Genomic DNA, 139,674 nt, shown 5'->3' on the forward strand with positions numbered 1-139,674 from the left:
AGAGCCGCTGGCAGAACAACTGTATCGCCATGGAAACCGGAGCCCACGTCTCTGCCTTTCTCCAGATGTGACTTTGTCCCCGTGAACCGCGTTCCCCGCCGGGCGCTGGAGGGCACGGGCCGTGCGGGCGCCTGGATCGGATCGGCACCGCTGGGCAACGCTACCTGATGGGCTCCTGGTTCGCTCTCCAGAGCCATTCCCCTTCCCAGCGTGCCGTCGGGGAAGGCAGCACCCCGCGGCAGCCCTCGCCAGCCTGCCGCCTCCCCGGGGCCCTGGCGTGCGGGCGCTCGCGGCCAGGTGAGCGCTGGCGGCTGCGAGGGACAGGCAGTCCTAACACCCGGCCCCAGAGGCACGGCCACAGGGCAGCGGATGGGCAACGGGCATGGGGCAAAGACCCGGCCCCTCGGCCATGGGGCGACCCCACCGTGCAGCCAGGCAGCAAGGGTGCCATGACAGCCTGGTTTGCCTCAGTGCACTCGGGATGCAATACCTTGTATTAGACCAACGAAATGAAAGGCTGGTTTGCCTCGGTGCGCGCTTGAAGAGGCCCTTGGTGCTGGGAAGGGACGTGGGCAGCGTTTGCAGAGCCCTCCTTGCTGCCCGTGTGCATCACTCCTCGCTTGCAGGTGGGGAAACACGGCAAAATCGCCTTCTCAAGCCAAGCCTGATTGCAGAGGCTCCTGGCGGACAATGCTTGGCCTGGGCACCGCCCAGTGCCTGCATCTCATTGCAATACGGAGCACGACCGCTGCCCCATCGCTGCTAACGAGGCATCAGGTGGGGCCCGCGAGGCCTCCCCAGGCTGTGCAGACCACCTCCCGCAGGCAGGCCCACGAATGGGCGGGAGGCTGTCCATGGGGATGTGGCCTTAGAGGTGGCTCGCCATGCCGCGTGCTTGCATCCCTTGTGGGACCAGTGTCGCCACGTGGCTCGCTGCCGGGGCTGGCTGGTGCGAGCTGGGAAGGAACGAGCCCCGTTCCCAGCAGTCCCCATGCAGACCAGAGGGACCGAGGTGGGACGAGGGTCTTGCAGCAGTGGCGGCTGCAGGGGACCCTTGCCCTTCGGACAGGGCTGTGCCGCTGCGGCATGGCGGTAGGCCACAGTCCTTCCCCACTGCACGGCTCGCTGCTGGGAGGTGCGACGTCTGAGGCACTTTCCCTGCCTATTGCCCTGGCTCCCCTCAGACCTCCCCAGCGCACGGCGTGGACACATGGCGAGACAGCGGCATGAACACTGCCGTGCAAACCATTTGCACCCTCCAGTCTCGCTGCCGTCCGTTCCAGCCGGCTGCATCCCACAGCTCCCCAGGCCGGGCCGGAGCCGCTGCAAGGGGCTGCCCCGTGCCGTGCGCTGGGGTCGGCGGTCACGCTGGACCAGCCCAGCCACGCACCGCTGCTCTGAGACGCAGGCCGCTGGGACTGTTCCCTCCTAGGCAGAGGCTTGGGCAACCTCCACGTTCACTTCAACCTGGCTTCACCTGTGATCTCCGCTTGCTCGGCACGCTCAGCGTGCTCTGCGTGGCTCGGTGCAGCTCCCCGCGCCGGCGTTCGTCTCGCTGCGTTGACCCGGGGCTGCAGGGCTCTTGGGCCACTCTCCCGGGGCGGCCGGAAGCGCCCAGCCCTGGACAGAGAGCCCTGGACCCCCGGCTGCTGCTAACCAGGCCTCGCCCGGTCATGCTGGCCACGAGCGGGGCAGCAAGCCGGCGGTCATTGGCGGCGCGCTGGCTGGTGCCCAGGGCCTGCGAGCATCGTCCTGAACGACCAGCCACGTTTGCTCTTGCCTTGGAAAGTCTCCGCATCTCTTTAGTATTGATTGGTGAGATGGCAAATGTTATGAACTGTGATTTCATTAAGCAAGAGCGGTGGCTGCTCCCCACGATCCGGCTGCCACGCGCAGCCTGCTCTCCTGGCCGCGGAGCCGGCTCGGGGGACATTGATCTTTCATCAAAGAGGCTGAATTGAGAGAGGGCAGGGAGCGAAGCGAGGGCCCGCAGCCATGGGCCATGCTAATAACACGCGGCGGGGGGCTCCTAAAGCTGTGGGGAGAGACTAATTAATGACATCTGGCTTCACGCAGTTTCACTGAGTTTGCCACACTTCGCCTTGGATTTTTAATCAGCCTAAAGCAGTTCACGTGTCTGCGGCAGGGAGAGAAAATCCCTTTAAAAGGGGGACGAGAGGAGCATTTTTAAAACGTGGTTTAATGAGCAAAAGCAAAACAACGTTTTGAAACAACTGCCATAAGGTTACGTACGATTCTCTTGGCATACAGTTACATTTGCATTTATTTGCATTATTTCTGTGTCAAGACCATATGGAACGGGAACCCATGGGGGGGCGGGGGGGACGACTGCTTTTCTTTTTCTCCAGGGTTTGTTCATTCTTATTCCAGATTATCTAATTATTCGGGTTTTAAATAACTAGGGTTTGAGCGTGGATGTCTCACTGTTGCCTAGTTTGGGAGAATTAAACAGTTTCTGGTGAGACTGGCACGTTCCACAGCTGCCAAAATAACAGCAGACTACAGAAAAAGCCCTCCTGAATTTACTGTATTGAATACAATGAATACAACTTGTAAATGGGATGAGCGAGTTTAGCTGAACAGAGTACATGCAGCTCACCGTTAATTAGTCTGCTAAACGGATGCTTAGGAAACGGCACTGGACCCTCCCCACAGCACCGTGGACCGGGCACACGTGCAAAGGGCACCTGGCACGTTGCGGGTGGCACAGCAGCCGACCTCGCTGCCCTGCAGCGGGAGCACACGCCGGACGGGCAGCGCTGCCACCGCCGCATGCACCGTGGCGTGCACGTCTGTGCACGAGGCCCGGGCACAGCAACCCCTGGCAGACGCTCCCCGGGAACGTCTGCTCCGGCCTCCTCCTCCTCCTCCTCCGCGTGCCCGCGCGCGCTCGTCTCCTCTGCGAACGCTACAGCAAGGGCAGGCAGCCGCTGGGCTGGACCCGCCACAGTGGAGACCGCGACCTGGCAAGGTGTTGCCGCATTTCCTAGTTTAGCCAGGCTATAATTACCTGTCTGCCCCGGCCACCGCTGCTAATGTATTCTGAACAAAGCTAGAAAGAAAAGGATAATCAGGTTATCCCAAATGACAGCAACAACATCTGTATTTTCTGGTACACTGGGCACATTTGATGTACAGAGTATTGTAATGAGGCTGGAGAACATGTCAGCTGTATCGCTTTTGTCCCCTCCTCACAGGAGCAATGGGGAACTCTCCAAAAAGAATATTAATTGCTATAAGACGCAGAAAGCGGCACGAGCCTGTCCCGACAGCTGCTGTTTGCATCTCCCCTTCTGCTGGCAGCTCAGAAGACATCGGGGTGCATTGCCCACTGCAGGCTCCCGGCACTTGCTACGACATACTGGTTTCACTGGGCAGGACGCTTCTGCCCTGGTCGTTCAGGACTGTCACAGTTTTGGGGACATCCCCATCCAGCCAGCGCTGGCCCCATCAGGCCACTGCAGGAGCTGGGGCCAAATCGCTGCGGGCACAGCTTTGCTCCTGCTGTTTCCTTGCTGGGCATCGAGTTGGCAGCCTGTGCCCTGCAAAGGGCCGGGAGCGTTTCTCCTTTCTCCCTGTCAGTTATGTGCGATGACGTTTCCAACCGGCCCACCTACACATGCCCCATCCCGAGTTGAGGGTCCAAGCTGTGGTGGGGCCTGGCCTGCAGCCCCTTGTACATCCCTCCCCGGGACACAGCACCCGAATAGCGGCTGAACATTTTAGACATCCTGCCTCTCAGCTCCCTGCGGGACGGATGCCCAGCACGTCACGGCCACGGCAGCCAGGACCCCGTGACCGGGCAGGTCCCCCCTGGCCTGGGGTTGCACGAGCCCGGCTCCCACCTCTCACCCTTGTCCCCCGCGGGGGTTAAAGCCAGAGCTTCTGGCCCCGTGGGGCTGCGCAGAGAGCAAGGCCCTTGGCAGGAGCGGTGTTATCTTCATCCTGCGAGGGCATGAAGAATTGCCCGCGCCGTATCTCCCTACTTGTGACGGACTTCAGAGCCATCCGGCAACCGGCCTGTCGGTGTCACGCTTCATTAATACATCAAGTAAAGGGATGGCCCCTCACCGGGGAAGCGCCGTGCAGGCCTTTCTCAGCCGTTTGCTGTCTATCTTGTGTAACCCAAAGAATTATACCTTGCTGCAAGGTTGCAACAGACCCCCCGCTTCGCCTGGGCATGTCTCACCAGACAACTGAGACTGGACTTTTTCGGTGCCAGCTTGTGTGAACACATACCCCGGGAGATGGACCTGGGGGCTGGCTATGATAATGACACCCTAATTTGCCAGGCCTCGTTTGCACCGTGCGCTGGGCTGCTTGGACGAAGGAAGGCGTTACGGCAGGTGCGGCTGGCCCTCGTGTAATAAATTGCGAGATGAACCCCATGCATATGCCACATTAATGTGTAAGGTGGAGATAGAGGCCGGGAGGAGCTGAAGCAGAAAGTCTACTGTAAATGGAAACCTGGCACTGAATATAAATGGCAAAGGTTGCTGTCTGCCAATAACAGTAAATCAGACGCCGGCACCGCGGGCCGATAAGGCTGCCGGATGAATTGCATTGCAGCCGTGTGCTGCGCGGGGGCTCAGGGCTGCACCGGCAGAGGCAGAGGCTCGTTTCTCTCCAGCATGTTCTTCTCATGCTAACGAGGCCCCGGTGCTGACCGTGCACTGGACCTGCGAGGGGCTGGGCCTGCAGCGCGGTGCAGGGGCCGCCGACCCCACCGTACCGGGCCTCGGGCTCCCCGCAGCTCCGCTCTCCTCTGTGGTGCAGGGTTACTTGATGTAGCGTGACACCGACAGGCCGGTTGCCGGATGGCTCCGAAGTCCATCCCAAGTTGGGAGATACGGCGCGGGCAATTCTTCATGCCCTCACAGGATGAAGATAACACCGCTCCTGCCAAGGGCCTTGCTCTCTGCGCAGCCCCACGGGGCCAGAAGCTCTGGCTTTAACCCCCGCGGGGGACAAGGGTGAGAGGTGGGAGCCGGGCTCGTGCAACCCCAGGCCAGGGGGGACCTGCCCGGTCACGGGGTCCTGGCTGCCGTGGCCGTGACGTGCTGGGCATCCGTCCCGCAGGGAGCTGAGAGGCAGGATGTCTAAAATGCTGTACTCCAACACTGGCCCCATTTCTAGTCTGCGTTCACCAGGCCCCCGGCCCTGCCCCGGGTCCCGTTCTGCCTTTTGCGGTGGGAGGACAAGGACCCTCTGCCCCAGCCTCGTGTCGGCACACACAGACCATGACCCGGTCCCGGGGATAAACCGCACAGGCTGCTTTTCCCTCGTCTCTCACTGAACAGCGTGAGCATCCCAGCTCTGGGTCTTTCCCACCGCTCTTTTCTGAGCCCTTTCTGGCTTTCCGACATCCCACTGGAAGCACGGACACCAGCCCTGGGCCTGCCGGCCGCGGTGCAAACGGTCCCCGTGCCGCCCATCCCGACGGCCTTCTTCAGACCCCTGGCACAGCACCGGGCTCTCCCCGAGTGCCTTCCCGGGGTACAGCTGTGCACAGATGATTCAAGGCCATTGCAGGACAAATCCCAGCTTGGCCCTGGAGCTGGGAAGCTGGGGCACTGGGCTGGCCCCTGTTACCTGTCCCTGGATAGCAGCCCGTCCCATCTCCTGGGCTGCCACCTCGGGTAGCGGGCGTGCTCGGGTGGGCGGCTGAGGCAGCTCAGTACGGTGCAGCTCTGGGTGGGGCAGGACGGTCCAGGCAGGGACAGCAGGAGCATGCATGTCCCCATTGCCCCGAGGCCAGCAGGCCCGGGGTGCTGGTTTTCCCCGCTTCCGGCACGGCAGGCTCCCGAGAGACTCCGTGGAGCCCAGACACCTTCACTTCCAATATTGCAAATAAGGACTCAAGAAGCGCAGGTCCAGACACATCCATCTCTCACCGCGTGGGCAGGGTGGCCATAAGCTGTCACCGATGGCAGAGCGGCGCATTCGTCAGTGGTTCATTTTCCGGGCTGGAAGAAAATGACAGATGCGTCACGTGTGCTGTCGCGGCGGGCCCAGAGACAGTCACCGCAGGGCGTGCGACTGTGCCCGGATCTGGCACCGTGCAAGGCTCTTTGGCATGCGTACCCATGGTGTCGTCGCCTTTCCTCCCTGCTCCCAGAGCGGGTGCTGGGGTTGACGGGCCTGTTGTCCGCTTGTCTATCCCAACTCTACCGCGGGCACCCACCGACTTGCACGGCTGTACTCCAGGCGTGTGCCGGAGCGAAGCGGGCTCCGGCCCATGGGTGATGCCTGGGCATTAATAGCGGTGCAAGCTGATGGCAATCCTAGGGGGGCTGAGAGCCAGCAGCTCACATGCTGCCAGGTGCCTTGTGCGCCCCAGCCTGAGCCTCTGGCAGGCGGTACAGGGTGCAGGACTGATGAGAGACCTGCTCGGGCCTCTGTCTGGAGAGGATGTCCCGCTGGCCCAGCAGCCGGGAGCCGGTGTCAGGGGACTCATCCCTCGTCCCCGTCTACCGCGCTTCAGCTGTGGGACAGCAAAGGGCCGAGCCAGCCAGTCCTCCTGGACGAGGGGTCTGCAAAGCCAGAGGGCTGCAGGCACCTGCCTCCCCGGGGGAGATGAGCCATCAGCAAAGCAGCGTGGAAAGGCGGCCGTCTGCTCCTGGAGGATCCATTCCCACGCTTATCACCACGCTAATACTCTCTACGAGGCAATATGATTTTCTTCTGTGTAAACAGCAATAACTTCAGAATTACTCAGGAAAGACAGAGACCTCAAGAGATGCTTAAATTACTGGCTCCCTCATTAATCAAACGCGAATGCAAGACCAGCAAAGGCTGCAGTTGCTGAGCTGGGAAATGCTTGCATTCGTTTGCTGGGACCGCACGCATGCCAGGACCTGCATTGTCCCCGAGCCGGGTGGTGACCCCGCGGCTGTGCAGCCGGGTGGGTCCTTTCCGCGGCACAGACGAGGGCCCGGCTCAGCCCAGGTGCGCGCTGCCTGCAGCCCTGCAGCCCGAGCCAGGGCTGGGCCCAGGGCCCGCACAGCCGTGGGGGGAGCTCAGCCCGGCTAGAAGGGAGCCGGGCAGCGCGGCGGCCTCTGCCGCACTGACAAGGGGAGCGAGAGCCAGCAGAGATGTGGCAAGGAGGTACCTTCCATCCTCCAGGGTTGTCATGCCAACCAGGAGGAGAGCGGCGCTGATTGCATTCACCGCAGCACCATCTTGACACATAACCCAAGCTGCCGGCAAGGGGGAAACGGGAGAGATGCAAGGGGGGAGAGAGGGGTCAGCCTCCCCCGTGGCCCTCCGTGCTCCCGACCGTGCAGGAAGGCTGGGCTGGGAGCCGGCCGGGACCCCCTCGTGGACCCGCGGGGCGGGCGAGCCCCATCGGGGCGTCTGCCCAGCGCGTGTCCCTCTGCAGAGGTGTGCGGGTCTGACGCGGACGCCTTGCCCGACGGGATGGGGCGTGCACTCAGGGCAGTGCGGGATGTGCCCAGCCTGTGTCTCATGGGAGCTGTCAGCAAGGAGGGTCGAGGCTCTGGGCCGGGAGCTGTCCTGCACTGGAGCCACCAGCACTGCCCGCACCGGTCCTGGGCCCTCGAACGCACCTGCTGCCCACACCTGCTCCCCCCGGCAGGCACCTCTCCTCCACCCGGACACCGTCTCCTCCAGCCCCCACGCCCGTCCTGCCCCGCAGGGCTTCTCCCGTCTCTCCCAAGCCCCGTTGCAACAAGGGCTGTTCAACACCGTGCCCCTGCAGCGCCTTGCGCTGGCAGCACAGAAATGACAGACAACCCCAATGACAACGTATGGCACCGGACCAATGCCCCCCACCAGCCTGCCTGTCACGTGCAAGCTAAAGCAACAGGGGAGAGGCCCACACGTGCCACCCCGCCTCGCCCCAGCTCTCTCGGGCGCTCAGGACCACAGGGTCTAGCCAGATTTTGCAGGCGTTGGATGGGGACCGTCACAAATCAGCATCCCGGGCTGCCTTTCCATAGACGCAAGATTGCTAATTTTCATGGATCCCCTGTGTTTCATGCCCTCGGTGTCCTGTCATGCACTGATAGCTCTAGTCCACGAGCTGCAGTGCAATATGCTTATGAGTAATAGCGTCTTATTGGAGTGTAAAGATCTTCCTATTTCACTGATTTATCCTGCATTTAAACTGTTTCAAAATTCACTTACTTGAAGAAGTACTGGAAGCAAAATGCTCTCTGTAAATAGCCCGGCTTCTTCTAAACTGATATCTCTGAAAGGAAAGATGGAATAACTTGCACTATCTATTTTCTCTCCGAGGCAGCATCACTGCATTATTTTGACTGGTTTCCATAACGAGGGCTGTAGTTGATTCTTCTCTGCGAGAGAGGCGGAGGGGCTGGCAAGGACTGTTTGACCTTTTCGTTTGAGGCCTGAGAAACTCAGCTACGGATTAGTCTGAAGTTTGCTCAAGTAGCTAGTTAGGAGGCCTCTTCTTTTCCAGTTCACTGCCTGGTGGATTTCTGAGCCACAAAATGCCAGATATCAAATCCCAGCCCCCTTTCATTTGCAACGGGCTTTTATTCCCCCCCCCAATATTTTAGATGCTGTTTCAAGCGGACGAGCTGTCAGTCAGCACGGTGCAGGGGAGCAGCGCAGCCCGGCCGGGGCTGGTGCGTTGCTCGCTGTGACGGAAAGCTGAAAAGTGCCGGCATGGGAAGGGCAATGGCACGGACCCTGCGCGGCGCATGGTGCAGACACGCAGCTGCCGCCCGCCACAGCCCGGGGGCATTCTCGGTCAGAGGGGGTCTGAGGGACACGAGGCAAGCAACGCCTCCCGACCATGATCTGAACAGCTGTAGCCGTAAGCCAGGCAGCCTTTCCCCTCCAGCCCCTGGCTTCCACCAGGCAGCAGTGACCAGAAGCCGCTACCCGGGATCTGACGGCTCCGGGGGCGGATTAGCGACAGTTGCAGTGAGGACAGCGCCGAGCGGGACCAGATGGGTACGGCGCGGCGAGGCTCCAGCACGTGGCTGAGCGCAGAGCCCGGCGCGTGCTAGGAGCACACGGCCTGCGTGCAAAGCCCGCTCCCCCGGCGCCAGCTCTGTGTGGGCCGGGGCGCTGGCTCTCCGGAGGGAGACGAGGCGTGGGACGAGGCAGGGAGCAGAGACCCCGGGGACCCGTGCTGCAGACCCCAGGGCATTCAGCGAGGTGGGGCAGGAGGATAAACCACAGCTAGGGTTAAATCTGACAGCTGGACTCGCCACAGCTAGCCTTGCCACGGCCTCTGTCTCCCCAGGCCCCGGCTGCCTACTGCAAAGTGATGATAACCGGGTGCACGGTGTCGGAGGAGCCAGGCTGGCAGGGCCCTCCGGAGGTCGGGCAGGATCAGCCCTTCGTCTCCTCCCCTGCAATCCCTCGGGGGCCACGGCTGCTGGACTGGGGCCAGACAACAGGAAGTGATCTCGGCCCGAGACACCAGGCATCGCTGCAATGCACGCAGCAATCACTGGATGCTCCACGGTGCCACCGTCCGCCTGACAACCCTCGAGCCAAGGGCAGGGCCTGAAAACGAGCTCCAAAGAGCGGGAGACTCCCATGTTTCTGGGGTGTGGGTGATTAGGACACGCCATCGCTCACAAGTGAGACTCCCCGTCAGGTCGGGCTTCTTGCCCGTGGGACTTGGCTTGCTGCCCCCAGCGCTGCATCGGCATCACGGGCACCCCGCAGTGGTCAGAGGGGCTGGCAGTGTGGAGGGGCCTGGCTGGGCGGAGGAGGAAACACAAGGCGGAGAGAAGCAGGGGGGTCATGCTTTGGTAAGTGGAGGAGGCCGAGCTGGCCAGGGGCTGGAGGAAGGCAAGGGGGAGCCCTCCTGAGCACGGGCCACAAAGCACTCTGGTTGTACCTGGGGCCCAAGGCTCAGGACCAGGCTCCAACTAAAGGGGGAAGTTTAACCGCTTGATTAGTGATGAAAATACGTCCTTGTGCTGTTCAGGTGCTCTGAGAAGCACCCCTGGCCTCCCTGGCGCCCGGGCAGGGCTCCCCCTTCCCACGGCCAGGGCGTCCAAGCCGTCTCCCGGCTGCCCGTGGGCAACTGCGCCAGTGCCTCTGTCCCTGCAGGGCTCTTCCCACGTGCACGCTCTTTGGGGCATCATGCAGACAGACTCAGTGAACCCTGCTGCTCATGCCCTGGGGCCCTGGGGGGTTGCTCCAGGCAGGGGAGAGGAGATCTCGGCAGGGGGAGGCAGTGGAGCTGGCCTGGGCTGTGCCAGGGAGTTGCTTCCCCTGGCATGGGGGCTCTGCTGGACCTGAGCCCTCCACTCTGCTTGTGGAAGAGCAGAGGCTAAACCCAGCACCCGGGTACAATGCCGCAGGGAGAGCCGCGGGCCTCGGGGGGGGTCACTCACCAAGGCTCCTCAGTGAGCTGAGGCTGCAAAAACAGTGTTGGTTCAGCAGTGCGGAGGCCTCCAGGGAAGACCAGGCAGCTTGATGCCCAGGGGAGCACTGATACGGGCCCAGGTGAAAGCCAGCTCCTGCATGCGACAGCTAGAGCGCGGGCTCGGGGCAGGAGGACAAGTGCCCATGGCAGACTCAGCTGAGCGCACAGAGCAGGTGATATGCTCATGGGCAGAGCTGTACCACTGGTTCCCAAGCACTTTTTTCTGCACACAAGCAAATGCTTAGTTTTGGGGAGAGAAGCTATGCTGCTAGGTTTTTGGCACAAGGTTTTGTGCAAAGGCAGCTTGAACTGACTGAGAGAGAGCAAGAGCAAGAGCTCTCCTCTTTGTGACAGATGCACTAGAGCAACTTCTCAAGACACTTACTGCACAGAGACCAGATATGATTTGGGGGGTAAAATCTTCCCTGCGTGCCAGCTCCCGGCACGCTGTTTCTCTGCATGCGGTTTGACCACCTTTGCTCCAGGCCTGCGTGTTCGTGTGAATGGTACCAAATACACAGGATGCACCCCTGGCCCTCCTCGCCGGATGCTCTTCCACAAAGGACTTGCCCTGCACGGCCCCGGATATCGGCAGAGGGGACGACCCAGGGGACAATGCTGGAGCAAGGCTGCTAACGCGAGAGCAGCCTCAGGTCCCGGAGGGAGGACGTGGCTCCGAAAGGAAAACAAGCTTTGTGGCTCCACTGACCACACGCTGCCAGGGGCTGTCACGGTCTCGCCCTGCTAGGCACGCTCATCCTTGCTTGCTCTCTCCGGGGCTTCTTGTGCCCTCTGCGGATGCAGTGGGTCCTGGCTCCCACCAGAGACAGGACAGGCTAGGAGCTCCTGTGCGATCAGGACTAAGGAGGATCTCTGAGTGCATTAACACCCTTTGCAGCAGCGGGACGTTGGCCACTGCAGTCCCCTGCAGCAGGGTCAGTGCCATGTCTTGTGCGGTGTCGGGGTTCACGACTTCCTTTTGCTCAGAGGCCGGGCAATGGGCTTGTCTGGGAGCGTTTGGATCCTGCCCCGGCAGGAGTTGACGCTGCAGGTCCCTGCCAGCCCCACGGCTCTGACGCTGATGCTAAGGCGCTCGCACCCCAGTCATGAAGCACTCCTGCATTTCAGAGGCAAGCACATCCGCCCTGGGCAGGCTCTTTCCCAGGAGGAAGGAGTCTGGCCTGGAGCTGAGGGCAGGCTCCCTGCACACTCCCTGACTTGCTGGAGGCTGTCAGCTGAGCGAGGCAGAGGCTCATCAGCAAATATCCTGAGGGCTCCAAACAGCCAGGAGGCTGGGAGGTGTTCCCTGTCGAGGGAGAGGGGGCGGATTTCCACCTCTTTGCCATGGAAACGCAGGAATCAGGATCCCCAGGAGGGGCCCACTGCAGCAAACAGCTCAGGGTCGCCCCCTGAGCACGCCTCGAAAGTGAATCCTGCTCGGGCCCAAGCACCCCGCGCGCTCACAGCGCCGGGCGCAGCTTCTGGGGGTCTCTGTGAGGCGGTGCAAGGGCACTGCTGCCGTGGGGTGTGTTTCAGAGTCATGCCAGCCCTGGAGGGCTCATCCTGAACCCCCTCAGGGGACCCTTGGGGCCCCGGGTGCCATTGCAGACCCCCACCCAGCGCGAGCGTGGCCATTACATTTCTCCCAGGTGTTACGTGGCATCTCCGTGGGTTATCTGCTTTCTAACGGCCCGGCATTTGCCATCTCGTTGTCTCCCTCAAGCAGCGAGGGTGAAACAAGGGTCAGTCCTTGCTGCCCTGAGGTCTTCCCCTGCTCTAGGTTGCAAATAAATCACGAGAAAAAATGAGGAGAGGGTGCTTGCAGAGGATGGCCCCCTAACCTCCATCCAATGTGATGACAGCCGAGCCCTGTGTTACAGCAGCCTGGGGCTGGGCTGGGCAGGTCATCGGGGGTCCCAGCCTTGGGGCTGTGATCACCACGGCTCTGCTGTCCATCTCCTGGGGCTGGACTAGGGGTGTTTGCAGACATCCCATCTGAGGATGGAGGACCCAGCGCACCACGTGGCCCAGCTGTCCCAGAGCAAATCACCCGCCTTGATAAAAACTTGCATCACGCAGCGCGTGAGTAGCCTTGCTCCAGCTCTGGTGCCTTCGTCCGCACCATCCCAGGCCCTCCGGGGCCAGATCTCCTCCCCGCGGGCCATCCGCAGGCCACAGTGGGAGCAGAGGGCTCCTGCGGGCAGCCCCATTGGAGAGCCCCTTCCACAAACCATCCAAGCTCCCCTAAGGAGAAGCCTTCTGCTCGTGCGCAGCTTAAATGAATTCACAGCCAGCTTCCACCTGCTGCTCCTGTGCCCGCCCTGTCCTCGGCTTGCACCGCTCTTCCCTCCTTGCTGCTTTCCGGCAGGAGGCACTTGCGGTGGCAGCCAGGCCCCTTTGGCAATGCTCGTCAGGTCTCCTCTGCGGGGAGCAGGACTCCCACCCCCATGGACCCGCGGTGCAGATAGCTCCAGGGGAACTGGCCACCCAGGGCAGTGTCCTGCCTTCCTGACATGAGCAGGACTTGGTATCACACTGGAGGAGCCGAAGCTGAGCAAGAGCTTGCTGTGCTGCCTGGGGAGGCTGTGCCAGCGAGCTGTGGGCACCCCGGGGGAGCTGCACTTGCATTTCCATGCTCCATTGGGGCCAGAAGGACCCCACTGCCCCAATCAGGCCTGAATCCTGAGCCCAGGAAAGGGTGCCCCAAGCGCCTCCTGCCTCCAAGGGTCACTGAGGCAGAGAGTAGGATGGACTCACAAAGGTGAAACCCCGCAGAGCACCCACATCCACACAGACCCCCGGCCTGAGGGACAGAGCCAAGCGTGCAGGGACGCGGGTCTAGAAGAAAGCCTCAGCAGGAGCGAGATGCGTGTTACATGTGACGTGTACCACGGCTATCCCCTCCAGGGATCCTCACACCTGCCGGGGAAGCAGCTGGTCTCGGCCAGCCTCAGAGGCAACAGACTGTGCGAGACGGGCCACTGGTCTGATGTGCCCTGGCAAAGCCCGCACAGAGCTGACAGCGCCAGCTGGGCGCCCCTCGCCGGATACTCGGGAGCTCGTCTCCGTGCTAATCAGCATGCTGAGGGCTGGGCAGGTGTGCCATGTAAATGCAGGCGCCCCAGCAGAGGATCTGTCACGCTGTGTCACCCTCCATCAGCTCCTGCCGCGGCCAGGCGCGAAACACCGCCCGGCACACAGACAGCGCTCCTATCTGCTCGGGGGGGCGCAACGTCCGCGCATGTGAGAAGGGATAAGGAGAGGCAGAGCCTGGGCACCCAGTCGGCCCAGGGAAACCACTTGTTTCAAAGGGATTTGCCACAGGGCTGTAAAATTTCCTCTGGGCTGGCAGCTGGCCACGGGAGGGGATTTTCTTTCCTTGAACTATGATACGCGCACAAATCCCATCAGTCACGTGTTCAGCGCATCACGGGGAGACGCGACCCTGGAGTCTGGCCAGGCGTGTTGGTGAACACGGGGGTTTCAGTGTCTGGTCTGACAAGAGCCAAAGGGCTGGGGCCTTTCTTGGTTTATCTTCCCACAGCTTCCATGTCCGGCAGGGCAGGGCAGGGCAGGTCACCGATGCACGCGCGGGGCAGCCGGGCAAAGGGGATGCCTGGGGCGGTGCACGCGTGCAGCCCCGTGCAGAGGCAGAGGCAGAGGCGCAGACCTGCGGGGCGCTGGCTGTCCGTCGGCAGTCGGGCTGCAGCCCTCGTGTTGACTCAAGCAGCTCCCAAGGGCTGCGCCAGGCTCAGGCATGTGCCAAACGCACCCCGGAGCACGAGACCACGGAGAACACCTCCTCTGCTCGTGCAGAGGCCCAGTCCCGAGAGGGCCCAGCTGCCTCCTGCTTGGCGTGGCTTTGACCCATGTTACTGCATGTGCCCAGGACAGACAGGAGCCTGGCACGGCCCCAGAGTGACAGCACAAGGGCTGGCACCAGCATCCTGTCGCGTCTGTGGGCACAGTATATGTACATGTGTATGTCACATGTAACGTGCAACAACTGCAAGGAGCTGCAGCTAAGGACAAGGCAGGTGCTATAAAGCCAGGCCTAGCCTAGAGCTCGGAGCTGCGGGCAGCCCGTGTCCCTGCCCACCCCCACGCTGAAACGGGCTCAGCCCGGCCCTGGAGCCCACCCAGCCCCGGTGTTCAGGCCCCCGCCTGCGGGTCCTACGCCCCTGGGCACAGGGCTGGGGGCAAAGGAGCCTAGCCTTGGTATTGCACCTGGGCACCGGGCTGGGCGCGAAGGGCCCCCTTGTCTGGCGTCGAGCCCCTCGCCCTTCGCGGGGTCGGGCTGCGGGCCGGGGAGGGCGGGTCGGGGCAGCGCCCCGCCGCGTGTCCTTGGTCCGCAGGTGCCCCGAGCGGCGCGAGGCCGCGGGTCCGTGCGTGCCGGGCCGTGCCGGGCCGGGCCGGGCCGGGAAAGGCCGCGCGCGTCCAGCGGAGAGCAGCATTGAGCTTCCGTGGGCGGCGCGAGCGGGGCGCGCGGCTCCTCTCCTCCCCTCCCCTCTCCCGCAGCCCGGGAGCCCGGCTCGCTGCTGCGGGCGGCGGACCCCGCGTGCGCTCCGGGTGCCGGGCGGGCGGGGGTGTCCCGCGGGGCGGGGCGGGGCGGGGCGGGCCGGGGGGGCGGCGACTCCCCTCCCACCCGCCACAAAGTTTAGCAGCGGGAACTCGCGCGGCGGCGGCGGCGGCGGCGGCAGTGCGCGGCGGCGGCGGAGCGGAGCGGAGCGGAGCGGGGCCGCGCCGGGCCGGGCCATGCGGGGCTGCCCCGCGGCGGGCAGCGGCGCCCCATGCAGCGGGGCCGGCCGGGCGGCGGCTGACACCATGTGCGCCCGGCGCGCGCGGCCAGGGGCGGGCAGGGGCAGCCATGGGGCCGGGGCCGGGGCCGGGGCCGGGGGGCGCTAGGGGCCCCCCCGCCCGCCGCCTGCTCTGCATGTGCAGCCTCTCGCTCTGCCTCACCTACGCCTGCTACAGCCTGATGGGGGGCGGCCCGGCCGCGCTGCGCGCCCCGCTCCGCCTGCGCGGCTCCCCGCCGCCCCGCGCCCCGCGCCCCGCGCCCCACAACGCCTCGGCGCCCGCCGCACCCCGCAGCGCGCCCGCGGCACCCTCCGCCCCTGCCGCCGCCGCCTGGCTGCGCGCCCCGCTCGCCCCGGGCGAGGCCATCGCGGCGCAGGGCGGCGCGGCCGAGCGCGACGCGCAGGAGTCCAGCACCACGGACGAGGAGCTGAGCCGCCCCGGCCCCGGCCCCGGCCCCGGCCCCAGCGCCACGCCGGACTACGGGGAGCGGCGCCTGCCGCAGGCGCTCATCGTGGGCGTGAAGAAGGGCGGCACGCGGGCGCTGCTGGAGGCCGTGCGGGCGCACCCGCAGGTCCGCGCCGTGGGCACCGAGCCGCACTTCTTCGACCGCCACTACGACAAGGGGCTGCACTGGTACCGGTGAGTGCAACAAGTCCCGCCCGCCCGCCCGCCCGCCCGGCCCGCGGGGCGGCTCTCCGGGCTCTGCGACGGGGCGCGGGGCGCGGGGGAGGGAGGCTGCTGCCCTGCCCTGCCCTGCCCTGTCCGGGGCCGACGCTCAGCGCGCGGCCCCCCGGCACAGCCCGGCTGTCGGACGAAGCGAGCGGCCGGGCGGAGAAGCGGAGGGAGCGGGCGGAGAGGCTGGCCGGCCGGCCGGCTGCCTTCCAGGGAGAGGCGGAGGGGGCAGCGCAGGCTTGGGCAGGGGCGAGGGGGGCCGCGCACGCCGCTCGCGGGCTGTGGGCAGGGGGACTGCCGGGCCGGGGCGCGGGGTGCAGCTCGCCGGGTCCCGCAGCACGTGCTCGCCCCGAGCCGTGCCCCCGCGCACCAATCCCCCCGTGCCCGGCGCAGAAATGGCCCCGGCCCCACGCGCGCGTCCGAGCGGCGGAGGAGTTTTCCCCGTGGCGAGCTAGAGGGCCGGCGGGTGTGATCCCTATTTGCACGATCGCTCTCGAGTCTTCCCGCGGGCTGCCCCTGCCCCTGCCCTGGGGCGGGAGTGTCCCCGGGGGCAGGCAGCTTCCCCTCACCCGTGTCCAGCCCCCGGGAAAGCGGGGCTGCCTGAGCGGCCTTCTCCGCAGCACCCGGGCCCGGCTCTGTGCTCGAGTCCAAACTCCGCCAGCAGGGGCTAGGGCTGCCTCCCTATCAATGGCACAGGCCTCAGTGTTCCCATCTGTAAAATGGGAACGCCGCTACTTTGTGAGGGTTTCCTTTGCAGGTGTATCTTGCTACAGTTATTGGTGTTTTTTCTCTCCTGGAGTTTAGTACGTTTTGCTTGAGCTTATCTCCTGAGAATTAGCAGAAGCTGAAGTTATTACAATACACAGCTGCCTGCATATTAAATGTGGCTGCGCTGAGGGAGCCCGTTGCACCGGCGCACACGAGGCTGGCGTTTGGTTTCCCAGCGTTTAGGCCAAGCTGTGCAAATGGGTGTTCTGCCCTTCGCGGTTGCTGCACGCCTGTGGTGTAAGCGTACGTTGCTGTTGCAGAGCGGACGTCTCCTGGCGCGGGAACGGGCGCTAATGCCGTGTGTTTAGAGCGGGAGTTAAGGCTGTTGCGGGGCGAAGTGCTGGGGCTGTTGGTGGGATTGCAGCGTGCCAGTGCATGCACGTTAATGCCGGGGGGGCTGAAGGACCCGGGCAGCTGCACGTCTTCCTTTGCGTTGCGCTTAGCCGCCGGTGCTGCGAGCTCACTTTTGCTGATGAATCTCCTGGGTTTTTTCTCTTTCCTCTAAATGCAGAGTGTGTTTTGAACGCTATTAAAAGTTGTGTTAAAGGGTAAGTGGGAAGCAATGCCTATTTTTAACCTCCCTTTTTATGAGCAGCCTGGTGATATTCCTCTCTAGTGTATATATCGTTTGCATATCTCCAGTGTCACCTCTTCCTTTTATCCGAGACATGGATACTTAACAGTAGATATTATCCTCCATGATAAACGGAATTAACTGCACGCCTTTTAATATGCTGAGACGATTGGCTCCGCAGCGATTTGCTGAGAGTTTGGCAGAGGACGGGAGGTCTTCATTTCCATCAGAGCTGGAATTAACGGGTGCCTCTTCACTCCTCCCATGCCCTTCCCCTTCACATGATATTCCCATCAGCCTCAATACAAATTGCCGTGGATTTTTAGTCAGTACTCCAGTGCCTTTCTCATCCGTGCTCAGCACGAGGCATGTCTTGCTGCAGAGCTGATGTGGCTGATCAGCACCTGGGCTGGCCCAGCCCCTGGAAAGCCCGGGGCCACTGCAGCTCTGCTGGGGCTGGGCGAGTCGCTCGGGCCCTGGGGCACATCCCAGGCTCTTGGCCTTTGCAGGCAAGCAGGGGAGAGGTGGGACGGCCCCGGAGGACTCTCAGCAGGAGGGCGACCTAACTTGCCCTTTCCAAGCAGAGCGGGAAGTTCACCAGCCCGAGTGAAAGCAGCACCCAGGAGCAGCCCGCAGCCCAGACGGGCCAGCCCCCGGGCGCAGGGCGTGCAGTCCTCTGTCCGGAGGGCACCACGTAGGAGTGGGAGCTGGTGAGAGGCCGTGCCTGTGGAGGAGCCTGGCTTACCCTGCAGCACAGACCCGCTCCCAGTCAGGTCAGGAGCTCCCACGCCGCTGCCATCTTGCAGTGGTAGGAGCCAGACCTTTGTGTGCTAAAGACCCTTTGCAAGGCCCGTGCGTTCAGGCCCAAGCAGCACGGAGATGCTGGGGCGGCATCTCTGCCATCCATGCAGCTGTGCTGTTTCCTGGGGGCTCACAGGGCCCGACCCCAGGCGAGCAAGGCCGGCAGCTCTGCAGTCCCTCTGCTCATCCTTCTCTAGCATGGTGTCGGGTATGTGGTCTGGGCACTGCCATTTGCTACAGGCTCAGCAAGCGGCTGCCACCCAGCATTTAGGGGCAGTTGGCAGCTCAGCATCCCCCTGAGAGGCGCGGGATAGTCCACTGGCCTCAGGGCCCCCGTTTCAGGCTGTCTGCAGACTCAGGACGACGCGAGCACTGCGATGAACATCGTGTGCGCCTGCAAGGTTAACGAGGCACCTTCGAGACTGGAAGCATATTTTAAGGTTTAGAGTCTGTAGCCTCTGCTTGACAACAGATATACAGTTCGGCCAAAAATACGATGATCCTCTCAATATCAATAAGGCCTCCCTGGCTGGTAATGTTAAATCCAATATGTTCACGTTAATAACCATAGAAATCACCCTGCGTCGTAGGTTTTGAAGCGATCGAGTCAGTGAATTTTCAGTGACAGACTTCAGGATGGGTTTGCTAGAGGAGCAGCAGAAGGGGAGGAAAAGGTTGTGCTTGTAGGAATTCAAACCAGGGACATTGTGAAACGCTTCTCGCTGGCAGAGTCCTGGCCTGTTCTCGGGGAGTTCATTCAGCAAAGGCTGCAAACATGGGGTGGGTGCGAGGCGATCTAGTCTTCCTTCATTCATAACAAAGAGCTTTAATCCCTACTTGAAGTGCAAATCTCAGCGCAACCTCCTCTGTTGCCATGTCTCCATAATTAGAGCGTGTTGCTTTTACTTAGTGGCTCATCCACTCCTCGGCCGTCGTGCTTGAAGCACTTGTGTGCACAGGCTTAACTTTACGCCTGTGAGTAATCTCCGCCGGCGCGCTGGAGCGCTTGACCTGGGGAGGTTACATCACTGCTCTTTGTCTGCGGCGTCTTTACAGATGGGCGAGGTCCGCAGGGCAGGGCAGGGCCTGCCAGCTCCGTTGCAGGCTGTCGCGCTACAAATCGCGGAGGGCTCCGGTGCACGGGGCCTCGTCCCGAACAATAGCCAAGATCCGCTGGGCGAGCGCCTGCTCCTGAGCCAACCCCGCCGCAGCTTGTGCGGGGCTGAGAAGCCGGCTCGGCGAGCCGTGTCCCTGCAGATACCAAACTACTGGAGTCTGCATCTGGGGAGTTGCATGGCTATCCCCTGCCCAGGCTCCCCTGACCCGGCTTGTCCCTGCCACTCCTGGCTGCGCCTTGCTTATTTATACACGTGCTTGGGCTCACGTACCTGCCGGCGGTAGCCACAGGGCACGATCTCCGTGACTTACCTTTAAGACAGGCTGGTTTCTTTGGCCTTGCCTTGCACGGGCCTCTGCTGAGATCCCAGCACAAGGGAGTCCTGATGATACCCAAGAAATTGCACCGAGGCCCCCAGCCCATTTTTCATAAGGTGGCCACAGCCGTTGGCCGTTCCAGCGTTCGTCCCCTGGAGTTTGAATCCCAGTGGGAACTTTAATTCGTGCAGCTCTCTCGCATGTATGCCCCTCCAGGCTGTTGCATGATAGGAAAGAAAGCCGCAGCCGCCAGGGCTGAGCTCCCACGCTGATGGGCCCTGTAGAAAATCCTGGGGGTGATGGATAGATAGGGCTTTGCTTCCAACGATGCGAGCCACTGCTGCTGCTTTGTAACTACTGTACTTCTCTGCAAAAGGCCTTTACAGTGGATACTGTATCCTCAGCACTTCTGATAACTTAGGGAAGGTATATTGATTTTCCGAGGTCCTGCTGTGAGTTGGCTTTTACTGAAATGCAATGACTCAGCTGCCTTGCCCACAGCGTGCATCCGATGCACTGGGATCGGGATTGCCCTGGGCTGTGCGCGCTCTGGTTTTCCATGCACGCACACATGCATTGCACACCCATCTGTGTCACTGAGACTCTGCCCCGTGCCAGACCTGAGGGTCGAGGGAAGTGACCTCTCAGCTGCTCTGGACACTTGGGGATGGGCTCAGGTCTGCACCTGAGAGCCTCTGGGGCTGACCCGGGTGTCATTTCTTGCTGGGAGAGAGCGTCCTCCCTTGTCAGCTCAGGTCCACCTTCCCTGGTGCAAGCACGCGTGCCCGGGCTGCACACGCCACGCGTGCATCCTGCTTAGCCGGGGTCCAGCTCCCATTACCAAGGATGGAAAGGCAGCAGGAGGCCTTCGTGGGCTTTGGAGGAGGCCTGCGCTGTGCAAGCATTGGGCTGGCGCTGCCCTTGCCTGGGGGTCTGCAGCAAAAGCCCCACAGCACCTGCCCCAGCCGGCCTGGCCTGGGGGCTAGTTTGGTCCCCACCACAAATTGAGCACTCGTGTCGGGAGGACAGAGCTGGTCTTGCTGCTCCTCTGCATTTCCCGGGCACCGTGACCGTTGTCTGCGGGTGCATCTGCCCCCTGCAAGCACCGTCCCCATGCAGGAACCAGGGCTGAGCCGGGAGCACGAGGCCTGCGTGGCTGAGGAAGGTCAGGCTGGCTCCCCGCTCCTCGTACGGGCTCAGCGCCTGGCCACGCGGTGCCCGCTGCACCCGAGAGAGGTGAGGACCAGGCGCTCCCTGTTCTCACACCAGCAAGGACCCCCCGCGTGCTGCCTCCCTGCCGCCCGGCTCCCTGGTCTTTAACAAGCGCTCGCAATGGGGCCCAAACACGTGGCTCTGACTTCCAGGTAAACCAGGCCCTTTGGGGTAGGACCATGGGGGCCCCGAGCTAGCTATCGGTGCCCATGTTGCAAAAGGATGAACGGGCCAAACAAGGCCAGGTCTGCTCCTGTTAATACCCTGCGTGCTGCCCGCTGGCTGGGAGCCCATATCCAGGCCCGAAATCCTGGGATTAAGCCTTGCCCCGTGCACCGGAGGACACGGTTTGGGCTCCGCAGCTGAGAGAGAGGCAATCCGACGCTGCTTTGCCTCCTATTATGTGCGTTAGCTGTAGTATGAAGCTTGCAGGCTGCGCGCGGCGTGAGTGCGGTATCACGCCAAGCACGTAGCTGCCACAGAAAATGTGAGAATAGGTCTGTGGAAAAACAGACCCCTCGGAAAACACAGCAGCAAAGAAGCAGCTGGTTACATTCATGGGTTTAAGCGATGAGCCTGACCTCTATTCGGTTTTTGATTTAGCGAGGCATGTTCTGCTTTGTTAAAAGCACAGCTTAGGTAAGGGGACCAACAGCCGTACAAACAAAGTTACAGACAAAGGCTTTTGATTTTCAGAGTGAAAATTCCTGCACAAATTGGTGACACCTTGTACCGAGGGAGGCTTGAATCTTTTGCTTTTCATGGATTTCTTTTTCCTCTTGTTGTCATGGGGACTTCTTTTCCCCTGAATTATTATAGTGTGCACTTCAGCAGAAATTTTATTGCTTTTGGGGCTGGAAAGGCTCATATGGGACATTTCTCACTGCTCATGGTGTAATACACAGAGGTAATTTCTTTCAAATGATTTTTGCTTGAAGTGCTTTCAATGAATCGAGAAGGGTAAGAGTATGAATGGATGGCTGGGGTCTGAGCGCCGAGCGCAGGCGAGGAACAACCGCTATCAAACTTTCCAGAGCACGACGTGTGGATATTGTAATTTCACCGTGGTGTATAAGTAGTCGGCAGCCCGGTTCATTCTTGTCTTCCACCTTCTTCGGAAAGTCTGCTTTGGCATTGGAATCGGCGTCTCGGCCCCTGCCACGTGCTCTTTCAACCCCAAATGAGGCAGCTCCGGCGTGCGACGTCACCAAGGTTATTACAGCCTCCGGCTAATAAAGGGTTGCAGGGTGATGCCCGTCCTACCCAGACCGACACGTGGGATTGCATGGGATGTACGTGGGACGTCTTTGCAGACTCGGGGCCTCGGTCTCTGCATTAATGGGCACACTGAAGAGCCCGTGGAAGTGGACCCCGTGGGCTGCCCGATGTCCGGAGTGCAGCGAGCGACAAGCTCTTCCCCCTGGAGCACTGTGGGTTGGTCCTGGGCCAGCTCCAGCTCCAGCTCCAGCTCCCGGGGGCACTTGCAGGAGCTAGCAAGGGGGTCGGCCGGCACGAGGGGAGCCTGCAGCTGGCAGCAAGAGGGGCTGGGATTCCCTCCCTGGGCCAGTGCTGAGCGCCTGCCTGCCTGCCTGCCTGCCTGCCTGCCTGCCTGCCTGCAGCCTCATCTTCCCGTCTCCCAGCTGCTGCGAGGCCCGGGAACGCGCTAATTGCTGCGAGTGCGACTCTCCTCCCCGTTGGCAGCACGGAGGCAGAGCTCTTCAGCAAAACTTGCTAATTACTGTAACTGCGATTTCTAAACCAACTGCCACTTGTGAACACAACATGCGCTGGGTGTGTTGTTCCTCTCCAGGTCGACATTCAGCAGCTTCATTTACTTATTTAGTTGGTCGCTGTTTCAAAGCTGCGAGCAAGCGTTTAACGAGCGAGCGTTTGAAGGCTGCAGAAGGGATTCATATTTATGGAAAACCACCTATTTGTGTAAATACCCCATTTCCATCCCCAAAGTCTTCATGCCAATTTAGTAAACGTTGCAAGATACAGTATTTTTCTCCTGTCAGATTATACATCCCAGCATCAAGGATGGATCATAAACCTGCTCTTTATGGCTTTGACATTACAATCGCTAGTCACAGCTTATGTAAATGAAGGTATTTACCTTGACAAGCTCTCCTGTGAAGTGCACCACTTCCTTAAAGGATGCATTTTGTAGCATAAACAGGCCTAATGCCAAGGTGGGCGTACGATTCGCGGTGGCATCGACAGTCCTGCTCAGGATGCTGACGGCATTTGCCGTAACCCGTTGCCTGTCAGAGCCTGGTGGCGGATGGATGGAGGCAATGTCCAGGCGAGGTCAGCTGGACAGCGTTGTCCGTGCGCTCCTGGTGCAGACCTGCGCTTCCTCCACCCTGCGCAGAGATGGGCAAGGCGCTTGCCTCCCGGCCTGCCGTGTCCCTTGCATGCGGGAATAGCTTTGCTGCACGAGCTTGGGTCCCATCCTGTACCTGCCCAGGGAGCCAGACTGGATTCAGCATCAATCCTGCGTGCTGCAACCATCTCATCCGCAAAGCCAAGTGGCACCACATGACTGCAAGGAAGTCACCGCTCCCGAGTGCTCACGGGGAACCCTTCTTTACCCACCCAGAGAGCAGCAAAAGTCACCCAAAAATGCATTGTGCCCTTCTGCATAATGGGCACCTTGGAGGAAACGACAGACCAGACAGCCTGGGCGTAGAACAGGCCTGCGCCTGTCGGGCAAGCTATTCATTATGAATTATCCCCGGCTCTCATCTCGCACAACCCCGCTGTAAAACGCTCCAGCTCGAAACGCTGACTCATGAAGCTCCAATTACAGACTACAAGGCCCGGAGTCATTTCTGCTGGAGGAGATCTTTAATTGGCCATTGGCTCATCCCCATTTGGTTTCCCCCCTGCCCTGGGAGAGTACAGGCATTGATCCTGCTACCTCTTGCATGCAAAGTCAGCACTCTAATCTTTAAGCTAATTTCCTAGCTATTTAGCTAGACTAAATTAATCCAGCATCGTCTTCAGCTGCTGCCCTGCATCTCTAGCACTGACCCTCGGCAGCGCGGGAGCTCTTCCCCAGCGGGGCCACGTGCGCAGGCACAGGGTCTGTTTAAGGAAGAGGTGGGTGGCACTGCTATTTCTCTAGCTAGGAAAGGCAAAGACAAAGTAAGAGCCGGTGGGTTTAAATGACCAGCAGCGAGAGCTGAGAGCCCCGAAAGGTGGTGGCGTGAAAGGTCGTTGGAGGTGCTCGCCGGAAGAAACGGGTGCGGAGATGCCAGGTAGAGCTGTGACAGCAGCTGTCGGAGCAGGCCCTGGCCTCAGACCCGCAGGCAGCGTTGCCCTCCTGTAAAGCGGCCCACGGCTCGGAGCTGGGCCCAGGCAGGACCAGCAGATTCCTGCTGCCAGGGTGGACTGAAACGAGGGATCTGCCCGGGGCAAGAGTCCCGGGTCAGCTGCGGCTGCTCTTGCAGCAGTCCTTGTGCCTGTCTGTCCCGCTCCCTTCCCTCCCTGCGCTGCGGTCTAGCAGGCACCGAGGCGGGAGACGGGGGATTTGGGGCTGCAGCCACCACCGCTGGCGGATCCGGGGACGGGGGAAGTGGTGCGGTCGTTCCCCCTTTGCTCTCCCGGGGAGGAGGAGGAGTCGGTATTTCTATCCAGGCAGTGCCGAGAGAGTCAGCTGCCTTCCTGGCTTGTTGCCCTCCCCGGATTCCTGCTAATCTCTCTCCTCTCCGCAGGTGTTGGCGACCCGCTCTCCTGTGCAGGTCTCCATGTTGCACTAGTCCAGCTATCTTTTCTTCTGAAATGCTGCTGTCTGTTCGCCCTTCCTCGTCATATCGTGCTTCTTTTCACAGCCCTGAAGACTGTTTTTAGCTCTAGCTAAAAACCTGAACTCAGGTGTGGGTAGAGTAGCTCAGGTGTAGAAATGTCTGACAGTGAAGTGTTGGATGCGCTGTCAAAATGCTCACGAAGGCTAGCTTTGTTTTATCAAGCTGAATGAGAGGTGAGGTTCTTCGGGTAGATGTGATAGCTTTTATTAGATCAACTAAATAGCTGGGAAAGTTCTCTGCAAGCTTTCTGGCACAAGCACCCTTCTTCAGGCGTTGGGAGACGGCTGCTGTTATGAGGTCTCCGAGGTAAAAAAGAAGCTGAAGTAATGAGAGGCACACTTAACTGTAATGACTACAGAACTAATGTCACCATCTCTTTTGACTAGTTTGAATATTTTTTGCCTAGTTTGTTGTGTTTTTTAAAAACTTAATATTTAATCTAGCAAAGTAATGCACATTCCAATCTTTATCTCTGTGCTTTGATCTTAAGCTGAATAATATAGCGCTAGCCCTCTAGAGTATTAGTAAAGCTTCTAGTATGTCTTTAACTGGAGAAACATATGCGTTGTGCGATATGAAATAACGTGTCGCACCATCTGCACCCTGCTTTTCAAAATCCTAGATCTTCCCATGGTCGGGACATGGTCCAAGATGCCACGTAGAGCACCCACCAGCTCCTCCAGAGCTGCAGTCCCGTGCCATCGCCACTCGGAGGTTTTCATGGACCCGACGACATGGGAGGGGGAGGCAGGTGTGCTGAGTTAGCCTGTGCCCGTGTGCATCAAACATGTCCTGGGACTCATTGAAATACATCCTTGCCCCCTGCCGTGGGCCAGCACCGCTGGTTGGTAACTTGGAGCGACCCCAATTCAAAGGCACGAGGTAGCTGCAGCCCAGGGGTCAGGGTCAGGGTCGGGGTTGGGGAGCTTGCATCCAGGCAGGGGGGTCCCAAAGGGGCCTGAGGTCACTGTGGCGAGTCCTTGATATGGGGGGACGGGGGGTCGAGCGTGATCAAAAGGAGCCTCGCCTCGCCTCGCCTCGCCTCGCCTCGCCAGCTGTTCGATACGCGGGGGGCAGCAGGCCAGAGTCAGAAGCAGATGAGCCTGGGCAGGAGGAGGGAAGGCTCTCGGCCAAGTCTGCGAGGGTGAGGAAGGCAGCAGGAGGTCTGCGTAGATCTGTAGGCTGCCCGCATGTGCACACACGTGTGCTTTGCAGTCCGCTGGCAGAGCCCGTGTGCGAGCCGCCCACACGACCACAGCGTCTGGTGGTGGGAACGGTGAAGCCGAGGGGCCACAGCTTCCCGGGGCCTCTGGGACCGTGCAGCAGCAGAGCCGGACCTGCGGGCGTGCCCGGGGCCAGCTCCAAACCTGCCTGTCCCAGCCACGCGGGGCGGGCTGCTGCTTCTGTCCCTCCTCCCATCCCTCCATGCATGCGGGCACCCCGGGGGGAGGAGAGACGGCCTGGTCCTGTGCATGCGCCACTCTTGCCTGGATCAAGAGCAATCAAGGTTCCTTAGTCAGCTCAAAATCCTCTGGAAACCTGAAAAAACAATCAAAGCACTGTGGAAAAGTGCCTGAAGCAGTAACTTCACTGGTAAACGAACACGGCTAGCTAAGAGTTGCTAAGACCCAGCAAATCCTACTGCAATTTCCTATGCAAAAAGGGTTTATCTCTATCTAAATATTATTCTGCATCATTGCTCGTTGCGGGGAAGCTATTGCTCTCCTAGGTTAACTGATTGAACTTTGCAACCAGAACTGCAGGCTTATCGTACCGGCTCTAGCTTGACTTTTATTGCTCCTAAATTGTAGTGATATTGTTAGATATGAGTAAGTGTACACTCCATTAAGAAATATTAAACTTTTATATTACTTGAGAATTAAAAAGATTAAAAGAGGCATTTCTGCAATCTAGTCCACCATGAAATTAGAATCTATTTAGTATGTAATACAAACACTTGCAATTAATGATGACAGCAGGGGTGGGAGGGATTAAACGCTCAAGGCCAGCCTGGATTTTCTGAAGCTGGGACGGCGGGGGAAATGCTTTCAGACACGAGCGTTATGGAAGGGTGACTTGCTGCAGTGAAAGTTTCGTTGGCACATTTCATTGCCATCTTCTTGCTCCATGCTCATAAAGCTCTCCCAAATCCCCGTCTCGGGCTGGCAGCGTCTGTGCCGGGCACCTGCCAAGGGCGGAAAGTTGAGAAAAACCTGGTTGGCCATTTCTGCATTGCGCGGTGGTGGAAAAAGACATCCCCGCCAAAGGCGCTTGGACTTGCAAAGGGTCAGGCATGGAAACGTGGCATTTTCCAGTTGCCCCACGTGTGCCTGGGATGAGGTTCCCCGTGTAATAGTCTGGGCTGCTCATGGAGCAGTCCGTGATGTGGGTGAGCCGTTGTGCATGGCCAGGTTAGCTGTTGGTAGCGCTGCCAGCTGCCAGGCGGGCTGCGGGGGCAAGGACGGAAGTCACCCCTGGGCACAGAGGCGGATGGCTGAGAGTGGGTGCCTGGTGGGGAGACCTGGGAACGACCGCCCCATGCAGAAGAGTTTGGCCCCTGTGGGCTCTCAGCAGCTGGAGGACTCGACATCAGCAGGGAAGGGTGCTGAGGGAGACTGGAGCCGCTCTCCTGCAGAACTGGGGCCCTTTGCCAAGACGGCGCCTCGTCCTCGGGACTCGCACCTCGACCTGCTCCCTGCGCCTTGCATGAGCAGGCGGCGGGGCTCCTGCACACTGCGCATCCCAGAGTCCTCAGCCCCAGAGCGGGTTCGGCTGTGCCTTTGTTTTCTTCAGGGGAAGAAGAAAATTAAAACACAGAAACTTTGGGTTGCCGCGAAGGTAAGATGCACGTTTGGGTGCCAAGAGCTGAGGGAACGAAAAAGAGCAGGTTGTTGCATTAACACTAAGTGGCCGCGATACACGTTATGTTGTATTTCTAGCCTTGGTTTTCTTTTGAAATGTGCACTTTAATTCGGAAAACATCTGCTGTATCATGTTTATGTCTCTGTGCTTAAACACATAGCCCGGCATATGTAGATTCTTCTTCATTAATATGAGCGCCGCACGCTTGATGTTTCACGCTGGCCTTCTCAGTATGTTAATGAAGAACCCTTGCACTGTTGTAATGCAGACGTCCTGGGTTTTAATTAATACCTATGTGTTGCCATTGGAAGTGACGGGTCACGGACTCCTCCCGGCTGGGGAGCGCAGCACGGGACCCGGAGCAGGGGGTTGGGGTGCTGTACGGTCGCCTCGCGGCTCCCGAGCTCCATCAGTCTGGGCCCTCGTCTGTGTTGGAGCAGCCTGTGCCTGATGCTGGTTGCCGGTGGCCCCAGGAGCAGAGACCCCGGGGTCCCAGTGCGCAGAGGAGCTGCCGCGCTGGCCCTAATCCCATCCCTGAGCCTGGGGAATCTCCCACGGCCGGCTCCTCTGGCGCTCGGGCTGCCGGGAAGGTGGAGGAAAGCTGGTGAATGGACCGGGGCCATAGTATTGCTCTTAAAAAGAAACTGGCACTGCAAACAGGCAGGTGACTCAGGCGCGTGCTGTGCACGCCTTGCCTGGGGCAGCTTCACTGTTTATGAAGATGTTTTGCATTCAAGGATTTGCCGTTTCCTGGCCCATGAATATTCAGATTCCAATTTGCCCTTTCTGTCTGCGCGCCGTACCTCTACCTTCCTCCTCGCTCTCTCTTCCAGCAGATTCAATTAGTTCTATTTGCTGCTTTAGCAATAAAACAATTCCCTCTGTGGCATTCAAATGAGTTTCTCTCATTATTTCATTTAGATCCTTGTTACACTTTAAAAACTGCCAAAGGAAGGGGGTGGGAGAGACTCTGCCTGTTGCCTGCCCCCGTTCGCCGCGGGGACGTGCTGGCGACGCGGAGCCGAGCGAGGAGGATGCCAGATGCTGCTGGGCAGCGCCAGGCAGGCCGCGAAGGGCTGGACTCGCGGGCTCACGAGGTGTCGGGTCAGTTCAGCGGCCGTTTTTCACCAGGCCTCAGCCCCGGTGACGTTCGGCCCGACGCCACCGGAGCGACTATGGGCAGACCTGCCCGATGCCCTTCGAAAATGGGGCACGAGCGGCCCCGTTGCAGCCCGGCTCGGGAGCACGCAGCTCCTCCCGGCGCCCCTCGCAAACCAGGCGCGGGGGACCCCACTCGCACGTGCGGCGGCTGAAGCACAAGTTCCCCGGCAGCGAAACGTCAATGTAAATGCAGTGCGTCGGTTTATTGAAATGCAGTTTGACAGGGAGCGGCCTTCGCTGCGTTCGGTAGGGAGCTGGGACTGTGTCGAGGAGCCGTATAATTTGACTTCCAGCGTACGGCAGAGCGTTGCGTAGAGAAAGAAGGTAACCTTTGTAAGCACCAGAATAACACTGATTATGTGGGCCGGGTGTATAAATAATTACACAGGACGCCGGAGTCCTGTTAACAATCTGCACTCGGAGTGCCCTTTCAGGGGTTTGAAATGGCGTCAGGTGGCGGAGCCGTGTTAACAGACCCATAAATCACTCCTGTTTCACACTGCGCTAAACACAAATCATATTAGTTACAACACTGAAGAGCATCTAAGTAAAGGGAAGAGAAAGGCAAGGTAGAAAGAGGAAACTAGATTTAAATCTAATTGCTTTTTCATGTGCATTTCACTGCTGTTTGGCTGGGACACAATGGTCTTCTGGAGGAGCGGAAGATTAGGCGCTGTGCATGGAGAGAGGCTGCGGATTGTCAGAATGGCCCTCGTCTGCTCCATCCAGATTGCTAACAGCGCGCGGTCGTATTAAAGATGGATGAAAGGCGGCGTGCCTTTGTGTATTCAATTTTTTAAAAAATGGCTTTTCCTCCTCAGTCTGTGACTAGTGTGTTTTAAAACACTCTCACCCCTTCCAATTCCTTTTTCATTATGAGATTAAATCTCCAACCCGACGAGAATTCGGGGCCCGCCGGCGCGCTCGGAGCGCCTGGCGCGACCGAAGTGAATTTAACGAGGGTTAAAACTCCCGCAGAAAAGAGGCGCCTGCTTTCCCCACCCCCGAGACTTGCGTCTCGCCCGTGGAAAGGTCCATGCCCTTCTCGAATGGAAAGGAAAGGAAAGGAAAGGAAAGGGACTAATTGGATCCCGCTATCTTCAAAACCCACCGCGAAGTCCGGGCCCAGGGACGTCTCCCCAGCAGCGGGTCTGCGGGTCAGGCGGCGTCTCGCTGCTGTGGGTGGCAGCTGATATGACAGATTGAAACTTCCTGTTAATAACCTAACAAAGTAAAGGAGCTTAAAGAAAATATGTCTATTTAGGATGGAAAACCATTTTAAAGGGATGAAAAATGAGAGTGTACAGCAGGATAAGTGGGATGGCAAAGTTAAGTAATTAATCACGCGGGCTGTAACGGGGAAAGGAAATAAACGTGATAAAAGGATTTGTCTGAGTAGATTACAGACAAATTAAAAAAAAAAAAAGCAAGGGGCATCGCTGGCTTGGGAATTGTGCTCTTTAGAAATCCTCAATCATTCTCACAATCAATTCTGCATTTCCTTAATAGCTGTGTGAAACATGGCTCCCTCTGCATTGTCTTAGATTAACCGCTAACTGCAAACCATACATTAAATGAAGTATTGAATATTTGTCTCTCAACAATACACTTGGAAGTTGTTTATTTCCCGGCTAGGTCTTGGGCGCTGCGCTGGTACTGTACCTAAACTGTGAAACGCTTGCTCGGTCACCCGGGCCTCGCCTGGCAGGACCCGCGCCCGCCCCGTCGCAGGGACTTGTTCTCATAAACGCATTGTTTGTTTCTGGAGACAATTACACTGACTGTATTATACAACATCGCTGCCCTGCAACAAACAATCTGCTTTATGGGTTTTCTTAGTAAAATACCAAGTTGCGAGATGCTGTGCTTACTAATATGATTCAATTGTATTGTGTTATCTGACCTTTAAGGAACCTGCAATCTATAATAACACGGTTCTACAGCAGATCCACTAGTAAAAAGACTCGGCTTCTGGGAAATTCAGTCTATAAACAAATGTAGCTGCGGTTTGAAAGGAATAACAAGGCCCTTTAACCCTTTCCCGGTTGACTTGGAGTCAGGGTGGCATTAGCATGCCGACGGGGAAGGCAGGCCGCCCAGACGGCGTGTCCTGCATGGGATGGGCGGACGCTGGCTGCTCCAGCTCATGCCGCCGCGGTCCTCGCTATTGCTGCTCCCGTGAGAGGGGGCACATATCGCAGCCGGGCTGGACTTGGCTCGCTGAATGGGAAGGCTTGGCCCGGTGGAAACCACCTGCAGCTCTGGCCATCCCTAATCCCGTGCAGCCCCCCGACAGCAGAGCCCGTAGCCGTGCATGCCTGCACCACAGCGCGGAAATGATTAGCACTGATTAACATCCCCATCCGCCCGCCCACGCGCGTCTGTTCGCTCGGCTTTGGGCTGCCTGCCACCGTGCATCGGATCAGCGCCTGTTCAGAACACGGCATCCTGGCACGGGCATCCAGCCAGCTGCAGCGCGGGGCTGGTCCAGCGCCTCGGCCCCGCTCGGCATGAGGGTCCCCTCATGGCAAGAGTCAGAGGAAGGAGGAGATGAAGCACAGAGCTGTGCACACCCGGGCTGCAGCCTTGCTGGTTTCTGCCGTGCCCAGGAGAAGCCAGCTGTTGCAACAGCTGGTGGTGGGGACACTGGGCCGGATCGGACCTGGTCCACCTCGCCGGCCTGTCTCAACCCGCTTGTCTTGTCTCTGCTGCGACAGTCTCTGCTTGCGCAGTGCCTCTTCATGTGGCTATAGCTCCCGACCGTCAGTCACCCTTACTGAGCCCCTCCATGGCAGCAAAAGGCTGGATCTGGGCGCTTTGGGTTAGCCGGAGGGGTGGATGCGTCAGCTGGTTGGGAATCGTGTGGCCCTGGGACGCTGGCGGCAAACTGAGACAAGCGTGTCCCCATGACAAGGGCAATTCCCTTCCTCTCACTGAGCTCCCAGACACCCGAGGACAGCCCGGGCCAAGCTCTGGACTTTCTCACCCGTTACGGGGGCTTTTGATGCGGCTCTTTGTGAAACCGCTCCTCTGTTGCACCAGCGGAAATCAGAGGCTGACTTGCTTGATGTGGAGTGTGCACAGACTAGCAGGGGCATTATCGGAGGCGCTAATAACCTTGTTAAAGGTCACCTTGTGATCCCATGGAATATCTTCTTCACCTGGAGATAAGGTTTAAAAATGAAAGACGGAGAAGAAAGAGCTGAAGAAAGCAGGAACATTCGGAGCCCGGCAGAGGTGACGGTGCAGCTTGGAGCGGCTGCTGCCAGACCGCAGGAGTGGGTTGGTGCTGGGCCGTTGCTGGAGCTTGTGGGGGGCTCTGGGAGGACGGCGAGCCTGCCCCTGGGACACGGATGTGTGGAAGTCTGCTCCTTTGAACGTATTCAGAGCACTGGCTGGTGCCAGATGGGCTCCCAGCTCGATCCTGGTTCTCGCTGTGCTGCCTGGTGAAGCCCTGGCCTGGGGTGTGGATCCCAAACCTTAGGACTTGGCTGGGCAAAGCAGAACATTGCATGTGTGTTGGAGGGAACATCTTGGATTACCCTGACCCTGCTCCCTCCAGTGCCAGGCGGACAGCCCTGGAGCACTGGCTGGCTCCAGGGGGCACGGGGTGACCGTGGTGGGGTGCTGCAGGCTCTGGGGAGAGCAGGGCAGTGGAGGGCCTCTTCCATGCTCTTCCTCCGTGCTGCAAGGTGGAAGCCAGGGGAAGCTCTGGGTGTGGAGCTTAGTGCTGGGGACTCTGTCCTGTCCCGCGGGCCTCAAAGCCTGTGTTGCTGGCACGTTCCTCTGCATCGGAGATGTGTCACCGTGCAGCTGCACAAGGCCAAGGTCACTGCTGAGGTCAATAAATAATACATGGCAATTAATCTTAGGAAACTGATGTTTGGGGGAGAGAGGAGAGGACACCGCAGGGCTCCCAGGCCCCGGGCTTTGGCTCGGAGTCAGCGCAGCCAGGCTCATGAAAAATAAGCCTCTGCTGGGATCTTGTGGGCAGGTGGTGAGTCAGTCAGGGACTGGCACGCTCCCAGTCTGCTGGTGGAGAGCAGAGTGCTGCGGCTCGCCTGCCGCGGCTTTGCTGAGCACTGGTGCACAGGGGCTGCCCCCTGCCCACCTGCCCCTGCGCAGTTTGGGACCCAGTCCCCACAGGCTCTCCCATGCATGGGGACGGGCGCAGAGCCCTTCTGCCTGCCTCGTCTGCGGGAGCCCATCCAAGGCAGGGTCCCACAGCAGTTTGCCATGCACATTCGAGAGCTTTCAAATGCAGAACTGTCTCCTTGAGACCGCGGCGTTCAGCAGGTGGCAACACTCAAGGCTTTTTTTTCTGAAATCTGTAGTAAGGATTTAGAAAGGAAACCTTGACTTTTAGATTGATTTTTAAATAAGCATATATTTAGCTGTTAGTGCTTGAAGTACATCTTGGATTATATTCTTCTGCAAACAGAATATTCTAATTGATCTGGCTAATAAATAATGAACGCCAGGCCTGCTACATACAATTCAAGGTTACTCTGCATTTCTATCAGCAGCGCCGGGCTGGCTTTTGATGCTCAGAAGATTGTTTCTTTTTTAATAAGCGTCCAGGGGGACTGGGCTGCAGGGAGGGAGGGGGGCGTGGAGAAGGGGACTGCTGGGCTTTTGTCTGCAGTTCCCTTCAGTTCTTTTCTAACGTATAATTACTGAGCAAGAATGTGACTTCAAGCCTGATGTAGCTTGGAAAACTGAATGGAGTTCACAGGAAGTCCCAAATAAACATCTTGTGATCGCTCCAATGAAGAAGGTCCCTGGCTTTGATCTCCCATGACGCTCATGGGCAACTTTAAACCGTATCCACACAAACCATGGGAGATGCGGATACTTGCTGCACAAATGGGAAATTAAAAGCTCTCCAGTGGGTGGCTGCGGTCACCCAGAACAGACCATGGGACATATAATGACTCAATGCCTGACCCACAGATATGACGGAGGTATCACAGCGATACACTCTGCTGCTCTTAATGCCGTTGTCTGGCTCCACACCTAAATGTAAAATTATACTTGCTGTTTGGTATCTACATCAACCATATGAAAGAAGAAGTGAGCAATATAATTTTAGAACCTTATATATATCTATATGGATGGATGGATGGATGGATGGATGGATGGATGGATGGATGGATGATCACAAGGGCAAGCCTTTTCTTCCCTGAAATGGCCACCCGTGGCAGAGAGACTTCACGCAAAAGAGCAGGGCACTGTCCCGGGGGTTTTGCACCGCAGTAATGAACAGCCTCGGCTCCTGCTGCTCCCAGCCTAACCCCACAAATTCCCAGTGCAACTTTTTGTTTGCAAATCATAATGGGAAGTTTGCAGGAACGGTCAGGACGGAGGCGCGGTGGGCACGAGAACACGGGATTGTCTGGAGAATCAGTTTTAATGTGGAGCCTCCTATTGATCAGCACCATGACGGGTCACTTGACTGGAGTGCGAAACGCTTCAAGGAGTGTCCGCTTTGGGAGGAAGCCAAGAGGGCTGCATGCTGCGGGAATACTAAGCCGGCCAGGGCCAGGGCTGGAGTGGCTGGACCCTGCCTGCTGCCGGGGCGCTCGCGATGCGGTGTGGGGAGCACGCGCACCTCGCAGGACAGCAGCTGGCACCTGGAGCTTCCTGCCCGGGAGAGAGCCTGAGGGAGTCCAGCCCCAAAGACGCTGCTGGACTCAGCAAAACACTCGGCAAACCAAGCCAGCCACCCCGTGGCCCGTGTTCAGCACAGAGGGATCGGGGCCGCTTCCAACGCAGGGCACTCGGAGCACTGCAGCCCGTGTCCACAGTGGCCAGGAGGCACGGGCCTCGTGCTGCATGCTTTCTGCTGTACGCGGGCTCACAGCCTCGAGCGTGGGCTCACCAGCCCCCAGGGCATGGCCAGCTGCCCAAAGGCCACGCGGAGCCTGCAGATTCAGGATCGGAGCTCTGCAGTTTGCAGAGGTTGCTTGGGTCCTCATCTTGAGGAGCAGGGATTAATCATTCAGTGACATTGCAATTACTATCCGATGGTAGGGCATTTATTTGGCATTTAACATGTCATTAGAGCAAATAACTGTTTCTCTCCCCAAGGCAGTGCAAATTGCAGGAGGCCAAGCTTTGACCTGGTGGAAGATTGCGCGGTGGAGCTGCCCCGTGGCAGCAGCCCTTGGTTCAGCAACGTGCAAAGCTTGTTCTAGAAACCATGGAGGGTCTCAGCTGGGCACGGCGCCTTCGCTCGCACGGGGAGCTGTGCCCTGCGTTGAGCCCAGGGAGCTTCTGGTGTGGATCCCTGAGCTGCTTGGAAATGCTCTGCAAAGCAGAAGTGTGCATGCGCGTGTGTGTACGGGGAGGCGGGGGGAACGCGCATCTTCGATCCACTGAAGACTGATCACATTCCCACAGAACCCAAACCTCTCCTGTTGATTAACATGATTGGGATTAACGATCTACTGCCCTGGAAATGGGAAGTCATTCCAGGATGGAAAATCAGAGCATTTCACTCCAGCCCTTGGACCTCCCCGGCCAGGCCAGGCAAACGCAGCCGGCTTTGCAGAGAGCCTTGCTCTCCAGGGGCAGCGTGTCCTGTCTCGGGCCAGGAGCACGGTCTGTGACCGGCACAAGCCCCTGGCACTTGCATAGCGGAGGCTGCTGCCTGGTCCCTTGCACCGGCGCAGGGGCAGAAATGTCAGCATTAGAGCAGCTGAGGTGCAGCCACCCAGCAGAGATGGGCCGCAGGCTGGGCACAGCTGGAGGGGGAGGCGGTGCAGAGGGCAGCATCTGGCTGGGTCTCCGGGGGGCTGTGCAAAACCCTCTGGAGCAGGGACCAGGCCCTGGAGCATGCTTGGGCAGCAGCCAGCCGAGCTCTTCCAGGAGAGGAAGCCAGCTGCTACCGCCCCTTCCCTCCGGGAAGCTGGCAGCCCTGGTCCTGCCAGCTGGAGCGACTGATCAGCCAGTGCAGGCGGGCGATGCCGAGGGGCTGCAGACCCCTCGGGGACGGGGGAAGATCTAGCGTGCAGGGAGCTTTCCCCCTCGCGCAGGCCGTTTGTAAGGAAAACGGGATCCTGCCCTGCTCGCTGGGATGCGGGGGACCGGCCGAGGAGCAGCCCCCAGTCTGGGGCAGAGCCCACCCCGGAGAGTCCCCCGCCTCGGCCCCCGAGCCAGGCCGGGGCGGGGGACACGGCTCTGCTTGGGAGGGACAGACCGATGGCGGGCAGGCAGGCGGGTGCCATTTTGGGCCTTACGGAGTGACATCTGGGCTGCTGGCCCAGGTCTGCCCTGTCCTGCAGCGTGGCAGGGAGAACAAGGAGAACAAGGCCCGCGGCGCGCTTGGGAACGGGCCCCTCCTCGCAGCCCTGCCTGGGGGTCCCGGCCCCACCAGCCCCAGCGCCACGCCGTCTTCCCCAGGCACCAGGCCAGGTCCTGCCCGAGCGAGGAACAGGAGAGCTGCGGACACGGCGCGCCCGGGGGCCTGCAGCGCACGCCGTCCCTTTGCCGGGCCGTGGGCATCGGCTCTGCGCGCGCAGACTTCCGGCAGTGCCCCCGCGCGCGCGGCCGACAGGCTTGGGGGAGGCTCCCAGGTAGACGGCTCTTCCATCGGGTACAACTCGAGGACCATCTGTTCCAGCTTTTGGGGAAGCTAAAAACAATTCCTGGCATATGCTGCAGCATCGCTGGTAAATCACAGGCCGCGCGGTGATTCATCCCTGCAGAACACGCTGTCCCGGGGCCGGGCTCAAACGCCGGCTGCCGGAGCGCCGTGCAGCTCCCGCCGGCCCATCCTCCCACCGCCGGGTCCCGGCAAGCCGTGGGACGTGACCGCCTGGGCTGGGCAGCACCTGCTCGCCCAGGCCGACGCACGTGGCTGAGCTGCCCCAGCCCCCCACGCGTCCCTCCTCCGGCCAGGCCGGGAAGGAGGAGAGCCCCTCCGACGGCAAGATTAGAGATTTGTCGCACGTGGTGCCGTGGCCAGCCCCGGGAGACGCCGCGCTCCCTCCTTGCCCGCCCTGGGCAGCTCCCCACCGCGCTGCATGGCAGCTGCCCTGCCAGGCTCCCGGGCACCGCTGTTCAAGGCAGGGCCAGGGAGAGACTCGTGGCAGCGCCTCCAGAAGCAGCTGGGCCGTGCTGGGGCTGAGCGCAGTCACCCGCTGTGAGGCTCCTGGGCTCCGGCGCATGGCGCGGCTGCACGGCCATGCAGGGGAGCCGACAGTCCGGCAGGCGCCTGCCCGGGACCTGGCAGCCATGCACGCCCGGGCCACCCTGCTCATGCCTGGGAAAGGCGGCTGGCGTCTAGCAATGCCCTTGGCACACCTGCCTCTCCCCGCTTGGCCCCTGCTGCCCTGGGGCACCCCCCCGCGCAGGAGCCTCCCCCCAGGTGCCCCGGGGGCAGCGCTGGGGCGGTTGCAGAGCCCCTTCCATGTGCCCGTCCTGGCGCCCCGGATGCCCGGTGGCTGCAGGGATGCAACCTGCTGGCTAAGACTGGTCTGACTGCATTGCTCGTGTCTCTTGGCTCTCAGGATGGAGACTCTCCGGCCTCCCTTCACCCAGCCCTTCGTTATCGCTCGCTCTCGCAAGGCACAAACAGTGACTCCTGCCTTCCTTTGCCTCCTCCTCGGCGGAGGATGAAGACGTCAGCGAGCTTGACGGGCTGTCTGACACGTCGGCTGTCGCTCCCTCCCGTCTCCAGCTCCCCACCAGCGTTTCACCGGGATCCAATTCTCTCTCCCAGTCGCTCTTGCAAACAGATTTGAAAAACTCTTTTGTTGGTTGAAATCGTCTCTGCAACACGTGGCGCCGTACTCCGCGCTGCTGTTCTAATTAGCCTTTTAGCTCCAGGCAGCTCTCGCTGGTACACGGCAAATCCTCCCCCGTCTCGTGGGGGGCTGCCACCGCGGCGAAGAGCCGGGTGCTCCTGGCCGTGCTCGGTGCCCGTGCCTGCTGCCCCTGCCCGGCGCCCCACCTCTCCGAGGGGGACTCCCCTTTGCTGCGGGGCAATTCCCAGGGTGCGAGCCCAGGGAGACGCAAGCCCTTGAGCACTGGTCTCAACCCAAAGTAGCACCCTTCATCTCCTCCCTGCTCCATCCATCTTCCTTCTCTCCAGCCAGGCACGGCCGCAGCATCCAAGCGACCCCCACGTCCCCTTCCTAACTGGCCAGACGGGTTCGGTGCACAGGCGGGCCCGCTTCGTGCGGTCTCTCATGTGCATCCGTGATGTGCCTGGCGAGTCAAAGGCCACGGCTCACCCTTCATCTCTGAGCTGGGAGCCATCAAGAGCTGCCTTTTGTTCCGAACATCTTAGGCGCTTTCATTCGGAGAAGCCTTTCCATGTACAAAGGAAACACGGTAACAGGTTTCCTAGCCTAGCCGGCCTCCTCCTAATTAATTGTAGTTTAAAATACATTTTACTTTGGATTCCTGCAATTTACTTGGGAGCTTGAACCAAATGATTGGCTGCGTCGTGCCCTGGAGACGCCGCGGTCGGGAGCAAACGCCCACTGGGTGCACGCGTGCATTGCCGGTGTGCTCACCCGACCCTGCGAAGCCCCGGCCCCCGGACAGCCCTTATCTCTGCGCTCGCAAGGCCCGCGATAAGGCATTGCCCTCCTGGATCAGCGCCAGCAACGCAGCTCTTGCAAGAAAGCATCGTGTACGCAGCGGGAGCTCTGCGCTCGCCCGGGAGATACAGGCCTTTACTCTTCACGCTGCCCTGCTGCCACCGCTTTTCACAGGCCGGTGTCACGCTGAGATCACACGGGGTCTCTGCTGCCTCGGCTGCATTTCGAAATTGCGTTACATCTTCAGAGACTCGTTCCAGGCAGGAAGTTCCCGGTGATAATTAAGCTTGTTCTGTTGTGCAAATCTGGCTGTGGAGGGGGGGTGCAGACAGGTGGCCTGGCGCAGACAGCGCGGCGGGACCATGAAAGCACGCCGCCGCAAGGTGTTCGCACGCACAGGGGGGAGGCTGCCTTTCAGAGAAGGTTTCCTTCGCATTTGAAGGCAAAATCCCCCTCCAGGCACTGCAGCCGTGGGAGCTCCAGCTCCCGGTCGCGCGGCAGGAAGGCGGCCGCCGAGGTAGTACCTAGTGCCGAGGCGGCGTTATCCCCCCATCCTTCCCTCTGGGACTCTCTCAGCGACTCCAGGATGTGCGGTAGCCCCAGAGGCATGAATAATAAACCATCCCAGGCATGAGTGCATTGCAGAATAAGAAAGACATGGCCTCTGCTGCAGGAATCTGCTGGCAAAATCCGGAGCGCAGGCCCTTCGAGCCGGAGCAAAGCCCCGCGCATTTCTGTGCAGGAAGGGCTCCTCCGGCCGCTCGGAGCTGACGCGGGGGCCCGGCGCAAGACCGTCCTTTCAGACTGCGGGGTTTGCTGGAGGTGGGCTTGCTGGATGCTCGTGTAAGGTCAAGGCAAGGAGCCGGGACCTGACCAGGAGCAAGTGTCGTTTCCTTGCCAGGATAGCTCAAGGCTTTCCTCCTAAACCTGCATTTTTAAAAGCACATATTTGGGAACAGCAGCGACGGATACCAGCAAGTTGTTTGCTTGACATAAGATATTAGCCTTGTCGAGATCTATCTTTTCTGTGCATAAATTACACGGTCGACACCTTGTTTCTTTATTAAATCTCTCCAGTTCCTCAAACTCATCTCCATTTTATCACTCGCTCAATACTCTGTGTGTTCTCATCGGGCTTATGAGATTGCCGTGGCATTAACTCCCCGTGTCAGGAGCCTTAAAGAGAGGTGCCGCGTGCCGCGAGCTAGCTGGGCTCTGCCGGGGGCTGTGCCAGGAGCCCCCCGGGGTGTTCCCATTCCTTTCCGACCACCCCAGAAGCTTGCATGGGCCCCCGCCGGCCCCCTGCATGGGTAGCGTGGGAGTCGGGCGCGGCGTGGGGAGACGGCATGGCTGGGAGGTGCCAAAAGCCCTGCTAGCACAAGCAGAGATGCTGTGCCCAGCTGCCTGGCTCGGTGGCGTCCCTCAGAGGTTTTGCCCCCAAACAGGGCGCTCTCCCGTCACAGGCTGGGCTCCCGGTGGGAACTGGCATGGCATCTGTCGCCCTTCGAGAGCACCAGCGATGCTCCTGCATCCGTCCCCCTCCCAGGGCAGAAGGAGGGGTAGATTCATCCTCCTCCCCATGTCTTCTCCATCTCTCCTTTCCATGCCTGGGGCCAGCTCGGCAGGTGGAGGCGGGCAGACCCGGGTGCCTGTCCCGTGGGGGCGGCAGGGCCAGCTTCCAGCTCCCCTGTGGCCTCCGTGTTCGTGGCGCTCCGGGCTGGATGAAGAGCCAAGGAGCAGAGGGAGATGCTGGGCGAGGCGGGGTGGCCAGGAGTGCTGGGAGCCCATGGGGTGGAGAGACTACCCAGGCGGCCACATATGGGCCTCGTAGCGCAACGTGGGAGGGATAAGGACCCCGCACCGGCCAGCGCAAGGCTGGGAAGAGGGTGCGGCGCAGGCAGCCGGACCAGACGGGACCATGACAGCCATCGCATCCGAGTCCTGCACCCAAGCCCGACCCCCCCGAGAACGGGAGGGAGGGCATTGCCACGTGGCTCGGGCAGCAGAGACCCCCAGCACGGGTTGAAGGCGCACGGCTGCATGCAGCTGTTTCCCAAACATCCTGATGTTCAGCAGGGCTCTGCAAGGGAGCGGCAGGGAGGCTCTGACGACGGTGTCGGCGTCCCCCTCCGCTGCATCGTGGGTGCAGCAGGCTGCGGGCTCTGCCCTCGGTGCAGGGCCCAGCTCATGCCAGCGCGTGCTGCTTGTGCGTGCTCTGCTCCTCACGAGTCTCTGCCACCGTGTCGGCCGTAGGAGCGCAAGACCTGCCGTGTCCTGGGTCACCTTGCCCTGTCTCCTGTGTCACACGGAGGCTGGAGGGGGAGTGATCGGGGTCTGAGCAGGGTTTTCCCCTGTTTCTCCTGCATTGAGGGCCTGGGAAGGCCTGATGCAGAGGCCGTGCCCCTCGCTCCCGTGCTCAGTAGCTGCCGCTGCCCCTTTCCTCCAAACACGACCACTCCCACCGCATCTGGTGGCATCCCACCAGCGGCAGGCAAAGGACAGGGTGTTTGGAGGTGCATCTTGGATAAGCGCTGAGACCCGAGCACACGGCAGCGCCTCTGCCAGGGTTTCTCTCTTCTTGTTTGCGCCAGGTCTTCAAAGCGAGCGGCTCTCTGCAACGGCTTCAGACTGCCACGGCATTTCCTTTCTAATCCATGTCTGGGCTGATTGCTGGAGCCGGCCCAGCCGCGCGGTGCCCAAGGAGTTAATGTTCTGTGCCGTCCTCTGTTCCCACATCCCAGAGCATCACAAATCCTCCTCCTTCCCGCGATGGCCAGGCCGGCGCTCTGCCTCGAGCCCACCGCTCGCCCCGCCTGGAGCCCAGCCGCACGGCGGGTGGCTCCCGTGCCCGGCAGCAGGAGGACAGGCCTCATTGGTTATGCTGCTGGTAGCTCTGCAATCATTAATCTAATGAAAGTGATGATAACTCATGGGGATGTGGTTCTGGGTGAAATCTCAGCTCCACCAGACACATGCTGTACAGCCCGCGCGCTCAGGAAGCCATTTGTCATCTTCAGGATGGAGGCGCCGGGTAATGAGCAAGGTGCCTCCTGGCACGGCGATGAGCTGCTTTCTTGTGCACGAGCGAGCAGGGGAGGGAGCGCTTCCTGGGTGGCGCCGGCCCGTGCGGGGCTGCGTGCTTGCAGCCGTCGGGCCCATCGACTCCTGCCCCCAGAGCTTGCCAGGGGACCGGTCCGTGGAGGGCACTGGTCTGCAAGCGGAGGGGAAGTTTTGTGCACCTCATGGGCACTGGCCTTGCTTGGCATCATTGCCCGAGGCAGAGATTTCGGGAGGTTTTAGCAGAAGAGACCATCCAGAGCCTCGCGCCGCTGGTGCTCGCAGCCTGTGCGGCGGCTCCTGCCAGACGCCGGCGCCTTCCCCACCTGCCGGGGACACGTCTCCTCCTTGCAGCCGCTTCAGCTGCTGCCTCCGCGGAGGGTCCCCGGGGAGGACGGCGGGTTCTGCTGCTGGTTTTATACACTTTATGGGGGACGGAGGGAGGAGAGTTTATTGCCGCGTTTATGAGGGACACGAGATTATCTGCATACGCTGAAAAATCACAGGGCCCGCGTAAAGAAGGGAAAGTACCTTCCTTTGGCAAACCGAGCGGATTGGTATTAGCCTGGAGTCAAGGAGGATCTTAAATTATTGTTGTCTTTCTGTATCACTGTGAGGTAGTTTAAAGATAAAAGCCATCTGGGAGCAGTTCAGATAAGTGGGGGGAGCCAGGGAAGCCAAGATAAACTGGCTACGATCTGCCGAGATGAACCTGTTGGCTGTGCCTGGGATGCCACGGATAAACCCGTGGGTGCCACAGCTCGGGAGCGGGCTCCGTCCATCCCGCCTCAGCCGTGCAGCAAGGCCCGCGGGCCACGTGCCCCGGCGTGCGTCTGCACCGTCGCTGCGCCACGGCGGCTGCTTTTCGGAGACGCTGCTCTGGCTTCCCACGCGCTTGCTCGGCTCGGCGCCTGTTATCGTTGCACCTGCCTCCGGCCAGGAGCTGCCAGCCCGCAGCGTGGCGAGCTGCAGCATCGCTGGAGACAGACGCTCTGTATCGGGCCATGAGTCCTTGCAACAGGAGGCCTGGGGGCAGGCGGGTGAGCGGGGGCATCTTGCCGTGCCATTAGCACCGGGGACGGGCACGGCCGCTAGGAAAGCGGTTCTAGGCTGCTCTCCGCAGAGGCCGAGCGGAGGCTTTCAAGAGCCTGGGTGCCTCAGCGCCGAATGGGTCCCCTGCAGCATCCATCCGCGGCGGCGTTGAAGCCTGTGCCATTAGCTGTCTGGCCGCAGCCCCTTGTCTGTAAAGCTAATGGAGTGAGCAGACTCGTAGAGTACCAGCTGACCCCTGACAGATCCCATCATTTAAACATAGGTTTATTAGTGCTAATTAATTCTGAGCATAGCCAAACGATGCCGTGAGAGCAGGCGGGCTGCAGCTCCCCACATGGGTCCCGGCAGGAAGAACACGCGGTTCGTGGCACACGGGAACGCGGCAGGCGCAGTGTGCGCTAGCTGCTCCCCGTGCCCTGGGACTTGCCCCGCTGCACGCGGCATGGATGTGCCCGTGTGCAGCGCTGTGTGTCTGGCAGGATCAGGGCCCAGCAATGCCGGGCTTGCAGTCAACCCCTGGCCCCAGGCTGCGCTGGGCGGGCAGGACACGGGCAGCACGAAGGCAGGGAGGTGCCAGTGCGGTACAGTGGACCTTGCAAGCCACGTGCCAGCGCCTCGCCTCCCCAGACAGGCTCCGGTGCCACAGTGGGGATGCCGACGAGCCCCTGGAGCAAATCCTCGGTGCCTTTGCGCTCAGGGGCTGGCCAAGGCCTGGAGCCAGCCCCTGCCATGGAGCGAAGATGGGGGAACCTAGCCTTGTCTCTGCGCTCGCCATGCCGCAGCGGCACAGATGCACGGAGGCCGGGGACCGGTAATCAGCTCTCCTGGCAAGCCGGCAACTGCACGGCATTACCGTAATCTAGTCCCCGCAGATAAAAGCCCCCGCACACTTGAGTCAGGCGAGGATAAGTGTTGACACAGCCGGGGATGCTTTTCAAACGCTAATGGGTCTCCTTCTCACAGCGCTAAATCCCGTGCTTGGAGCACCGGGGCAGGGGCTGGCAACGCCAGGGGCTGAGCGGTCGGGGTCCGGCCCTCCACTGCACAAGGGCTCCTGCACTTGGCCCGCGGGCTGCACACTCACCCAGACACGGCTGTGCTGCAAGGGGGCACGTGGCACGACCGCACACGCCAGCCGCCAGCCTGGCCCCAGCCTGTTGCCCTGTCCAGGCAGAGCCCGCGTCTTGTGCTGGGTGCCGGCGCTGCGCACAAGTGCCAGCGGGGCCCGCGTCTCCGGCCTGGCCCGGCCCTGGCTCACGCTCCGGGGCTTTCCAGCCTCTGCTGGGGCAGGGCAAGCCAGGGGCAGCAAAACCCACCTTCCTGCTTCCCCAAACCCATCTGTGCGCGGCACGGCTGCTTTGCACTGCTGCTACTCCAGGTTGAGGGGAGCGATCAGCTTGTGCATACGGGCAGGTGTCGCCGTCCCGCACCGACACGGCCCCACTGCGGAGTCACTGCGGAGCCACCTGCCCCGTGCAGCGCCGCGCGCCGGCCCCACGGACACGCAGCACCAGTGCCCCCCGGCAGGTCACCAAACACATCACACGGGGCTGGGCGGGCGGAGAAGGGAGCTGCAAACAGGACCCAGCCCCTTTGGAAGGAAATGCAGGGTGTGTCCACACCGGGATCCTGCGCCCGCAGCCCAGGAGAGCTGGGGAAGGGCAGCAAGGATGGGGAGGGTGCGGAGGGGCTGCCCTCGCAGGAGACTAAGGGGGCTAGGCCGCTCAGGTGGGAAGAGAGAGGCTGGAGGGGGGACAGGAGAAGGGTTTGCAACCTAGCGGTGAAGAGGGAGGCGCGGGGGGCCTGTTTGCTGTCTCTTGCACTACAAGGACGAGGCGGCACTGCGTGCATGGAGCAGGTTGTAAGTTTAGCACCAGCACCAGCACGCGCCGTCCCTCCAGCACGCGTCACTCGAGCGCGGCGCGGGGCCTCCAGGTGCGGCGGGAGCCAAGAGCACAGCCTGGTCCCCCGGGCTTGGCCGCGTGCCGGGAGGAAAGGGGCATCGTGGCTCTGGAGCAGGGGGCGAGGGGCACGGCCTCGGCGTCAGACCTGCCTGGACCTCGGTGCTGCAAGGGAGAGAGCAGCAGGGAAAGCCCGTCCCTCTCCCTTCAGCCTCCGCTCTCTGCCCTGCGCGGCAGGGGACAGGACAGGACGGACCCGGGTCTGCCCCAGCACGCGGCAGGGCCGATGCCCAGAGCCCCTAGGCCGCGCGGGGCCGGCCCGGCGCCATCGCAGCTGGTTGCGGTCAGGTCCCGGGCGCGTCCCGGGGGAGCGGTGTAGACCTGCCCCGACGGCTCTACTACACACACCCTACCCCCGACTAGAGTTCACCTGTCCCTGCTCTAAAAGACGGTTTACACCCGGGGGTGGGGACTCCTTCTCCTGGCTGCACCTTGTGCCTTGGCCCTGAGGCTGAGATGAAGACTCGTTACCAGCGTGGCACACCCCTGGTTTTCCAGGGGCTGGAGGATTGCCCGCGGCCCCCAGCGCGTCCCTCGGATGCCCAACGGTGGAGGAGATGCTGGGTCCTGCCACCACCGGGCATCTCGGTGGCAGCCGTGGGCTCGGCCCGTGTTTCAGCAGCTGGAAAACGAGAAGATGCTCGGAAAGGTCTGCTGTCGCCCCTGCAATGCTACCTTCTTAAGTGAGGATAAAAAGCATCCATTAATGTTTAACTGCATTTCTGTTTATCAAAGAAAAGAAAGCTTTTGTCAGACATCAAAGCTGGGATTTAGGACAAAGCAAACTGCTTTGCTGCGGACTTCTGAGCAACCGGAGGAAGAAAAACAATTGTTTGAAATTTCCAACTAAACTGGTGAATCCAAAACCTGCAATTTGTGTTTAGCTGAACAGAAAAGGCTAAATAAATTACCTGTCTGCCATAAGTCTCTCTGAAGTCTGGAGCTCAATTCAGAGCTGAAATACGTGGGCACAGAGCATGAAAAATCTGCCACTGAGCGCGCCGCGCAAGCAGAGCCGTGCTCGGTCGGGGTAGGCAGCCATATGCTGCGGAGTCTCTCGGGCTGGAGAGGCGCCCAGTTACGCTCCAGCCCTGCACTTCGGCGCTGCAGGCAGAGCCAGCTCCAGAGAAGGAGCCAGACCCGAAAACCTGGGCTAAAGCAACATGACGGCAAGAAAACAGCCCGTGTGCAACCCGGGGTCCGGATGGGCCGGTTATTTCAAAACCTCACCGCCCCAGATAATTGACAGCTGAGCGCGGCGTTTGCAAAGCATTGGACTGTGAGCTGCCGTCACTCCCGAGAAGTGGTAACCTTGAGCTGCGAGGCATTATTGGCAGTATTTAACACAAATCTGTTCTCCATCACTGTCAAATCCCACTTCAATATGCACCACAGGAAGAAAGTCGAATGCTAAATTGATTTCTTTAATGGGAAGTGTTCTTCAGGAGATACCAACCCTCCTGGAAATGCATTAGTGGGATTACAAGCGAATCTGTTGGCTTTTTTTTATGGACCCTTCTCTGTGCTGGCACAGTCGTGCCATGCTCCACCTCCCGTGCCCCACGGCCCCGCGCACCCTCAGGAGCCCGTGCTGCTCCCAGCGCGGCGCGGGGAGGCCTGGGCATTGGTGCCAGCTGCATCTGGGGGCGGGAAAGAGGGACCCGATGGGTGAGCGGGCTGGGGGAGAACGGAGATCGCAGCACAGCAGCACTTGCCAAGCGCCCAAGGGCACGTTGGGCTGGGGACGCCTTGGATCCTCGGCCTTCATCTGAGCAGGGGGTCGGCTTCCCGGGGGCCGTGCCTCCCCCGGCAGCATGCCACGGGAGGAGCAGGAAGGTGGAGCGAGGCCTTCCCTGAGGGCCGGCCACATTTATCTCTGCAGATACGTGCAGCCTCCAAGGCCGAGGTGGCTCCTGGCCAGAGGAACTGGGCATCTGCACACAAAAACCCAGACCTTTTCCCCTCGTGGCACCGTGAGAACGGTGGTGCCGACTTCCAGGGCTGTGCGTGCCCGGTGCTGCTGCAACGTGTCTCTAGCGCAGCAGGCAACGTGCGCCAGGGCCCTTCCTCGGCGCGGCAGGGGATCTCGCGTGCATCCCTACAAATCATTGCAGCGGAGCGTGCCGCGGTGACGGCCGGCTGCCCAGCTCCTTCCTGCTAGAGGCAATCCCTCGTGCTCGGTGCTGCATAAACCCACAGAGAATGACTGTCCTAGCCTTGTGCTCGGTGCTGTACAAACCGCAGTGAACAAATGCTCTCGACAGCCTCCCTCCCGCTCAGTCCTGCACGAGCCCATGGAGCAGCCTCGCACCGGGCTCTCACCTGCGCGGAGCAGGACCCCGGTGCAGCGGGCTGCCCGCCTTCCTCGGGCACGCAGCGCGGCTCGGCGAGCTCACCTTGGTGTCAAACGCCGTTCTCGAGACACAGCCCAGCCACGTGCCTCCGAAAGCCGCGCGGCACAGATCCCGGGATTACGTGGCAGAGCCCCTAATGCTCTGTCAGTCAGGATCGTGCCAATCCCGTAAGTGCCGCGCAGAGGAAGCTTTTGTTCAGGGCGTCGCAGCGGCAGGAAGCTTTCCTCCGTGTTTACCGCTCCTCGCGGAAGTTTTTTATGGTTGGAACAATGGGCCGGGAATGTTTTCTTGCTGATTATAAGCCAAGCATTAGCATGCAGATGAAAATGCAAAGCAGCCAAGATTAGACGTTCTGGATGGCAGAGGGAGCCGGGGATTTAGTGGAACATGATCTTGGACACATTTTAAGCCACTCCAAACAAGAGCCTGGATAACCTGATGCACGGCTCTCCTGTCAGCCCCCCCGGCAGCCACGTCTAGGGGTTGCCCTTTGCTGCCGGCCGCTCAGGCCCGAGGCACGGGGACTGCGGGGCCGGGCTCTCGCGCGTGCTGTGCCATGCCGCAGACCAGGCTCTGTCTCCAGCACTTCCCGCCTCCTGGCATGTTTTTGGGGTGCGGTTGCACCTTCACCGGTAGCCAGCAGCTCCCCATCGGGCTGCCCCGACCAAGCCCAGCACCCACACGTGGCCGGAGAGAGACCCTCTCTCAGCCGCGCTTCTTGGCTGCTGATGCCATGATCCCACGTATCGCAGGCTAGCAGGGAGGAAGGCAGGTTATGATGCTCTCTAGCCCCATGGACCCCCCTATTTGGGAGACCCCAACACCAGGCACCCTGGCCGGAAACGCTCCTTCCTGCAGGAGCCAGACGGGGAGACCGCGGGCTCCCCAGCCCCTTTCCTTCCCAGTGCTGGAAAGCCTGCGTGCCAGGGGAACGGGAGCCAAGAATTGCTGGCAGTGCCGCGCGGCCTGCGCTGCTCCCACCCGGCACATAAATTATTCCGGGCTCTGAGCTAAACAAAGGGGCTCGAAATAATTCTGAATTTTAATAAAGCCACTCTTCACGGCACAGTTGTCCTCATAGAAAGGGAATTTGCATTTCCGTCTGCCGGCGCGGCCTGCAGCGACTGAGCATCAGATGCACTCTCCTACACTCCCTTAATGAAGTCAGTCACGTTTTATTGCTGGCTCACCCCAAGAATGCCTACCCGACGGCACGGCGCAGCGGCGCAGGATAAACAGCCAGCCAAAACAGCCTCTGGATGGGCAAATACGTCCAGGCAGCGCTGCCCGCACACCACCGGGCCACGTGCTTGTGCCTTATACAGTGCTCCAGGAGCGTCGGGGTCAGGGCCGGGCACTTGCCCCCCAGCTGCTTTCCAGACCAGAGCGCAGGGGGGACGAACAAGCCAGTGGCTTGTGGCACTTCATGGGTCTGCAAAAGCAGCTCCTGCCCCCACAGGGAGCTGCATGCACCCCTCGCCGGGGGGGTCTCACATGCAGAGACCCTCGTGCCTGACTCTGCAGCGGGCTGGCTCAGGTCCAGCTCGCGTGTGCTGCCCAGCTCTGCCAGTGCGTGCAATGCCCGTGGTTTGGAGGTGAGATGCAAACACATTTTATTTCCTGCGAAAGATTTCAAAGAGAAGCACCTGTGGGTCACCCAACAGTTGCTGTGGTTTGGTGGAAGCCAGGTGGACCCTCCTGTGGCGGGCCAGTCGGGGGCGCTCCTGCGTTGAGCCGCCCACCTCCCCGCGCCCGCCCACCGTCCAGGCTCCGAGTGCCTCCCTTAGGGTGCCTCCCGTCCGGCCGACCCCTTCCCTGGAGCACACCCGCTAGCCTGGGGTCCCGCTGCCACCATCCACGGCTCTGGACTCACTCCTGGTTCTGCGCACCTTGGAGAACACAGGCCTGATCGTCCAATGGGTCCTAGACCCAATACCGGCACTTGGGGCACTTCCCCAAGTCAGGGGCTGATTAGGAAAGTCTCCCTTAGTCCACAGACCTACGGGGCCTCCTTGGCATAATTTAGACCCACCCCTCAATAAGTCTCCCACACCGGTCACAAGGAGAACTTTATTGATGACGGGGTAGGGCGGAAACAGGGTAAAAGGTAGAGCAGTATCATAGAAATCTTACAGGAATATCAGAGGAATCCCATAGAGCAAACCAGGGTGGCTGAGGTAGCCGTTTAAACGCATCTGAGTTACTGAAGCTAAATATCTAATCGGATCTTTAGTAGCTTACTCACTCGCATCGTCCAGAGGTGGTTGTTGTATCCTCTGGAGGCAGGGCACTCTTGGAGCATGCGGTGATGAGGAGAGAGCCAGGCTCAGATTCACCTGGATGACCGCATGGCTAATAGCCCCTTCTTCCTGGACCGGGCCTTTTTATCCCCTCCCTGACCTCAGCAGCCCGGTCCAATCGAAGCTGCCAATACTGGCCACAAGCCGACCAATCTCCCCCGCATCCCTGGCTACCTGGGCCCGCGCAGGGCCGGGTCTTTCCCCCCTGCCCAGGTGACCAGAGCATCGCCTCCCAGGCGCCAGGCTTTTGTCATGGAGACCAGGTGGGAGATCCCCGCCCTGAGGGATCAACACCAGCCTCCCAGGCTGGCAGAGACAGGTCTCTGGAGAGGGGCACCCACGGTGGCATTTCTGCCACACCTCCTTTGCTGCTGCGGCCTGCAGAGGTGGCTGGCACTCGACCGCCGGCCTGGCTGGAAGGAGCTGCTGTCTGGGCTGGCTGCATGGTCAAAACCACGAAGCCACGAACACGATGCACGCGTGGAACAGCGCGAACACGGTGCATGCGTCCCGTGCAGCCATGCATTCGGGCAGCGAGAAGCCGTGCCCCTTTTCAGAGAGGGGTGGTGCTGAGGATGGCAGGCGCAGGCCTGGATATTGCCCATGCTCCGTGCTCCCCGAGGCTTGCCGTGGCCCCGGCATGGAGAGGACAGCCCGGTCACTCTGCACTTGGGATTCACAGCCACGCACACCGTGCTCGGAGACTAATGGTGACGGTAAATCACTTGGCAGCCCAGCTTAACCCCAGAGCTGCCGAGGCCCCAGGCTTGGGCAGGCATCTGCTGCAGACCCAGCTGCAAACCTCCCCCAGGAGCAGGGCGGAGGCATCCGGCTCAGGGGAGGGGCTCATGGACCCCCAGGCCAGGACCCCACGGACAGTTCATGCAGCAAATGCCACCTGGCTCTTCCCTGGGAGAAGCACCGGCAAAGGAGGGCGTGATTGTCCGGGCTCGCTGTTACTACGTTTGCTCGCCCAACAGCTCCTGCAACAAGTTCTCGGCTGGGGCGTCTGCTGGGCAGCTCCGTCCCCTGCGACACTGCTGCTGGCAGGTGTTTGCCAGCACTGCCGGGGCAGGGCGAGCGCTGCGAGTGGCACGCGCTCGCCTGCAATATCCTCTTGCCCTCGTTCCAAATCTGTGGTTCCCAGGAGCGTCCCGTCATCTCAACTCACTGCCCGATGGGCACAAGCCCTCCTGGAGCAAGCGCACTGCTCACATCGGAGCCAACGCTCAGCCCCAGGCATCGCTATCAGACTGCCGCTGCGCAACGCGAGCCAGGAAGCTTGGGCCTGGCCTGTTCGGACCCGGGGCCTGTCTGGCCGAGGCGGCTCCTGGCACTATCTCGGTGGGCAGCGTGGCAGCGTGGCAGGGCTCTGGGCTCCAAGCAGAGGTCGGGGGCGAGCCCCGGCAGGTCTGGGAGGCAGAACGGGGTCCCTTCGCACTGCGGCAGCCACAGGCCCGAGGACGCTCCCCGTTGTCGCAGCGGGCCCAGCTGCACGCAGGAGACCTGCAACCGCAGGCAGGAGGGCACCTGGGCCCAGGGCGGCACGCCCGCTCGGCAGGTGCACGGCGCCCGCGGCTGGGATGAGCACCCGAGCCAGGATCCCGGAGACTCTCGAGAGCTCGTGGCCCGTGAGCCGTGGCAGCGGTGGGCTCACGTCAGGCTCCTTGCTGCGGTGGCACCGGCAGGCCAGGGACGGGGCCGTGGCACCCTCCACTTGTTGCAGGGAGCGCGGGGGGCTGGTGCCTTCTGCCCACGTTGCTAAAGGGTTAAGCTGGGATTTAGCTCTAAGTGCATTCAATTACTGTCAGTTAATGATGATTAATTTACAATTAAGAGCCTCTAAAGGGTAGCGTGTGCGTTAAATAAACATTGATCCTTCCTTTGCGGCCACAGACGTACGGCCCTGGTTACAGCAGATCCACCAGCGGGCACCGAGCCCCGCCAGTTTGCCGGGACCCAGGCAGCCCTCGCCGTGGCAGCTCCTCCGACGTCTCCGCTTGCTCGGCTCGGAGACCTGCGTTGTCCAGGGCTTTGGCCGTTGGCACGGCTCACAGAGTCCGGCTCACGCCAGCGAGCGCCTCCAAGGAGCTGAGAAGGCGGCGGAGCCTGGGGACCGGCTGCTTCCTTCTCGCCAGCCTTTAATTGACCTTATAAACTAAACAAACTGCCCAGAGCCTGTTAAAGCTTTATCACCACCATTTAACAAATTAGTCTGTGGTTTGAGCGCGCTGAGCCTCGGACTCCAACCAAGCCCTGAGCACAGGTGCATTCGCTGTGTGGGATGGGATGCCCAGCTCTGAGACCTAGCTGGGCAGTACCCAGCGGCTCTGGGCACGGTCCCCCCCAGAGCCGCCCGGGGTCCGGGGAGGAAGGGGCGCAGGATCGGGCAGGATGACACGCTCGCACCAGCCGCGTTGGTGCATTAGTCGCAGGGTGCCGGCGCTCTGCTGCCTTCAAGGTTTGTACCTGGCGGTGTCGGCAGCTCAAAGCATCAGGGCCGGGAGCACAAATGCATCGCTGCCGAGGACAGTCCGGACAGGGCGGGTCCTGCCCCAGGCAGGGCTTGGACTAGCTGTGACCTCTGCAGGCCCCTGCTCTGCGAGGCTGTGACACTGGTTTTGCACCGGTGGTACGCAGCGCCGTGCTCCTCCCTACCGCCCCGGTGCCGGCCAGCGCCAGTCCAGCCAGGCTGTCCGGCCAAGGTGCCGCTGCATCCTCTGAAGGTGCCCCCAGGTGTGGGGCGACGAGCCAGGTGTGAGCAGGTGTGTTAAAAGCAGAGAAGGGGGTGCTGGTTGCAGCCGCGTTGGTCGAAGGACACGGGCAGACAAGGTTCCTTGGGTAAATGTGCTATCTTTTATTTAAATGTGCCTGGAAGCTTGGAAAGAACATTTTTTTCCAACTATTTTGTCGGTCTAATAAAAGAGATCACATTTACCCGAGGAACCTTGTCTGCATTAAGCAGACAAGCGCAGACGTGGGCTTGTCCCTGCCTGGCCTCGGCACCCCTGCGAAGAGGTGGGGCTGCCACATCCGCAGTGGTTTGGAAAACGGGCATCACTCGATTCACACCCGCGATGGAGAGGTGTCCAGGCTGGCGAGGGGTGGCTCGAGCACGGCAAGGTGAGACCCGTGGCCTGGATCAAGGGCCGTCCCCACCACGACATGCTGCTCCCAACACCTTTCGTCAGGCAGCGGTGGGCATGTGGTTAGCTGCCAGCTTTCACATGACGCTGGGAGGCTCCTGCACCTTCTCCAGCATTAGGCCTATTTTGGGCTTGTGGCTTTGAAGCACTGGTAGCTGCACTGCTGGTGCAGCAGTGGCCCCATGTGTTAGCCCACCCCACAGCAAATGCAAGACGGGCGTCCAGGGAGCCTCCGCTGCAGCAAGCCCCGGGAGGGCAACAGCTCCGAAGTTACGGAGGGCCGTGCCCAAGAGCCAGGAGTTTCGAGACTGAAGCTGCATCTGAGCTGCAGGTCCTGCGAGGGAGGCATTGCTGCGTGCGGGCCGAGGACCCTCCCCACCCGCCAGGCAGTGCCAGCCTTGCTGTAGCCGAAGCATCGAGCGGGAAGCCGGCCCCGGCTCAGGGGACGCAGACATCTCTCGGGCTGCTGAGGCTGGGAGGTGATGGGCATTCATTGCAGAGCAACCGATTGGGGCAACCGGGGTGAAGGGGACCTCCATCGCCCCTTGCTGCGAGGGCGCTGTGTTCCTCGCAGATTTGGAAAGCGAGCGCGGTGGGAGGGACGCGGTGCCCAGGGACCAGCCGCGGCTGAGTAGCCGGTATTGTGCGGCACCTCACCCGAAGGATCGTGTCTGCGAATGGACACGACACAGCTCCACGCTGACCGGGCAAGGCTGGTCCAGCAGGACAGTGGCTCAGCCTTACCCCGGGGAGCAGTCAGGGGAGGGAATAAAGAGCATGGACAGCTGGTCTCACAAGTGGTGCAAATCAGGAAGGGAGGTGACACAGAGGTGGACTACAAAGGAAGAGCCCCAGATAGGCTGCAAACACGGTTAAGGAAGAAAACCAGCACCAGCCTGGTCGGGCTGCTGCACGCGGGGACATGCTGCAGCTCCAGATGCAGAGTGGGAGGGAGGAAGGTGCAAAGCAGTCGCATCCAAGAGGCTTCAGCGCGGCGAGAGATGAGGCGGGAGCTGCTGTGCAGTGCGGTGGCACAGAGAGGGGGTGGCAGCTCGCCGCCCACCCGTGCCCGTGGATGTGCACGCAGCGCTCAGCACCTGGTGCAGCAGCTCCAACCACGCGTTCCTCGGCTGCCACGCGCTTCCCCCAGCTCCGAAAAGCTCCTGTCCAGGGCACGGGCTGCTTCAACACCGCCGAGCCCGGGGCTCCAGACCGGGCCGTTCTGCAGAAGGTGCCAAGGCTGGGCCCAGCAAGCAGCTGTTTCCTTTTAGTCCACGTGAGACGGTTGATCTTTGCCTTTGCTTTTCCCCACGGCTGCCTCCCAGCGCGTGGCCGGTTCAGCCTGAGAGCTGGGCCGACTCCTTGAAGAAGCAAGCTGGAGCCCGCGTTGCTGTCCCGGTCTCGGAGACCAGCGGCCGTCCGCCCCGCACGCCGTTCCCAGCCGACAGACTTCTCCATGCGCCGGACCAGAACCGCACGGCCACGCCGCCAGGCCCAGGCAGGGCGTTGGGGGCACGGCCCCCTTCGCCCCAGACCCAGGGGACGCGTCCCCTCCTCCCCGCCTTGACTTCCCCGTCCCCAGCTCAAGTCCTCTCTCAAAGGCAGCCTCGCAGCCACAATCTGGTCTTGGCTGGCGTTTTTATTCAAGGCCTGTATTTAAAAGGCTGCTTTTGTTCCAAATGAATGAGTCGATTCATTCAGCAGTGCAGCGTCTGTTTTTGAATCACAGAGCTGTTTATGCTGGTAGTGTCCATAAAAATGTTATTTTAGTCCTGACACTGATGCTTATGAATCAAATTTAGGTCTCATTCAAAAGTGCATTAGCTGTAGCTATTTGGCTTCTTGTTAAAGCATTAATTTTTATGGAGAAGCATACATTGCCAAGCAGTTCCTTCCCCATCTCGCAGCAAACTAAGTATTTCAAAGCAGACCCTTCAAACAGAGGAAATAACAGCGTCCCCATCCCACTTTCATGATGGCTGGACTAGAGATTCAATTTGCAGCTGGCTCTTGTCTGGCTGGATCGTGACGGGGACTTCGCAATTACATTTCATTAACATGAGGCATCAGAGCCCATACATCATTGATCAGACAGAGGCTTTCATAGGTCTGCTGGAGTTGTCAGTAGGTTGGCACAGCATTACTAATTCATGAAGGCCCGGATGTTGGGTGGACTGAAGCCAATTAGCTTCCCTATGTATTTATTGCACTTCTTTGCTTGAAGCAAGCTGCTAAGTGTCAAAAATACTCCCGCGTTTTAGCCGAAAGATAATTTTTTTAATAGATTCCACCTACAAAAAGGAGCTGACTGGCAGAATATTCAACTCGGGGAGATTTATTTTTAATCCGTGCCTCCAAACAGCTCGGGAGAACGGGAGCCGCGTCGCTCCAAGCTGCTTCACATGGCTGTGTCCTCCGCACACGTCGCAGCGCAGCTGCGCCTGTTCGCTGCCTATTAACCTTGTCTGCAGACGTGACACCTGGCCGGGCCGAGCCGAGCCGAGCAGCGCGCTCTCGTAATTGGGGATGTAAACAGCGGGCACGTCGCACGTCCCAACCCCGCCGCGGGCTGCCTCCCACCGTTGCCTCCGGTCGCTCGCTCCCCGCGCCCTCGCCGAGGCCCCGGTGCCAGCGTGGGTCCCTGGCTGGGAAGGGCATGCAGGCCTGCGCCCGTCTCTGGGCCGGTGCAGGTGGGCTCACGCGCCTGCCACCTCCATCCCCGCTGGCAGAGGCAGTGACAGCATCAGCGCTTTGTGGCCTAATGAATCATTGACCTCTGCACGGTTGCAGCAAGCAAGGCGCCAGCACTTTTGCTGCCTCATTAAAGCTTCACGGCGCTCTCCTGATGCCACCATACCATCAATAACATTGATATCAACTCATTTAAACCCAGTGAACCAGCCAGCTCGATCTGCAGGTGTGTTTACGAGCGGAGTACTAAGTAGATGTTTTAACTAAGCGGAACATTTCTTGCTTCAATTAATGCAAAAGGTAGCGGCTCGCAAGGAAATATTGGGGACGTTAACTTTTATAGCGGTCCCATTTATTACGCTTGGTGGTGAGCATTTCTAATCTGTTTGTTTCTGCGCTGACATCCCTGGTTCGTGTGTGGCTAAAATGACTTTAAAAGACAAAGGTGAAGGAGTCATTGCCAGGAGGTGATTTAAACGGGGTTAACCCACGCCTTTCCCTTCCCGGGGTCATCGCGCGCAGTGCCCGGGGGCTCGGGACAGGCAGGGCTTGGGGCTGGGGTCAGTTTTGCTGGTTTGGTCCCTGGTGCGATGAGGCCCGTGGCTCTGGAGAGCAGCTGCCACATCACACCTGCGCCGGCCTTCCCAGGAGAGACCCGCTGTCCCGCACGAGCGCGCAGGCATTTACGCCAGGCGCTGCAAGCGCTGCAGGGTAAAGGGAGCACAGGCAGCACTGCCCAGGGCGCAGCAGAGCGGGCACCACGTGCGCAGGGCCATCTCCGGCCCGATCGCAACCCGAGATGGACGTGGCCCTCCCTGTGGGATTGTGCACCCCGGGGTGAAGCGATTCAGCCGTCGCTCATCGTACGCTCCGTTCTGAAAACTAAGGTGACTCCATTTTTGCTCACTAATATAATGAGGGGTTGTGAGGGATGCTGGATTTAATGGTTAGATCAATATGTGTGTTTAGTGTTAGGCTTTATTTCGGCGCTAAGTGACATGAGATAAGCAGACTTAGAGTGTTAATTGGTTTGCATTCAGCATTGGCACTAATCGGAGCGTGTGGGACCGGCCAGGGCCCGCGAGCACCAGTTTGTCCAAACCAGGCGCTGTTTGCTTTATTGACGGAGCGGGCTCTCCCGGGCTTCCCACCTCCTCCCATCTGTGCTGCTTGCACGCCTGGCAGGAAACCCTGCTGCAGCGCTGCGCACACGAGGGACCGGAGCGAGCCCCGCGGGACGCGCAGCCTGCCTGGCGCGCGCTGGGCGGTCTGCGCGGACGTGGCAGTGCCGCGGCTCTTCTCCCTCGGGCGCTGGCAGGGAGGGCTGGCCGCGCTCGGGCCAGGCAGACAGCACAGCATCTCCCCGTCGCAGCGTCGCAGCGTAGTCCTAGACGATCCAATCCGCCTGCTGATCTGGTGAATCCTGCCCCCTTCTCCCCGGCCCGCCGTGCGTCACGGGTCAGTCGGGCGACCGCTCTCCTGCGTCGCCTGCCCAGGGCAGAGCGCCAGCCTCCCTCGGCCTCGGGGAGCCGCACGCGCCCACGGGCTGCTATTGCTTCCCTGTCATTTGGGGCCTCGTGTCCTGGGCATGGAGAGCGATGGAGGGGTGGGCAGGAGCAGCCACCTCCAGCTCCGAGTCGCTCGAGACCCTTCCCTGCATCCCCGTTCCCTGAAGCGGTGGCAGGTGCGGGTTTGCAGGGGTGTCCTGAGGGCAGGGCAGGGCAGGGCAGGGCAGGCGGCAGGACCAGGACGAGAGTCCCCTGAGCAAGGACGTCGCCGTGCACCTCCGAGCAGCGCGGCACCGACGGGAACTGGTGTCCGGGGACGGCCCCTGCGGCGCCCGCTGGAGCAGGAGCCTCAGGAGCGAGCTCTTGGGCACCGCGCAGGTCCCCGCTGCTGGCTCGCACGCCCCGGCTCTGAGCAGATCCTCGGGAGACATTGAGCCAGGACCGGCAGAGACCTGGGATGCAGAGCGCAGCCTTCCCGGAGCGGTCCTGAGCCCCGCAGACAGAGCGGTGGGATGGCAGCCGCCCCGCAGCCTTGCCCGTGTCCCCCTGCCACGGCAGACCTGCCTGCCCTTGTCTCCCCACGCCTGCGAGTATCACGTGCAGGCCCCGTGGCACGGCCCGACCCCGCGACGGTTCCCCCCCAGCCAAGCGGAGGGCACGGGCAGGGGCACCCTGGCACTCTCGTGGCTGCCAAGAGCTGCGCCAAACAGCTTTTGTTTTGCTCGTGCAACCTCTGATTTCCTCCCAGCGGGGCTTAGCTTGGCTGCCGTGGCCCTCGAGCATCGGCCACCACCAGCGAGGGCCGGCGAGCATCCAACGCAGCCGCGGGCCGCGCCGGGGGGTGGGGGAGCCCGCTGCCAGCGTTATCTGGAGCCGCCAAAGTGTTTTGACAGTTTTCAAGATGGACATTAAATCAGCGGTGCGAGGGAGAGCGAAGTGGGTGTCACTCAGGCGCCGGGAGAGGAAGCTCCGTCGCGCCAATCGCACCGACTGCGCGATCCCAGTCAGAACGAGAATCATAAATCTTGATTATTCTCTGTCTCAGCTGATTTGAACCAAACGCCTCGGACGGGGGTTGAGTTCACATCTCGCTGAAAACTGCAAAAAACCTGATTAAACGTACAAACTGATATAAATAGCGCTCTATCCACGTTAATGCCCCGGCTGTCACCGCTCGGCGCGCGGGGGCCGTCCCGCCACGACGCAGCTTCCCGGGTCTGCGCCGCGCCGCGCCGCGCTCTCCGGGCCCCGTGGAGCCGCGTGCTCAGCCCCGGCGCCGGTGCCTGCTATTACGATGCAGTCAATTACTGATGGCATCTCTGATTCTGATTGCGCCTCGCTCACAATTAGGCATCCTATAGAAAAATGGAAATGCTGGGTCATTAACATAAAGTAATAATAAGGTAAACCATTCAATTACGGAGGGAAAAAGGAACGTTTTTGAATAATAAGAATATTGTATGCCTAACAGACATTCAAATGCTGGTGTATTACCATTTTTGCATGCATAATAAATGAACTTATACCCCAAAATAATCAACACACACAAACAGGAAATAGCGGTGCGCTTTGCGACAGCCTGGCGGGCCAGAAGCGCAGCCCTGGCCAGCCCCGGGAGGGCAGCCTGGGGCGGTGCGAGGAGCTCTCTGCAGCCGTCCATCCCCGCGTGGCCCAGAGGACACTTGTCTGCGTGTCTCGGCCGCAGGCGCGTTCAGGGCTGGCGCGGGCGATGCAGTGTCGCCGTCCCCGTTGCACCCCGCGGACGGCCCTGTGCTGCGGGGCAGGCTCCTGGCGTGGGCATACAGCGCGTCCCATGTTGGCCCCTGGCAAGGCTCGGGGTCCGTGCGGGGGCTGTGGGTACAAGATGGAAGTGGCTGTGGCATTGAGCCCCCGGCCCAGGGCAGAGGGTGTGCCATGGCCAGGGTGTCGTGCGGGGCCACGGGCAGAGCCGGGGGTGCCCTGGTGCATTCGCACCCCCTTTGATCCCTGCTGTACCCAGCATTTAACACCACGAGCCAGGCTGGGCTGAGGGAGGCACTCGACTTCGCGGCCTGCTGTCATCCACCCCGTCCCTTCCAGCCCGTCGTGCCGCAGGTGCCAAGGACCCTTTACTGGGCCAGATGCTCCCCACCAGCGAGCCGCGGCCCTGCCTCCTGCCCAGCAAGCTCCTATTTCCCAGCCCTGCACGCTCCTCTTAGCTGCAGCTCTCTTCGTTTCTGCTTCGATCTTAAACTGAATCATGCAGCCCTGGGCCTCTAGCGTATTAGTAAAGCTCCTGGTTTCTTTTTTCCTGGAGAAAAACAGGTGCTGTGCTCTGTGTGATGATGCTGCTCACTCTCCGCACCCCCCTTTTCCAAATCCTACATGTGCCGTGCATGGCCCCGAGGAGCAGAGACAGCGGGAGGAGCTGGGTGTCACGGGGAAGGGACGGTGGAAATGCCCCGTGGTCCTTCAAGGTGCGTGCCGCCTGGCGACAGATGGGGAACAGGGCTCTGGGAGGGGGTCGCGTGAAGGATGCTTGCAGCCAGGGCTGAGTCGGGCAGGACTGGTGCTCGGAGCCGGGAACGACGGGCCCGGGATGCACGGTCAGGCTCCGGCCCTGCTTTCCCTTCGGGGCCCGCTGGAAAGCAGCGCCCATTTGCCTCTTCTGAAATACGCACGCAAAATCAAGCAAAGGAGGGCACGCCTGTTTAACGTCTCCGCGCGGGCGAGGCGGGCGCCTCCCCCACGCACGGCTCAGCGTGGGCGCGAGCGCACTGCGGTGGGATGCCTGCAGTCAGCCTGGTACGCAGCCTCCGTTGCAGATATCACTCCTCTGTTGTCCTTTCCTAATAGTTCCCATCCTTTTAGCTGCTGATGGTTCTCCTATTAGCGGTGCTGCTGCGTTAGGATGGCATCCAAGCACGTCTGAAGAGCCGGATTTATTTACTGTTTTTCCCCTGAAAGCTTTTAACATGATGCAGCAGGGGTGGGGGCACTTAGGCAGCCGGCATCTCCAGAGGTGCTTTGATTTGATTTGATTTATTTAATTTTTTTTCGGGTAGAAGTAAATTTCCCAGAAGATGAAGCTGCAGGCGAAGCACTGCGGACCCTCACTCCGCGCTGTATCGCGCCATCTCCAGGATCCACCTCCGTCAGGAGAGCCCCTCCCCGGGGACCAGGAACAGGCTCAATTGAACAACTGATGCAGATCAATATTTAGAGCGGTTTGCGCTGCACGTCCTCCCCTGCCCCGCCAGTCGGGCTTTCCAGGTGCCTCGACCTGTGCTGTTCAGCGAGTACCGGCAATAGGCTCCTGAGGGGTTTGCTAAGCTGCCAGTGAGTCCCGTCCCCTACCTGGTAGGGGCTGTGTCTCTGGCTTTAAAAGGCATGCGGGCATAGTGCGGCATGTGCACGGGAACACAAATGTCCATGCACATGCGGAGAGGCACGTGCACGTCCTTGCAGGGACTGTCCAGGCTACGCTGCGGGGTGTCAGGCAGCCTCACAGATCAGCTTCAAGGGGGAAAGAGCCTAATTTCAGCCTCCCTGAGTGAAACTTTGGGCTATTGGGGACAAAGGTGTGACAGCGACATGGCCATTTGAGCATGGGCACACGGGTGCTGCACACTGCAGAGGCCCCTGGGAGGCGTGTGCATGGCGTGTGCACGCACAGGCGTGCACACAGGCGTGCAGCCTGGGGCTGCAGCTTCCCCCTCGAGGGCTGGCCAGGAGCACAGAGCAGCAGGTGGCTTGCGTGTGCACACGCGTCTGCTCACCTGCCCCCCGCCGCGACAGGGAGGGGCAGCTGCAGCAGGTGCCCAGAGGCTGTCAGGGGTGGGGGGCGCAGAGCTTATTCAACAAGAGGCACCACTTTAAAAGCACTTTGCCCCATGCACAAACCTCTGCTACCCACCCCAGTGCTGCAGGTCACAAGTCGGAGGCATCCCCATCACAGAAACCCTTCCACCTCGGCACCCTCCATCATAAACCCAGTTCGGAGCTGACTTCTTCCCTTCTGCTCTTGGGGGCCGTTCCCGAGCCTGGCTCCCTGTATGGTCAGGGATTTTCATAGTTCCCAGCCTGGCTTCCTTCAGGACAGGAGTGTCTCACTGCTTCTTGGGCTGGGTCTTCCTCCTCCTCCTCCCCCAGGTATTGACCCCCAGAGCAGTCTCCCTCCAGGCCCCGGCACCGTGAAGGCCTGGCCCACAGCTGGAGGGTGCGCGTGACCCGTGCAGGATGCAGCGCCTGGGATGGGGGTCCCACACCCAGCCTCACGCAGAGCCAAAACCTCCCCTGGCCCCAGCGTGCAGCCCAGCCTCCTGCTGCCTGCAAGCGTGTGGAAAACAAGACGGTCGATAAGGGAACGAATTGCTGTGGCCGGGGCTTCACAGCAGCCCACGCTCACGGCGATAACACCAGAGGGGACCTGCTCCGGGGACGCAGCAGCTCTGCAGCGTACGCACGGCTGCTGTCGCATGCAAGGGATGCATCTGGCGGCGCGGGGGAAGCCCCGAGCCCACGTGCAGGAGCAGGGAGGGAAGGTGCAGCTCCTGGTCCACGGACAGCACGGACCACTGCGTTGGAGCGTCCCAGAAGTCGTCTGTGCGCCCCTCAGTGTCGGCCGTGGTATCTAGGACACGCGCACATTATCCTGACATCGGGGAGTTCCTTGCACTGCACTTTATGCTTTAATTAAATGCATTAGAGAGCATTAAGATTTTTGCTCTAGAATAGCATCGATTTGCTGCTCACCTCATGGCAAATGCACCGCAAAAGGCGGGGCGGAGTGGAAAGCAGATTGCTTGCTTAGAAATAGGCCTCTCTGCCCTGCTGAACTGCCTGCTTCGGGCCCCAGCTAGGGGCAAGGACATTTAATTGGAAGTAAAAGCTGGCCAGCCTAGCCCCGACGCCTCCCTGGGTTAAGCGGCATCACGCCCAGTTGCATTAGTGCCCGCGTCCCGCCAAGCTGAAATTCCTTCGCGCGCAGCTCTGAACACGCGCAGCAAATGAGCAGCAAAGCCCTGGCAGTCACGTTCCCCGCGGCCGCCGGGGCAAACGGGCGAGCAGGAGCAGGCTGCGACGCGCTAAACGCTCCCCACCAGGCCGTGCGCTCGGCGCCTGGTGTGTTAACCGCTGGGAGAGGCCGGGGGGACAGCCCTTGCAGTCCCCGCTCCCCGCCGCGACTGCGAGGAAGGCCCCTGGGACTCAGCCCTGTGTCCGGGCGGCCGCAAAACACGGCTGATCTGCACAGCTGTGGGGGCATTTCAGGGCCATTTCCTGGAGGGGACCCACTTGAGCAAGGAGCGGGATTTAGCGCTCGAGCATCATCGCAGCCTGTGGGGAGGGCGACGGCGTAACAGCTTTCCAAGCCAGCCGGAACAGGAGGGGGGTGTTTTTAATTGCAGCTGAATGGATCTGACCTTATGGATGTCTGCTCACAAAAAGCTGCGGGATTAATAAGGGTGCCGTCGCTGCCTCTGCTCAAAGACCTTAATGGAGCAGCTTAGCTCTTTGCTCCATGATTATAGCATCCTTACTTGCCTATCATGCCTGAGCCAGATGGTCCCAGGGAAATCGGAGCATATTTATATTTCTGCCTGCTACTCAGCCAGCTGCCCACTGATTCTGTGCTCGCCGGCGGGCAGGGAGACCGGGTCTCCCAGGTGGGGTTCGCCCGCCCCTCGTCCCTGCTCCCGGGGTCACTCCTCTCCTAGGCCGTGTCAGAGGACTTGCAGAACGGAGCGGGAGCGGGAGGGGGAAGACGCGGCCTCCTGCAGCAGAGGCTGGAGACCTGCCCCGGGGCGCCTAAATCACCTGGCCCAGCTCCCCAGCGTGCAGCGGGTGTGTTGTGCGGTGCCCCAGGAGCAGTGGGCATCCCTGGGAGAAACCAGGGAGAGCCCAGCTGAGACTGGCGATGCCTGTCAAAGCCCCGGCTCTCCTGCATGCGAGCTGGGATATCAAACTGCTTCAGGTTTTACCCGTGCAAAGAGGCCGAGCCGTGTCCTCAGCCAGCGTCGCTCCCGCAGGGGTGGTGAACGTGCACGCTAGGCCGTCACGGCCGCAAAGGGCACAAGAGGAGATCGCTCTGAGCGGGGACCGATGAATGCAGCCTGAGCACAGTTCCCAGCCTTTAAATGCCTGGCTGCCCTCGCCGACCCCGCGCCGTGGGTGCGGGTGAGCTCCCCGGAGCAGCTCGCCCGTGTGCAGGATGGACACGCAGGGGCTGCTTCGGCTCCTCGCTGGCCCCAGGCCCCCCCGGCGGCACGCTGCTGGAGCCGGCTAAGCTACGGGAGAGGAGGGTCAGGCTAGTATCTGTAAGCCCCTGCGATTGCTGACCCGGGTCTCTGAGCCCACGCAGCATCGAGACGCCTGCCCCGGGAGCAGCTGGCGCTGCAGGAATATGAACCGCGGTGCCAGGGGCGGGGGCGCAGCTCTAGGGGCACTTCCCCTGCTCCTGGGAAGGTGACCCCAATGCCTACCGCGTGGCAGCTCCTGGCAGGTACTTCGCCACCCGGGTTTCGGTCCTCCCAGCGGCCTGCCCAGCTGTGCAGCGCTCGCAGGTGTCATCCTGCCGCGGCCGCAGGGTGCACGCCTGCCAGGAGGGCTGGGTGGCCTGGCCAGGCTGTCACCACGTGCCTCCCACCCCGGCTGCTCTTAGCAGGAGGTCCTTGGCCCCCGGGAGCCTGCACCCGGCCCCGGCGCGGTGGTGCATCCCTCGTTCCCGGAGCCCCCCAAGGCCGAGGCTGGAAGGGCTCGCCCCAGCCCGGCCTCTTCCTTCGATGACTCCTCGATCAACAGGATTTCAAATTCAGCATCTCGGTTGCCGCAGCAACCCCGTACTTCCCTGCTCTGATCTGATCAGTGTGCAGACACCCAACAGGATGCACCTTGGTTGTTATGGCAACACAGGACCACTCTCCAGCGCATCCCTGGCTTTGCTTTGGGGGGGAGCGGGGGGTCTCAGGCCTCCAGCAAAGGAGAAGGGGCTGCGGCAGGCGCGTCCCAGTGGGTGGGCTGGCTCCCAGTCCCTGACCCCGACCCCGACGTGCAGCCTCCTGGGAAACCCTGGGAGCCCTCCCGGGGCCCAGGCTGCTGGGGCAATGCATGTGCATGGCCTGGGCCTGATCCCTGGGTGAGCCTGCGCGGACGCAGCCTCGCCGGGCGCAGTCCGAGCAAGCAGCGCCCAGTCGGCCAGGCCTGGGAAGGGGCACCAAGGAGCTCTCGGCCCTCGGGGCAGGAGCGGGAGAGGTGGTGCCGCGTGCAGGGCAGCGGAGGGCAGCTAGCAGCAGTGCCAGGCGATGCCCTCCAGCCCCAGCGCCCAGCTGAAAGGTGGCTCCGGCCCCAAGCGTCTGCAACAGCCTCCCAAAGAGCCATTAGTCTTGCCTCAATCCTAATCCCAGCCCGCGCCCTCCCCTCCGCAGGGAAGCAGATGAGTAACCAAAATGGCTTTCCCAAAGTCCTTTATGATTTGCGCTTAATGTTTTCCCGAAGCATATGTGCGCGCCATCTGAATCCGAGCCGTGCACCTCTAATAGGCAGCGGCAGGTTTTGTGCCTCTGATTACAATGGGCCGGCTTCTGTGGTTTAGTGATGTGCAAAGGATTGGACTTTGGAGAGATTAAAATTATTTTCAGTATTAAGCACAACATTTCTAAGCTAATGCACTCTGCCTTGAATATAGATTCACAGACCAAGAAAGATTATAAAACATTAAATCTATGTAAATTCAGCTATAAATTTATGTTTGAACAAATTCAACAAGAGATTTGACTTGGGGGCTTACAGCAAATAGATTTTGGTTTCAATGCATATTGCAATCTTCAGCGGCAGTACCGTGCTCCTTTTGAAAGCCCGGTGCCTGGCAGGTCACAGTTGAGAGACCAAGCAATTATGCCAGAGCGTGTTGATAATAAAATGGGAAAGCGACTCCATGTTTGTCTCGTCGCAGGACAAAAGCCGGCGCTTGTACCACGTCTGAAACACGGATCGCGGCCCGCTCCCTTCCCGGCAGAGCCGGCGGGGCTGGTGGCACGGCCGGGGCGCGTGGCCCCATCCGCGTTGCTCCCCGTGACAGAGCCGTGGGAGTCGGGAGAAACTTTCTCTTTTTTGGCGGAGGCATAAAAATATAGTTAACAAAGGCTGCTTTTGAGTGGGATTGCAGGAAACCTACAACATAATGAACAAGCTGCCTACACAGAGATAAATGACAGCTGTGACTGAAGGAATAAACAGGATAATCTGGATTTAAATAAAACACAAGGGGGTTTTGGCAACATGCAAATTCACAATTTTATAAAATGTATCCTTTGAAAATTAAGAGCTCGTTTGAAGCCTGCAGCTGAGAACAATGGTGTGAGCACGGCTTCCCAGCGCGGGGCTGGAGCTGGTCCTCGCTGCAGACTGGTGGAGAAGCAGGGCACAGCCGAGGGAGGGCACGCGTGTCTGCGGAGGAGAGGAGCTCGGCGTTTCTGCCGGAGACAAGTTGCAGCCGGTTCCCTCCTCGCCGGAGCAGGAGCACCGCGGTCCTGGGGGATGCGGGCAGGGCGGGGGCTGCCTCGGCATCCCTGATGGGGAGGCGAAGCCCAAGGCAGAGGAGTATCAAACGCCCGAACCAGCAACCAAATCATTCATATTTGATAGCTTGAGAGAAGCACCAGGCAGGGCCTGGATCCCAGCCCAGGCCTGGGGATAGAAGTTCCCTCGTGACAACACAGAGCGTCGAGGTGTCACTACAAATGAGCCCTCCGCCGCCGGGCTCTGATCTGAGCGTCGCTGATGCCCTTGTCCCGGTTTTACAGATGGGAAGACTGAGGAGCACAGATGAGATGGGGCAGGCCGAAAGCTGCCCAGCAGGGAGGGCAGGGCTGGGATTTGCCCCCAGGCTGGGCTCCCCCGGGGGAGCTTCTCACAGCCCCCGTGAGACTGCATGAGAGGGGCCCGGGCCACGGCCGGGGCATGGCGCTGGTGCCACAAAGACGCCAGCAGTGCCACGACCAGGCCTCCCTGGGGATGCTCCCCTGGCCCCTTGTCGTTAGCTTGAGCGTGAGCAATTAGAGCAGGGAGCGTGGCAGGCGGCGAGCGCTGTGAAGGTGAGCGGCTCCGCTGCCCGGGTGCAGGCTGGGCCTGGCGTGGGGCGAGCACTGCCTGCTGCGGGTCCTGCCCCTTCCCCGGGGGCACGTTACTGCCTCCTGGGCGGGACCAGCGGCTCGCACAGATGCTGCCTCGTGCATCTCCGTGATGGAGAGGCCTAGAGAGGCCTGGCGTTGAGGCCGGCTCTGGGCAGCAATAAAACAGCTGCTTTGCAGCAAGGGAACACGTCGACTTCTGGAGCGACCGAGCAGCAGACGTGTGTGGCAGCGTGCCTGGGAAGCCGGTCCACGGGGGTGCTCAGAGGCTGCACCTCGCTCCCCGCCGGGCCCTGGAGCAGGTGAGGAGCAGTGCTCCTCACGGGACCCATCAGCTCTGTTACCTGCCCCCCCAACCCCCCCGAGCCCCTCTCCTTTCCGGACGTGGCTGTCTCGGTCTGCGTGGGGCTCTGGACACGAGCGCACACACCACTGAATAACCCGGGCAGCTCGAGCACAGCCTGGCACGCGGCACCCGGATGGAGGAGCGCCCGTGCAGGAGCCGCGTTGCAGCGAGAGGCTTTGGGTGTCCCCTTGGCAAGCCGGTGGCTGCCATGTGCTGTGGGAGTCCACCGCCGCGTCTCCTTTTCCCCATTAGTGTCAGGGGAGTGGTGGCAGGTGCTGGCTCCCGGGTACCTCCATCGTCCCTGGGTGTCACTTCCCGGGGCAGCGCTTGCTCCTCTGGACTGGGTCGGAGCCTGCTTCACCCTGGGATGCTCCCTTCTCTGTCCCATCGCCACCGGATCCTCCTGGCTTTGGCTGCCTCCCTGCCGGGGGTTACTTTGGAAGACCTGATATCATCCCGACGACCTGTGGCATGAAGCTGCATTCGGGTTTTTGGGCAGAGAGACTCGGCGCTGTCACTAGCCAGAGCAAGCGGTTCCTGCGCTGGAGGAGGGTGCAGTAAACATTAGCTGCTCGCTGGCACGTTGCTGCTTATTCATGAGCATCCTCTTTTGTGCGAGAAGTGACTGGGAACCAGGAGCGAGGCGAGACTTGTCACTTCAGAGAACTGGCTGAGCCGCCTTGCTGCAGGATTTCTGCAAGATGCATGTTAAAGAGGTCTGTGCTAGCTCAGAATGGCTTTCAGTCCACAGGAGAGAACTGCATCCCGTGCTCGTGGAGCATAAGCCTCTTGGAATAACCCTGGATTACGGAGCATAATATACACCGTCGAGCCTGCTCTTCTCCGAGTGGAGGGACATCGGCATTTGGAGGGGACCGCAGCCAGCGCTGCCGCTCCGCTGTTTGTAAACGGGTGTTTCTTTCAGTTATCATTCAATAAAACTAAATCAGCACTCCAAAAAGATCGATAACTATGGAACGCAATTAAGCCCCTGCAGCTGAGTGCATTTGGAGCATAACTGCTGATCTGAAGGGAGATTTGATAACAAGAAAATAGAGCGTTACTCCTCTGAAATCCTTGCTAACCTGATCTTCGATACCAGGGTTTAACTCATTTACCAGCCCCCCCGGCTCCCAGCACCAGCGGCGCAGCGGGCACGCAGCTCCGGGGCGCCGGCACCGCGGGACCCACTCGTGGTCACGGGGGCTGGCGGGTGGGATCTCTCCGTACGCCGGGGCTCGTATTCACAGGGCAGCTCACGTCCCTGCTCCCCGCGGAGGAGGATTAGCACTCGGGGCGGCCTGCGCAGCCCTGTGCAGCGCTCAATCCTCTCCACGGCTGCCCGCAAGCGCCTCCGACACCCCGGCTCACAAAATCCATCAGCTCCCTCCTGTCACTTTAATCTGTTCTGCTCAGCTGCCTCCGACCGGCCTAATTCCCATGCAGAAATTTTAGCCTTTTGGTTCCAAATTTCTCCACCGTTTGCTCAGGAACTGAATGGGGAATTTTGCACGGCCGTGCTCGTGCTGCCTGGCCCCTGCACCAGGGCAGGCCGGCCGGCCCCGTGGGCTGGGGGCACGTCTGCGAGGGCTGAGGAGGAGCCGCCGTGCCCAGGAGCGAGGGCGGCAGGTCACATACAGAGATCAGGAGCTATATTTGGCAAGTGGCTCTTGGAGGCGAGTGCGAGAGACGGCGATTTCCATGGGAAGGCGGCCCCGCCGAGCCGCCTGGGTAGATTGGAAAGGGGCGAGGGCCCAGGTGCAACTCCCGGGGCTTGATGGGATGAATTTGCAGCGTGGAGCAGTGGCAGCTGTTGGCCGCCGTCCGTAGCAGCTTGCGTCCAGCGTGCTTCAGATCGGGAGCACTTGCAAGGCCTCTCCGCTGCTTCTCGAGCGAGCAAGCCAGTGCCTGGCACCCTCGCCCCAGCTGTGCCCTGCGGTGCGGGAGCAGCCCGGCTCTCTGGCCTCAGCCCCACCTGCCTGGGGGAGATGCCGCTCCTCATGTCCAGGTACTTAGGACAGACGCCCTCCTAGCCAGGACAGCCAGGCACCATTACAGGCTTCACTCTCGGGGCAAGGTGTGGGGCAGGTGTCGGCCTTGCAGCCGTGTGCTTCCCGGGTGCTGCTGCCGTCGGAAGAGCGGGGAAAGCATGCAACCGTCATCGCCTTTCTGCAGAGACCGTGACCTTGGGCAGCAGGAGCACGGCTTTGGGCGACACGTAGCTGCCTGCCCTGCAAGAGGCCAAGGGTTTCTGTCACGTCTTGCACGGGACCAGCGGTATCAGCGGGAGCGAGGGGAGACCAGCTTCTGGCAGGCAGCCCGGGGGTCCCTCGTGCCGTGGGCTGCGCTCTAGGACGCTGCGGGCAGGGTGTGCTGGGGCAGTGTGCTGGTTTCTTGTGGCAAAGCTGTGGGTGAGCTGGACTGCAGGACACGGGAACCCTTTTCCCCCGACACGGGCAGATCTAGGACTTGGACTATTTTTCTCCAGTAATTGTTTTTAAAGTAATACCCCTTGCCCAAGGAGACGCAGCCTCCGATGGGCTTCAAGGCTCTCCCAGCACCAGGGAAGACTCAAGCCAGCAGCGCCCTGGCCTGTGCCTGCAGCCTGGACGGCTTTAGGAGCCAGGCAGGCAGGTCCCGCTATTGCTTAGCACACACACAGGGCACACACGAGCGGCCCGCATCCTGCAGCTGTCGCACACGTGCTGCGGTCCAGCCACAAAACGGGGGCTGCCGTGTGACAGCAGTGCCAGGGCAGGGACCCCGGTGCTGCTCGAAGAACCGCTTCAAGCCCAGACACGTGGGTTTCGGCAGAAGCCCGTGGTGAGGATACAGCTTCCCAGTGCGGAGCGGTGCTGCACGCGCTCCCCTTGCCCCGCGGCTGCGGCGGCACCGGGCGGGGGCTCTTCTCCGTGCTCAGCCCCAGGCCCCGGCATGCCCCACCACCAGGCAAAGGGGGAGCACTAACCCCCTGCAGAAACACCCCTCCCTCTGCTCCTCGCCCCCGCGGCAGCCCCCCGCGGGCGACCGAACAAGCAGGAGGCCAAGCAAGCCGTGGGGTGTGTGCACACAGCCAGCACCCCCGGGAACACGAAGCCCCTGCTCTCATTGCAAGCCTCCGGTATTTCGGTCTGTCAGGCCCAACTCCCCCCCATGATGGCCTCCCCTGCCCCTAGCCGGGAGTGGAGGCAGGAGGGCCTCGCAGAGAGCACGGGCGCTGCGGGTCCCGGTCCCGGCGCCTCACACGGCCTCTCAGGTCCTCCGAGTCGGTGCAAAGCGGGTGTTGAAAGCTGCTGGGGGGTCGCACCGCTCGTGGGCTCCAGCAAGCTGCAACCTCGCTCAGGGCTCGGCAGCCTGCCGCTTTGCAGCCGGAGGCAGGTTTCCCAGGCAGTAACGAGGGTCTCAAGTGCGGTGCCCCGCGGGGAGGCCGAGCCGCCCTGCCCTCGCTCGGGCGCCGGCTGCAATTCACAGCGCAGCACGTGCGCCAGCCGGCAGCACCGCAGCACTTCAGCCAGCAGCCGAGGCAGGCGAAGAGGTGCTGCCGTGCGCTTGCCAGGCGCTTGCACCGGTGGCCTGTGAGCAGGGGTTGCACTCTCCTGCACGTGCGCGGGCCTGGCTGCAGTTTCCGTGCAACGCGATAGCCTGTTACCCAGGAAAGGCTTGCTGCGCGTTAATTTATCCAGCAGGCAAATTCCTTTTGGCTAATAAAAGTGCTTGCACAGGAAGCTCAAAACCCAGCAGCAATTAATTATTGACAGAGCATGTGAATTAGAGATAAAAGAAAAGTCATTCTTTCTCACACACAAGATAGTAAATAAATTTAATTATTGTACTAGAAGCCAGGGATCTTATTCTGTATTAAGTTTTATTAGCTGAGACATTTAAAAGCATGTCATCATAACAAAAAGGTCTTGTGTAATCCTAAATGCACCACTTCGGTACATGGCTCTGAAGTGAATAGACTTAATTGAGCAAATGGTAGCAGATGGCTTGCTGTACAGACAGGTATTGTACAGGTTTATTGTCAATTAACTTTTGTCTACATATGCCTATGGCAAATTGACTGTATAATACGTTACTGAGACCAGTTTGAACACGCAGTGCGCGCTTCCCGTGTCTGCAGACAAATGAGGCTGAGAGTGGCGGGGACGTGGAGGCCGCCTGGTTCCCCGCTGCCACGCTCGCGGTGCGCTTTGTCGGCACCGCACGGACTGGGCAGGGCAGGGCGGGCTGGGGACGCGACTGCAGAGTGCGCGCGGATGGGATCCGGCCGCAGAACTAACCTCTCTTCCCCTCTCTCCCGCTTCCTCTCTCTGCAGCAGCGTGATGCCCAAGACGCTGGAGGGGCAGATAACGATGGAGAAAACCCCCAGCTACTTTGTGACCAACGAGGCCCCGAAACGCATCCACTCCATGGCCAAGGACACCAAGCTGATCGTGGTGGTGCGCAACCCGGTGACCAGGGCCATCTCGGACTACACGCAGACCCTCTCCAAGAAGCCCGACATCCCCACCTTCGAGGTGCTGGCCTTCAAGAACCGGACCCTGGGGCTGATCGACGCCTCCTGGAGCGCCATCCGCATCGGGATCTACGCGCTGCACCTAGAGAACTGGCTCCAGTACTTCCCCCTGTCCCAGATCCTCTTCGTGAGCGGCGAGCGGCTCATCATCGACCCCGCCGGCGAGATGGCCAAGGTCCAGGACTTCCTGGGCCTCAAAAGGCTGGTGACGGAGAAACACTTTTATTTCAATAAAACCAAGGGGTTCCCTTGCTTGAAGAAGCCGGAGGACGGCAGTCCGCCCCGGTGCCTGGGCAAGTCCAAGGGTCGAACTCACCCCAAAATAGACCCCGACGTCATCCACAGACTGCGGAAGTTTTACAAACCGTTCAACGTCATGTTCTACCAAATGACGGGGCAGGATTTCCAGTGGGAGCAGGAAGGAAGTGACAAGTGAAGGCGGGAGGGCGGGCGGGAGAGCCCCTCTGCTCTCGAGGGGACCGCCGTCAGCGGCTCAGACTCGCGCGTGGCAGGGCCGGGCCCCACCTTTCCGTCCGGGCTCTCCCTTCCCCTCGTGCTGCCGTTTGCGGGGGGCCAGGCGGCACAGCTGGAGGGGGGGTCCTGAGCCCTGCCCGCGCCAGCAGAGCCCGACAGGGACCAGGCAAGGCAGTAGGTCTCGTCCTCTCCGCACTGCTCCGGTTTTCCCTCGCTAGCTGCTAGAGACCTGGTATTTCGTGGCACGCACCCGGTCACACGCGCACACTTGGGCGGGGGGCAAGCCAAGGGATGGCAAGAAGAAGCTTCACCTCCATTGCACATTGCACTAATTAGCACACTATTTACCAAGTGCCACGACACCCTGGGCCCGATCCTGCGCTTGCTGCTGGCGGTAACACCGGTGGTGCCGTGGCTTCGCGTCACTCCGGTGTGCAGGGAGCTCAGACTCGGGGCCTCCCCGGGCGCCTGGCAATGGCCCTTAGACAAGCTGGCCCTGGCACTTATGGGGCCTGAGACTGGGGTGGTTTCCTGGGGTCCCATCCCGGGAGAGGCTGTCCGTGCCGCGGGCGGGGAGGGCGCTAGCACCGTGCTGCGGAGCCCGCGGCCCCTGCGGCCCCCCTGGCAGCCAGGCCAGCGGCCTGACTCCGAAGCAGGATTTCCAGGTGGCAGCCGAGGCTGCTGTTGCTGGTGCAGCCGTGGAAATGAGCTCTCGGTCCAGAAGGACCCCCTGCCAGATAAGACCTTGTCACAGCAGCTGGCGAGCTGTGCAAAGCCCCCGTGCCGCTCCAGCTTTCAAAGATGCCGAGCAGCTGCGAATGCTGCGGGAGTCTCTGTGGCCTGCCCGTGCCTGGCACCTTTGAAAAGCGGGACCCTGCGGCACGGTGAAACGCTCTTCATCTCGGCTTCAAAACCTGCAGCAGAAAGGGAATTCGTTTCCAGCGGGAGCGCAGCGAGCTCGCGGCCCTGCACAGATCTGCGCGTGCAGGGGGCAGCGATCAAGCGGCACGCTCAGGCAGAGGCGCAAACCCAGGCGGAGGATGTCAAACAAGCCCCGAGCACAGCTGGAACCGCGGCCGTGCCCGCGTGAGCCGCGCGCCCCTCTCCGCGCAGAGCAACACAGGCGTGCAACACAGCTGCCCGTTTTCCACGCCGGCTGCCGAGCCAGAGCCCGTGGCGGCAGGAACAAAAGGCAAACACGGTGTTAGCTTGAGGGAGCCCTCCCCTCCTCCGGGTGATTTCAACAGCAAACAACCTCGATGTCTAGGGGTCCTTTTTATTTCCCTTTTATTTCATTTCCCACGGAGCGGCAGCAGGGCATCCCGGGGGGGCCGTGCACGCTATTTGTTTAAGCCGCAGCGCTCCTTGGAGAGTCTGCCTTCGCCGCTGTTTGAGAGCAGCACGCGCAGCAGGAGACAGCGCGCGCATCCGTGGCCAGGCCAGCCCCGCGCTGCGCCGGGCAGCACGAAGCCCGTGTGGGTCCAAGTACCCGGGAAAGCGCTGTCAAGCCAGGCAACGAGCTGAACCTGCTCTGGGTTTCACGGCCTGTCGTGTGGTTCGTTACACCAGAAGGCGCCGCTCGTGCTCGGGGTTGTATAAGGAACGAGCTAAACTCATTTGTCAAATGGAGACCGCGGGCCGGGTTCGAGGAGTGTCACATTAGTTCGCACGGCAGCGAGTGCCAGGTTGCATTAGCCTGATTAGCTTTAAAAGCAGCTTCTGACATTAGACGCGTCTTCACAGACCTGCGGATCCAGAACGGACTCCGTGAAGATTGGAAATACGTCGCAGGGGCAGGCAACTTGAAATGGCTTCGTGCGATATTAAAGTGTCATTGCTGCTGCTAAGCAGAAGCCGTGTTGTTCTGCAGGGCAACGCAGGGCGATTCATGGGCTCGGAGGGGAGGTCGGGGCTTCTCCCGCGGCCCCCAAGGGACGCCCAGGACTTCGTTTCGTTTGCCTGTGAAGCCTCTTTCTCCTTCTTGGTTCAGTCCTGCCAAGGGCTGAGTCCCTCCCTGGGATCTGCGTTATCCTCCAGCCCCAGGGAAGACTTGGGGCCGGCGACACCGGGTCTGTCTGCACCTCCCCGGGTCGAGGCCTCCCAACCAGGGGCCATGACCGGGCTTGGAGAAGGCTGGCGGCAGCTGCCACGAGGCCACATGGCGAGGCCTGAGCTCGGGCAGCAGAGATGCCCCCGGTCCTGGCCGGCCGCCTCGCAGGAGGAGCCGTCTGTTGATGTCGAAGCCCCGGCAAGGGCGCCCATCTCACCCCAGCCATGTTCGTGGCCCCTCCTGGCACCCCGACCGCACCCGGGGTGGCGCAGCTAGTGGCATTGAATTACCCGCCGCCAACTCGCCCGTGCTCTTTCCACGGGGCCTTTTCCCAGAGAGCAAAGAGCTTTGAGAGATCCCCGCCGGCATGTCGTGACCCACCTGCCGCGGGCCTGGGGCTGGGCAGGGGAAGCAGCTCCCGCTCGCCCCCAGACGAAGCACCGTGGCCCGGCCGAGCGGTGCCGCTGGATTCAGGTGCTGAGCCAGGTCCCTTCCCCGCGATCCGGGGGCAGCTCGCAGCGCTGCCAGGCTGAGCGCCCCGAGCCAGGCTCCCACGTGTGACTGTGGGCCCCCACCAGGCCACGCTGCCCTGCTCGCCCCGTCCCTACAGGTTTCTTTTCGATGCGGGCACCGTCCCGGACCCCGGGAGGAGACGCCGAGCACCGGGTGGAGAAGAGACTGCTGGCCCCTCCGCAGCCCCCGGGCCCGCGGCTGCCCCCCGCCTCAGCCTGGCTTGCGAGCGGTCCCTTTGCTGCGTGCCCCACCGCGCCCGCGCACCCAGCTACATGTGTCTGCATTTGTAATGTGCTAATTTGACAGAGGAATTATTTTCTATCTGGTGAGAGCGCGAGCAACCTGCTGCGAGAGAGTTGGGTTAATAACTTTCCTTTTCTTTTTTTTTTTACTATTTAAATGTCAGCGTTACAACACACAGGAAATTGAATTTTTGTATTTGATTTCAATTAGCAAAGCATAAATTATATTTAATTTTATACACACAGACTGGATGATTCATTGTGCTGGAAAATCTGGTACTTTATGGTTCAGAGACTGGAAATGGAGAATTCGTTCTCCCGAAACCAAACCGCCGAGCTGCGCCCTCCTCCAACTCGTCTCTGTGTGTCGCCCTGCACCTGACGGCAGAACTTGAACCCACGGCACTGAATAATAAACCGTTGTAGCAGCTGCTGCTCTCTGCTCCGTTTCTCCACGGTCTCGGGGGGCAGGGGCAGAGATCGGGGGAGTCGCGGCACTCCCTCCGCGATCGCGTGGGCCCCGCACGGGACGGGAGCCTGGGCCCGGTCTGTCCCTGGGACACTGGGGGAGGATGCCTGCAGCACAGAGCAGACCCTCGGGCCCCGCGGGCAGGCAGGGAACCAGCTCTGCTGCAGCAAGAGCGTCCACGGGTGGTGGGTGCAAGGAGACGGGCACGTCGGGAAACGGGCACGGGCAGCCTCAAGTGCATGACTCGCACACGCTCCCCTGCTCCGAGAAGGTGCACGGCTAATTGCTGGGAGGTAACGACTCTACCCCTGACCAGGGTGGGTGCTGGGTAGCGCCCCTCAGCTCGCCGACCTGCTCTGCAGAGCAGGCACGGCTGTGTCGCCGGCAGGCAGGGGCCTGGTGCGGGGCGCTGCGGTGGGGCTGCGCAGGGCCCGAGTGCGGGGGGGCTGGGGCACCCCTCTCCCTCCAGCTGTGCATGCTGCACGTGTCTGCGGCTGCAGGGGCCTCTCTTCCTCTAGGCCGTCCTGGCCTTGCCCCCACCCACCCCGCGGCTCCCGTTCGGTGCACAGGGCAGGGCACCGCTCCCCGGGCTCCAGAGCAGGCAACTGGTATTGCACGGGGAGGAGGGCACAGGGAGTGTGTCGCACAGGGGCCACGTGCACCGTGAGCTGCTGCAGATGCCCCACGGCCCTCCAGACAGGGAATCAGGCTTGCACAGAGCGGTCACAGGCCCCGGCAGCCCAAGGTCTCCATCAGCCTCCAATGTGGCAGCTGCGGCCGCCTCCGGGGAGTGCCAAGGATCAGCACGGCCAGGCGGGGAGCGGGGCCGGCCAGGGCTGCTCTGAGCACGCGGGCACCAGTGCGACAGGAGAGCGCGGCCCTGGGACTGACCCCGCTTTACCCTGCTGGGAGCAGCACCGGGGGGATTTCACCAGCACCCTAGGGTGCACCCCACCCCACCCCATCCAAGGAGCTCGAGGCCTGGGCCGTGACCCCCAGACCATCCTGGCTCGAGGGACTTTTGCATGACCCCCCTGCCCACTGAGAGCTTGGGGGTGCTGGGCTCCCTGCCCCGTCAGGGACAGGAGTCGAGCCCAGGGGACCGCCCTGCCAGCCACCCGAGCTGCACGCGGCACGGAGCCGTGCACGGCACGTTGGCAAAGGCACCGGCCAGGAGCACTTTGGTGACGGCCCTCCCTGCCCTTGGCCAGCCCGGGCGCTCTTCAGAGGCACCGGGAGGGCAGCCGCGCGCAGGCTGGACGGAGCGGCGCCACAAGCTCGTTACGGAAAGATGCTCCGCTAATGAGGAAACCGGTTCCCTCTTCACTCCCGCGGCGCTGGTTCAGGACTCCCAAGGTCAACAACAAACAAATCCCTGAGCGGTGCCTGGAAAGTTTCACTCCATGTTGATTAAGGCTAATTTACCGCATAATAAAAGGCGAGGGAGGGCTGGCTTCCAGGGGAAGAAATTAGGAGGAAAATGTTTTTAGCCGGTGTTGTGTGCACAATCTCCCGGCAGCGCAGAAGCAGCCTACCCGCCGCACCGCATTGTTGTGCCATCTGATAGGGCCGCTGAAAAACTTTTATCAACAAAATTAGGAAGTAGTGAACTATAAAATTGCTAATTATTTTCTAGTAAATTTACTTTTAAATAACTTTAGACACCAATTACAGGCACCATTAAGCACCATTAACACTGGGTATATTTACCAAACAAGGACTGAATACTTATTATTCAAATTGAGATCATTTGGGTGTAGATTTTCCTGTTTGAGAAGCATCTCCCCTCTTGCCAGACATTTACAAAGTCATCAAAAGATCAATTAAATCTCAAATGTAGTCAGATTGTTTCGTATTTGAGTTACGCGATTCCCCCACCATGTAATCCGGCCCCGTGGAAGAAACATTTGTTTGACTAAGACTTTAATCCTAACGAGGTAACTGGAAGCTGTGTGCAGCCGCCCGGCACGCGTGGCACAAGCATGTCGATGTTCAGACCGAGGCACAGTGTGTTCTTTTCCAGGTGACCTTTATGGAGCAAGCGCTGTATTTCTAGACAATCAGAAAAGCTGTCGCTGCCGGTGTGTCGCTCTCGCCTGCTGTGATCATTAAAAGCTTGTGAACCCGCCGTAACTCTGCACCGCGATGTGGTTTCCTTTGCTGGCCTCGCGAGCGCCTGGAGCAGAGGCGGCTTTGCAAGGATCCCACTCCTGCCCCGGTGCGGGCAGACACGCGTGGGGGATCTGGGCTGGACGTGGTCCAACGTGGCCCAGGGACCTGCAGGGCAGGACAACAGCCAGGGACTGGTGCCAACCCCCGGGGCATTGCTGGGGGCACCGATCTCCCGGCTTCTGCACCTGGGTCCCTGCGGTCCTTACAGGCCAAGGCAGCAGTGGGGGCAGGAGGTAGCTGGGGCAGGGGGCTGCGTGGCCTGCGGAGCGCCCCGAGCAAGGGGCGGTGGGACGGGGAGAGCTGCCCGTGCGAGGGAGGGGGCTGGAGGGGCTGCCTCCTGCGGGAAGGGGGGCAGAGATCCTCGCTGCCGGCCGCCTCCTCGGGCACGAGGCGCTCATGCAGGGGCAGCCTTGCCCGGTCGCCCTGCCCTCCACCGAGCATCCCTGCCGGTGCCGCAGCCGGCGCAGCGAACGGGCCTGGCTTTGCAGCGCCGGCACCGACAAGCCGCCGTACGGGAGGAGGAACACAAGTTTCCTCCAGGCCACGGGCTTCCGAAAAGCGGCTTTGCAAATAACTGGCTCCGCGTCCCTGCCAAGTTTTCACCCAGCCTCATGCCCACGACTCCTCGAGAGCCGCTGTCGCCTGCCAGAACCCGGTGCCGCCCGCCGGCGCTCGCAGCAGCCGGGCGCAGGGGGGCCGCGGAGCCGTCGTGCTCTTCGAGCGGCTGCTGCCAGGTGGCTGTCAGGGAGCCAGCTGCAGAGCTGTTCCCATGTCCCACACGCCTGCTGCTTGCTTTGACATCCTCATTATTTATTAACTGTCCTGGAGCAAGCAGGCTGCCGCGAGGCAGGGGCACCGTGATTATGCAGGCTTGATGTGCCGCCCTGCAAGGTCACGTCCTCGAGGGCTGCTTGCAGTCACCCGCGCGGAGGCAGCCTGCTCCATGCGCGCTGGCGCCGGGCGTCAAGCGCAGCCCTCGGGAAAGGGGGACGCGCAGGCTGTTACAGGAGCGCCTGTTGCTCGCTGACCTTCCCCCGGGTGACCCGTCGCATGGACGCACACATCAGCCAAGCAGGGACAGCCGTGGCCAGCAGGACCCCCGAGCACGCGCCTGGAGAGAGGGCCGGCTGTCCTGCCCCTCATCCGGGCCCTGTGCCGAAGTGCCACGGGGCCTCCTCAGCTCCCTCCACCGTTCCCAGCCACGGCAGCGCCGGGGAAGGCAAATCCTGGGCATTGCTAAGCTAGGTGGCAACGGCCTGCACCTGGCACGGGGGAAAACGCAGCACAGCATGCGCTTCCTGACCGCTTCTGTTGCTTTTGCACAGGTTTGGCAGCCTCAGAAGTCACCCCGCGGGATGGGAGATGGGGCCGAGCCTCATTAAAACGTTCCTGTTGCTTTTGTGGCTTCGCTGCCAAGTCCTAGGCTGCGAAGCGGTGATTTGGGGCCACTTTGGTCCCGGGCAGGGAAAGCAAACTGCCCTCTCGTCTCAGCCCAGCCGGACGCGCTCTGGCAACCCCCGGGCCTGCAACCACACGCACGGCTCACGAGACGGCCGCGGCCTGCGGCGCAACCTCCGCAGACGACAAGGTTTCTCTGGCGAGGAACCCGCGGCGGGGCCGGCGTCTCGGTCAGCCCCAAGGGCAGCCGGGCAGTAGAAAGCACATCTGGGATCCCAACAGCTGGGCAGGGATCTGGGAGGGCTCCCGGACCACGGGGGCACTTGCGTGGTCTTTGCAAATCGGGCCGGGGCATGCAGCCGGGACGAGGCGGCACGAATGCCACCGTCAGCGCATTGGTGAGACGTCGAGGCTGCGCTGGGGAAGCCTGGGGAGGCAAGGGAGGGCGGTGGTAGGAGAACAACCGGGCAGAAACCAGGCGGCGGTGCCCGGGGAGCCGGGGGCTGCCGCAGGCCTCGAGGGACCCTGCCCGGCCCCGCGCCGCCCCCCTGCCCGCTCGGCGCAGCCCGAGGACAGGGAGCGAGGCCAGGCAGGAGCACGCTGGGAGGTGCCGTCTCGGAGGAAATCAAAATTGAAATGTACCGAAATTGTTCCAACAATACATTTTGTGACTGAAGTCATTATGTGCAGGAAGACGTACGGGGAGCTGAAGGACAGAATTAATATAGTAAGTAATCCTCTCCCTTTAGCAATATCTTTCTGCATGAAATAATGATTTAATGTCTAACTTTTTCCAGCACACGCATTTCCTCATAACACACGCTCCTCTGATATGCAGCTATTTATGTTTCAAGGCAAAAAGTGCTGTGCATAATGGACTCTGCTCTGACTATTTGTCCGTAAAGACATTCTGATGCCTCATGGGAAACCATGAAAAACGTTTTATTTTGAGACAATTCATTTCTATTTAATCCATTTCTCTCCCTCTCCCCCCTCTCGTTCTTTCCGGCGAGGGACATCTGCACGAAGGCAGGGGCTCCGCTCTCCCTGCACCGGCAGCCCTGGCCCTCGGCACGTGACCACGCTGCTGGCTGCGAGCTCGCACGCCCTGCCACGCGTGTGGCTACGGCGGTGCGGTCAGCGGGGCGTCCGCCCCGGGGCAGGCGGGAAGGTGGGGCCGGGCTGCCTTCTTGCAGACTTCACCTGCATCGGCCTCCGGCACCGAGGGCCCGAGAGACGCGCCCCGAGGTGGCTCCCACGTGGGACCGTGAATCCTCGTGCTGAAAGCAGCAATGGGGATGGAGAGCAGGCGGGTTTCCAAGGAGGCCCAAGGGCCACAGGCGTGGTTCGGCTAGCCCGTGGCTGTGGAGGGCGCCGGGCTCGAAGCCGCGGGGACCGGGGCCAGAAGCGCTGAGGGAGCTCACGCTGAGCCCATGCCCCGGGGTAGGGTTTTGGCGGGGGGCAACATAGGCCGGAGCAGCAGCGAGCTCTGCTTTGTGCAGCCGGGGGGATGCACCGTGCACCACCCGGTCTGTAACAACCGTCTCCTCCAAACCCTGCGTCGTGTCGCCCCAATCCGAGCTACCGGGGACGAGAGGCACGTGACGCCACCCCGCTGGCAGAGCCGGGCCGGGGCCACGACAGGAGGAGCCCGAATACGGAGGGATCTCGGCTCCCCTGTCCAGCGCCTCAGCCCACCTCGCTCAGCCACGGCGGGGCAGAAATGCGCTCCCTCCGAAACCCCGTGCGTCCCCGGGGCCGTTTCTTAATCCAAACCGTTGGCATCACGATGTCCTCCCCTTAGCACGATCCCAGCCGGAAGAGACAGCTCATTAGTGACTATGCAAAAAGGCTCTGTTTATCTGGGCTGCAATTTGGCCCTCTTCCCGCTCGCGCAAGCTGGCAGGGCTCGCGCAGGAGAGGGTCCTGCTGAGAAGTGCTTTGCCGGCTCTTGATAGGCAAAGCTCGGAGCTGAGAGGCATGCACGGCAGCTAATGCTCTTCGCATCCCATTTGGTCCAGGGCCATCTCTACAGGGTGAGGGATGATGAAGTGTTCGCTTCACTATTTTTCTAGCAATGTTTAATAAAAAAATCATAAGCCCAATGTCTCCATTCCAGATACTGCACTTTATGTGGCAAAAGAGATGTGCTGGATTTGCAGTGAGGGAATTAGCTATCGGGGGAAAAAATACACCTGTGTTCCCAGAGATGCACGCCGAAAATGCGAAATGCTCTAAAACCCCAGACAGCCGAGGACTTTATCCCGTTCTGTTAGGGGAAGATGCCTCTCCCCGTCAGTCTGGGGGGGGATGGCGTATGCCACTGGTTTTTCCATCTGTCTCGTTATGTTCATAGCAGAGGAGCTCCCGAGCTGACAGGTCTGCCATCGGTCACAGCAAAAGTTGCTGCATCTACTTGATCATGTTAAATGCAAGCAAGCTGCAGGAGCGTAGGCCAAAGCCAAGATCTTAATATGCACGGAGCCAGAAACCGCAGCAGGCAGGTGCCCCTGGAGCAGGAGCTTGCCCTTGCGCATGCCGCCCGAGCGCCCACGGCTCGGCAAGGGGAGCGGTAATTGCATTTGGGAGCCAGCAGAACTGCTGTAGTAGCACACAGCTGCCCTTTCCCCCAGCCCGGGTCTCCAGCGAGGCAGCAGGAGGTGGCCCCGCCACACGTGGTCCATCCCCGCACCTCCTTGTAGGACCTTGTGCATCCACATAGCACTTGGTCTCACCGGACGGAAGCTGCAATGCATGGGATCGCAGCGGCTCTGCCCTCATGTGCCCATCCCAGGGCAGTCACGGTCACTCTGGGCACCTCACCCCCAGGTCCCCTGGCTTTGGGCACAGCCCCGTGCCCCAGGCCACTGGGCTGCAGCCACTTCTTGCCTGGCATCTCCGTTTCCAGTTGTGGAGTTGTAACTGCGCGGCCGCAGAGCTGAGGCGAGACATGAACCCATGGACACGTGCTCCGGTAGCTCCGCAGTGTCCCTCTGATGCAAAGGTGCGATCACCCCCACTGCAGCCCCCTGGACGAATGGGGCCGAGAGCAGGCAACGTGGCAGCTGCTGCCTCCGCTCCCAGCACCGGCGGCTCCCAGGTCCTTCACCTTCCCCTCCGCAGCGACCGGAGGGGCTCCGCTCTCTGTGGCCTCCGGCCTGCGCTCGGGGGCCGCAGGGATGCCGCGCTTGTGCGCACAGGGCATCCCTATCCTCCCAGTGGTGTGCCCACTTGGGGTGCTCTGCCCCAGAGGCCGGGTCAGCTGCCGGGGTGCTCTCTGCCCTGGCTGCCGTCACTGCTCCTCCCGCCCTTGGCCACCTCCCCACGGGCCCGTCGCTGGCGGTGGCTGTCTGGGGGCAGGACTCTGCTGTACGCCGCAAGCCTCGAGCCAGCTAATACATCGTGCAACTTAGAGCTGGGCTGCAAGAAGCATTAGCCGGAGAGAGCTCGTTCCTGCAGCTCCTCCTCCTCCCGGCTTCTGTCCGGGACCAGCGACGCGGGGAGGTCCCCAGCCCCTCGCACGTCCCTGGCTCAGCTAATCTGCACAGGACCCTGGTGGGAAGAGGGGAGTTTCCGTGAGCGGTGGTCCTGGTGCGGTGGAGCGTGGGCCCGTGCCGTGGGAGGCACTGCTGGCTGGCACGTCCGCTCCAGCGCTGCACCCCGCCACGGCGCCCGGGAAACCTCCCGGCCGCGGTGGTTCTGCCCCGGTGCCAGGCCACAGGTGAGGGGCTTGGCCCAGGTGAGGGCCACGGCATGGCTTGTGCTGTATCCTCAGGCCTGTGCTGCATACGGGCCGGGGGCCGCGCGGTGCAGCATACGGCCATGCCCCGGTGCCCTCCCAGCCCAGTGTGCACCCACCCGGCCCTGCACGCGGAGGCTGGGGCGGCACGGAGCGAGCAAGACGGGATTTGGGGGGGCCTGGCATTTTTGTCTCTTGGCAAAACCTCCTGCAAGGAGACGGTTGTGCGAGGGATGAGTCACGAGAACACAAAAGCAAAGGCACATCCTTGACTCGCTGGCAGGGAGGAGAGAATGTGACCGGCATGAAGTCTCCGCGCAGCGTCTCCATTGTGCAGTGTCTGGCGCTTATTCTAAACAGCTCTCGGGCGCGAGCAGGATTGGCTCCGAACGTCAGAGCCCAGCTCCTTCCCCGCGAGACAGCGCGGCGGATCTGCGGAGAGAGACGGTGCGTGTGCAAAAATCATTACGCAGCGCTCGCAGCTCTGTGCAGCAATCGCCTCTCGAGTATGTCTGTGCACATGCACACACGCGTGTCACGGCAGGGCCTGTGGGTGCCTTCCTGGGCAGCCCGGGGCTCAAAAACAGGCCAGGTCGGCTTCTCCCCCCAGTCCCAAGAGCAGGTGGGTTGGGTTTTATGCCCTTTCACTTCTCCGTGCCGGTTTTCCCTGGCTTCTCCTCATGCATTTTTCACAAGCAGCCGTCACACTGGGCCCTGGTGCACCGAGCCAGGGCGTGTGGGGTTTTCACCGGTGACGGATCTCTCTTCACTGCCCTACCTATGCCAGCACGGCTGGGTAGGGACACCCTTGGCATGGGGCACGCTATCATGGCACACTTCTGCCCCGGGTTTGGGGGTCCGGGCAGGCTGGACGGGGGGCAGGGGTGGGAGAGCCCAGAAGCGGTGGCTTGGTGCGCCGGCGAGACCGCGTGGAGGAGGGCAGGGCTCCGGCTGCCCGTCCCTACCGCTCAGCATCAGAAGCAGGTAGTCTTGGTCTAGGTGCATGGGCTCCTGTGTAGAAACCAGCCCACATCCCAGCGCACACCTGGGTTTGCACCCGCAACTCTGTCCCAAATGAGGCTCCAGATGCAATGGAGCAGACGAGGAAAAGCCTCCCCGGTCCGTCCCTGGGCTGGGTCTCAGCGTCTGCACGGGCACCTGCAGCGTACGCAGCCGAGTCACCCACGTGCGGGACGTGCCACTCACTAGCATCAGGAGCCAGCGCTGATGCGTGGACACTGCCTCTGGGCACAAAGCAGCAGCGATTAGCCCAGGGCATGACGGCTTCTGCATCCAGCGAGGTTTACACCACGGCCCATAGCTCGCTGGGGATGCTGCCCGTTCACACACCCTGGTGGGCTCAGAGCCCGGTCACCCACATTACACTGCGAGGTCTGGAGACCCCCGGCTTTGCCACGGGACTGCAGGCACCGCCGCCCCCAGAGACGCCTCCAGCACTTGCACGAGGGGCAGGAAGCCACAGGATCCATTGTCTTGGTCTCGTGCAGCGGGGAGGGCAGGGCACTTGGCGCACGAGGATGGTGCATGTCTGTCTATCAGCTGTTAGGAGCCCAGATCACCTCTACACTGAAGCAACCGATGGTTTCAACACCCCACGACTCACAGGCGGTCCCGTCCTTGGCCAGCTACAGTCGTTCCTATTCCACTTCCCGCGGCCCAGTGCGAGACGAGACGCTTTGTAGAAGAGACTTGATATGAAGGCAGAATTCAGCTACGCTCACAAGGCTTTTCTAGCACGGCTCTTGCACAGAGATGCAGGACCGGCCCCGGTCACACAGCCTGGAGCAGCGGGGCTGGAAGGCATCTAGTCCACCCCCCGTCCCTATCCAAGCCAGCCGTCATGACGAGTCTCCTGTGCTCCCGGTGCCTGCACAGTGCTGTTTACCATGGGTGTGCGATCATGCAGAGCCGTGTTTGCACTTGCTGCCACCTTGCACGTGCAGAGGTGGATGCCTGTGGATCGGGGCAAGGAAATCTCGCGGGTGGTGGGCAGGGACCACCGGAGCGGCTCAGACCCCAGGTGCTCAGGGTGCCAGGCAGGGGCACGGAGGGCACGGGCTGGCTTGCTGGTGGAGGCGAGTGCCACCCTCCCTTGGTGCAGAGCTGCGGGCTCCTTTTTCCCCGGCATTGGTAGCCAGCACCCGTTTGCCCTCACTCCATCTCCAGCGGGTTGCAGCGTCCTCAGCTGGCCCCGGCCGCCTCGTTCAGGTGCAAGATCCCCGTGGAGGCGACTCCCCCCGTGGCAGAGCCTGTCCCGGGGACGTGCCCTTCGTGGCACAGGGCAGGGGTCAGAGTCAGGGGACGCCTGGGTTGAGCCATCCTCGCTGTGGTGGCGGCTTTGCTAAAAATTTAAATTGCAAATTACAACGTTCACCAGGGAAGAACTGCTTTCCTACCAATTACAGTTAATAGGAGAAAATTAATGTACCAATTAATATGGCTGCTTTTAAAACTCAGTCTAATATGTTAAATACTGTTCCCGCCTCTATAAGTAAGGGTCCGGACGGGAGCTAATAAAGTTTTGCTCCCCTGTACTTAAACTATTTGGCACCGCTGACTCAAGGCACAGGAAAAAGGAGATTATTTAACATTTTAAGGTTTATAAGAACCATAAATCATTCCATACATGCCATATTTGTTGAAAAGGATAGAATACATTCAATTTTACAGTATATTAAACTTCATCTAATTTGAACGTAAGAACAGACCAGCAAAATAAATGACCAATTTCTGAAGCAGAAATTACCATTCGGCTGCTGCCATTATGAAGCTGCTGGTATTTTATCATGTTCTTAACATAATATTGCTTGTCTATTGATGCATAGTTATAATGCTAGTCCAAATTAGAAGGCGGTGAGAGAGGAGAGTGCAGAGTTTTTTTTAATAGGCATCATTTGTCAGATGTTATTCGGAGGTCTTTGCACTGATGATAATATGCAGATTAAAGCAGAAGTAAATAGCAAGAGAAGGAGAAAGGAGAGCAGGAATGAGATTCTGCACTGCTCCGGCTGCGGCGGGCGCAGACGACAGGTGGACAGGGCCCCGGTGGGTAGAGATAACAGTAATTAATCTGGTTTGAAGGGTTTCTGCTGAAAACCTGCTGTGTTTGACAAAGCGCAAGATCCTCCTCTGCATGTCAATGCCAGGCGAGGAGCCGGGGCAGCCCACGCGGGGAGCGGTGCACGGGCGAGGGCTGTGCCCAGCTCCGTGCCCTCTGCCCTCCCCGGGGCCGGAGCACGGGTGGAAATCCTGTTTAGTTTGCAAAGGAGGTCTGCATTTCCAGCCCCTCAAGTTCTCCGTCCTGCCAGGCCGGGCATCAAGGGCCAATATATTCAGGGAAGGAAAACCCAGCGCCAGAGCGAGCCACGGAGCCGCACAACAGGAGGGCAGGTATGGGACACGGGAGGGAAGCGCGGCCAGGGCATCATTAGGCATCGGCCACCCCAGGAGGATGCTTCGTGGCTGGCACAACCCACTGCCCGCCAGGGCTGAGGGCAGCTGTGTGATGCAGGGGGGAGAGGGCAGCACCTCCAGAGAGACCCGGGTGGCACGATGCAGCCTGCCGAGGTGGCGGGGGATCGGCAGAGCCCAGCGGGTACCACGCCCGGGCCCGTCGCCCATTCTCCCGGTGAGGCCGCGGCAGCATCGCAAGTCCCCGAAGAGGAGTCTCTCTGCCCTGCAATTCATCAAGTGCTTGTTTGCTGGAAGCGGGACTGCGTAACCTCGCGTGAACCTCTCCGTGCCGCGCACATAATGAAGCCGCCAGTAACACCGGGGCTGCTTAAACCCGATGAATTGCTCAGATATTAGAGTTAAAATTGTGTTCCCGAACGGAGAGCCGTGCACTAGGATGTATGGGGCCATAAGGCAGATTTCAATTACCTCCCGGCCCCCGGTAGGATGATGTGACATTACACGCCGCTGTCAGAGTTTGCCAGCACGCTCGCACTTTTATTCCTCCTGTTAAATATGGTCTTTGTTGCGCTTCATTGATCTCTGAGCATATTCCGCTGTTTACAACTTTGATAATCTTTGTGTAATCTTCAGGGGTAATTGAATTCCTACCAAGGTAGCTGAATTTTAAACTCCAGACAGATTTCAGCGTGTTGAAAAGCCAGGATATGAAAGTCAAACCTGACGGAAAGGAGCTGCGCTCGCTCCCACCCCCTTCGCTGCCGAATCAGGCCAGGAGGTGAGTCAGTGCCGTGAATGGGGAAGCAATTAATTTGGCAGGAGACAGGGCTGGACGGCCTGGGGTGGGAGCAGAACGATCCCCCGGTCTCATCCTGTGTCAGGGCTTTGCTTTCTGGGGTTGGGCTTTTTTGTCAGAAGAATATGCAAATACCAAAAAAAAAGCGTCGAAGATTTTTCAGTCTTAGGAAATTTGGAGCGAGGATGTTGCCAGGGTTTCACACAAAGACTGGATTTAGGCAGGCGCTATCAATCTTGGTTTAAATACTGGGGGAGCTGCCCTTGCGCAAACAAATAAGTGTTTTTATAGGCCTGTTTTGTGAATTAGACAGGAGGGAAAAGTGTTCCAGGTTGGATCGGGATGTAAAATTGTTTTGCAGAGCCTCAGGGGCACATGCACGGTGCATGCCTAATCACTGCTGCTGCTCAGTGCCGGTCCAACGCCCGCAGCAGCCCGGCACGTTGCCGGGGCACAGTGGCGTATAGCCAGGCTTCCTGCGGGCATTAGATATACAACCAGCCGGGCACCTGGACAGGCCGCAGCCCCCCGCCCCGGAGATGCCCCCATTTCCCAGCCTGCCGTCTGCAAGCCCAGGCCAAGCAGCCGTCCTTGCCATCGCTTTCAGAGCTGCTAGAGGTGCACGTTCCCCGCTTGGAGGCCGAGGAACCAGATGCCTTGCCTTAGGTCACTGGTTTCGTTATAGTTCCCACGACCTCGCGTCTCCCCCTGCCAGGAGGCAGAGACGGCAGCGTGCTAGCACAGCCCGGCACTCATCCAGGCCCTGGGACAGGACCCCCGAGGCTCCCGGTAAAGCTTTCTGGCCTCCCGCATGAGGCTGATGCACCCAGCTCCGCGCAGCCGCCCGCCGTCACCCGCCGCAGCCTCGCCAGACGGCTGCCCTCGAAAGGGGCCTGAGCCCCCTGAAACGCATGGCTGGTCCCAGCGAGCCAGGAGGTCGTCGGGCTGCAGAGACGGGAGCTGGCGTCTCATCGGAGCTGCTGCAATTGAGAAACCCAGCGGCGCGCGTCCGCTCAGACCCGTGCCAAAGGACTCAGCACCACCGAGGGCCGCGTCACGTGCAAGGGAAACACCTGCTCCCTCCCGCCTCTCCCAGCCCCTGCCAGGAGCTCCCTCCCTGGAGCCGCCCAGGCGAGGCCGTGCACCGATTGCAGCGATTGCTTCCCCTGGCGCGGCCGGGTTTCACTCCGCCTGGATGCTGGCTCGTATTTCACCAGCTCGGGATCGTTATATTGATGCTGCACCAGGAGCCAGGCAGATTCCCAGGGCCTTGATGGACTGCGCTTCAGTGCAGCGAGCACGGCTCAGGGCTCTGCCTGCCCACGGCCACGCTCAGCTGCCCCCGCCACGTGCCCTGTCCCGTTGCACAGCCACTTTACACCCAGCCCTCGACCCCGCGGAAGTGCTCCTGGCGACGGCAGCTGAGCCCGGGACTGGGGCAGCCGGCGTGGGTGCAGCGGGGTACGGGGGGGTCCACGGATGGGAATGCAAGGCAAACCTGTCCATCAGGCGGGCATGAAATCCGTGGCCTGTTACCTCCAGGGAGCAGCTGGGGCAGGAGGGAGGAGTCCATCCAGGGTCAGCAGAAGGATGCACCCCCCAAAAGCCCCCTTTCACAACGCTGGCAGAGACCCCGGGGGGCTGCTCCCTGCAGGGGAAGGGCGCTGGACCGGCTCCCTGCCGCGGAAGTGCTGCCTGCCTGGGGACGCGCAGGGATCCTGGCAGCCCTCACCCACGCCCTGGCTGGAAGGAGCAGAGCCCGAGCACGGAGCCGGGCACCCCGGGGCTGGGGGACAGGCACGAGCGGCATGGCGCAAGAATGAGATCTCAGGGCTTGGCGAGGCCCGACTTCCCCTCCCATGAAAAGTCAAGCTAATCAGCGCCTGAACCTGTAATTGATTCTTCTGCCGGTTCAATAGTTAATGCTACATGCTAAGGAATAGGATTTTGCAATTTGCTAGCACTCCACTTACAGAGAATTAAGCAATAAAAATCCATTCCGAGCACAAACAGCGAGAGGGAGCCGTGCTCGCTAATAAGTGAATGAGCCAATAAAGTGACTCAACCCTTGCATCGATCCCCTGGTTTTCAAAGTCTCTCTCCCAGCACGACCTCGGAGGCTCGTTAATGGAGTCCAGAGTGCCTGGAAATTCCCCCAAATTTAACGCTAGGGCAAAGGTCAAGGCTGGTGATGTCAGAAGGACGAGCACCAGTGTCCAGCTGGCCGGGTGGGCGCAGGGGGCAACCGCTGTGCGAGGGGAAGCCGGTGTCTCAAGGTGCTCAGGGTAAGGGGTCGCCTGGCTTTTCCAGGGAGAGATCTGCAGAGCATGCTCCAGCCCTGGGGAGGGAAGAAGGCCAGCCGTAGCGATCAGGGAGCCGGAAAAGAGCCCTGTTTCCCCCCAGGGTGCAAAAGGAAGCCGTGGTCCAAGGGGCAGCGCAGCGGCGGGTCTGCACCAGGGGCCTGGCCGCGCTGGGCATTTGCAAAAGTGCTCTCAGAAACAACGGCCGCTACGTGAGTCTCTGATCTGCGGTGGAGCGCGGGCAGCCGCTCCCTGGGGAGCTGTTCTGCGGGAGGTGTTGGGGAGGAGCGAGGGGGTCGCGATGCCCTGGCCGGGCAGCAGTCGGGCATGAGCGGGCAGGCGGCGGGGGAGCTGCTCCCTCCAGCCCCAGGCAGGGACAGGGAAGCTCTTTCTTTGGGACCCCCCGGGAAGGTGGGCGCTGGCCACAGATCGGCCAAGTGGGATGATCCCCCATGGGGGAGTTCCTTACAGCCCTCCGCAAACCCCTCAAACACAGCGTGCACGTTGCCAGCAGGTCTCAGCTTGCCCGCCCCGGCTCGGGCCTGCCCTGGATGAGGACGGTCAAAGCCCTTCAGCAGACCCCGGCGGGGCTGGACCTTTCCAGATGGCACCGGCCCTGCAGCCGGTCGCAGCCGGAGCCACTCCGCTGGCTGCAGCCTGCGCGCTGGCACCGTCCTCGCCCAAGGCGGATGCTTTGCCAGTCCGGCTTCGAGGCGGAGGAATCTGGTCCCCGTCCCCGTCCGAGTGCCGCCCAGGTGCCAGGGCACGAAGCCTCCGCGCGGCGTCACGCCAGGCCGGTCGCCCCAGAGCTCTTCCCGCCTGACAGCCGCGCTGACGTTTTGCAAGGGGCTCGGCCAAGCAGAGCTAACCGTCCTGGAAGAAGAGCCGCACGCTGAAGGCCGGGGAGCTCATCCTGAATAATGCAAATTACCCTCCCAACCAGACACAGCAAAGCAATGGTGCTCCCCCGAGCGCGCACGAGAGGGGGACCCCAGGAGGAGGCCCGCTCCCCGGCGCTGGCATCTGGAGGCTCCCCGAAACGAGAGGCCGGCAATGCTGCACGAGGAGCGGCGGGCGTCAGTGCCGCCTGCCAGACTGCACGCAGCCCCGGCGGTGCCTTGAGATGCTATCTCCAAAAGACACTTGCCTAATGTGTTTGCGCCTGACAGATTTAAGCATCAGGCAATTTGTACAGCGCAGCGATGTGTCAGGGCGCACGTCACTCGCTCCGCGCGCACGTGGCTCTTGCTTCTGAGCTCGTACCTGGGCCCGGCCCCGCCGTGCTGCCCAGGGATTTGATAGCCCAACACGCCGAGTGAAGCCCGCCGCGGACGCGGTGCAGCAGCGAGCCGTCGCCTCTCCCCCCGTGCTGCCGGGGGGTCTGCCCCTTCCCGCGGCAGCCCCCCAGCGAGGCCTTGCAGTGCTGCTCGGGGCTCGGTGAGGGGCAGCCACACCATCCTCACCGGGCGCGTGGGACGAGCGTTGCACCTCGGCCTAGAAGCCAAGAGAAGAGAAAGCAGAAATGGGGAAAGCAGTGAAAGAGGAAATCGCTAGCTATTGCTATATGCGGGGCATCGGAGTACAGGAGGTGGGTAAGGGGAGCTCAGGACATGAGGGGGACCCATGGCCAGCAGTGCGAAGGGCAGCAAGGAGAAGGGATGTTTTTATGCATGTTAGGAACAAAAGAGGTCCTAGCCAAGGGCCTGGCCTCTTCTTAGAGGCATGAAATCAAACCGATGATCATGACACAGAAAAGGCAGCAATGATGTTGTCCCGTGTTTAGCAGGAAGCAGGCTGATGCATTTATCACAAGAGGATGAGGAAGTACTTCCTGTCCATTAGTGACTTGGGAGGAGGTCAGGTAAACTCTCCCAGGGATAAACCTCTTTTAAAAAAAATCCTACTGATAACATGTAGCCAAGAGTTTCAAAAGAGCTGGCCAAGATCTCTTCCTGGCCTGCTAATAATTTTAATCAGTCAGTCTTGAAACACCATGGAAGAGTACTAACACCACCATTCACGACCCAAGCATGAGGACGTTGGCAGACAGGCCAGTGAACCCAGTATCAATCCCAGGGCAGAGTAGTAGGAAGCGGGCGCGAGATTGTGAGTTGGTCGAGATGTCAAGGGTGAGAAGTATGCTCAGTCGGTGGCAGGCAGCATGGTGCTACGGGAGAAAGGTACTGGCAAGCAGGTCTGAGCTCATCCTTGGGTGAGGTTACAGGTTTGGCTGTGTGGACGTGATGCACGTTTGGCAGGTGTTTGGCTTCATCTCACATGCCGTTCCAGCTAAAAGGTGTCGCTCAGCGAAAAGCGTGCGCTCAGGGATGTCAGCACTGGCTACGTGACACATGCCTCAAATCGGGGCATTTCATATGGGACTGGTGAGGCCCGATGCGCTTCTGTATTCGGAGACGTGGTGGGGAAATGGGACCTTGTCACGCAGCTGGACACGTCCAGGCACCGAGACCTCAGGCCACAGAGTGCCCCAGGCTGCCGGGACCGCAGGAAAGGGGCTCGCACCACCGCTGCGAGCAGGCCGGCGTGGCAAAAAGGGAGGCAGCAATAGCAGCCCACAGCACGAGCGATGGTTTCTGCGCTGCTGCTGCGCAGGCTCCCCCGGGTGCATCCCGCTGCCCGCATTTTAAAAAGGATGTGGAAACTGGAGGGGTGCAGGGGTGCGTCCCGAAGTCTTAGCCGAAGCAGGCCCCAGGCAGAACACAGGGCAGGCAAACCCAGGGAGAGGCGGTCAGACCACGACCCCCGGGCCTGCCCAGGGGAGGGTCTGGTGCTGGTCCTGCCCTCCCTATCGCGCCTGCGACCGCAAGCCTGGAGCTGAGATGCCCCCAGGAGCTCGTGGCTCTCGTGGCCTGGCTGGGCAGTGGGAGTCCAGCCCGTCAGTCCCCCCGGGGATGCGCCGGAGCATCGCTTCCTCGCCCACCTCCCTGGGGCGTTTGCAGGTGTAGCCGCCCCCTCACCGAGGCCGCTTGGGTGGGTCGGTGCCGTGAACACGCCGGGGTATTAGGGGCTTTGTCTCCTCGCCCGGCGGCATTCAGGATTCCTCGGTGACATTTCCTGTCCGGCGCCAGAACACCTGATCATCGAGGCTTTCGCTAAGGCCCGGCTTTGTCAGCCATGAAATTATATGACTCTGCCTTGACCTTAGTTTCTCTGCAGTTAATATCTCCTGCGCGCGACGAGCTGCTGCTCAGGGCTGTTTGTCTGACGGAGGCAGTCGCTGCATCCCGCTCCGGTGCCTCCGACAGACACCTGCCACCCCTCGCCAGCAGCCGCAGCAAGCGTCTGCAACCCGCCGGCTGGAGCCACGCCGGGTGTGCTTGCGCCCCTCTCTGCACAGCCCTGCTCCTTTCCTCTGATTACAGTCGCCACGATGCATCCGCCCCGGGGTCTGCAGGACGCACCCTGCCCAGCCCTGGTTCTGCCCCACCCCTGGAGCAAGTCCCGGAGCCCTGCCCGGCTGCGGGGATGTCTGGGGCTGCTCCAGGAGGCCTCTCCCTTCCCATCCTCCGGTCCAGAGGGATGTCAGTCTGCTGTATGGGGACAGACAGGGGAGCTGGGACCACATGTCTGGGCCAGCAGCATCCTGCAAGAGCACTCCTCAGGCCTCCGCAGAGGGCAGGTACCCGGGCAGGCGCAGGGGTGCTCCGAGCCCAAGCGGCAGACAGAGGAGCGAGTGCGGGCACCCCAGCGGGCAGCTGTGATTGAGGGTTTTGTACTGGGCAAGCTCAGGGGAGAGCCAGCTTTTCCAGGGAGAGATCTGTGTTGCTCCAGCAGCACAAGCAACACCGCGGAGCAGAGTCCGTCACACCTAACCCCCCCCGGGTGTTCCTGCCACCCCTCCCACACCCCAAAGCACCCGCTCTGCCAGGAGGACTGATGGAGACAGAGTGCTGCTGTCATTACTGAGTTAATTGGAAACTTGAATGGAGCTTTAAACATTTTTATAATGCATTTAGGCCTTTTTGGCAGAATTATTGCATCTTTTGGTTTCCATTTCCCATTCACGTGCATTTGTGCGACTGCATATAGAAAAGCCGTGTGATCTCGGCGCCTGCCTTTTCTTTCTCGAAGACATCTTTTTGGGGTGAGATTTATTAAATATTGTAATCAGTTCAATGCTGGCAGCTTAGACATTTTCTGTAATAGCCCAGTTAAGTGTGGATTAGATTGAAAATCCCTGCCTCTGAACTCTGTGCAGCAGCATTTATAGGCAGCATTGCAAAAATTAAAAGCTTAACCAAGTGGTAATTACTCCGCTCCAGTCGGAGGAGAGAGACTGCCGCCCCAAGTGACTCTCGGAGGAGGTTTCCAGCCTCACCCCTTTCTGGTCCAGCTGCAATGTGCTCCCTCCCCGTGGGTTTGGATTTGGGCTTGGGAAGTGTGACCGACTGAGTGCAGCTCAAGTGCTATTGATTTTCAGTTTATTTTGGAAGGAGATAAATGAGCCAGGAGGCCTCGTCGCCCTGCTACCAGCTGAGGGCTGGGTCAGCATGCTGCCCCCGAGGGCGACGGGGCGCAGCACCCCCAGGCCCCCGCAGAGGCCAGGCGCCTGCGAGGGACGCCTGCACCCCAGCCTGGCTCAGGAGAAGAGGCAGGAGCAGGAGCAGGAGCAGACAGCCCTTCCCCACCCAGCACGGCTTTCCCTGCAGCGCACCGGCCTCCCGCACGCCTTGCTTTGCAGAGGCGTTGCAGGCATTTCTACGTGGTTTCTCTGCCCCCCCTTCCAGACAGGCCTGCTCTGCAGACGAGCCCGGCCCCTGCCCTGTCCTGCAGCATGCACACAGCTTCAGCCCTCCAGCTGCTCCTCGGCCCTTCCCTGCAGCAGGAAGCCCTGCCACCCAGGGCCCCTCCTGCCCTTGCACGCACCGCCCGGCCCCATTGCAGCGGGAGCAGCAGGGCTCTCCCCCTTTTCTAAAGGAGCTCCCGGAGAGCAGCCCGCAGCCCCACCTGCGTCCTGTCAGCCTAACAGCACAGGTGCGGCTGCTTCGCAGGAGCCACTGCCTGGTCCCTGCACGCAAGCCGCCCTCCCAAAGAGCCTGGTGCTGTGTCTGCAGCTCTCGTGGGGCCTTTAGCGGGCTCAGGATTTGGGGATGAAGTCGGATGCTGCCTGATCCATGTCCTGGTGTCTGCAGGCTGGAGATGCTGCGTGCGGGCCTGATACAGTGTCATAGGGGCTGCAAGAGGAATTATTTATGTTTTATTTTTTAAATCAAGCTTAAAAAACCAGGAGATGCCCTTCCGGGCCTGTGTCCGTTCCCCGGTGCTGCCAATGCCCTCCACCCCAGGCTCCCTGCCTGCACGCGGACCGGGCCAGGGGTCTGTCCCTGCCCCACGGGTGGGAAGCAGCTGCCCCTCTGCGGTCCCCACGAGCCCCAGGCCTTGCACACGGTGTCGGCGCACCTACCATGGCCCTGGGGCGTTCCCCCACCCGCAGAACGGCTGAGCCCACTCTGGGTGCCCGGCTCGGCCGTCACCGCTCTGCTCTCCCGGCTCGGGGGGTGACCGCAGCCGTGCCCTGCCCTGCCCTGCTCCCCCTTCCTCAGCCCTGGCTGCAGCCCCAGGGGCAGGGAGAGACGCGAGGCAGACACTCGCCTGCTTTCACGGTGGCCAAAGATGCTGGGAGGTGGAGGGTGTCAGGCTCAGCACCAGCTCCTGCACTGCTACCGGGCCGGAGAGGGGCAGGGAGTGTGCAGGGGACCCGGAGCAGTGGGCCCCTTGCAAGGTGGGGGGCAGCGACGGGTCCGATGCAGCTGCCCTGGCCCCGACCTGCAGGCACCCGGTGCTCGGTGTCCCAGCTCCACCCAGGCCCGGCTTCCCCTTCGGGGCATTGATGTTCCCAACAGGACTGGGAGCCGGGGTGCCCCACGCTGCAGCAGCCCCGCGGCGCCGAGGTGGGGAGCTGGAAGGCTGCAGAGCGCAGCTGGGGCGGGACCCAGGATCCTCAGCCTTGCAGCCGGGGCTGGATGGGGCTCGCTGAGGACTTGGCCTTGGCTGGGATGCGAGAGGAGGGAGGCTGCTTCCCCGGGGGACAGCTGGTGCATCGGTCAGCACCAGGGCCCGCGCCGGTGGGCAAGCACGCGGCCTCCACTCTGGGCAGCGCTCTTGCTGGACATGGCGCAGGGGCCGCTACCTGGCGCCTGCTGCGAGCGTGGTCTCCCCCTTCCCTGTCGAAGGGCGCTTTGCAGCCGTGCCGCCCCGCCTGCATTTCTGGCTGGAACAGCGTCCAGAGGTGCCTGCACGGGGTCCCCCGCAGGCACTCGCGCCGGCCGAGAGCTTCAAGGCCGGGGAAAGTGGAGAATAATAAGCCTTGGAAGGAGAAGAAAAACGCCAGGCGCGTGGAGGAAGGAGCCACAGCTGAGAGCGGTGCACATACAGCTCGCTCTGTGCACGCAGCGGCAGGCCTCTGCCGTGTCCGGTGGGGTCCGGCGCACGCAGCGATAGCAGGAGGGAAGCCTAACTGGGAAAATCCCCTGGTCACACAGTTCAGGCTTCACGCTGCGAGTCTCCCGCTGGAGACGGGCACACAAAGGCAGACACGGAGGCACTGCCGGAGGCAGAGGCGAATCCCTCGCCATGCCCTCCTGCCAGGCTTTATTGCAGGCGGGCGCGCATGTGCACCCCTCGGTCGCCCCCGCGAGCTCCTGCCCGGAGCGGTTCTTGTCTCGCTGTCGGCAGAGCGCTGGTGGGAGCTGCAGCCGCCCGCATGCCGTGGACGCCAAGGCGAGCCCAGCCAAGCACGGCTGGCATGGACTCAAGCGCCGGAGAAGCTGGCACGAGGCGTTCCCAGGACCGGCGGCATTGTCATGCTGCCGCCCGCCTCGTGGTGCTTGGCGTGCCAGCACAGCGGGACGAGCGTTCAAGCTGTTGTCTGTGCCCCGACCGGCCCCTCCCCTGCCATCGTTGGGGCTGGCGCACGGATCCACCCCTGCGCCGCCCCGCTCGTTAGCAGCTGGCAGGAGCTGCCGTCGCCAACAGGCCTGGGGTTGCAGAGCTGCAGGCTGCCAGCCCCCCCGGTGACTGGATGGCGCTCGTGGGGCTGCCCCGAGCCGGCACAGCCGTGGGGGGACCCTCGCCACAGGAGCCCGGGGTCGCAGCCTCATGCCACGCGGGCGTTGCTGGCAGAGTCTCTCGCCCATCAGACCACGAGAGCGGCTGGGTCAGGCCCCAGCACCTCGGTGCCCCGTCCCGTGTCGCAGCCGCTGGAAGGGAAGTGACGGGGTCCGAGCAGGGTTTTCCCCTGCCCCTCTCGCCCTTGCAGCCTGCGGCATCGAGGGTCCAGGCAGGTCCGTTTCAGACGCCTGCCGTGCCCCTCGCTCCCTGCTCGCTACCTGCTGCGCTGGCAAAAGGAGACGCTTCTCCAAGGACGCGGGCTGCCTCCTTCCCTCGGGGCTGCGGCCCCGGGACCTCGCTGGGCCCCAGCTCCTCCTAGGCCCCTGTCGCTCAGCACCCGTCAGCAAGTGTTTCCTGCTGGATGATGGCAGAGCAGAGGGTTTCTGTTGTTTCCTCTGAAACACTGGAAAAACAGCAATGAAAACAAAGCATTTGGGGGCAAAACATCCAGTTTCCATTAAAGAATAAATAAAGCTTACAGGGGCTTTTTGACTGGCTCCAGCATTAGTGTTTGATGGGCACCGATGTCTCAATCAGCTGCAGGGCCGTTCTGGTGGTCGTGGTTGTGAAAGGTCACCCGTAGATTGCTGCCTCCTGCCCGTGGCGTGCGGCTGGACGAGAGCCGGTCTCACGGGCTTGCCCAGGACCCACGCGTCCAGGCCTCTGATGCCGTGCTTGCAGCGGGCGCGGGCCCAAGGCAGGCGCTTGGCACGGGAGCCGTCCCACCGGGCAAGGCCACCAGGGCAGGTTTGGCCCTTACTCTCTTCGTGCCCGGCCCTTTTCCAGCTGGGAACATCTGGTTGAAGACACTTGCTATAGCAAGAGGCCTGGGTGGGAGGGAAGCCCGCTGCAACCAGGCAAAGTGGCTCAAATTCTGCAGGCGGCTGTAGGGAGAGTTTAACCGACCGGATCTGAAAGCGAGGAAGGTAAGACACGAGCAGCACCAGGCCAAGGACCCGTCTCGCACACCGCCCCGGCTCCCGCAAGGGCAGGACGCATGCTGCTTTGGAGGGGGAGCAGGAGGAGCGGGCTCCACGTCCCGCTGCGCGCTCAGCCCTGCGAGGGCCGGCACCGCGCACGGGATCGCAGCGAGAAAGACCGAGGTGCTCTGCCGGAAACGAGCTGTTTCCTCTTTTAAAATTCATGAACCAAAACGGAATAGAAGTTAACAAATAAGGGATCCCCTATTTGCATATATCACCTAGACTACTACACTGCTCGTTATGAATTATTTAGCATAATGCACTTTAACGTCAGCCCTGTTCACTCGATGGCCTCCTCCGAACGAGATGTTTATGGCAGAGAGCTCAATAACAGCAGGTCACTGGAAATGTAAATAAAAGTGGCACGGGGAGATATATGGAAGCATTTATTTATATTGTTCTATTACTGTAAAAGTGCATTTGTGAAGGATAGTTGCTGGCACGTTTCCATCTTGTTTGCAAGACCTGGTTAGAAAGTAACTGCTCGACATGATCGTGCAGGTCTTGCGCTCCCGGGACTCGCCGCTACCTGGCCAGAGAGCTCCAGCCCTGCTCTCCTGCCCCGCCAGACCCATCCCCACGGGCTGCAACTGCCCCGGGCGAACCCCCTACCTGCAGCTGCCCCGGAGTCGGTGGCAAGAGCCAACCCCCTGCTCCGTGGGTGCCCAGACGGGGCTCACCCAGACCTGGGTGCTGGGCTCGTGTTCAGGAATGGTCTAGTGCATTCGGGGGGAGACAGGAGACGCTGGCAGTGCTATGCCCGGTGCGAGGGTGCAAGGTCTGGGCTGCCCGGCTTTCCAGGGCCGAGCCCACCAGTGCTGGGTCCAGCACAGAGGTCACACACATGGGTGACCCCCAGCTCCCCTCGGGCCCAGCGGCCACGCCGGCGCACGCTACACGCCCCAGGTCACGAGGAACGCGTTGCTCGCCCGAATGCGAATCCTTTTCCCTTCGCTGGTTTGCGCAAAGAATTTGAACCTGCTTTGATTTGGGTCAGTGCAAAATTCATTCTTGGATACACTGTGGAGCTGCCAGCAAACGGGGACGTGCGTTACCTGCCCCGCTCCCCCCAGGTTAGCGCCTGCCCTGGCCTGCCTTCCTTTCTGTAATGCAACCTCCTCCCCCGTCCTATTGATCTTCGTTAGTGCAGTTCGTCAGCTCTGAGACTGCCGAAGCGTGGCTTCCAGCTCGGCGGGCTGCTGCCCTGCCGGTAACGGCGCCGGCGAGGAATATTCAGGAGGTCGGGCTCCCAGAAGCGGTGTTAAAAGGAGGGCCTCGCACTTGCCTCTTCCCAGGCGGGAATCACGTCCGTGTAATTCTGCCATACTCCATGAATTCATGCTGTACGAGAAGGATTAAAATGCATCGGGAACCAAAGTGCTACCTAACGGAGCTACTTGTTAGCCTGAAAGCCAGTAATCCCCAGGGATTGTCTACAAAGCAAAGGCAAAGAGAGGAGAGAGCGGCGCTATCTCATCTCGCCTGTCTAATGCTCATCTGAAAAAAAAGATGCCTTTCTAGCCACATTTACACCCGGAAAGGCAGCAGCTGGGTCAGGCGAACATTTTCCTGGCCTTTGCACAAAGAAATCTCAGACTAGAGAGACTGTGCAGACAGGGACCAATTTGTTAATCTGTCACTGTGATCTTTTCCTCCCCGCGCTGGGCAGCCCGTCGCTGCGCCGCGCGTCCCCCGGGATGGAGGCAGGACTGGACGGGGAGCGAGCGGTGACCCCTGCCGAGAGCCCGGCTCAAGGCTGAGGGGATTCACACCAGCCTCGTCCCGCCCGCGTGGGGCACGGGACACGGAGGAGGGCACGGCTCGAGGAGGAGAAACCCACAGAATCAGACCTGGGCCGGGGCGGAGGGAGCACCTCGGACACTGGCGGTCACGGCACTGCTCTCCCCGGACCCGGCCTCCAGCCCCGCTGTCCTCACGGCCGAGCCGGACGGGGAGGAAGCTGGGTTCCTCTGGATTCCTCCCCCGGGATAATGGAACGGGCCCCGCGACCCATCAGTCCTTGCCCTGACATCGGATGGGAGGCGTTGGATCGACGGGCTGATGACGCAGAGCAACCTGCACGTGTTTAATTCCCCGTTGATGAGCTGGGTGCACAACTATGCCCCGGGGGGGCTCACCCCGGCGTGCCTGCCCCGGCGCCTGCGAATGCTTGTGCTTTCTGTCCAGGGGCACAGTCTTTTCCTGCTGTATCTCGCCGGCCCGTGATGCTGCCCCGGTATCCGCCCTCGGGGATCTGCAGCAGGGTCACCCGGTGCCTGGGCCCTTGGTGAGACAGGGATCGATGTGCTCTGCTCCCGGGGCTGTGGAAAACGACCTCCGGTGAGGCCCACGGCTGGAGCGGTGCCGAAAGCCGGGGCTGTGCAGCACCGGCCAGGGACCGTGACGTGTGCAGGTCAAACCGGGACGGTGAGAAGCAAAGAAAAAGAGGAGCATGGGACCTACGGGACCATGCCCCAGAGAAGACCCGTAGCCAAGGCCCTGCTGTGGGCTGCATGCATTACACAGGTAACTGGTTAATCATGCAATACGTTTGGACCGGCCACACATGCAAAGTAACTATCACACGATAAACGTGCCGGGTTACACCGATCATCACAGCAGAATCGCCCCCGCGAGACCTCCTGGCGCTGACGGGACTCAGCAAAGAAGTCTCCTGTCCCGGAGACGCGGAGGTGAGACCCCGGAGCGGGGCAGCCCTCCTGGCCTGGTGGCGGGGAAGGGAGCTAGGTGCCACCTTGTGCCCCACGCCTCCCCGCAGCGCAGGCCACCGGAGCGGGGCAGCGTGATGCCGCGCGTGACGCCCCCGGATCCTGCCCCTTTTGCTGCATTATTCATCAGCGCCTCCACGTTAAATACGGCTCCTTTCACGCCGCGCTCCGAGAAATATGAACTGGCCGGAGCTGGCAGTTGCTAACGGTGTCCTCTTTGCGGCTTGATTTCCAGGGCGGGATTTATAGTTCTCCCAGCACCTGGGTTATTTGAGTCCTGCGTTGCTGCAGGGCCAGGGCAACGATAAATTTCCTTCTCCTCCTGGAACATGTTCTGACCGCATCATTTTCTAATAAAGCGCTGAAGCTGGAAGCAACCTGCGCTGGCGGAGGCACCGGAGAGGGGAGCCGTTTCGGCCGAGCTGATGATGAGTCTCTAGCCTGTGGCTGGAGCAGCCTTTACGGGCAGCACTTTTCTTTCCAGAACTTTATTGATTCATTATCTCTCCCCTGCCCGGGAGCCCCGTGGCCTGGCTGAGGCCGCAACGCGCCCTTGCGGGGCGCAGGCGAGCACGAGCTTTGCCGCGCCGCGTTGGTGCCCGAGCGAGGAGAGGAGCCCGCCAGGCCCCCGTGATGGATGACCCCGCGCCGTGCCGACGTGGCTGAGCAGCCGCGGGTTGCTTTTCCCTGTAATACTGATGGACGTGGACGAGCGGCAAGGGGCAGCACATCCAGGGTCTGAGCTCGGTGGTGGTCTGCTGCGGTCAGCGCTGGACGTGGGCTCGAACGTCCTGTGCCAACCAAGAAACGCAGAGCTTGCGCTGGCCACGACCCGTCACGGGGGCTGGATGTGTTCAAATCAGCGGGCTTCATCCAGGGGTTTTGGAGGAATTGGCTGGTGTCATAGCAGAGCCGCTGGCACGGCTGTTCGAGCACTCGCAGTGCTCTGGTCAGGTCCCGGAGGACTGGACAAGGGCCAACGTGGTCCCTGTTTTCAAGACCGGGAGAAGAGAGGAACCGGGAAACTACAGGCCAGTTCGTTTCACCTCCATCCTTGGGAAAACTCTGGAAAAACCAGTAAGGATCACATTTGTGGGAGCCCAGCAGGGGAAATAATGCTGAAAGGAAATCAGGATGGGTTCATTGCAGGTAGATCCTGCCTGACTGACCTGGTTTCTTTTTATGACCAGGTCACAACGTGCTGAGAGGCGGGAGTGGAGGTGGCTGTCATCTACCTAGACTTTAAGAAGGCCTTCGACACCGCGTCTCGTTCTGTTCCCGTAAATAAACGGAGCGGCTGCGATGTAGATGATCACACGGTCCGGCAGGTGGCAAATTGGCTCGGGGTCGCACCCAGAGAGGGGTGGTGGACAGGCCGGTCTCGACCTGGAAGGGTGTGGGCAGTGGGGTCCCGCAGGGCTCCGTCCTTGGACCGATACTCTTCAGTGTCTTCATCAGGGACTTGGACGAGGGCGTGGAGAGCACCCTGGCCAAGTTCGCAGATGATACCAACTGACGGGGCAAAGTTAACACAGCAGAGGGTAGGGAACGGATCCAGGCAGATCTGGACAGGTTGGAAAAATGGGCAGAAGAAAATAGGATTCGGTTCGACAAGGACAAGTGCAAAGTGCTGCGCCTGGGCAAAAGACCCACCGACACGCTTGCACGCTGGGGGCGACCTGCTCAGCCGCACAGCGTGCAAAGGGATCTCGGAGTCTGGCTGACTCCAGGATGAGCACGAGTCGTCGGCGTGACGAAGCGATCAATAAGGCTAGCCGCGCTCTATCCCGCACTAGCAGATGTGCGACGGACAGGGCCAGGGAGGTGACGCTCCCCCTCTACGCGGCACCGGTCAGGCCGCAGTGGAAGTACTGCGTCCAGCTTTGGGCGCCGCACCTCAGGAGGGATGTGGATAACCCTGAGAGGGTCCAGAGGAGGCCACTCGCATGGTCAGAGGCCTGCAGGCAAGGCCCTGCAAGGACAGACTGCGGGACCTGGATCTCTGCAGCCTCCGCAAGAGAAGGCTGAGGGGTCTTGTGGCCGCCCATACGTTCATCGGGGCAGGGCAGCAGGGAACAGGAGATGCTCGATTCACTCGGGCACCCCTGGAGTAACTAGGATCAATGGCCACAAACTGACGGGGAGCAGATTCGGGTTGGACATCAGGGAGAACTTGTTCACGGTCAGGGTGTGGGCTCCACGGGACGCGGTGCTCGCCCCCACCCCGGGGCTCTCCAAGAGGAGCCTGGACACGCACCTGGCGGGGGTCGTCTGACCCCACCGCTCTCTCCTGCCCAGGGCAGGGGGTCGGACTCGATGACCTACCGAGCTCCCTTCCAACCCTAACGTCTACGAATCTATGAGCCGCGGTTTGGAGCAGGGACGTCTAAAGGAGGCGCCGGCAGTGCTCGGGAGCCCTGCCAGACGCGTCCCTGCTAGACGAAGGGGGTTTCGCATCAGCAAAGCAGACGCACCCCGAAATCTCCCACGGGGCAGGGGAGGCAAAGCCTGGCACGTCCACGCTGCCTCCCCACCTCCCCTCGGGCGCAGAGCTGCCTCCACCTGCCACCTGCCCCGATCCCCGCGGCCCCGGTCCGGCGAGGAGCAGCAGCGGGCCAGTCTGGGTCCTGCTCCCTCCAGCACGCGGTGCCGCGGCCCCGGCGCGGGAGAGCAGCCGTGCACCAGGCCGCGTCCAGCAGGAGGAAGGCGGCAGGTGCAGGGACGTCACCAAGGGGCCCGCGGGTGTCCTGGCAGGTGTGAAATCCAGCCCTTGAGCAGCCAGAAGTGAGGGTAATAACCCGGGGCGGGCGTCGTGCACCGCTGGCCGGAGCGGGGCGCAGAGCGGCGCGATTCCTAATTGCCGTACGCAGGATTTCCCAAGAGCTGCTGCTCTGCCCTGGGTTTTGAGACAATCTTCCCCTGTAAAGAGAATGGATTGATGTGGCATCAATTTCTGTTCTCATTACAGTAAAAGAATCAGGTGCAGCTTGAGACTTTTACTGGCTGAGCCGCCCCGTGAGTTACGGCAGGGCTCTGCATTGTGGTAATATGATTTTTCCAATATATTCTGTTTGGATTGGCAGGTCAGTCTAACTCTTTCTCAACTGACTGATAAAGCACTAGACAGGGGATTAGTCCTCTTGGAAGCTAAAGAAAGAGGTAATTTGGGTTGTTTATAGCCTGCAGGGGTGGAATCAAAATGTAGAATACCGAGAGAGTCCAACTTTTACAGCGCGCGGCACGGCCATAACTCAGCGCCCGCATCAGACACCGCAATCCCGGGAAACGGGCGCCCGTGACACAAGGCTGTAAAGACAAGAAGGATGACAGAAATTAATCTGTTCTCAGGACAAATGTCGTAATGAAGCAGGAAACGCCACTGAATTAACCCCTGGCTGATCCGGCACGAGGCGAAGGCTGCACCGACCCCTCCCCGAGCCCGAGCCCGAGCCCGGCAGAGCCAGGGATGTGGCGGCACCCCGATCCTGGCCTGGGCACCCCCCGTCTCCACCAGTAGTGCTGGGCCGGATTCTCGCAGGTCTGGGACAGAGCTAGAGACAGGATCGGTTTAGCCATGCAAATGCAACGAGGTATCTGGTCGTCTATTCCTGTAATTATTCCTGATTAAATGAACAGCTGCCTCCAAATACGCTTGCAACAAACTAATTCAATGAGTGCATGTGCCTGAATATTCATGTCTCCAGCACGCGGCCCCGACTTTTAAGACGTTTTCATTGTGGCTTTAAAAGTTAATTTATCTTGACAATTTAAACAAATACACTTCCGTCAGCTCTCGTTACTGCTCCAGACTTTAACATTATATTTGGCAGCAGGAAAAGGTGCTCTTGTCCCTGCTTTGACATCCAGTCACAAGCCAGCACTTCCAATGGAAATAAACATCAGCGTTTGTGTTGATTCAGGCTTCTCCCATGTCTTGTTCGCCAGCCTGACAGCCCCTCTCCGCGCAGCGGTAACACGATGTGACACAGCACAGTCTGCTTGTTTTAGCATTTCCACTGATTTTTGCAAACCTCTGAAGTAACCAGGAAATAACCAGCCCTCCCTGAATGCTAAAATATGGAAAAGATTGGCTCGGGAGCCAGGCACCAGGCCCCACCCAGCCTGCGGGGCGCTGGAGACCGGCACGGCACGCAGACCGAGGACTTTTAGCATATGATCAGAAATTGCTTTTATTTGTTTTAACCTCTGTGCCAAAGGGAGAAGAGCAGGGCTCGCCCCGTGGGGACCCGGGAACGCCTCTCGCTGCGTCCCCACCAGCCCTGTCCCGGCAGGTCCGGTGCCAGCTCCGGTGCCAGGCAGCATCACGGAAACGGCCCTGGAGCCCCAGGTTTGTTAAAAGCTCCCTCCGGGGTCTCAGGTTATCTCCCTCGCCCGCTAGCGCCACGCTGGGCACCGAACAGCTGCCTGTGCTGGACGCGGCTCTGCGCAGATGCCCAGCCGGGCACTCAGGCCGGCCACCTGCGCTGCCCCGGGACAAGGGCTCGTGCGCTCTCGCCCCAGCAGACCGGGGCATGAGCAATGCCAAAGCCCAGAGCCCCTGGCTGGGACGCAGCTGCATGCTCCTAATGGGAAGGATGCCAGGGAAGCTGGGCTGGGCTGGGCTGGGCACAAGGTGCCACGGACATGCAACCCCTGCCAGACGGCGACCATTGCCTCTCGTCAGCCGGCGTCTCCGGCAGCTGCGAGTTTGCACCGTTCTCCCTCCTTCCTTGCTGCACCACGAGCCATCTTCCTTCCTGCCCTGCGTGCCCGGAGCGAGCGGCTCTGCAAGGCCACCCTGCGAGAAGGGGCAGGGAAGCTCTGTGCCGGGCACTCCTGCCCCGTCGCGGGGCCGGGTGAGGAGCGGTGCTCGAGCAGCTCCCTGCCCCGCCGGGCAGCCCTCGGAGGCAACGAACTGCCTCCCGTCTGTAGACTCCTGCCCGCTGCTCAGATGAAGCTGAGCTGCTGCTGATAAAGGGGATATTGTAATAACATTCACAGCGTGGCCCGGCGCTTGGCTTGCTTTTAAAAGAAGAAGAGAATCGGGCATGAATGCAAGCAAGAAGCACGGGCTGGGGCCAAGCAGCGCTCTCCCGCGGGGCTGCGAGCATCACCGACTGCCACCACTTTACCCCGGGGCCCCGCAGCACCGGCGGCCGCGTGCGGTACCGGAGCTGGCAGAGCCCTTTGCACCCGGGAGTGCGATGGGATTTACACACCGACTGCAGGGAAACAGCTTCTGTTCAGGACCGAGCCGCCACCCCCAGACGCGGGCCAGGCCTCGACGCGCCTGCCAGAGGATGAAATGAGCCCAGAGGTGCACATCGATTTGGGGGGGCGCAGAATGAGACACTGGAATAAACCCCCATCACGTGTACAAGCACCGCTGCAGAGCAGAGACCTCCATCCCGGCGCAAACATCACCATTAGGAACATTTTGAACCTTGTTACAGAGGCAGGAAGCGAAGCGAAGAGACAGCCCAGGCGTTTGAAATGTAAAGCATGAAGCAAGGCTTTTATTTTAACCGTGTCCCCCGCTCCCTGCCCCTTTTACTGCAGAGAGGTTTTATAGAGAACGGGCCTGTCAGACAGTCGCGTGGCTGGTGCTAAAGACAGCGAGAGTCGTGCTTTCGGGGATGGGGACTCGGGCAGCTCTGCTGCTGCTGCTGGCGCCTGATCCAGAGCAAAGCAACGCGGGCGCCCGCGGGGCGGCAGAGCAGGGGCGGCACAGCCAGAACCGCGGCTCCTATCCTCCATGGTTTCATAATGGCCCACTCTCCACTATGCAGCCTTGCAGACCCCACGGTGCAGGCCTGGGCCCCCCTGCCCGACACCCGCAGAGCCCTGTCCGTGCCCGGGGTCCCCGCACACGGTCCCAGGCCCCGCCGCTAACGCCAGCCGCTCCTGCAGGCTGCGGGGGCAAGGGGAGCTGTTTCGGGGAGATGCCCAGGCTCCGTGGCCTGTGCCCTGGGACATGCGATGCTCGGCGAGACAGAGCGAGGGCAATAAACTGCATTATGTGCAGGGAGAAACCCCCCGCCAGAACCCCCCGTGCGGCAGTCTCCTTTCAGGCATTGTCAGCCTGTCTGCACGGGCTTCCCCCATAAAACCACCCGCTTCGCAAGCCTGTATGGAGGAGCGCATCCTCCTGGCCACGGCCGGCCACAGAGCACGTTAACGTGCTAGCGAGTGTGAGTGCCCAAAGCGTTCGCATCCAGGGTGTTAGCACAGCTGGGACCCATTGTCCCCCGTTCCCATTTCCGTCTGCCAGACAACCCTCTCCGACGCCCCGTGCTCCGAGACCTCGGCGGCTTTGGGGGTTCGCGCTGCAGGCACAGGCTCCCCGTCCCACGGGCTGTCCTGGTGACCTGCTCGTGCACCTGCTTCATTGAGGCGCGAGGGTCAGCCAGGCCCCATCCCTTCACTCCGTGTCTGAAACTGGTTTGCAGCCCCGAGCTCCTCAAACCAGCCTCGAGCAAGAGCCTTGGGGAGGGCAGGGGCGGGCAGCCCTGCCCGCATCTCTGGCAGGCAGCGCTGGGCCCAGCCCTGGCTCTGCAAGAGGCTCTCCCAGCCTGGCCGAGGCGGTGCCGTCCGACTGCGGAGCACCGCAGGGGTGTCCTTGCCACGCAGACCCTCCTCCGCAACCCCCCATGCCAGCCCGGTCTGGCTCCCGTGCCGTCCCTGCAGTGGCCCAGGCCACACGGCCTTGCAGAGAGGCTGTTTCCCGTGCACAGGAAAGGCAAGGAAGCCAGGCACCAGCCCCCCCCAGGTTTTGCTTCTCTGCACCGCGAGCGTGGGAGGAGAGGGAGCCGATGGCTTTATTTCTCTCCAGCTTCTGAGCCGCGCAGGGATGCTCCTTCCCCCAACCGCAAGCGGGGAGGCAGGGAGCGGGTGCACGGGTGGGAGAATGCACTAAGCCTCGTAGCAAATCTGTCTCGGGTCACAGGGAGATGAGTCCGTGAGTCCCTGGCTGGCCCCCACTGATGTTCATCCGCTGCGCGGTCACCGCCGTGCCGCTAAGCTTGACCGGCCGCTTGCGCTCGGCCAAGGCAGTCAGATGGATTGCGAATTGGCTGAAGGGTCGTACTCAGAGGGCGGTGGTGGACGGGTCATATTCGACCTGGGGGGAAGCGGGCAGTGGGGTCCCCCAGGGCTCGGTCCTCGGGCCTGCACTGTTCAATCTCTTTATCAGTGATTTGGACGACGGGGTGAAAAGCAACCTGTTCAAATTTGCTGATGATATCAAAATCTGGGGTGAGGTGGGCACGCTAGCAGGGAGGGAAAGACTGCAGCAAGACCTGGACAGGTTGCAGGGGTGGGCTAACAAGAACAGGATGCGTTTCAATGCTGACAAGTGCAGGGTGCTGCACGCGGGCAGTAGTAACCAGCAGCACACTTATAAGATGGGAAACTCCCTTCTTGAGAGCACGGCGGCAGAAAGGGATCTCGGAGTCATCATTGACTCCAGGATGAACATGGGCCGACAATGCGAGGTTACGGTCGGCAGGGCTAACCGGACCTATCGTGCATCCACAGATGCATCTCGAGTAGGGCCAAGGAGGTGATCCTCCCCCTCTACGTGACACTGGTCAGGCCACAGCTGGAGTACTGCATCCAGTTCTGGGCGCCGCACTTCAGGAGGGATGTGGACAGCATGGAGAGGGTCCAGAGGAGGCCACCCGCATGGTCAGGGGCAGCAGGGCAGACCCTACAATGAGAGGCTACAGGACCTGAACCCGTTCAGCCTCCACAAGAGCAGGCTGAGGGGGAACTGGTGGTCGTCTATAAACTCACCAGGGGGGACCAGAAGGGTTTGGGGGAGACCTTGTTTCCCCGAGCGCCCCCGGGATAACCAGGAATAACGGCCACAAGTCGTTGGAGAGCAGGTTCAGCTTAAACCTCCGTAGGAACTAACCCTCCGGCTCCCCGCTGCCACGGGCAAGCAGCCCCAGGGCCGTGAGCAGGGGAGGGCTGCGCCAGGGACGAGCTCGGGGGGCTAACCATCCCGCGGGGCGCGGGGTCAGTGCCGGGCCGGCAACCCCTGGCCAGCAAGCATCCCCCAAGGCGGGACCCAGGTCAGCATCGCGCCCGTGCTGCCCCCAGAACGGCCTGGAAGCTGGTGCTGAGAAATGCTCCTGCTTTCTCTGTCAAGGAGCAATGGATTAAAAAGCTAGTTAAAAATTCATCGTGAAGAGACAGGGGTTCCTGAGCACATCAGCGTTAATATTTATAAAGGGGATGTTTGCTCCGTCTCAATTATCCCAAAAGCCTGGTACAAGCCGACGCGGAACAGACCCGACCGCGGGGACGTCAGGGGAAACCGGCTTCCTGCGCCAGCTGACACGACGCGATCACATCTGCAACCTGTGCAGCCAGTCGATGCCCGACGAGCTCTAGTGTGAGCGAACAATTGATTCTCGGCCTCCTTTTATTTCCGAGCAAGCCGCCGGAAAGCTGCGCCATCTCTTCCCAGCGCAAGTAAAGCCTGCTGGTAAACAGGGCCGAGGCGGGGGCAGGTCCCGGGCTTTCATCCGCCTCGAACAGCAGCCTCTGTGAACGTTTCCAGCCCCCTTAAGCAGTAGCTGAATAATCACCAATTCCTCAGCTGAGAAGCCCTCCCCGATCCCGCTGCCAGCGGTCACGTCAGACTGGCTCCTGAGTGTCAAGAGTTTTTCTTCAGCCGAATGCTTTATTGCTCTTACGCTTTGTCTGCTCTGGTGCTGCTAGCCTCCCCGTGATGTGCACCAGACAGATGAGACGAGGCGCTCTCCGCGAGCTAGCTCCGGCGCTCGCCGGCACTGCGGCGGCGAAGTCAGCGGTGCAACCGAGTGTGTCTGGGCTGCAGAGCGCGGCGGCTGCTCAAATCGCTCTCCATCCCCGCCGAAACTAATGAGCTGTTCTCCCTTGCACGGCGCCACGGGGGCCCAAGCCGTGCCCCACGGCTGCCTCAAAGCAAAGCTGAAGCCTGTCACGGCTTCACTTCCAGGACTCACACTTAGCCAGGCGCCCTGTGGGGGCTAGCGAGGGTGCCCGAGATGGGCCCCAAGCCCTTAGCATCCTCTGCCCAGCTTCCAGCTACAGACCTGGTGCCAGGCAGGGAGCTAAGCTGGGTCCCGTGGGCAGAGACACAACCCACGAGTGCTGCGTGCCCACACGTCCAGCCACTGGGCTCCCACCGTCTCCATCTCCGGGGCTGGATCCGCTCATCCCGTGCCGGCAGCGGGGAGAGGAGGGCGATGTTCACAGATCATCACACACTTGCGTACTTGTGCGGTATGGGGGTGCATTGAACCCCCGGGAGATGCACACAGCTGGGCAGGGCCACGGGTGCAGGTGGACAGAGAGCCAGCACCGAACGCGGCGTGGCTGGAGGTCCCGAGGGGTCTGCCTCGTGCCAGGCAGGGGCACCGATCCTGGGCGTACAGACAGCATCTGGGTAGAGACGAAGCCTCATGAGAGCGTGCTCCGGCCCAGCGGGTTTGCAGACACGCCAGTGTGATTGTGAACAGCAGTGACGGCGTGCCGTAGCCGGGCCGTGCACGCGGTAAGGGCGGGAGTCAGGCCTGCACGAGGCTGGTGCAGAGCCTCCATCACCGCCCCTCTTCCTCCCTGTTCGTACCAAGGCTGCATTTGGGCAGGGCTGTCAGGCCTGGCTTGAGAGCCGGCTTCTCCGCTCCAGCAAGGGCCTGGCTCCTGCAGCCCGTGGCACGCAGCTCTGCTCCACCTCCACCCTTTATTCCTGTTCTCTCTCACGCCCTTGTGCACACACGTGCGCTCACATGAGCTCCTTGCACACCCGCCCGGAAGCCAGCTGGGGTTGCAGTATTTACACAGAGCCAGTAATGCCTGAAGAGTGCGCCTGCCTTTGTGCAGCTTGCTTCTTGATTGTCTCCCCATCCGTTTGAGATGCACGGCGCAGGCTCGTTCTGCTGCGGAGATTATTGACTGAATATCAGAGGAGAAAAGAATTACGTCTCTGTGAACTGTGATAATTATTGCAATAAAAGTCATAAAAATGCATTTCCAGCAGCTCCCCTGGTTCCGTGTTTGCCGCGCGCTTATTGGATTTGGCGCTTGTCGTTCTGCCTTTCTTGTGCCCACGGGCTCCGATCGCCGGCAAGGGAGGTGCCCTCCCATCACCACATCCCAGACTCACGGAGACGCGGGGCTGGCAGGGAGCTGCAGTGCTCACATCCAGCCCAGCCCCCGCTAACGGCAGGATCGGCCCCGTGCAAACCAGCCTATACGGACATAATCTAGACGGCATGGACTGCCATCAGCGGGTGACCCCGGGCGCTCGTGCACGGAGCAGGATCGCCTGCCCTGGAGATGGCTAGGGATGTGCACCCACTGCAGGGGGGAGCCAGGAGCGAGGGGGGCAGAGGTGCCAGTGGCAACAGCATGGGGTTGATGCCCCGCACCGTGCGCCCTCCCCTGAGGCACCGCCTGCCTGGCCGCACCAGGAAGGCTGTCCTGTCTTGTCCACGGCACGGCACCGTGGCGCCTGGCAGAGGTTCATTCAGCACCTCAGCCCTGCTTCCCCGGGACGGACCGGTGCAGCCGATGCCCCTCGCAAACCCCAGAGGCCTCGGCAGAGCCCAGGGCTCGTGCATGGGCTGCAGGCACGGGGGGTCCAGGCGTGAGACAAGGCTGCAGAAGCCCCTGGACGGAGGGGAGGTGGGAGGGCAGAGCCCAGCCTGCGGCAGGTGTGGGGAGGAGGGATGCTGGAGCCGCTGGGCCCTGACCCGACCCCCAGCACCTGGGGATGGGCCTGCCCGGTGCTGGGTGCCCAGAGCCATGCCGTGCAGGGGCTGCCCCTCGCGCCGCGCCAGTGTTTGCAGTGGCAGTGCGCTGCGATTGGGCTCGCGGTGCCTCCTGCGCGTCTCGCTGCTGGCAGGCACAGCACCCGCCGCCAGCGCCAGTCTGGCGCCAGTCCCCGCAGGTGGGCACGGCTCCATCCCGCGGCGCAGACCAAGGGAGGTGCCAGCGTGTGGGCAGAGCCAGCTCTGCTCTGACAGCTTCTGCTGCAGATCAAGTGACTCCTTCCAGCTCGCCGAAGAGGCTGGGAAAGGAACAGGAATAGCTGGAGAGCCCACGGCAGCGGCTGCCCATCCCTGCTAGAAATGCCTTGGTTCCCCGGGCCATTTCCCTGGGATTGTATTTCCCTAATGACGTGTGATGTGAGCGGTGCAAAGCAGCCGTATTTTACATCCCCTCTCTCGTGTCTAGCTTTCACCAGAAGCCATACATTGTGAACTGCAAGCTGTTTGTATCCGGGCTTACATATTAATTGTACGTGTCCAGCACTAACACTCATTACCGTGTAATTTGGACATTGTAATTAACCATGTAGACACTGTAATGCATTGCATTTGGAGGAGGTGCATCCAGTTAATCTGACTAATAACATGTTTTCATTTAGCAGCACGTACTGTATTTCCAGTGAGTGAATTAATGGCATGTTAACCGCTCCCTTTTGCAACAACATTCGGTATAAAGTGCATTAAAAATGGATGTTGGTGCGACGGTTTTTGCTCACAGCTTGGCGCAGGGTCTGGGGAAGCGCTGCTGTTGCTCCTGACATCAGTGTAGCTTGCAAACGCAGGCGAGGGGCGTTGCACCCCCCGCACGGGGGGCAGCACCCGGCTCGGGCTCCAGAGCGGTGATAGCCCCCATTCCCACCAGGCCAGAGACGCAGGCGGGTGCTCTCTGCCCATGCAAGCTCCCTGTGCTGCCATAGTCCTTCGGCCACAGTGGAATAAAAACCAGCACCGCGCCGTCAAGGCCTCGGCCCGCCAAATGCACAAGCTAAAGCGGACACGGCTCCAGAGCAGTGTCGCGCCGTGGCCCGCTTGGGGAGAAGAAGTGGATTCCTCCTGCCCGAGGCGAGCCAGCAGAGCAGCTGGGCTGGGATCCGGCCCTGGGCTCTGCGCCTCACCCTTGCCCCTTGGGCACAAGCGTTTTCACTTTGTCCCCTTTACTCTCGGTGGTGGCAGGTGAGAGAGCGGGCGCTTGTACGCGTGGCGATCAAGGAGCAGTGGTCTCCAGGTGCGGCAAGGGAGGTTTCAGTTGGATATTAGGACAAACTCTCAGTAGGAAGGTGGTGAAGCACTGGAACGGGTGACCGAGAGAGGTGGTGGCATCTCCGTGCTTGGAGGTTTTGAAGCCCCGGGTGGACAAGGCCCCGGCTGGGATGACGTAGTTGGGGCTGGTCCTGCTTGGAGCAGGAGCCCCGGGGTCCCTTCAACCCTCTTTTTATCGGAGTCTGTGGTCCTACAGCCTCTGCGCGCAGCCCAGGTGTGACTGCGCCCGCCCTGCGGTGGAGAATCTGCTTCGCTGAGAGCCCTCTTTCAGCTGGGATTTCACTGGACGCCTTTGTCTCCACCATAAAAGCTGGGAAATTAAATGCCTGAAGTCTTTTTAACCAGCTCGAACAGAACAAGCAGCATGGGAGCCTCAGGACGGCACTTTGTACTTCTCAAAAGTGCTTTTCCTTCCACTTTCAATTTGTGAATGAATTGAGTGCTCCTCAAAGCGGAAGAATAATGGCACTGGCCTGCAACATGCCTCGTGCCCTCCGGCTCCAGTGGCACGCCTTGCCTCGCCTCGCCTCGCCTCGCCTCGCAGCTGCCTCTGCTCTGCGCCCTCCTCCACCACCGCATCGGCCCCGACCCGGCTCTGCCCAGCGAGGCCAGCGCGAGGTGCCCTGGGGCCTTTGCTTGCACCGCGGTGCTCGGGGGTCTGACCCAGAGAGCTGTAAAGCGGGGTCCGGTGCACAGGACGTGCTTACATGGACCCGGCAGGGGAAAAACCGTCCCACAGCGGAGTCCTTGCACCGCGGCCGGCTGGACCGGAGCTTCCCCTGCACCTGCTGAGGCGTGTGCGGCCAGCCGGGCCTGTGCACGCTGGCAGCTCGCTCGGGGCAAGGCACCGCTTCTCCTCTGTGGTGCGGGACACCCAGCCCGTCGGGCCTCGGAGCCCATGCGCTACCCCAAGTCCATGTAGGACTGGCTTTATTGGTGTGGGACAGGGGGCAGGACACACGTGTGACACTGCAGTGTGGTGGGGCAGAGCGTGCAAGCGCAGCGGAGCCGGGCTGGGAGCAATGAGCAGAGGTGCACGGGCGCTGCGATCAATGAGGACCTTGCTGCGCTCGGTAGGGCACAGATGGAGCCCGGGGCCAGGTGTGCTACCGGCACCGATGTGCACCGCAGCCCAAGTCCTCCATCCCGACCTGCCAGGTCGCCTGCATGCTCACCTGCACCGAGCGAGCCTGCGCGAGCTCGTGGGGACAGTGCGAGGAGTGGGTCTGACCCCTGCCGTCCTTCCCACGGCTGTTGTCTGGAGCCTGCCAGATTATACGTGCGCTCCCTGGCCTGCGGGCCCCGCAGCTGACCCGCACGGCCGGCCTGGATGCGCCAGTGACCGCAGAGGTGCGGGGACCGCCCGGGGCTGGACTCGAGGCCCTGGGGACCCAGCGTCCCAGGCGCAGTGCATGGGGGTCCTGCTCTGTCTGCCTGTTCAGCGATTTTCCCCATGTGCGGCCTCAGGGAAAGATGCTGCCCCGCACGCAGAGACAGCCCACGCACCGCCCTGCAGCCCGCTGTTTCCTCACCGCTGGAGGAGGCCACGGCTGCTCCGCACACCCGGGGAGTTACAGCCGCTGCCTGTGCACCCCGAGAGCGGGGACGTTTCTCCAACCCTCTGCGCTGCTGCACATAAATGCTGCAGGACCAACCTCCACCGACTGTCCCCACGCCGCGCTCTCCGCCCCGGCTCCCGCCCGCGGGCTGCGCGCAACGGCAGGGCCTGGGAACCCGCGGGAACTTGCAAATAGCCCATTAAAAGTCCCGTATCGGAGCATCGTGGAGTATTCAGGCAGGGATGGACCTCAGGAGGTCACATCCAGTCCAAGCCCTGCTCCAAGCAGGACCGGCCCCAACTACAGCATCCCAGCCAGGGCTTTCTCTAGCTGGGCCTGAAAAGCCTCCAAGGATGGAGAGTCCACCACCACTCTGGGCAGCCTGTCCCAGTGCTTCACCACCCTCCTTGGGACAAAGTTTTTCTTAATATCCAACCTCAGCATCCTTTGCCACAACTGGAGACCTTTGCTCCAGCTCCTCTGCCCCGTCAGCCCCGCGCACTCCAACCCTTGCAGGGTAACGCTCCCCTGCAGCACCCAAGGACGGGCGCCCGGGCTGGGGGTGTCGGAGGTGGGGTCTTGGGGAGCCACAGGGGCCTTCCCCACAGCAGCCCGCGGCTCTCCCTGGAGCAGCCGCCTGCCCCAGTGCCCCAGGGAGGCAGGTGTCCGGCCACCGCCAGCCCCTCCTTGCAGCCTGCAAGATGGGAGGGAGCCCGGGCAGGCTGCGGGGTGCCAGGTCAAGCCGCCCACCTCACACGGGGTCCCCCAGTGGGCAGCCGGGCTCCGAGTGAAGCCAGGGGGAGGAGAGGGCTCGGGGTCTGCGTGGTGCCAGGGCATGAGCTGCAGGGCGGTGCACCACGGCTCGGCTCCCCGGGGCCAGGCGGGTGATGCCAGGGGCAGGCTGGAGCCAGGCTTGCGTGATGCCACGGAGGCCTCAGAGGAAGACAGAGAAAGGAGCAGGAGGAGGGAAGGGAAGGGCGAGGATCGCCGGGCTGGATCCAGCCACACTGAAGCGCGGGGAGGCGGGAGACGAGGGCCGCCTGTCGTGTGCCGCGGGATGCGGGAGCCGAGCCCTGCAGCATGTCTGGCCTGCTGTGGGTTACGGCGTTTCAGGCTGCCGGCGCAGCCCGGCGGACTCTGATCCTGGGTGAGGAATTTCTCTTTATACCCAACTGTCTATTCAAGTAATAAAAATAGGCTTTTTTTCTCCTGTAAGTGCAACACTTTTCATATTTTTACTTCCAGCTGTCTAGATAGTATTTCACTTTTTTCATTTCTAGTGCTCACTCTCAGTTATTTAATGTGAATTTCTAGGACATGGTGCCCTTAGCAGACATCAGAGCCATATAACACAAGAAATCAGATATATACCGTTCCAGGGGAAGGCAGGAACAAAAAGACAAACTAGGCTCTTAATACATATGGTGCTTTTGATTCATGGAATATAGAAAATTGTATTTGATTATATCTGTAATGGATCCTCATAACTTTAGATTAGGGTTATGCTGATGGCCCAACTAATGGACAGTTTATTGCAGGAATAGATTTCACCCGATCATATTTTTTTCCTGGTATCAATTACTTTGAATGCTTAAATGTCTCATTTCTCAAGATGTTTATTGCTCAATTTTCTTTTTTTTAAAAGAACACACCAAACCCTGGCATTGCTCCGCTGCAGTCGTAGGAGTCCAAAGTCCCGACGTTTCCAGGATTCAGAAGCAATTGTCATCTCGCGGGCGCGCGGGCTGGGATAAGATCCATATTTGTGGTTTGCAATTACTGAAACCCTCCCAGGATGAATGTGGAGGAGGGTGACTCACGTTTCGGCTTTCTTAGCAGGTGTTTGGATGCAATTGTAATCTATCTATCTAGCTATCTGCATGCCCATCCGTCCGTCCATCCATCCTTCTGCATGCCAGCCATCCATAGACTTGTTTAATTAACCTGTTTACAATTAAAATAAGGAAATCCTGGCCTTGCAGCATGTGAGATAACTGCAAACCTCGAGCTGAAATTGCTGGAGGAAGGCTGGTTTGGTGGGAGGCATCTCATTTTCAGTCCCTTTGCATTAGCATGTAGGCAAAGACCGTTATCCGGGGACTGGCAGCGCTGCCGTGGGGCCGCCAAGGGAACGTCCCTCTGCCCCTCGGCCCTCGGCGGTTGTAGCGTGGCCCTTACTGATGACAGCCGGTGATGCCCACGTCCGAAAAGCCCGTCCGGAGAAACTGAGGCTGCAGGGATAATCCCCCCGCCGCCACGCTGTACACCTCCACCCTCATGATCTCCGAATGATTGCTGCTATTTACTTCTTGAACGGAGACGCTGCCTTGCTCCAAACTGATGCCTGTCATTCAAGCCACCGCGCGCTGCAGATTTCCCTGAAGAGCAACAATCCCCAATTAGGAAAGGAAACAAAGCTGTCTCGGGCGCCGGTGAAGCGCCGGCCGGCTGACAGGTGTCAGAGCAGAGGCGGCCCCGCAGGAGCCGCTGGCCGCGGTGACGAGCGCCTGTCACCGTGCAGGGGAGGGCTCCAAGTGCTCAGCCCCGGTTTCGATTAATGTAGTTAATCATTGTGGAGAGATGCGCACGCAGAGGATGCCCCTGCACCATCACCCCCGTGTCCCATCACAGCCCGCCGTGCCCGCCGTCACGGGTGCAGCTAGGATTTAGGAGAGGGGGAGCAGGTGGTGAGGGACATCATCATCACATCGGACTATTTTTCTGCAGCTAAAAACCAACTGGAAGATTCACTAACGGGCCGGGGACCCAGGGCTATGAGCTTCATTTACAACGGAAGCAGAAATGGAAAGGAGGGCAGTGCAGGGAGTTAGGAACAACGTGCAGGGCTGTGAAATAGGAGCTCGGTGACCAGGAGCAGGGAGCAGGAGGCAGGACCGCGGCTGGCTGGTGGGGGGAGCACCCGGCCCATTAAAGAGAAGAGGGTCGTTAGCACCCGTGGCATGAAGGGCTGGGAAGGGACGGGGTAGATGAGCCGCGAAGTCACGTCACTCCCTCAGCACCGCCTGGATAGAAACGTTGCTGCAGCTTCCAGGCAGCTGGGGTTAAACTCTGGTGCCCCGGGGCACCCTGAGCACCACCACCGTGCCGGTCCCTGAGCACCACCGGCGTGCTGGGTGGTCTGAGAGGGTCCCGCTGCACCACACTGATGCCCTGCAATGAGGACCCAGCTTGCAGGGCTCCTGCTCTCTCCTAGGATCCCAGGGCAGGTCCTGAGCAGGCCCTCGCACAGGAGACCAGCATGGGCTGTTGCGCTCACCATGCAGCTCAGCACCCTCCACCCGCAGCCGCAGGGACCGAGGCAGAACCGGGGCCTGAAATGCAGGCCCGGGTGCCCGGACGGCACGCCCTTTGGCCGTGCTACGGGCGTGCAGCGGGCCCCTTCCTGCAGGATTCGACTTCCAGAAATCGTGGCAGCCCGGAGCGCAGGTGGCCCGGCACGTTCGGTCGCACACGGCGGCATGTTACTGCCTCGGCAGGGAGAGAGCTCGATCGGCTTATTTTTTCATTAAAATGCAAATTAATTTAATAAAAAGGAGAATTGTAAATTAATGAAGCAGTTAACAATTCGACATAACGCCAGGCGCATGCGGTGTGGTACAACCCGAGTCAATACCCGTGCCTGCTCCTCGAGGGGCCGGCTCCATCGGTCGCACCCGGTGCTGGGCTGGGGATGGGCTGCGGGTCATGGCATGTGGATGTCTCCTTTCTCCTGCCCAAAGTAGCCAGGCCGCGGCTCGGCAGGGCGAGGAGGCTCCAGCTGCAGCTGCTTCAAGAGCACTTGTCCTGCAAGGCCAGGCAGGCCACCAACGCCGCAGCACCATGCACGGCAGGGCATCCATTGCGTGCGGACCAGGGAAGGCAGCCGGGCCAAGGCCTTGCTCCTGCCCATCGTGCTTGGTCCAGCCTGCCCCCAGCCTGTCCTGTAATGGGGGATGCTGGCGGTGCCGGAGCCCGCACCTTGCCCAGCGCCGCCTGCCTGCCGCAGCCACGGACGCCCAGGCACGCCGCACCTGCACGGTCGTGTCGGCACCGGGCTCTTGCACCAGACAGCTTGTCATAGCGCTGGCCCGTGCCATGGGGCAGCAGGAGAGGACCTGGGTCTTTGCTTGGCAGCTGCTCTCTCTGCAGCTCCATCTCGACCGCTCGCTGCGGCCCGGTCCTGCCTGCGGGGCTGCATCCACCGCTGCTGTGCGATGGCAGGCGAGGAGAGCGCGTCGGGGCAGTAATTGAGGGTGATTACTGTTTACTCGTAGTGGCACTCGATGAGGCAGGGACTCACCTCTTCTCTTCATCCCCGTCGCCTGGGGACGAACCGCAGCTTAATTCAAAGGCTGCAGTCGTTAGCAGCAAAACCCCCTCATTAAATCTCGTGGCTCGTGCGCATACTTCATCCAAGCACCATCAAATATGGATGGGCCTGCGTCAGGGCGAGCGGCGCATCGCAGCCAGCCCGGGCCGCCGCCGGGAGGGGAGGGGAGGGCTGCAGGGGGCACAGGACCACTTCAGTGTCCCCCCACCCGAAGCAGGATGCCATCGCTGGGTGGCACCGAGCACAGCTTATCCCTGCTCGCCGCCCCCAGCTCGGCTCGGATCCCCGCCGCTCTCCCCAGCCCTTGTCCTTCTCCGACGCTGGGTTTAACTGCGGGTGCGGACAGCTCTCAGAAGAGATTTACTGGCCTGGGCCCTCTGTCTTCATGCAGCAAAGAGAAATGGTGTTTAAAGATCGATCAATATTTGCAAACAGTGGGAAAAATGGGCCGTCAAGGAGGTTGCTGGAGGCACTGCCAGCCCGTGGCGGGGCCTGGTGGCACCTCCTGCAATGTCGTGCCAGGCCGGGTGGTCTGGGGCCGGCTGAGCTGTCACCCATGCACCGTGGGGAAGGGTGCTGGGACACGTGCACGGACCCCGGCGGGCCCGCCCGTCTCCAGCAGCAAGGGGCTGCCCCCCCCCAGGGCACCCAGCGGTCATGGCCACCACCCCGCCGCGCACGCTTGGTGCCACATTTGTTCTGCACGGGGGGCCGCTTGCTCAGAGGGCCCGCAAGCTGCTCGGTGCACCCCAGCGCCGCCAGGGACCCCAATGACAGGGCTTTTGCTTGGTGACGAGGAGGAGGTTTGCCAACCGCCTCTGTCCAGAACAACGGTGCAAGTGCTGGGGCCGGCCGTGCTCCCCCAGCAGCACGGATCGGCCAGGCTCGTCCACCAGGACCTTCACGGGGGCAGCGCTGCGACCCTCGGTCTCTGGAGCCACCTTCCTCCAAGCACCTGTGCCAGGTGCCAGGCTAGGATTCAGACTCTGCCGAATGGTCCACGACACTGTCCCGGCCATCCCGGGGCTTCTCCGACTACCTGCTCTCCCGCAGCAGAGCAGACTCTGTCCCTGCTACGCGAGCGACCGCACTTCCCCGCCGTTTCAAGGCGCTTGTATAGATTATGATATATAAATTCTTTACGGCTCCTTCCCAGTGTCTGAACTGTGATTAGGAGCTGGACGACCTCCGTTTCGCGAGCATCAGTCACGTCCGGGCGAACCGTCCTTGCTCAGCACAACGATGCGGGGGCTGGCGCGAGCCTGCAACAAGTTCTCCCGAAAGTTTCTCTTTGGTGATGAGCGTTTGAAAACCGCACGGAGCCGGTAAGCACGAGGCAGCGCGTGCTTCTGCAGCAGTATCCTTTGAACCATCGGCTGTTATTGTGAATGCCAATTCTTCTTCCCACCTTGTGGCAGGATGAAGATACCCCACTCAATTTTCATCAAAAGCACATGAAAGCAATCAAGGCGCCTGGAGTTTCTATGGAAATAAAGGATGCAAATTGGGATTGCGTGGTGTCTTTTTTTTCTCGAATTTACCCATAAAAATGCAAATGCCCTTCAACGGATTCTAAAATATTTGTCTTGCACAAAGCCAGGCAGTGTCTTTAGGGAAGACGCTCCTGTCCGCTGGCACTCGCGGAAAGAGATTTGACAGCTCAGGCAAAACGAGCCCATGGCAGCGCGGCCGTGCCGTGGCAGAGGAGGAGATGGGTGGCAGGGTTGTCACTGGGTCGGGATTCGCCCTCCCTGGATCGTCCCGCTCCCCACGATCGGCTTCATCCCTGCCCCACTGCACGGTGCGCCCCCTCTCCTACCCCATACGCCCAGTTTGCCTCTAGCTCATACTGGGTGACCCCCTGCCCTGGCCCTGCGCGTGAACTGGGCAGCGGACCCGGCCAGAGACGAGGTGCGGGCCCAGCCGGAAACGCCGTCGTGCAGCGCTTTGCCCCTTGCTGGTCCCGGGGTGGGTCCCTTCACTCGCCCCGTTAGCAGCAAGGAGCCGCGGCGTGGGTCCGCTCTTGGGGTAGCCTGGAGACTCCTGTAGCTACCTGTCCCGTTATAAAAAATGGCCCGTCTCTTCCCAGGTGACACTTCATCTTCCGTCATCCGTCACCTCTTTTATAGGCCGTATCTTGGCCGACAACTTTACTTTTCACGCAGTAAATTCCTCCTGTCTGGAGGCCGCTTAGCATTGCATCGGGGGCTCGCTGGGTTTCTGCGGAGCCTGCTGAAGTCCGCACGGCGACGCGGTAAAGCTGCGGGTCCTGGCATCCCGTGTAGCCTGCCCTGCCAGCAGCGTCCCTTCACCTGGGATCCGTGTTACGACGCCCTCGGGAAGCGCCGGCGTGCGAGGAGCAAGGCTGAGAACTGGGCAGGCCCGACGGAGACGGCAAGGCCGCGTCCTGTGCAGAAAAGGAACTAGCAAGAAGAGCAACGGCCACGGAAGATGAAGGGGAAAGGAAAAGCAGAAACCCAAAGCTGCAATGGCAGGAGGCAGCCAGGAAGGATGTGAGCAAGCCGGGGCGAGAACAGAGACCAGCGCGAGTGGGGAAGGGGAGAGCAGGCAGAGGGGCAAGGAGACGGTCGGTCTCCAGGTAGCGGGTGAGTGCCAAGAGGAAGGTTATAGACTGATCTGGGCATCCCCTGGGGGTCGGACAAGAAGGAAGAGGTTTAAATTGCAACAGGGAAGATTTAAATTGGACCTCAGAGCCCAGCACAGGCTGCAAGGATGGGGAAACCCTGGAACAGGTGACCTCGGGCGGTGGCGAGACCTCCATCCCCGGGGCTGTCAAAGAGCAGGCGACAGCAACGCCTGCCCCTGCCCAGCACCTCGAGGCCCCTTCTGCTCTGGTCCCAGGATCCCGCGTCTTCCAGCGTGGCGGTCCCCGCGTGCCTGGGCCTGAGCACGGAGCAGCCCGTCGCTGGCAGGCAGCGGCACCGGGCACGCACCTGCGACGGCATCGCTGGCGGTTAGCATTGGCCAGAATTAATGATGCCCCCTCGAAACGGGGGGCTGGTAGGATTCCAGGAGCAGAATAGTCGAGGCTGCGGCTGCATGATTTTAAATGGGCAATTAATTAATTGTGCTGTCACTGTATCCACCTGACAACAACAGCTAGATCAAAGACCTGAGCAGAGATCAAAATGATTAGCAGATCACTTTACTTACAGCTGAAAGTGCCAATTAGGTGCAACAGAGAAGCAGTCAGGAAGAGTCACTTCCATCGGCAGCTCTGGCAAGCTCTCGCCCGGGGGTGCGCTCGCTGCACATGGGAGAACGATGCCCTGATGCTGGTGCCCGACGCGGGCGTGCGGGGCACCCTGACCTGTGCTTGGCTCTCTCCCTGCCAGGGGCCACACATGGAGATCTCCAGGATCGTGCACGTGTGTCTGCGACATGTGCAGCTCATGACGAGCACAGGGGCCAGCTTGGCCTCCCTCTGCCTCTGTGCTTTACCTCAAATAGCTGCAGCAAGTCCCCCAGGTCAGAGCTCTCCTGGGGACATGGCGCGCATCCTTCCAACAAGCGCCAGCGCACTGCATGCCGGCCAGGGGGCTGGCCCTGAGCGAGTGTGAAACGTGCCCTTGGGCGTTAGGAGTAGCCCATTAGGGCCCCTTCTTCTCAAGGTCAAGGTTCAGCTACGGTATGGTCCTGAAGTCTTCCTGCCTTGAAACCTGAGTCCTTACATCACTCCTTGACCCCTTCCTGGACCTCAGCCCCGGCTGCCCGATGCAGAACAACGCCCGGCATGCACCCGCTCACCAGGAGAGCGTCTGCACCACCTTTCACACCTGGTCCCTCTGCGCCATGCCTTTAAAGTGCATTTAGAAGAAAGGAGGACAAACAAGGAAAAGCACATTTCAGCTTGGATGCAACAGTGGTTTCTGAGCACTTCCAGGCCAGGACGGCTATCTTATTTAGCTAGGGTCGTCCTCCATGTGTTAGCAGGGGCATGCTATGCAGACCACCAGGTTGCTGGGTTATATAATAGCTTCTCCTGTCCTTGCTATCCATGAATGACGGTTGTGACCTCCTGGCTCCTATTCATCCCCCGGGAGGGGAGCAGGGCAGGGCTGTACGCTGCGGGAGGTCTGAGTCCCCGGAGGTTGCTCCTTGGGTGTCTCCAGGATCCAGACTGTGCAGCACCAGCACAGACGGTGGTGGTGGTGCTCCCTGGCCGCGGCACAAGCACGGGAAAGGCTGTCACGGAGAGGCAGGGTCTCTTGAAGGGTGGCGTGTCCTCACCCTCGGGCTGGCCTCAATTCTGCACCCGCGAGACAGAAAACCACCTCGCATGCAATTGAGCAGCAGGTGCTGATTAGGTCCTTCTTGGAGATATACTCCAGCATGTTTGCCCTAGTCTTCTGTTTGTCCTATGCTTTAATTTTTCTTGTTAATTGACTCAGACACTGTTTAATTCCTCTGTTTAATCCAGTGAGACAGTGACGCTGCAGGCAGTGTCACTCTCGTACCATCTCAAAATCACAGCCAGGCCTGTGATGGCTTGAAGTGGCTTTAAGCAGCGAAGACCTACGACGCTCTCAGCTACGGCGCTTTTAAAGATCCACCCAGCATTGAAAACTAAGAGGCAGGACGAAATGGTAAGTTTTCAACGTGGCAGAGGTTACTGGAGAGCAGGGGCAGGAACCGCCGTCATTTAACACACTAACCGACAGCGGGGCACCGAGGTAGACCGCGGAGGTCGGCACGGCGCGCGGTCAGCAGGGAATTATTGACTTGGGTAGGGAAGGTCAGAGGTGCCGACCCTGGGAACCAAAGGGCTGCTTGTGGCCAAGAGCAAACCCATGCACGACGCCGGGGCAAGGGTCAGACACACGGAGCTGGGCTCTCGTGGAGGCAGACGTTAGGCAGCATCAGTGGCCTCTTCGGTGGTCTCACAGCAGCCAGCGCAAGGCCTCCCCACGTTCTCCCTCGACAGCAGTCACTGCCGGGCTCAGCCTGGGCTGCTCGGAGACGCCGTGAGATGCGGATGGCGGCGTCCCCCCTCCTGGGCCCTTTCTTGCAGGAAAGTGCTGGCTGTTCTTGGCTCGGCGACGGTGAACAAGGAGCCATCTGTGCACAGGGAACAGCGCTCAGAGCCCCACGCTGCCGCCTGCCTCCTTGTCTCACCCAAGAGCGCCCGCCTCCAGCGGCCACGCGGCTCTGCCTCGACAGGGTACCGCCGCGTGATACACGAGCCGTGTCTGTGACCCGGGGGCCGGTCGGCCGCACGTTCTGCGTGAAGAGCGGCGTGCGGGTACAGCACTGCGGCGTGCTCGTCAGGGCTGCGAGTGATGGATCCTGATGCCTCCAAATGGGCTTCTGGCCGCACAGCTTCTTATTACGGTTTATGGGTGTGTAAATGGAGTGGCTACAGATGGAAAATGCCAGTTGAAACAAGACCACGCAGGGACCGTTCTCGTGTCTCCCCGGAGAGTTATAAATGTCTGAGATCTTCAGTATTTGCTCATTTGAGGCATTTTTCTTAATGGCTTTGACCTTTGTGGATTCATTGCAGACTCCCAGCATATGAGAATAGATGTGCAAACAGTCCCGGGCGCTGCGCGGTTGCACGGGGCTCTTGAACGATTCTTCATGTTCTTGCGCTATTGCTCGCAGGACCAGAGCGCTGTCACCACCTGCCGCAGGCGCGGGGTGCCACGTCACCCAGAGAGACAAAGGCTTGCTAGTCAGAAGGCAATAAAGCTCTGCTCTTGGAGACGGCCTCTACCTACAGGACTCAACAAGTGGCAAAATGAACCAGCGAAGGCATTTGGCAGAAATGTGTGCCCGGTTCTGCTTACAGAAATATGGCCAGCGGCGTTCTCACCAAAGGCAACCCCTGCAGAAAGGGAAACTGTTGGCACTTACGGGAAGAATCTCTCTTTGCCTCGAGACGCCGGAGCAAGACACCAGGAGACGTGTCATCAGAGCCGAAATCAGACTCCGGTGCTTCCCCCAGACGCAGTCAGGAAGCGTCTCTGTGCAAAGACTGACTCAGAGTCTGAGCAAGACGGATCAGACAAAGCAGCTGAAGCCGCATGGACACGATCCAGCGCACGTGAAGCACTCCTGGCCTGAACCGCCGGTGCTGCCGAGCCGACTTGCATCCGAGACACGACATCGCACCCTGCCCGGAGCTGCCCAACGCAGGGCACCTTGTCCTTCGTCATGCCTGGGAGGGACCGACACCATCAGAGCACACCACGCCAGCCCCACGTGGGCTCACGCATGGGCACAGGTGCCTGTCGCTGCCTCGTATCCAAACAAGCCCCCCAAAAAGCCGCTGTGGCCTGTGCCGATTTCCTCTCATCAGTATTCAGCTCAGCACCAAAATGCAAAGGAGAAAATAGCTCCTGAGAAATAGGAGCATGAGGGATCGGGGGAGACAGGAGCCATGAAAAGCTAGAACAGCTCCTTTCCGGCGTGGCAGCTTCCCCGCGTCTCTCCCAGAGCTGACGTGTGCGACAAAACGTGATCACAACGTGCGCTGTGCTGCGATCCCGTGGCCTGTGCACGGGTTGGGGGGGTTTCTCTCTGCATTTCAGCGCACAACCATCCAGTCCTGCTCCAGCACGCACTCCCTTGCCCCAGCCTCGCGGTCAGGCTCTGATTTCTGCCACACCGGTCTGCCGGCGTGGAGGGCACCGTCTCCACTCGGGCCACGAGGAGTCAAGCTTTCCCCCCGTGGCCACGGAGAGAGGGGCACCGTTCAGGGCCTCCGCCTGCCCCGGTCCCTATCATGGGACACCGAGAGAAAGGCGCACCCAGGAGGCAGTGGCGTGGGGAACGTGGCGTCTGGCTCTAAGGTGATTTTGCTCCGTGGCTGGTTTTTATGAAGCAGTCATGGGCTGGAGGGAAACAGCCACAACTGCCCCCTGAGAGCCCAGGCACGGCTGCACCGGCCCCTCCGGCCGCAGGAGCGGTGCATCCTCACACCCTGACCGTGGTCCCAGCTCCCGGCTGGGCTTGTCCACGCCAGGGTGCCGTGGGTCCTGCTGCAGTCCCGTGTGGGGCCAGCCCCAGGACCCGGCGTGGGGCAGTGCAGGCCCTCGGGGGTCTCAGCTGGGGCCGGCATCTAATGTCGCACGAGGGGCCGAGGCACGCGTGCTCTGGGCCCGAGGTGTCCGGCCTCCTCCTGGAGAGGCGAAGGTGGGCACGAGGGGTCCCGTCTGCGGTGCACGGCTTCTGCTCGGTCACCAGTGACACGAGGCGGCCGTGCTACGAGCGCCGTATTGAAAATCGATAGGCAGAAAGCGCTTGAAAGCCAAACCAATCCCAATATGCAGTACGGCGGAGTTAATCATCCCAAATTAGCCTGATAACGGCACCGCGCGCTCTCCTCCACAGAGGAAATCGATGTGGCTGCTCACCCCCCGTGCCCACGCCCGTGCCCGCACTGACACACCGCGCAGGGAGGCCGTGGCCAGCGAGCACGGACAGCACCACGGCACGTGCAAGCTGCCCCGCCAAGGCGGGTACACCCAGCTGGCAATGCCCAGGGCACGTCCTGGGGCCAGTGCTGAGGTGCCGTCTCCCCTAGTAGCCATGCCGAGCTGGAGCAGTGGAGTCGCAGCAGGTCCGCACCGCTTACTAGGCACGTTGGTGTGGTCTTTGTGGAGCCCGCTGCACCATCCCCGCTGACCGGAGCAGTGAGTCGCTGCTGCACGGGGTCGGTGCTGCCCTGGTAATTCATCTCCTTCCCCCGCCACAGACTGAATTCATTATGCTCTGGGCTGCAGGGCCGGGGCGCGTTGCTCTGCAGATCTACCAGCAATAATAACCCCCAGCCCCGAGGAGGCTGCAGTTGGGGCTGGGATAGGAAGGAGCCATCGGCCCTGCCACGGCACTCGTCACGGTGGCAGGGTGCCCAGCCACGCCAGCAGCTCCCCGGGGATGACAGGAGGGGCCGCGGCAGCCTGACACGAATCAGGTGGAAACAGGGTGAAATCTCTGGGCACGTGCCCAGGTCCTGGCAGTCTCGTTAGCACTGTGAAGAGATCCCCCGAACATCTCTGCACCCTTGCCACGCGAGGGGAGCAAACGGCTGCCTGCCCCTCGTCATGTGTGTCACGTGGCCTGGTGACTTCTTGCAGACCGTGAGCTTTGGGAAGGGGCTGGACTGGGAATGTGGGAAGGGGCTCAGTGCCAGGGAGCGCAGGGCCTGTCCATGCTCTGGCATTCGGGGTGCCCGTGTGCAGCCCTACGGGGAGACCCCAGGGGTTGGGGCCTGGGCTCGGTCGCTCCTCGCATTGCACTTTTGTGCCTCTCCTCTCGGGCCAGCCGGCCTTGGATTTCCCCTGCCTGCCAGTCCCAGGGGGGCTGCAGCCCCTCACCCCGGTGCACGAGGGGAGCACAGGGAGAGCCCAGGCGCGCCATTGCCACGGGGGGCAACAACGCAGCGTTTTATCCAACATCATTGAAGCCATCGACAGTCTCCCTGCTAGGGAACAGAGCAACGCGTGCCTCTCCGCCTCCGGGAGGTACGTCCTGCCCGACCAGCGCTAACACCCGGGCAGTGCCCAGCTCCTCCGGCGACAGCCGAGCGGGAGCCGCGCTGACACGTGCGACCCAGGCAGATGCGCCCTGCCAGCTGCCGCGAGCGCCTGCGACCTGCTGCCATGTGCCAGGGTGCCAGTGCACATCACGTCAAGTGCAGCCGGTCACGGCGTGGCAGCGTGACAGCTCCAGAGAGCTGCATTTGCCTTTGCAGATGGCCATGGTGCCTGGGGGGCTCGCAGCCCTCCGCAGCAGGGACACACACAGGACATGCATGCGCTGGCGCCGGGGCAGAGAGGACGTCTCACCAGCTGCCCCTGGCAGACCCGTGGGACAGGCCGGCCTCTCTGCTGGGACCCATCCTGCATAAGGGGCAGGTTTCTGCTTGAATCATTTCTCTCCCACCCCTGAAATGGCATCTCTCCTCCTGGCTTTGCCTTTCCCATCTGCTGAACGCTGCATCTCCTTCCCGGGCACGTGGCTCCGACATGACTCGGCCTCGCTCCAGGAGCCGAGAGCTGCGCACCCCTCACGCTGCTCGTTAGAGTCACAGAATCGTAGAAAATCCGGGCGTGGAAATTCCCCAGCAATCGTGTTTTAGCTCTTCCAGTGCCAGTGCGCCGGGCTGCCGCCGGCAAGCCTGCCACGCGTGATTCCTCGCTGCCGAGCTGCATGCGGAGCGGTCTCCGGGAGCAGGACCAGCAAACAGCTCAGCCCAGCACGGCCCGCGCAGGAGCGGTGGCTCCGTGGCGTGCAGGCGGACGGGCCCCAGGGACTGCCAGCCCTGCCGGAGCACGGTGCATGCCGCTCTGCAGAGGCCTGGACCTCGCTCGTGGTCCACGCCTCGAGATGGTCCAGGGGTCCTGCAAGAGGCACAGGTCTTGGTGGGTGACCAGCTGTGCGGCTGGGTTAGTAAGACAAGCTTTCCCCCCCGAGCCGTCACCAGACAAGCGAAAGCACGCAGCTCTGGGCATGCCGGCTTTATCCACGCAGACTTGACCCAGGTCCTCGCCAGGGAGCGGATGGCGCAGAGCTCACCTCCCTGCAGGCAGCTAATCTCACCTCTGTGCAGCCACCGAGGCCGCGTGGAAAACTTAACAAACAGTCTCTTTGCACGCGCGGTTGGCCCCAGGCTGGCACCCCGCACAGACCCCGCGCACCGGAGGTCTGCAGGCAGAGCGCTGCTTTCCAAGCGTGCCCCCCACCGGCCCCCCTCGGGCTTCCTGCTATCGCGGCCGTGCCAGAAACGCCGGTGATATCACGTCCAGGCGACGGCAGCATCCGATGTACAGCAAACCAGACACTTCTGACATCCTGAAGCCTTTCGCAACCTCCCTAGGGTTCAAGCCCGTGGCGGAAAAGCAGACAGACCCGGGCTCCGCCAGTCTGCTCCTCTCATCAGGCTGCCGAGACCAACACCCGGGCTGGGAACACATTCATTTCCCACATATTCCCAGTAAGCTAATTTATCAAACCACAACTTTATTAACAGCACAGGTGAAAAGCTGGGAGTGGATTAAGCCCCGATGTAAGTGTTTATTGATCTGCACATTCCTGCGACTCTGTGTGTGACACACCAATAAAATTAAATAATATCTTAATAAAATATCTGGGTAATTATGTCTCCTTCTCCCGGTGGATGTTCCCTTCTGCAGTGTAATTAAAACCCAGATGCACCTTAACCCTTCCATAACCCTTTAACTAACGACTTGAAGGATGGAAGCCCCTGGCCATTGCCCAAAACCCATCTATTCCCACCTAAGTGGCTTTCAGCACGCTGGGTCCCGTCCTCCCGGCCACCCGGCTCTGCCTCGAGGTCCACAGAGCTACCGCCAGCTTTCTCTCTCCCTGACTCCAGCGTCTCACCCTTCTGCCTTTTCCTGCAGGTTTTTTGGCCTGGAAATTTCAATTATTTAAAAAAAGAAGAAATGGAGGACTGAGGTGGCTCTGGCTCTTCCTGCCCCACAATTGCAGCCTGCCTCTGGCCAGGGACGAGGTGAGCTGGCTCCCGGGCTCGGGGCTCCGCGCTGGGCGTTGCAGAAGCCAAGGGCCAGGCCTGCTCCCGCTGGGAGAGTCATCCCAAAATGTTTAATCCTGCTGGGATGACACGGAGGGAACGACGCAGCATCTCCCCAATGCCAAGACAAACAGCGCTGACACCAGCAGCCGCGATGGCCGCGCTGTGGTAACACAGCTGACACCTGCCCACTGGAAATCATTTTGCAGGGGAGGAGGGGAGCATGCCGAGCCAACAGGGCTGGAAGCAAACGTTTACCCAGAGATATTAGATATGTATTTTAAAAGCAGGATGATTCAAAGCAAACAGCATCTCATCAGGGGCCTGTCGGCCGCGCTGTGCAAAGACTTGGTGTCACGATGCCCGGGGACGTGGCGTTTCCCACATAGTCCTGGGCACTGGAGAGGGCAGCGCTGGTCCGGAAGGTGAAGCCAGCCCCTGCCCAGAGCTGGGCAAACCCCACTGCTCACCTGCCACGCGGCTCTGCATGACCCATGGCTGCAGTGAGGGCGAGGATCTCTCTGCTGCCCCATCCTAGAAGCAGGCGCAAAGCCAGACCTTGGTGCGGCATCGCCCCTTCCCGCCGCCCCCCATGCATGGTCCTGGCAGTCGTCTGCAGGGCCCTACCCTCTTGCCGTCCCCTCCGGACCCCGCTCGCACAGCCTCCCTGGTCCAGCAGTGAGGACAGCTCCAATGCCCCATCTCCTCCCCAGGGCATGGGACCCCCCCCGGGCCAGTCTCCGAGCCCACGGCCCTGGTGACTCGCTCAGGCTGGTTGCCCTGCCAAACCCTTTGCTCATCTTGTTTGGTGCTAGCCCATGGTCCTGGCTGCAGCCACGGCCAAGTCAAGGGGACAGGCAGAGGGAAGTGACCATAGCCCAGAGGATCATCTTCCACCAAAGACCCCTGCTGGGACCTGGCTCATGGACATTCACTTCTTAGTGCGCTGCCACCCGCCTGGAGCAGCTGCCAGGTTTGGGGAAGGGCGTCTCCGAAGCAGATGGAGGGGACAGGCCCAGCACCCGAGGCTCCCTTGCCCCATCAGACCACAGGCACCGGCGGTGTGAATGGGCAGGCGTGCACCCAGGATCCCGGCTGCGACCTGACCAGTGCAGGAGCAAGGAGGTGCGCGCCCCTGGATGCCCCCAGCTGTAAGCAGTGACCTCCCTCGCTGTAGCTCTGCTCACATCTGACGCTCAGCAGGACGAGGCCCTTGAGTCTTTGTGGTGCCCTGGAGCCCTCCCCATGCGTGCACAGACAACGGTGGGATGCACCTAATGGCCCATTCACACACGGCTCACGGAGGCTGTGCAGACATCGGCGACGCGGTCCTTCTACCACGTAACAGGGGCTGCCCACATCGCTCCCAACCCCTGCCTGCCTGCTGCCATGCGAGCACCGCAGGTCTGGGTACACGAGCACACGAGAGCTGCAGGGGAGGGGCGTCTTGCTGCCGTCCCCAAATCCCGGCAGAGATGGAGGCGGTCAGAGGTTCAGGATGGGCAGGGGGAACCAGTCCCCTGAGAGACCATCAGCCAGCTAAGAGGGAAACCGAGCCCGAGCGTCTCTGCTAGAACTGATCTGGGAAGTCGGCCCTGACACGTCCCTAAGGGAGCGGCTGATTTATTGCTGCAAACGCACAGCCTGATATATTATTCTGTAATTCTACACGGGGGTTGCGCTGAGGCGGGTGCAGACAGATTCCCAAGAGCTCACGGCAGCAGGGACGAGCCCCACGAGGCGGACAAGACCCGCCAGGGAGTCGGGGCCGGGCGGGCAGGGCAACTCGGAGCCAGCCGGGGCAGTCCCTTCCACCCTCTCCTGGCGGGGAGCTGGTGGCCAGGCCAGCCGGGTCTTTGCAAGGGAACTCGTTCTGCCGAAGCATTCACCAGGCAGCGCCTCTGGACCATGCCCAGCGTGTTGGTTGTTAGCACATCATCAAGCATTCCTTGTTTATGGTGCAATGTCTTAGTGGTGCTGGCTCCTGCTCCCGGATGGTCTTTTCATACAATCATGGAAAATTTGGGTAGGAAGGGAGCTCAGGAGGTCACATCTAGTGCAACCCCCGGCTCCAAGCAGGACCAGCCCCAGCTACATCATCCCAGCCAAGGCTTTGTCTAGCCAGGTCTTAAACACCTCCAAGGATGGAGACTCTCCCACCTCTCTGGGGAGCCTGTGGCAGTGATTTACGACTGTCCTCATGAGCAAGTTTTTCCTAATATCCAACCTCAACTTTCCTTGCTGTAGCTGGAGCCCATCGCTCCTTGTCCTGCCATCTGCCCAGCCGTCGGTGAGTGTGAGCAGCCGCAGGAGGGAGCCCAGGAGCGCTTGGACCCCGCGGGCCGTTGGCGCTGGGACAAGCTGGTGCTCCAGGCGTGCAGAGTCTGGTTGGCCACGCGCCGCACGCAGACGAGTACACATGGTGCAGCGTGGAGCAGCAGCCCCCGTGTTCCTCGGCTTGTCTTACCAGCTCCTCTCTCCACAGACCCAGACCGCGCCGCAAGAGGCAACAAACACCACGCGGGGCTTCCCAGTCTGGGGCCTGCGGCACCAGGGCCTCGGGGCATCACCCTTGGGTAAAACCACGCCGCGCCATGACCCGCCCCAGTGCACGATCAGCCCAGCACCAGGAGGAAGATGCATCCGTGGCTCGGTGCAGCCAGGCCCCACCAACAAGCGAGGGAAGCAGAAGAGAGGAAAAGCCCATGCCTGGAAACCTGCTTCACTCGAATTCACAGGGTCGCTCATTTGCTTATTATGGATGTTCCCAAACAAACACTCTGGTAAGCAATTATGCTAATTTGCATACCTAATAAATGGGTATTTGTGTGTTTGGATACAATCACCAAGTGGCTGCTTTAATTGCATGCAGAAGAGTCTGGAGTCTCTGCTTATTAACTCTCCCTGAACTCCGGAGATGGCTGTGCGCTGTACTTTATCGTGCATTAAAACACAGTCGTTAAAACGCCACTCTGACATTTTACACCTGACTTCATCAGCACTAGATCATCCGCCGGCGGCTGAGAGTGCACTTTTCACACCTCGCCTTTCTCAGAGCCCCGGAAACCCACCAGGACGCGGGCGGCTCCGGACAGCAGCAGCCTGGCCTCGCGCGGCCCAGCCCGTTAGCCCCGGGCGTCCGTCCCGGGATCGAGAGCCCTTCACAGCTGCCTGAGCTCCTTGCTGAGCTCCAGGCTCGGCGCGCTGGCGTTGTGCCGTACCAAGTGACCTTGAGTCACCATGCAGCGCCCGAGACTCGGGATGCTCGGGGAGCTCTGCATCCTCTCCCGCCAGCCGTCAGGGAACAATGGGAAGAGACCAGCGAGTGCAAGTTTGCAAAGCCACCTCCACGGCCCTGTGGCAAGCGCCCAGCCACGGATCCCGGCTGACTCGTGCCTGCGGGTGCGGGGCCCGCAGACAGAAGGTGCCGCGTCCAGCAAGAGCTGCATGCGGTAACGAGCCTCCCCGGATGGGCGGCCGAGGCAGGCCAAGCCTGCTGGCCTTGCTGCATTTCAAGCACAAGGCCGGGCGAGCAGGTCTGGCACCGGCAGCACAGAGAGGTCCGCCCACCCCCGGACCAACGCCACAGCCTGGGCGCTCCCCGCACCCCTCCCGGGCCTGGCGGCAGCATTTGGGCATTCCTGCAAGGGCGCGCTCAGCACGTACAGGGACCGTGACCCAACGCCAGCGCCAGGACCTCCGGGGTGGCCTGGCGAGGGGGGAGCAGGGATGGAGCCAGTGGCCGGACAATGCGCTGCCTCTCCAGGAAGAGAGCGGTCCTGTGGATTAAGCTGTCAGTGCGGAGGTGTGGGGAGACAGGTGCCAGGAGTGCAAGGACATTAACACGGGGGACCAATTAACAAGCCATTTACTCCCTTCATTTACATCCTTAACGGGAAAATCAGATTTCATCCTTGCACTGGAGCATACTCCAAGCAGACTGACTCTGCGCAGCGAGGGCCAAGGGTTTCAAAGGCTGCAGATCCGAAGCCACTGCTTGCTCTGCCTCAAGAGCTGCAAAACTCGTGTACGTGGCGAGACCCTGCGTGGCTGCTGGGAAGCCTCGGCTCTTCCCCGCACGGTCCTCAGAAACGCAGACTGCGCAGCAGCAGTGCTCTGGGCCTCGCGTGGACCGAGGAGCCCCTCGCCGGTCCAGAGCACTGTGCGGGCCCCGGCCCGACACGCTCGGCTCTCAGCACCGCGCTGCAAAGGACCCGGACCTCAGGCAGCTCGGCACAAGGGCAGCAGGCCCTTCTCCAGCACCGCCTACAAGGAGGATGCTTTGGAAACGCCTCGTGCAGAGACCTGGGGGACGCGGCGTTTGCTCTGTTTCGAAGGCAGGCAGGGAGGGCGGGCTGCCCCGGCTCCTCCTAGCACTGACTGGCTGCTAATCCAGGAGGGGCTCGGGGCTCGGACCAGCTTGCTAGTCTGCAGCTCTCTGGAAAAGGCTTTGGCTGGTTGCAAAACACCCGACATTGGTCACCGGTGCTTCGGGTGCCCCTGCTCCCTCCATCGCTATTCCATGAATTACTGGGGGGACAAACAGCGAAACACCCGATAATGTGCAGCGTCACCGTCCGGTGGCACAAAAACTAATCCCAGATGTGTCTTTGTCCCCAGCACTCCTCCAAAGTTTCCCACATCAGTGAACTAAATACAGCCCCGGCTGCCAGAGCGGAGGACAGTGCTCCCCAACATGCTTCAATCCAGAGCCACTCCGGATTTGCGGAGGGAGGGGACCGGTGCGGGGAACCGGCTCCACTGCCCGATAGCGGCTGAGTCCTTCGAGACAAACAGGCCTCGGCATGGTCAGAGAAACGGGCATCCGCACAACCAGTCTGCACCACGGGGCCGGCGCGGGCACTGCTGCGCGGCCAGCCAGCGACGGGCGATCGGCTGCAGGTTCATCGAGGGCCGCGGGCCGCGCGGGAGCTTGTTCAGTGCCGCCCCGGCCGTGCTACGTGGCCTATTGATTTCTGCATCCCCCGTGGGCGCGGCGCTCTCTCCATGGTGATGGGAGGCGCGGATCAGCTCAACGAGCTGCCGATGGGATGATGCAGAATCCTTTCAATTGGTTTTCAGCCGCCGCGTGAGTGGGCACGGGGGGAAAGCACAAGGTTGTGCTGCTCCTGAGCAGAAAGACAATGAGGCGTCTGCATCTGCGCTCCAGGAGCAGCCCCCGCTGCCCCCACGCCACGGCCCGGGCGCCAGCCAGGGAAGAGCCTGACCGCCTGGCCTGCCCGCCGCGCCCAGGAGCGGTGCTGCAGGGACAGGCCGTCGCACCCGCCCCGGCGGACAGGCAGTGGCATGGACTCGGCAAAGGGCATCAAGGGTCACCGGGGACCCCCGCCGCCGAGCCTCGGCCAGGGACGCGGCAGAGATGCAGCCCTGATGCCCACCCTTGCCCAGCCCGGCTGGCAGCTCCTGGCTGCCTGCAGCCACCAGGCGGGCGCGGTGAAAGGAGGCTCCCTCCGCTTTCCCCGCCAGCCCCGGGCCTTGCATCCTCCCCTGCAGACCGGCTCCTTGCTTGCTCGACACTGCACTGCCCCAGCCGAGATCCTCCCAGGTCTGGTGCCAAACACCAAGGACCCGCGCCTGCCCAGTGTCCCAGCCAGCCAGGGAAACCGAGGCACGCAGCACTGTTGTAACACAGAGGCACGCAGCATTGCACATGTAGCACAAACACGTCGCATTGCCATCAGCGTGTGGTTTTCTCTCCCAACAGAGCTGCAGGCAGGTGGGAGCCGCAGCCCCAGCCCCGCTGCCAGCCTGCGCCCCAGGAACAAGGCGCAGTGGCCAGAGCCGTGAAGTGATCCTATTTCCCTGCACAGCTGGAAACAGCAGCCGCGGCGGGCTGGCCCTGCTCCATCTGTCACGTAGCCATGCAGGGCCTCAATGCCTCCGCATCCAAGCCCTAGCAGCAACCACGGCCTGGCACCAACCTCCCCCGTGCACAGCACAAAGCCGCTGGGAGCCAGGCTGCAGGGCGAGGGCCGCGCTGGTGGTGCTTCCGTGGCATCCTTCCTGCGGCAGGTGTCCTGCGTGGAGATCCAGGCGCTGCAAGCCAGGTCAGGCTCCGGCAGGTGCAATGCTGCAGCAGCTGCAGCCCTGCCTCAGTCAGCCACCTCCCCTCTTGCTGCTTTGCACCAAAGGTGGTGTAAGCAGGAATGCAGGTGACAGGTCCTGCAGAGGGGTGGGGGACAGGAAGGCCGTCCTGGCCTCCACTCACGTCGGGACCTCTAATGAGCTACTGGATTTTCCCAGTGCAATGAGACTGTCTCATCACCTTAATTAAAGAATAACCCCATTAGCTACTGCAGATTCCTGGCCAGGCTCGGAGATGGATGAGGGGAATAAAGCCGGCTGGGAGCACTGATAAATTGCTGCAGCCTCGTGTGATGGTCTGAAATGCTGTCTGGTGCCCGAGGCGGGTGCAGATCCCGCACCGGCCGCCCGCGATGCGTCGCTGTCCCTGCTCCGCGCCGCGCCCCGAGGCCCTTCCACCCCTTGCGGGCAGCGCAGCGCAGGGCACGGCAGGGCAGGCAGGGTAACCGCTGCCGGACCCGGGGTAGCCCTGCATGCACTGGTGGGAAGGACGAGGCCCCAGCATCCCAGCTGCCTTGGGGCTGGGGCTGGGTGAGCGGAGCTGAGCGTGCGGGGCTGAACAGCTGGCTGGAGGGGGCCGAGGGAGGCCCTGTCTGCCGTGTCCAGCGGTTGTGCAGCCTCCCGAGGCGCTTGAAGGAGCCGCCCCGACGGGGAGCTGACCCGCTGCAGCTGGCAGCGTCCGCGCCCTGCCCACCGTCTGTGAAGCAAAGCCACTTGGAGTGGCAGCCCCAGCACCGTGCCCAGCTGCCCTCCTCCAGGGCCACGCTGCTCCGCTGGGAACGGAGCCCCAGGCCTGCCGGCCGCCCGCTCTCTCGCTCGCTCGCTCGCTCGGCGCGGGCGTCTGCAGCTGCCCCTGCGGCCGCGGCGGTTGGCTGGTCAGTGCTGTTCGTCCCCCAGGTTTGCCCGCACTCATGAAGTACAGACGGGCAGGGAAAGAGCGCTTCCCCGTTGGTCCTGGGGCACCGCGGACACCCACACTTCTGCACGGGAAGGGGGCAAGGTGCCGTCTGCCTGCCTGCCTGCTTCAGGGGAGGCGGCCGGTGTGTGGGACCCCACTAACAGTGCGGTCATCTGCGAGCCGTCCGTCCCCGCCGGGGTCCCGGGCACCGCCGCGTGTCCCCTCGCTCCACTGCGTGAAGCACCCGCGGGACACGGGCAGGGACGTTCCCTGACCCTGGAGAGAGCGCAGGACGGTAACGGGACCTGCCCTCGGCTCGCTCGGGGACGGACGGCGACCTGTTGGGGATGCAGGGTCTTCGCTGCGATATAGGTGGGGCCACGGGCGAGAGCTTCGTCCTGTTTGTGGGCCGAAGTGTGGTTGGCACCTCTCGAAGCCCGGCTGCGAGGAGAAAGTCATGCAATAAGCAGTGCTGCCTGCGGGGAAATGCCCTTTTGCTGATGGTAAAGCTGGCGAGGCGAGGAGAGGAGAGGAGAGGAGGGGAGCGCTGGGCCAGCTACCCGAGCTCTCGACCTCAGAAGCAGATGCGAGTGCTGTCACGGTGCCCGGCAGGATGAGCGTGGCTGAAGGCAGGCCACTGAAAAAGGTCCCGTTCCACATCTCCCGACGGCAGTGGGAGCTCAGGGACCCGCACGAATGACGCCCAGAGCGGTCACGAGCTGCCAGGCAGCAGCCCCTTCGCTCGGCCCCGCGTCTGCATGGAAACGCGGGCCGCCAAGCAGCGCTCAGGAGCGACGCGGTCGGAGCCGGAGCGGCGCGCGGGGGTGTGACGGGCCTCGGAGCCAGCTAATAGAGGCAGGCTCACAGCTGCCCAGGAAGAAATATCCAATTAGCCATCCTTTGGGCTGGCCCTGGCCTAGCAGATGCTGCGCATTTGCGAGATGCTATCCACAAGTGGAGCGGGGCCACTCTGCGCAGCTCCAGCTGCTGTCGAAAATATTTAATAAATTCTGGGATATGAATCGCTATCAAGGACCCTGAACATTAATTTTAGTCACAGTTGGCCACACTGTATCACCCTATAAACACCTCTCCAGTTTCAATTAACATTTCTCTATCTCCTGTCTCACTGAATATTATATTTAACTAATTTAAGAGGATTGGTAAAGATAGTTTTCACACTTCACAGGAAAGCATAATGAAATAATTATACCTGTACCTAGAAAAAGCATGAGGATATTGCATAAAGAGCTTTAAAGTCATTTAAAGTAGAAACTTCTCTGGAAGACCTTTATGCAAGCGCTGGCTCCAGAGCTGCTGTGCAGGTATTCGTGGACGTCTCCTGGGCCGGTCCCCAGCACCGCAGCACCTCCACAGTGCCTGGGTGAATGAGACCCCAGCCGTGCTTCGTGCAGGTCTTTGCTGGTCCCCTTGCCCTCTGCCTGGGGTCCATATAGCCAGGTGCATGCCCGCAGTTATGGGGCAAGGCTGGGCACCTCTCTGAGAGAGGCCCCTCCGTGAGCACTGGGAGCAGAGGACCATCCCTGGCTTCCACCAGCTGAGGGAGGCAGTGGCTCAGAGATGTGGCATCGGTAGGTGCGACGGGACCACGTGCTCCGTGCATGACGCAGTGCGAGCTCCCTCTGCACTTGTTGCACCTGTGCCTTCTCCATCCGTGCCATCCATCCTTCCTGCCCAAGTGACCAGAGCGCTGTGCGTGCAGCCGGCAGGACAAGGTGGTCGGGACGGATTAGCCAGACGGTGCTGCCAGCACTGCTCCAGCTGCGGAGAGGGCAGGGGAGCAGCAATGCCGTGGCCCGCGTGGGAGACTCAGTGGCCGGCGGGTGGGCCCAGCACAGCGTGTGCACTCCCACTGCTCCACGCTCCGTCTGCCAGCGCTCATCCGCAGCCTACGATGAGCGTCCCGGGGAGGGCAGGGAGAGGGGCTTGCAGGGGCAGCAGCATCAGGGGAGCGCACAGCCCTGCGGCCCTTGTCCACGTTGCTGGGGGAGTTGCTTCCCAACAGCAGACTCACAACCAAGGACAGAAGCACGTCTGCAGCAGGGGCAAGGAGAGGTGTCAGCGTCGGGGACAGAGATCACGCCCGGGAAGGGAGCAGGGGCCACCCGGAAATTCTGGCCCGGTCAGACCCGAAGGAGCTCATGACGAGCTGGCACCCATCAGCGAGGCAGCGCGGCCCGCGGCACGGACGCAGGGCAGGCAGAGGCCGAGCGCCCTGCCTCATCTGGTCTGCTGCTCGGAAAAGCACCGGCCAGGACAGCTCCGTGCCAAGAGCGGGCGAGACGCGGCCCAGCCGTGGCAGCACCAAGGGGAGGGGAGACCCAGTGAAACAGGGATGTCGGAGCCTCCGGGAGCAGATGGTGCCACTCCGCAGCTCGGGGGGAGGAAGGGCAGAAATAACCACCCTGCTAATGAGCAAGCTCAATGCATGCTCAGAGCCGCTCCCGTTTGGCAGCGGTGCCAGGCCCGGCGCTGCACAGCAGGGTGCAGAGGACAATGCTGCTTGCTACCAGCCGGCGGCACAGACTTCGTTCAAGAGGCACGAGCTGCCAGCAGCACCTTCGTGAAGACAGGGTGCAAACGGGGGGTCGAGGTCCGCGCAGGATGGCAGCTGGCACCCACAACAGCTGGCGAGCCTTGGGCTTCTGGCCTGTGCCCAGCGCTGCCCACAGCACGGGAGTCCCGCCAGGTGTGGGCTGCAGGGCTGGTGTCCGTAACATCGCGCGATGCTTTCCCGCCTGGCTCCAAAAAGCAGGGAGAGCGAAGGGCTGGGGCACCCCCAGAAAGCCCTCCTGTCCCTCCCCTCTCCCCGGGGAGTCCCCTCCTGAGGAGGCGATGCAAGGACTGGGGAAGGGACGGCACGTTTGGCAACCTGGGACAGCTGCTTTGCACACCTACGAACACCCAGAGTGCAGGCGTGCGCTGCACGGTGACCCCCTTTTCCAGCCCGTCTGCTGGAGGGCCCCTCTGCCGCGCAGCCGTCCCTGCGTGCGAGCCAGCTGCCGGCTCCGGTGCTGGAGCGTCTGCGCAGGGAGCCTGGCGAGCTGTGTCCCCGGCGCCGAGCCCCTGCCGGGACCATGATCTTACCGATGCCCAAACAAGCCCGCTCCAAGCTGGGACGCCCCTCCGCCCGGTGTTTCCCCGAGACCCGAGGAGCCGACCTGGCTTCCCAGTGTTTTGGCCTGCGCTGCTGCCAGTGCTGCTGCTCGAGGCCACGTATGACGCTCCCCCCTGCCAGCCGCGGTCTTTGCCCCCTCATCGCGGGCCACAAGCGTGTCAGTCCTTGGGCCGTTTGCAAGCGAGCAATACCCTGGTCTGCCTCTCTCGAAGCTCGACGTCGCCCTGCCCTTCGCCCCCCACGAGCCTGGAAGCCCTGCAGCGGTGCACGGGGCGCCGCTAGCATCTGGTGCAGGCATCTGCAATGTGCACCTCCTGGTTTCTGAGGCTGTAATAAATTCCTGGGGAGGAAGCTGCTTTGACTGCGCAGACACGGAGGGAGATTGATTTCTGTTTGTCCTCGCCCAGGCTTTCGTGTCCAAGAACATCTCACAACAGCGCCGAGCTGTCAGGCGGAAAGGGGCTCTGGCAGGCCACCTGGTCCGCTCCGAGCCGCCGGCATCCTGGAAGGATGCTTTCCCAATCTGCTCTTCGACCCGGCGGCGGCGACGGGGCCCTTCGCCAAGGCCCCCCTGCCCGCAGGAAGCAGGCTGCCCCAGGATCGCTCCCTCCTTTCTCTGGCTCGCAGCAGACATTTCCGAGCGGCGGGAGCCAGGAGACCGGGCCCTCTGCCACCGGGTTTGGAAGTATGTGCAAACGCACGTGAGTGCATAGGTGTGTCCACACACACACGTACACATCCACAGCCCTCTGCGTGGTCCCTTTCCCCTGGCAGGCACCGGCCCGTGGCAATACAAGGCCCAGCAGGCACCGTTCCCTGCGGGTCGGGCTCAAGCTATCAGGAAGCAAACGGGCTTTGGTGATGCCCAAGGTCTCTGGCACCTGAAAACAGGGACCTAGGTCCCCCCGTTATGAACGTCCTCTGGGCCTTTCATCTTTGCAGGCGAATGCAAGATGTCAGATGCTCAGACGGGGAAGAGCCTGGCACCAGTTTGCATTGGCGTGAAAGCCTCGGCCTGTCCTTTGCAGCGATGAATCAGGCCCGGCATGGTTTAGCCTCGACTTGACCAGAGGAGGCAAGAGCTGTCGTCACGCTCCGCGTTCCCGCTACCCCTGAATTGCCCCTCTCCCCGTCACAGCGGAAGCAAGCACGCTTTACCTGCATCATTGCTATAGCTATTTTTAATACACACAAATTAGCCCAGCAGGAATTAAATTCCCTTAAATTGCCTTCTGCTGAAAAGGGAAGCTAGGAGGGGCTGACTGATCGTTTCCATCCACTTGGCACTTGCAGAAATGCACAAAAGAGACTGAAAAGGAAAGAGCCGTGCGGGGAAGGGCTGGGAGAGAGCGCAGCCTCGCCGGGCAGGGCCAGGCCGCCGCGGGGAGTCGCCCATGCCTGCAGCAGCCGCGGCGTCACTCGGCCTCCCGGGAGCAGAGCTCCGTGCGAGAGGAGTGGCTGGAGATTAGCACTAATCACACGCTTGTGCCACGCTGCGCCGGGGCTGTCAGTCTTGTGATGACTCGGAGGCAGCTTGTGCGCCCGAGCCGTGCAGTGAATGCACCTCCGAGGGGCACGGGCAGCCGTGCCAGGAAGCCCCGGAGCAGGATGCATGAGGAACGTGACCGTGCACTGGGCAACAACGCCCGAGCCAGGCAATAACCTATTTGTCTGGCTTCCCGGGGACAACCACGTGTCACGGTGGCAGGCCTGCGAGCTCCACTCCCCGGGCCTGGCAGCCCCTGGGTCTCCCGTGTCAGGTGGGACCGGTCTGACCTGCGCTGCGGCAGTGAGTCACGCTCTCGTGTCCCCGAGCACCGGGCAAGAGCCGCAGCAAAGCGCCCGTCGCTGCAGGGACGCCGGCCCTCGCACCACGGCAGCTCCCCACGGCTGCATGTGTCTCTCTTCCAACTCCTCTTTGTGCTGGAGAGTGAGCGATCGCCGCATTGAGTCACCCCAGATGAATGCCAGGAGCGGTGCTAATTAAAACACAAATCAGACGAGCCCGCATCTGGGGTTTGGCGGCTCCATGCGTAGCCCCGCCGTGCCAAGCAGCCAAACGGCCAGGCCCTGCGCCTCCCTCTCCATGGCACGATACAAGAGACACCCGAGTGCACGTCCCCGGTGAGAAGAGCTGGTCTGTTCAGCCTTCGTGTCATTATTTATTTCTATTAGAGTCAGGCCTAGCGGTGCTTGTGCACGTGCCGAGTCCCGGCAGGGCCCGGGCGCTGGGAGCTGTACGGGCGCCGCGCACGGGCGCTCCCTGCCCAGAGTGGGTGACGCAGGAGGCAGCAGGGCAGGGCAGGCAGAGGGGCTCGAGGGCCCGACAAGCCGGTCCACCGTGGTCTCAGCGCACCGGCAGCCGCCCGTCATCAGCACCGGGGCATGGAGCCGAATGCGGAGGGGCCGTTCTCGTGTGTGGATCTGAAACGAATGGAGTTGCGCCGAGATACAGGGTTTCTTTCCATGCACGACACAAAACACCTGTACGCGAGGGGCGAGGGTTCTCAAATTGGCGGTG

The 139,674-nt window shown here is 61.2% G+C and overlaps 1 protein-coding gene across 1 annotated transcript; it reads left to right on the forward strand.

The window, feature by feature from the left end:
• The first annotated feature begins 15,025 nt into the window (after nt 1-15,025).
• On the forward strand, nt 15,026-73,795 carry HS3ST4 (heparan sulfate-glucosamine 3-sulfotransferase 4). Its single transcript, XM_019479908.2, has 2 exons — nt 15,026-15,835; nt 69,886-73,795. The coding sequence occupies exons 1-2, from the start codon at nt 15,267-15,269 to the stop codon at nt 70,520-70,522; spliced, it is 1,206 nt and encodes a 401-aa protein (XP_019335453.2). The 5' UTR covers nt 15,026-15,266; the 3' UTR covers nt 70,523-73,795.
• The last annotated feature ends 65,879 nt before the right edge of the window (nt 73,796-139,674 follow it).

Source organism: Alligator mississippiensis, chromosome 13 (assembly GCF_030867095.1).
Source record: "Alligator mississippiensis isolate rAllMis1 chromosome 13, rAllMis1, whole genome shotgun sequence".
Classification (NCBI taxonomy): Eukaryota; Metazoa; Chordata; order Crocodylia; family Alligatoridae; genus Alligator; species Alligator mississippiensis.

Excerpts from the sequence above, each read along its gene's own strand:
- HS3ST4 (XM_019479908.2), top strand. The coding sequence starts at position 15,267 with ATGGGGCCGGGGCCGGGGCCGGGGCCGGGGGGCGCTAGGGGCCCCCCC. Across the intron at positions 15,836-69,885 it reads AAGGGGCTGCACTGGTACCG|CAGCGTGATGCCCAAGACGC; the intron begins GTGAGTGCAACA and ends CTCTCTCTGCAG.